The sequence below is a fragment of the Pipistrellus kuhlii genome, unplaced genomic scaffold (assembly GCF_014108245.1).
Source record: "Pipistrellus kuhlii isolate mPipKuh1 unplaced genomic scaffold, mPipKuh1.p scaffold_m20_p_3, whole genome shotgun sequence".
In the NCBI taxonomy this organism is placed as follows: domain Eukaryota; kingdom Metazoa; phylum Chordata; class Mammalia; order Chiroptera; family Vespertilionidae; genus Pipistrellus; species Pipistrellus kuhlii.
Window position 1 is genome coordinate 25,284,340 of NW_023425529.1, and position 131,289 is coordinate 25,415,628.

At 37.8% G+C, this 131,289-nt stretch overlaps 5 protein-coding genes and 1 non-coding gene across 12 annotated transcripts; 3 read left to right on the plus strand and 3 right to left on the minus strand.

Moving 5' to 3' along the window:
- Nucleotides 1–6,229: 6,229 nt before the first annotated feature.
- On the plus strand, nucleotides 6,230–26,472 carry PYROXD1 (pyridine nucleotide-disulphide oxidoreductase domain 1). 4 transcript variants are annotated; one of them, XM_036459142.2, is made up of 12 exons: nucleotides 6,232–6,410; nucleotides 9,426–9,506; nucleotides 10,258–10,377; nucleotides 12,543–12,671; nucleotides 14,829–14,902; nucleotides 16,665–16,825; nucleotides 17,502–17,602; nucleotides 17,957–18,092; nucleotides 19,311–19,423; nucleotides 21,961–22,083; nucleotides 24,291–24,428; nucleotides 25,446–26,472. In XM_036459142.2, exons 1-12 carry the CDS (start codon nucleotides 6,270–6,272, stop codon nucleotides 25,692–25,694), a joined length of 1,566 nt encoding a protein of 521 aa, XP_036315035.1. In that variant the 5' UTR covers nucleotides 6,232–6,269; the 3' UTR covers nucleotides 25,695–26,472. The 4 variants fall into 4 exon arrangements, with proteins under 4 accessions (XP_036315038.1, XP_036315037.1, XP_036315035.1 ...); XM_036459143.1 differs by lacking the exon at nucleotides 6,232–6,410 and adding an exon at nucleotides 7,054–7,078; XM_036459145.2 differs by lacking the exon at nucleotides 24,291–24,428 and having other exon boundaries at nucleotides 6,230–6,410.
- Nucleotides 24,534–50,454, minus strand: RECQL (RecQ like helicase). 3 transcript variants are annotated; one of them, XM_036459137.1, is made up of 15 exons: nucleotides 50,335–50,454; nucleotides 47,790–47,837; nucleotides 41,090–41,287; nucleotides 39,633–39,812; nucleotides 38,392–38,498; nucleotides 37,050–37,248; nucleotides 34,418–34,584; nucleotides 33,605–33,686; nucleotides 32,244–32,392; nucleotides 32,035–32,152; nucleotides 31,175–31,313; nucleotides 29,457–29,548; nucleotides 28,159–28,378; nucleotides 27,104–27,233; nucleotides 24,534–26,687 (listed from the first exon to the last, which is right to left on the minus strand). In XM_036459137.1, exons 2-15 carry the CDS (start codon nucleotides 47,803–47,805, stop codon nucleotides 26,532–26,534), a joined length of 1,953 nt encoding a protein of 650 aa, XP_036315030.1. In that variant the 5' UTR covers nucleotides 47,806–47,837; nucleotides 50,335–50,454; the 3' UTR covers nucleotides 24,534–26,531. The 3 variants fall into 3 exon arrangements, with proteins under 3 accessions (XP_036315030.1, XP_045443783.1, XP_036315032.1); XM_045587827.1 differs by lacking the exon at nucleotides 50,335–50,454 and adding an exon at nucleotides 48,932–49,012; XM_036459139.2 differs by lacking the exon at nucleotides 50,335–50,454 and adding an exon at nucleotides 48,597–48,664.
- A 53-nt stretch (nucleotides 50,455–50,507) lies between these two features.
- GOLT1B (golgi transport 1B) lies at nucleotides 50,508–67,290 on the plus strand. Of its 2 annotated transcripts, XM_036459147.2 has the most exons (6): nucleotides 50,508–50,704; nucleotides 60,069–60,160; nucleotides 61,320–61,498; nucleotides 62,369–62,450; nucleotides 64,370–64,402; nucleotides 64,785–67,290. In XM_036459147.2, exons 1-5 carry the CDS (start codon nucleotides 50,680–50,682, stop codon nucleotides 64,376–64,378), a joined length of 387 nt encoding a protein of 128 aa, XP_036315040.1. In that variant the 5' UTR covers nucleotides 50,508–50,679; the 3' UTR covers nucleotides 64,379–64,402; nucleotides 64,785–67,290. The 2 variants fall into 2 exon arrangements, with proteins under 2 accessions (XP_036315040.1, XP_036315039.1); XM_036459146.2 differs by lacking the exon at nucleotides 64,370–64,402 and having other exon boundaries at nucleotides 50,511–50,704.
- Nucleotides 67,291–67,528: 238 nt separating this feature from the next.
- Nucleotides 67,529–78,870, plus strand: SPX (spexin hormone). The gene is made up of 6 exons (XM_045587432.1): nucleotides 67,529–67,636; nucleotides 73,045–73,125; nucleotides 73,340–73,397; nucleotides 73,972–74,034; nucleotides 75,519–75,599; nucleotides 76,345–78,870. The coding sequence occupies exons 1-6, from the start codon at nucleotides 67,529–67,531 to the stop codon at nucleotides 76,401–76,403; spliced, it is 450 nt and encodes a 149-aa protein (XP_045443388.1). The 3' UTR covers nucleotides 76,404–78,870.
- A 1,009-nt stretch (nucleotides 78,871–79,879) lies between these two features.
- On the minus strand, nucleotides 79,880–119,752 carry GYS2 (glycogen synthase 2). The gene is made up of 16 exons (XM_036457996.2): nucleotides 119,323–119,752; nucleotides 111,416–111,597; nucleotides 108,974–109,165; nucleotides 107,250–107,432; nucleotides 102,742–102,886; nucleotides 102,121–102,238; nucleotides 101,818–101,938; nucleotides 99,617–99,723; nucleotides 98,889–98,948; nucleotides 97,611–97,689; nucleotides 96,338–96,451; nucleotides 88,585–88,711; nucleotides 86,824–86,919; nucleotides 85,781–85,944; nucleotides 84,170–84,250; nucleotides 79,880–81,619 (listed from the first exon to the last, which is right to left on the minus strand). Exons 1-16 carry the CDS (start codon nucleotides 119,441–119,443, stop codon nucleotides 81,395–81,397), a joined length of 2,115 nt encoding a protein of 704 aa, XP_036313889.1. The 5' UTR covers nucleotides 119,444–119,752; the 3' UTR covers nucleotides 79,880–81,394.
- On the minus strand, nucleotides 97,228–97,388 carry LOC118731126. The gene has a single exon (XR_004991817.1). It is a non-coding gene; the product is annotated as a U1 spliceosomal RNA (small nuclear RNA).
- Nucleotides 119,753–131,289: the final 11,537 nt, after the last annotated feature.

Consider the following 131,289-nt stretch of genomic DNA (forward strand, 5'->3'; position numbering starts at 1 on the left):
GTATCATGCTGAAGATACTGGTCCTATAAGTGGCAAATAAAATCTCTAGGTCAGCATCTGAATCAGCAAAGCTGATTTTGGTTAGCTTTTTGGAGGAGTTTTGTTCATCATTTGTTTGTTGTTTTTTTACAGAAGAGACAGAGTGCTAAACTGCGAAGATTGAGCTTGTTACAAAGCTATCCTCAAACATTTTCTGAATGACTGGTAGGATAAAACTTACTTCCGTTTTCAAGCAGCTTCGAACTTATCAATAGACAGTGAAGGTGTTGACAGTGTTCAGATCCCCCCAGGAAGGCATCCAAGGTTCTGAAGGATTGATAATCCCGGCACCTTGAAGAAAACAGCAAAGCTTCTAACTCTTTTTACTGTTTGCTTTCCCTCAAATCCTCATCTCAAACCAGCAACTGAGGAGAGAGTGTCATTTGATACTATTTCCATTGTCAAGAGTTCTGTTTCTTCTCACCTTAGAAGATGTGGCAGTAAATAAATAAATAAATAAATAAATAAATAGCTACTTTAACCCTGTGGCTAGCCTAAATACCATCTCACCACGTTGGCAAACATGCTGTATTGATATCCTACCACCATAAAAGATTAAGATTGGATGGATAGTATAGAACTGGGTTCAACAAACTATGTTTTGGGGCCAAGTCTGTTGCCTCTTTTAGGCTTTTTTTGAACACAGCCATAGTCGATTATTTAAAATGTATCTGTGGTTGCTTTCGTAACTACAATGGCAGGTTTGAATAGTTGTGGTAGCATCTTACACCTTACATCTTACATCTTATTATACATCTAGATAGTCAATATTTTAGGCTCTGCAAGATGTAGATTCTAGCCCTTTACAGAAAATGCTATTGCTGACACATGGTGGAGAATAAGGCTTTTGGGAGAGTAATGCTAGTTTGTGGTAGTGTCAGCAGAAGTTCCAGTAAAAATTCAGACGTATAGCTAAACAGACACCGATGTAAAAAATTGGAATGAATGCATGTGTGGCTGGTGCCTCACTACCATACTCACCTTGAACATAGCCTTTGAGATCGTGGTTCTATTTCTGAGTTGTACTGTACAGAGGCTTTCTTCAGAGGCCGTGTCCTGCTCATTCATACTCGCACCCCCCCCCCCCCGCAAACATCAAACATGAAGCATGTTCTCCTCACCCATTGCACCAGTTCTCTCCTCCCAGTGAGTGCTAATGAGTCAAACAAGGTCCCTTGTACACTTTTTCTGTGCCCTGTTTTTAAAAGTGCACAGTAAGCCTTTTATAGTAAGTCCCTTGTTTGGAAAAAAAAAATTCTTTTATGGAACTCAGAAACACGGCATTTGGTTAATCATACTCCTTGATTCACAATAGGGGCTCATCACTGCCCATGCCTGGTATATTTATGAAACTTTGACACTTGTCAATAAACTACTTGTCTACCATACGGTTTCCTCCATTGAGTTACTTCTTAAGTTCAAAGTCACCTAGTCCAAAGTAACATCCACTTGAATGTTGTGTACATTGTGAATCTTTTGCTCACAAATCCCTGGCTTTCACTTTTACATAGTTTTGCAATGAGAGAGAGAAGTGTGTTGCGGGAGAGGGGAAGGTAGAGAAAGGGAGAAGAGAAGAGAAGAGAAGAGAAGAGAAGAGAAGAGAAGAGAAGAGAAGAGAAGAGAAGAGAAGAGAAGAGGGGAGGGGAGGGGAGGGGAGGGGAGGGGAGGGAGGGGAGGGGAGGGGGAGAGAGGAGAGGAGAGGAGAGGAGAGGAGAGGAGAGGAGGAGGAGAGGAGAGGAGAGGAGAGGAGAGGAGAGGAGAGGAGAGGAGAGGAGAGGAGAGGAGAGAATGAATGCATTTTTGTGTTTGTTTTAACTTTATAGAGTTTCAGACTATATGTAACTTAATAGGATTCGATTTTTTCACTTTTTGCCATAATTCATTCATTTTGTTGCATAGTGTATTGTTGTGGTTCATTTGTTTTTATTGCTCCATAGAACTCCATTGGATGAATGCACCATACTTGTCATCTACTTTTCCTGAGCATGTGGGTTTGTGAGCACAGAGCTCCTGAAACCCTTATAATTTCTTAGCGATAGAGCACTGGGAGCATCTTTTGTTCTACTGAGGGGACACTGGGTGGGTTCCTGATTGGCTCCTTCTGGGGGCTGAAAGACAAAGCCCTGGTTGGAAGCTTGGAATTATCAGCCTTATATCCCATCCTCCAGATTGGAAGGAGGAAGAGAAATGGTGTCAATAACTGATAGTGTTTATGTGTGGAAGCGTCCATCAAATCCCTAGAATATGAGCTTCAGAGGGCTTCCAGATTGGCGAACACATCCACACTGGGAGGGAGACACACCCCAATTCCATAGGATCAGGAGCTCTTGAGCTCGGGACCCTCCCAGATCTCACACTAAGTATCTGTTCATCTGAATTCATTAATAAACTAGTAAATGTGTTTGCCTGATTTCAGTGAGCCACTGTGGTAAATTAGTTGATCCCAAGGAGGGGATATTGGAACCTCTGATCTTGGTGTTTGAACAGGGAGCAGTTTTGTGGTACTGAGTGCTTCACCTGTGAGATCTCGACACTGCCTCTGGGTAGGTAGTATCAGAACTGAGTTGAATTGTGGGATACCCAGCTGGTGTCAGAGAGAACTGCTTGGTGTGAGAAGAAAAACACACAACAACAACCATATCTGGTGTCAGAGGTATTATAAATGAGATCAAACTGTGAAAGAAAAGGAGACACACAAAAGACATGGGAGGGAAAACGGTGATTCTTCTTACACTTGGAGACTAGCATTTCTAGTCTCCTTGTCTATTGGCTTTTGTTTTATATTTTCCTTTTATTTTTGTCTTTTACTTCCTTCTGAAGTACTTCCTCAACCTGATCGTTTATCCATTCTACTGCATTCATTCTGCCAGTTATTTTTCAGATTTAACATTCCTCCTTTGTTCCTTTTGTGGCTTATTGTTCTTCCTTCACCTTGTTAATAATCATTCTTTATTATTTATCTTTTTTATTATATCTACTAGAGGCCCAGTGCACAAAATCTGTGCTCTGGAGGGGGCCCTCAGCCCAGCCTGGGCCCCCTCACAGTCCAGGACCCCCGGGGATCAGGCCTAAGCTGGCAGTCAGGCATCCTTCTTGCAGTCCAAGACCTCTTGCTCCTTACTGCCCACCCAAGGGGGAGGTGGGAGAGGCTCATGCCACCAGCCACCTCTGCTGGCCAGCTGTGAGCTTGGCTTCTGGCTAATAGGGGTGGGGTGCAGCAGGGGGGAACTCAACTAGAAACTGGGCTCGCTGCTTCTTAGTGCTGGCCCCACTCCCCCTCCCCCCGCCCACTGGAAGAGGGGCAATCTGGGACCAGGCCAGCTGGGAGGTGCAGTACCAGGACCAGGCCACACTGCTGCCTCAGTGGCTGCCTCTGCAGAGGGGTGGACACACAGCCCCCTCTCCTGTTGCCTCTGCAAGAAGGGGCCGCAGTGCTGGGACCAGAGGCTAGGCAGCTTCACCTGGGCCGTCCGCAGGCACCTGGGACCCCGGCTTTGTCAGGAAGGATGTCCAGAATGATGTCTGGTTTATCCAGTCTAACTAGCATATTATGCTTTTATTAGTATAGATTATAAAAAATTTTTTGGCTTTGTTCTAATATTCTCCTTCATTTTTATCTATAACCTAATCTGCTGTTTTCTTTTCAAATGACTGTGCTCTTAGATGTCATAATTTGAGCCTTGGAGAGAGCTCACTTTGCCCCAGGGTTATTGGCTCATCTGCCAGTCAGGGTCCAGTAGGAAGGGCAGACCTCATTTTCTATAAGCCACAGTTACACCAGAGGTGGGAAATGATGTACCTCTGGATATAGAATCCAAGACACACACACATACACACAAAACACAACAAGTCATCTTTTCCTCCAAAATAAGTCATCTTTTCTTCAGGTCAAGTTTCTCTTATTTGTTCCCCAAGCAGCAATAGCATTAGGAGTAGATAATTTTTAGATTATAATTTCCAAAACCTCAGAATAGAGCCAGCTTCAAGGATGTGTGATCCGTGCAGTCACGCAGGGCCTCATGCTCCATGGGTTGGTTTAATGGTCTGCTGTCCCTCCTGAGATGTGAGCAAAGAGCCCAGCTTCTCATTTTGCACTAGACAGACTCATCACAAGTGCGGATGTAAAAGAAGAAAAATAGTAAGTCATTGGATTTAGGAAACAAGTGATCCAACTTAAGTGAATGAAATTCCTGGGATGATAAAGAGAAATTCCTGTGCAGCAAAAATGGATAGCATCAGTTTTCCTGGATCAGAATGATGACATTTTAGGAGGAACATTTCCAAGGAACAAAAACAAAACAATAAATTACCAATATATTTGAAATTGTTGAGCTAGAATGCTAAGTGTTTGAACTTAGTGATTTAAAATATTAAGTATTTCAACTTACTGATCTAGAATGTAAGCTGTATGAGGGCAGTAAGTAGCACATAGTAGTAGATACTCAGTATATATAAATTTGTAGACCAAAATCTAGCAGAAAATGTGATATAATATTAGCGTTCAATCATTCAGTGCTGCTTTTGAGCAGGCATTTTTTTTCAAACCTAGGATAAATAATTGTAAAACTGATCTATTTCTGTGGAATGTGGGTATAAAAACCTAACTGGGATGTGCTACCTAAAATATCTGCTTTTTCCCCAGACATTTTAGTAGCTGAAATGGCCACGTGACGTAGTTCTAGCTAATGACTGAGTAAAAATCCAAAGTGTATAAAGCACACTCCCTTTCCTCAAAAAGGAAGCTCAGTAGGGACACACCTCTCTCTAACACAATAAACATTCTTACATGCAATAAAATGCTATAAACATGACTATTCCTGCTTGAGAAGGATGGGGAAGGTAGCATTTGAGCTTGCTGTTCACAGATTCACAGATTTCTGTTGGTGGGACAAGGTAGTCTGGAATGGAAGAGACAAGCCTGGATGTATTCAGGAAACTGGAATTATGCCAGAAGGAAAAGGGATGAGAAGGAAAAGTAACCACATTTCCCTTTTGGTAAGGTAATTCTTAGGGTAGTGTAGGAGTACATTAGAAGCAGAGGACAGAGGAAGAAAGGTCTATGAGGAACCTCTCTTAACAGTCTCAGTGGCACATATAAATACCTTAAAAAAAAAGAAAAAAGAAAAAAAATAGTCTCAGTGGGAGGAGAAGGCTTAACGGAGGGCAGTCACAATAAAAACTAAAATAAGGGAACTGAGGAACACTTCTGAGTTGGCAGGACTTGATACATTGAATTTTGGGATGTGGGGTATAGTTTAAGAAATGCCTCCAGTTTTCTAAAGGGCAAAAAATCAGATATTTATGGAACACAAATGGTATACCGTGGAGTTAAATGTGATTTTTTTTTTTTTTAGTTTGTTCCGTTCCAAAAGCTAATAACAATATAACAAGTACCAAGAACACCAATGCTTTTAACACAAGGTACTAGGCCATGCTGAAAGATCAGAAAATAGGGGAGTGCTAAGAGATTATAAAACTGTTTTTTCCAATGTTAGCTTATCTTATTCCTTGAGGCTATACAAGGGAAAGAAAAGAACTCATTGATAAATTGCAGAAGAGTGCAATAAGGATCCTTTTGGAGTAAGTTGTATACATGCTTGTAGGAAACAATGCCCCCCACCCCTGCCAGCTCCAATACATTCTCCGTCCTGGCATTGGTCCCTGTCCTAGCAGAAGGGAGGAAGAGGAAGACTTCTAGAGTGTATGTGGAGAGCTCTCGCTGCAGCCCAGGAGTCCGGGGTCACAGGAGCTGGCACCCCGTTCAGCTAACGGCAAAGAGATGTGGTTAGCTAGGTGGTCTGACAGCAGACAGATACTATGTTAGCTAGGCATGCCCTTTCAGCGTTTGCTGCGGGGGAAAGGATGAGTGCGTTCCCCAGGAACCCTCTATGGACCCTGTGAGAATATCAGAGCAATGCATTTAATTTTAAGAACGCTCTGCCTCGTGAGATCTATCTTTAGACACTTCGCTACGCTTCCTTTGGCCACCCATCTCCTTTACGTTTTGCTTTCTATCTTCTCTTGATCAAGTGCACGTGGGAAAGCGACATTCAGCTGTAACAGCCGTTACATCAAGCGCTGCCATCGAGTAGATGCCTCCGTGCTCGGAAGCGCGCAGCTCGCGGCGAGTTGGCGAAGGGACTAAGTGTGAGCCGCTCGGCACCCGTAGCTCCGGTTCCCAGGACCCGACACCGGAAGCGCCCGTGCCCGGCCCCGAGGCTTCTTAGGGAATGTCGATTCCCACAGCTCCCCGGCGGCAGTCCGCGAACCCTCAGAAGTCTGGGAACCCTCAGAAGTCTGGGGACATGGAGGCGGCGGGGAAGTTCATAGTGGTGGGCGGCGGCATCGCGGGCGTGTCTTGTGCGGAGCAGGTAGGGCGGACGCTTGGCTCTGCGCCTTCCTAGACCCCGGAGAGGGCGGCGCTCCGGGCTCATCTCCCGCTTCCCGCCCTCCTCAACCCCAGCAGGTGGAAAGCCCGGGCCTCCTACCTGGTCCTTCTATAGACGATTTTTCCCCCATCCCCGCTTTCTTTCCCGCTTGTTCCCAGGCATTAGAAACTGCGTAGTGGCCCTCGATGTCCTCAGGGCCTCGCAGGCTTCACCTGAGGCGCCTAGCGGATTTGGAGGGGTCGGGGGGCAGTGGGGAGAGAGAAAGTTGTTAGGATAAGGTGACCAGACGTCCGCTTTTGGCGGGACAGTTCCGCTTCTCAACAATTTGTCCCGCTTCCCGCGGCGTTTTCCCGATTTTTCCCAAAAATCGGGACTTTTTAAAAACGCCGCGGGAAGCGGGACAAATTGTTAAAAATCGGGACGCCTGGTCACCTTATGTTAGGACCTACTGTCGGAGCGGACCGGAGGCCTTGTCGCTAGTGAGGCACTGAGAACATTCAGCCCCTTTGTCAGCTGGTGATCGAAGGCAGCTTCCACTTACGTGACAGGTCCTTGGTGCATCGGAACCCTTAGGTACGTTTCCTGCACTTTGAACTCCCAAGATGGAAGATACTTCATCTCTAGTCACGTTTTATAAAACAACCCGCAAGGTGTATGCGGGATGCAGCTAGGGAATGTGTTTCTGCTTATAGTAATGAGACCATATGTATCTACACCTATATGAATTTTAATATTCCCAAAGGGACTGAATTATCTTGAAGTAAACAATCTCAGAAATAATAAGAAATGGTACAAGAAATTCAAGACATTTAAGCTTTTAATCATATATATATATATTATATATATATATACATATATATACACACACACATATATATGTATATATAATTGATTTCAGAGAGAAAGAGAAACATCAATGATGGGTGAGAATCATTGATTGGCTGTCTAGGCCCCCTACTGGGGATCGAGCCCACAACCCTGGCATGTGCCCTGACTGGAAACCTAACCCAAGACCTCTTGGTCCATGGGATGACTCTAAATCCACTGAGCCATCACAGCTGGGCTAAACTTTTAATATTAAGATGTATTTTTCACTCATTCACCAAGTCAGCACCTGTGATCCAGGCTCTGTACTAAGGGCTGATTAGTGAGATACGAGCAGCATGGTACCTTTGTAGGGATTCACAGCCTAGCGGAGAGGCATGTAAATGAATCGTTTCACTTGTGTGTTTGCTCTCTTAGGGGTGCCAGCTGAGTTGGTAGGCAGTAAATGAGGGAAGAGGTATCCTTTCTCCAAGGAGATACACTTTTGTCTCAGTTGTAGAACAAGGAGTAAAATTCACCCCTTAAACAAGAAAAGACAGATGTTCCAAGCCTCGGGTGAAGCATAGCATCTTCTGGGAGCAGCAAAACTTAAAGCACTTGGCGGAGGTGACCAGAGATGGAAGCCAGCGAAGGTTGGCAGAGACCAGATTATAAAGGATCTTATAAGTCATGCTAAAAACTTACCAGGAAACTTAAAAATAGGTGATTTTGAGCAGTGAAGTAATGCGATCGAATGAAAAAGTTTAAAAGCTGATTAGTTATCATGTGTGGGACAGGAATAGCTGGTTAATATGAGACTGGAAGGCCAATTGAAAAGTTATTTTAATAGCATAAAGAAGTTTTGAGGGCCTGGTCTAGCAATGGAAACAAAGCAGAGGGAGCCCTACCTCGTTTGGCTCAGTGGATAGAGTGTTGGCCTGCACTCTGAAGGTTCCTGGGCTCGATTCCAGTCAAGGGATCATGACTGGGTTGTGGGCTCCATCCCCATTAGGGGGCGCGCAGTAGGCAGCCAATCAATGATTCTCATTGACGTTTCCATCTCTTCCTCCCTTCCTCTCAGAGATCAATTATATATATATATATATATATATATATATATACACACATATATATATATATCTACATATATATATATGTATATATATATACATACACATATATATATATATATAAATTACAGAATACACAAAGGAAAGATAGGGAGAGTGGTGATATTGTCAGATACTGTAGAAAGTTAAAATAAGGTGATACTAAAAAAATTCTATGGGTTTTAAGGATGTATAGTTGAATTGAACATGCTCAGTTTTAATAGTGTAAAAGTAAAGCATCAAACAGACTGTCAAATTACAGCGGGAAAGTTAGGGAGAGGTGGGGGAGATAAGAGATCAACCGAAGGACTTGTATGCATGCGTATAAGCCTAACCAATGGATGCAAGACACGGGGGGTGAGGACATGTATGGGGGGGAATGGGAAGATATGTACACATGTTATACCTTAATTTAAAAAATGGGGGGAAAGGGATAGAAATAGAGATTGGTGGAGGTGAACTAGAGCATGAGTTAGGAAAATGCTTGCAAGAAGTGTAAAGTGAGAAAGAGAGGTTTGAAGCTAGAGGAAATCATGAAACAATGGCAGGTGAAGGCTAATATTAAAATGGCTTGGTCTTCCCAGGGTATCTGCTGGTTGGGCATTTGGAAGAGGCAGGATGGGGGTGCCAAAGCACTTGGGAAAAGGACTAAGATTCTAAATGTTTATTATTAAAGGATTGCTGTCATTTCATCCTACTGAAGGCAATGAAAATATTTTACAATAGATAGAAGTTAGTTTAACTGTTAATTAGGAAGATAATTTCTCCTTACCCTTGGCATGTAAAATAGGTTCAGTAAATAAGGAATACCTCTTTATGCCACTTTTCTTATCAGATCTTTGTTAGTATTTAGTATAAATGTATTACTCATTTTAATCAATACCACAGTATTGAACACTACTCATCACTACCCTATAAATATGAACAAGATTCAGGATAATGGAAACTTTAGATAAGGAGCAATAATTTGTTTCCTAGGTTAATAATCTTATTAAAATTGCACTATCCCTTTCTCACCCTCCATGTCATATGTACTAATAACTAAAATTATTTATATTTTTCCTACTTTTTTTTTTTTAATAAGTTGGCAATTCACTTCCCGTCAGAAGAGATTCTCCTGGTAACAGCTTCTCCTGTTATTAAAGCAGTTACAAATTTCAAGCAGGTAAGAATCTTTGTATAACTTCCTTACTATTAATTTTTAAAAATTGCAGTAACTTGCATAGCACATAGTGTAATTGTACTGTTTTAATTTTTTAAATGACAAATGTTCTTTGGATGTTCATTTTAAAATTGTAGTTCAAAGTTTAGAATTATTCAGATTGAATACCAAAAGCACACAGAATGATACTGCATTTCTAGTCTTCTCTTTTTTTCCCTCCTATCATTTCCCTCCCACTCTGAATTACTTTTCAGAAAATTTAAAATAAGGTTCTTTTGGGGAAAGTTGCTATGAAATCTAAATATTAATGCAAATATATCCGTATGTATATTTTTATTATAAATATATGTGTGCATGTGTATTTACAAATCAGAAGTGCTTCTGAGCCAAGTTTACACTTGTAGATAATTAATGTTGCAGATGTCTAATAAGCATCTCAGAATACTTTGTAGTTCCACAAGTTTCTATTACAATTATAATAGGAGTCTAAGATCAGTTGGGTCATAGTATGATAGAAGAGTGGTCTCCACAAACATTTTTGATCCAGGAAACTAAGGCAGGGACCTAACAGACTTGCCCAAGAGTGGTAGTCTTAAAATGCAAAATCTTCTTCCCACTGTATTTTGTGTAGTTCACCAACTTTCTTGTTTTATGAACATAAAATTAATGTATAGAAAAAAATGGAACTATTTTTATTATTTAAGTTCTTGAAAAAGTTTTTACCATGTGTTCTTACCTCTTTGATCTAATACAGATTTCTAAAGTATTGGAAGAGTTTGATGTTGAAGAACAACCAAGTACCATGTTAGAAAACCGCTTTCCCAACATTAAAGTTATAGAATGCAGAGTAAAGCAACTGAAGAGTGAAGAACATGTAAGAGAATTTTTCCTTAATATCGTTTTGCTCTGTTAAATCTTGGTGAGGTTTTTGCCTGACTTTCTTTGAATCCACCTCTACCACCGCCAAAGTCCCTACGTGCAAATTTTGTAACATTGATTTCCATTACTAGAAAAATTTACACTCTTTTGTGAGTTTATTGGGATTGTGCAACTAGTTTAGTTTTGCCATTTAAATTTTATATTTCAAATTAACATTAACATTTATATAGTGTCCACTGTTTTCTGGGCCCTACATTAAGTGGTAGGCACCATAATATAAGGAATAAGCAATAATATAAGGAATCTATTCCTGGGAGCTCTCAATGTCATAGAGAATATAGACAGGCATACCTATAATTATATGGACATGTTAAAAATACAGTCATTGAAATATTATCAAAGCTCTGCTAGTAGATTTTTAGGAAGACTTCATAAATTGAGTAATACTCGAGCTGTGTTTTAAAATATGAGTGAATTAATAGTTAGTGAATTGATAGATGCAAAGGGCATTCCAGGAAGAGATTGCATTCTTCAAAAACCAAAAGAAACAAAAAGGGGCATGTGGAACAGTGAGGTGGTTAGTGGGATTTGGGTGGGGCTAAGTAAAGAAGATTGGCAGACAGGGCCTGAGAAATAAGTAAATAAGATTGTGAAGAGCTTTTTATGTCATGCTAAGAAATTGAGTTCAGTTTCTAATTAATGAAAAAAAAAGTAAAGAGATTTTAAGTGGATGCAGGGATGATGAAATAGATGTTATTTTAAGAAGATATATAATAATCTGAATAAAGATTTTAAAAAAGGAAGAAGATATATCTGACAGTAGTGTCAAGAATGAGTAAGTGGCTAGTAGCCAAAAACCAAATTAGAAGGGGTTTGCAATAGTCCAAAATGATATAAGGCCAAAACCAAGGCAGTGTGAGGAATAAGGCATTCTCAGAAAAGGATATTATCAGGTGATTAACAATATCCTCAAATGAGCTTTAGGCAAGATGTAAAATAGAGTTTGTACATGTTTCTCAAAAGCACCTGTAATTTATGATATCTCCCTCAGGGATAAAACACATCACATTTGATAGGAAAAAAATTTAAGAAAAGTTTTATCAGAAAATAATGAAAAATCTGAATCCAAAAACCAGAATAAGTTCTAATACTTACAGTGGTAGTACTTACTCATTGTAACATCCACGTGAATTAATTTGCAAATTGAAGTAGGCTTAAAAGGATACTAATGAGTTGTGAGGAAATTTCACATTAGGACATTTGAATGAATTAGAGCGCTACCCATTAATTAACATTTGAAAAGTTAAATGAAAAGTCCCACATGAGGTATATGTCTGCATTCTCTTATCCATCCTTTATATTCTTTAGTGAATTAGTAATAATGTGTTTTATCTTCATTTCTACTTTCAAAATTTAACATTAGCGATTAAAGAGCTTTTGTGTTTGTTTTCATAGTAGCTAAATGAAAATTTATTTTTAAAATTTGGTCAAAGCCTATAACTAATAAGTCTTCCTTTCATGAAGGAAGACTTGCATGAAGTTTCTATATGGATTACACTGTTGAGTTACTGATTTTATGTATTTGTTATGCAGCTAAAGAGTTAGCATGGGTGGCAGATGTCTCAATGGGTAATAAGTGCTTTGTTATGATTTGCCAAGTTTTATGATGGCACAAAAGTTAACCCCTAAACCATTATAATGAAATCCAGCATCTCTTATGTATGCCTGCTTTCTAAATGCTGCTGCTAATCTATAGATTTTCTTCAATATTAAGAAACAGAAACATTTGTTTTAGACTTATGAGGTTATTAAAAATTAATATAAATATCTTTAAAGCCAGTACATGCTGGATTTAAGTTTAACTAGTTTGTCACTTAGGTGAAAATATAATCCCCAAAGAGTGTATAGTTGGCTGGGAGAAAGGCTAATTTTCATTAGACTTGCAAAATAATTCATGGCCCTAAAATGATTAAGAACCACTGAATTGAAGAATGTATTCTTATGCTTACTTAGCTTTGTATTTACTGGGACAAAGTGTTGAGTGCCACCAAGAGGCAAGGTTATTATACTTTTTGCTTTTGTGTTTTTGACTGTTTAAAGTGAAATTGTACGCACTTATAAATGCGTCTCCTTGCCCCTTCATTGCTTATGTTTTTACAGTGCATTTTAACAGAAGATGGCAGTCAGCACGTATATAAGAAACTCTGTCTGTGTGCTGGAGCTAAACCAAAGTTGATATGTGAAGGAAATCCTTATGTATTAGGAATCCGTGATACAGATAGTGCTCAGGTAATACTTTGGGGTTGGGTCATGGGGAATAAACATGAATATTTTTTTCTTAGACATCTTTTGCTACATTTGAATCAGTGTTTCACTTACAGTGCTAATTCCTAAACTGTAGGAGCAGAAGGGAGGTTTTTTGTTTTGTGGCCCATAAACCAGAAAGTAGCTATAAGGTTCTATTATTGTCAATTTTAATTTGTTTTCAGTTTATAATTTGTCTTGTTTCTTATTCATGGTGATGTTCTATTTTCTTTCTGCTATATGCTGTTCCAAATTTAATACTCTGCTGAAGGGTACAGCTTATATTGTGCACACACTTATTCTTGTGATTGGGAATATGTGATTTATAACCTAAATAATATAATGATCTCTTCCCCAAAAGAATTAAGCATATCCAAAACTTACTGAACTTACTCCCCAGCAAAGAAATTAATATTCAGAAGATCTTTGTGGTACAGAATTATGACAGACTCTAAAACCGGAAAAGTCACTCAGTTTATTGTTCTGCTCAAGTGATAACTATCCCAGCAAGGTGAAACTCTATTGTGGAACCTTATACAACTTGTTTTGCTAATTTATTTCAGGGTTTGTTGACCTTATTGTCAAGAAGTTCTTCCTGATTTCAAATCACAATACTCTGTCTTAGTTCAAGATCCTTGTTGTTCTGTCCCATGAGGTGATCATTTTACACTTATGTAACGATATTTTGTGTCCTTGAAAATTGATAGTTTACTTTCAAGCTATTCTTAATTAAATAATTAGAAATTTAGAGAAAACTAGAACTTGGTTATCTTTTAGTAAACCTTTTGGATTCATGTTACCAAAGATTGCATTCATGACTGGATTCCAGCAAAGCCCTCTACATACATGAACTCATTGAATCCTCCTGATAATTCTATGTGAGAGTCATTACTGCCACTCTACAAATAGGTCATTGAAAATGAAATGTAATCCCCAAAGTAATTTATCATTACTAAGGTAGTTATTAAACTGTATCAGAAGTAGAGTTCAAACTCATGCCATTCATCTCCATATCCAGTACTCTTTATGGATCTTTCTTAAGTTATCTACTGCCCTCAATGAAGGACAAACTAAAATTAACCTAAGCGTTGTTTTTTTGTTGTTGTAGAAATTTTAGGTCACCAAATATATAAGAAACTCTGTGTGCTGGAGTTAAACCAAATTTCATTGGTTATTTATTGAATATTATTGTACAATAAGTTTTGGGGTCAATTTAAGAGAAATGGCAACTTAACATAGTAGGCAGAGGAACTGAGCTATTCAGACGTCATCCTGAAGCAATAGTAGTATTCTGTACTTTTGAACATCTAAGAGTGATCCACTGGCTTTTCCCAGTGGATCTTTTTAGGGAGGGTGGTGGTAGTAATTAGCTGCCTTATAATGGTACATTTTAAAAAATAAAAGGTAGACATTATTATGTGTCTGCTACTCCTAACAGTCTTTATCTACATCATCTTACTTAATGCTTACAGAAACCTCGAGATTTAGTCACTTCTTAATTCCATTTATAGTTGACTGTGAGGTACAAGAGGATAAGCAATTTGTTCATCATCCTGAGTAATAGTATCTGCTAGAACCAGTTCCTCCAGTGTTTGTGCTCTTAACCACCATGCTGCGGTGCGCTCATCCTGCAGAGAGTGCCAACTGAGGAACTAGAAGAGGAAGAATCCTGTATCTAGGATATAGATCAATGTTATTTAGTAAATTGATTTGGTAAATAGTTGTGAATTTAGTAAACTAAGAAAGGGCCTCCTGCTGAAATTCTGAAGTAGTACTCTAAATGTAGGGAGATCTGGGGGAGATAAGAGATCAACCAAAGGACTTGTATACATGCATATAAGTACAACCAATGGACACAAAACTCTGGAGGGAGGGTATGTATTGGGGGGGTTGGGCAATGGTAAGATATGTACACAGATAAAAATTTAATAAAAAATAAAAAACAAAAAATAAATAAATATAATGACATAAAAATAAGGAAAATCAGGAGAGGCAGTGTAGGATGAAACATAGAGAATTTGTATTATTAATTGGAGGGTGCATCCCAAAAGAGTGGGAAAGTGAGACTTATTATCAGAGAAGCCTCTTGCTTCCACTATTGCCCCCTATATAAAACCCTGTGTCATTTTCTTTTCAATACAGGAATTTCAGAAACAGCTTACGAATGCTAAAAGAATCATGATCATAGGGAATGGTGGTATCGCACTTGAATTAGCGTAAGTATATATTTTTAAAAATTGCTCTGTGATTTATGTGTTTGTTGGCAAACTAGAAAAGATCTTGTTATCCTGAAAATCATAGATAATATCATTGTTTTTTATATTTTTTTCAAGAACAGAAATCCACTTAATTATTTTAGCTTTCATGGGATACATATTTGCAGAAATATTGTTAGAAAACATGAGTTTAGGCAGTGCTTTATGTGTCAAAGGGTCATTAACTGGTAACTGGCTAGACTTGACCCATCCTATATAATAAAAGCCTAATATGCTAAGTGTCTGACTACATTTGACTAGTAGCTATGATGCGCACTGACCACCAGAGGGCAGACACTCTGACTGGTAGGTTAGCTTGCTGCTGGGGTCCAGTGATCAGGAGTGAGTGAGATGGGCCGGATATATCCTGGAGCCTTCCCGTGGCGCCTCCCCCCCATTCGTGCCCTGGTGGGGTCTCTCAGTCTGGCCTGTACCCTCTTGTAATCCAGGACTCCTCAGGGGAATGTTGGAGAGCTGGTTTCAGCCTGATCCCCCCAGCGCAGGCTAAGGGACCCCACCAGTGCACAATCCATGCACCAGGCCTCTAATGTACTATATTAAAAAAAGAATTTGAATGTGCACAACTTTAGAAATTCTAGTCATAATCCTCATCACTTTTTATTGCTTAATACCCATCCTGTTTCACTGGGTTATGTTATGTGAACACATTAATGAATATGAAATATTATTTTAAAATATTTCAAGTTCAGAAATCATCAAAGACTCCTCTTATAGCTTTCAGAGCATTAATTCACTTTCTTTGTGATTTTATCTTCCAGCAGGTAGCTGACATGAAATAGTATGGGCATTTTTCAGATTAGAAAATTGGGTCCAATTATAGATAGGACAAATTTATATTAAAATAAGGAATCTGCTCAAGCCCCGTCTTTGCTCAATTTCATCCATTCTAATGCTCAGACTAGGTTTTGCCCAACTTTTTTAGAGGATGTTGAATACCATTGAGCCTTTAAGAGTTCTTCAATTGCCTGAGTACCAGGAATGACAGTCATTATTATAATTATGAATTTTGTGGCAGCGTGAAGGGAAATACAGAGGAAAAAATAGAGCATCAAAACCAGACTGGGCCTTAAGGGAGGAGGCACAGATGTAAGAGAGGCTTCAAATTCTTAGTACACATGACAAATTTTCTCCATCACCTATTGCCAAAACTATAACTTAGTACTATTATTATTTACAGTGAAATGCTTTCTTACCTTAAAAAATGTTTAAATTCTCACATTTGATCTTATTTCTTTTGTAATATTATTTAAATACATAAAATATCTGTTACCAAATAGTAACTATTCTCAGTATGGTAGCTGTGTTTCATCCATCCATCATCCATTACAGTGTAATGATTACACTATAACCAGATAAAGTATTTCTCACTCCTAGGAACCCTGCAGACATTAAATAATAACTATGTTGTAAAAACTGAACACTTTGAAATGATATTTATTGTAATAAAATTTTACATGATGTCCAGTATATATATTTGTCACTTATATGTTCTTGATAAACTGGCTATATTCCTTTTATTATTTATTCTATTTTAACTCTTATCCTGAAAGAGTGTTAAATTCCTCTTTATGATCGTTTTTTCTGGGTTTGCCTCAAAATACTTTCTTTACTTGTGCCATAGGAGGGAATTATTATTTGCAAGTTCAAAGATTTCTACTCATACTTTTGAAATTGTTCTAAGTAACTTTAATATTCCTTCTAGGTATGAAATCGAAGGGTGTGAAGTAATTTGGGCCATTAAAGATAAGGCTATTGGGAATACTTTCTTTGATGCAGGAGCAGCTGAATTCTTGACCTCAAAGCTCATTGCTGAAAAACCAGAGGCTAAAATTGCACATAAAAGAACCAGATATACAACTGAAGGTAAATATAGAATCTGACTCATTAATTCACAGATAAATCTCTATCTTTTTAACCATATAGAAAAAGACTATAAGAAAATTTAGTAAAATATATTTGGGTGCTAAGAATATAGATAAATATTTCTATATATCCTTATATGACTGTTTAGATTTTCTAGACTTTATATATTTTATGAAAAATATGTATAATTAAAATGAAATTTAAAGTGAATTAAATAAACCAGTCCATCTGCATCTTTGTAAACAGATGCTACAATTAGATAAGATCTAAAGTAATTTTATAAAAATGCAATGAGTTTGAAAGTAAATACAAGCTTCATGACTTTTTAGTTTAAAGAGGTTTAAAAAAAAACCCACAAAATTTGGTCAGATGCCAAAAACTGACCAAATTCAAAATCTGGCTAATATTCTTACCCTTTATATTAACCAGTGAATATAACATTTCAAAACCACTATGTTTATACTCAATACTCGATTAAAAGATTATCCATTTTATATCTCTACATCACAAAATATTAAAATAAATAACATTATTAATACAGGTGACTTTGTTTCATCATTTGGTATGTACTTATGCATGAGAATCATTATATTGCCTAAAAGCTGCAGAACAAGCATAATTATCTGCTTGGCAATTTTTATATCATTTGCATTTTGAATTGAGTTTATCTCTTCAGGAAAGAAAAAGGAAGCAGGAACCAAAATTAATGCTGGTAATATAGGCAGTGCCTTGGGACCTGATTGGCATGAAGGCTTAAATCTTAAAGGAACAAAAGAGGTATGATTTCTTATATTAATTAAACATGTCTAAATGCCATTTTAAATTCTTGAACCATTTTTTGAAAACTGGTTACAAATATGTAGTCAAAGAATTGCTAGGTCCCTTTCCTTAAACTCCATCGTGCTAAGAAAGGAGTTGGCCTACATGCCCACCAAACGTAGGTGAATATTAAATTCATCTAAAACTCACTCTCTGCCTTCTAACTCCCCAGAGGTAGAGATTGCCATACACAGACCACAGTGAAAACACCTGTCCTATTTTAAATTAATGTTTTCTCAAAGATTACTTCAGATGCATTTCAATATTTTAAAGGTTAATAGGTGGATTCTAAATAAAATACTTCTCTTTTAGTTTTCTCATAAGGTTCACATTGAAACTATGTGTGAAGTAAAGAATATCTATCTTCAGAAGGAATTTAGACTCTCTAAGAAAAAGTCCTTGACATTTCCAAGAGACCATCATAATGAGTTCGTTACAACTGATAAAGGTAAGTGATAAAATAAAAAGATATTTAACTTATTTAAAAGGAAGGCAGCTTAATTTTTATTATTATACTAGAGGCCTGTTGCACCGGGGGTGGGGGAGGGTGGCAGGGGATTAAGGGGGTGTTCATCCTGGTCTGCATTCTCCTACAATCCAGGACTCCTTGGGGGATGTATCAGTGTGGTAAAGCCCCGGCCCACTGCACCTGCCAGGGCAGCTAGGTAGCACTGCCGCAGAGTTGAGGGTTTGGGAGAGGCTCCCACTGCTGCAGCTGCGCATGCCAGCTACAAGCCCAGCTTCTGGCTGAGCAGCGCTCCTCCTGTGGAAGCACACTGACCACCAGGGGGCAGCTTCTGCATTGAGCGTCTGTCCCCTAGTTGTCAGTGCACATCTTAGCGACTGGGCGTTCCGGTCTTTCCGTCCTAATGGTCACTTAAGCTTTTATATATATAGATTAAAAACCAACTTCAGACTTCCATATAAAATTTAAATATGAAAAGTAAAAATAAAGTGATAATTTAATAAGTAATCTCATTTTTACAATGTAAAGTTTTGTAATAAATTGTATAAGGCTTTACTCACTGTTTTGACTGTCATAACCCTGTGAGTCAATCAGAATATCTTACAGATCAAAACAAAACAAAAACTAAAAACCTGATTTTCTCAGAGGTGAACTAACTTCCCCAAAATCAAACAGTCTGAAAAATGTATAAATTCAGAACTAAGACACTGTTCCACTCTTGTGAGAATGCCATTTGAAGAAAAACACTCAGCCAAGCCTAGTGTATGAGATATTCTAGTTCCAAATTATTTTAATTTTTCCATAGGAAAAGAGAAAGTTTGAATATGAATAGTAAGGGACAACATTGAAAAGTGAATAACCTAGTTGGACTAAACCCTAGAGGAGTATATTCTATTAATAAAGATTTTTAAAGAAATAATTTGTAAAATGATTATCAATTTAAATTTACTTGGTTAGATTTCTGTGTCTTAATTTGAAGGAAAAATATTTAGAATGCCATAGTTTTGTAATCATTTCCAAAACAAGGAAATGCGTTAATTATATTAAGATTTGTATTAACTAATGTGCCTTAAACAAAGTATTAAGGGATGTTGTTTTAAAGTCACCTCCTGCCTTCCTTTTTATTTTTCTTTGTTCTAATTATTATATTCATGTATGTTGTGATTACATTTGAGAATAAATTTCTTTCTTTCTTTAAAGAAATATGGCCTGTGTATGTGGAACTGACCAACGAAAATATATATGGCTGTGATTTTATTGTCAGTGCTACAGGAGTTACGCCAAATATAGAACCTTTTCTCTGTGGCAACAATGTAAGGTGAAATTTTTGGTCCCGCTACACATATTTTTTTTTCTACTACACATTTTCATTTTTTTTATTTCTGGGGGTTTTATTTTTAATTTAATAAATGTTTATTGTTCAGATTATTACAGTTATTCCTCTTTTTCCCCCCATAGCTCCCCTCCACCAGGTTTCTACCCTACCCTCTGCTTTTACCTCTCCCCCACTGTCCTCATCCGTAGGTGTACTCTTTTTGTCCAGTCTCTTCCCGCAACCCCCACTCTCCTTTCCCCCAAGAATTGTCAGTTCACTCCTTTTCTATGCCCCTGATTCTATTATATTCACCAGTTAATATTGTTCATCAGATTTTTTCTTCACTTGTTGATAGATACATATTTGTTTTTCATAATTTTTATCTTTATCTTTTTCTTCTTCTTCCTCTTCTTAAAGAATACCTTCCAGTATTTCATATTATCCTGGTTTGGTGGTGATGAACTTTAGATTTTTCTTATCTGTGAAGCTATTTATCTGTCCTTCAATTCTGAATGATAGCTTTGCTGGGTAGAGTAATCTTGGTTGTAGATTCTTGCTATTCATCACTTTGAATATTTCTTGGCACTTCCTTCTGGCCTGCATAGTTTTTTTTGAGAAATCAGCTGACAATCATATAGGTGCTCTCTTGTAGGTAACTAACTTTTTCTCTTGCTGATTGTAAGATTCTCTCTTTGTGTTTTGCTCTTGAAATTTTAATTATGATGTGTCTTGGTGTGGTCCTCTTTGGATTCCTTTTGTTTGGGGTCCTGTGTGCTTCCTGGACTTGTAAGCCTATTTCTTTCATCAGGTGGGAGAAGTTTTCAGTCATTATTTCTTCAAATAGGTTTTCAGTATCTTGCTCTCTCTCTTCTGGGACCCCCATAATTCTGATGTTGATATGCTTGAAGTTGTCCCACAGGCTTTTTACACTATCTTCAACTTTTTGGTTTCTTTTTTCTTTTTGCTTTTCCGGATAAGTGTTTTTTGCTTCTTTGTATCCCAAATCCTTGACTTGGTTCTTGCAATCCTCTAGTCTGCTTTTAAGTCTCTGTATAATATTTTTTATTTCAGTCAGTGTATGCTTAATTTCCTTTTTCATATCCTTGAGGGTCTCATTAAATTTATCGGCCTTTTCTAGGAAATTCTTGAAAAACCTTATAACTGAACTCTATATCCAGTCTTTTGCTTTCTTTCATTTCCTTCATTTGTGGCCTGCTTTTTTGTCTCCACATTTTGGCTGCTTCCCTGAGTTCACGGAGTGGTTTTGTATGCTAGGTGTCCTAGCAGGGCCCAGTGGTTCAGCTTCCCCAGTTACCTTAGGTGGACACTCTTGGTGTGTCCCTTTGTGGGCTGTGTGCAGTCTTGTTGTAGTTAAGCCTAGATTGTTGTTAATATCACTAAGGGGAGTTGACCTCCATGCCAATTGGCTGTGAGGATCAGCTGTCTCTGCTGAAAGTTTCTGTGCTCAGCTTGGATGGGGTGGAGTCTCAGGGCTGAGCAGACAGCCCCACTCTGCGAGGCCCCTGTCTCAGTGTCCCTTGGCAATGGCTGCATGAACCTCTCAGAGAAGGCTGCCCTCAAGCTTCGCCCGCTGCCAGATAGTCCAATTTCTTCCCAAATGAGTCTGGTACCCAAAGTCTCACCTGGAACTGGATTTCAGTGCAGTTGGGAGGTTTTGTTTTCCTCCAAAACGAGAGAGCTAGCCATGTGCTTGCTTCCTGCCCTTTCTGTGTGCCACAAGTAAGCCAGCTGCATATTCAGCCGCTCGCCCTTTCCACACCTCTGTCCTCCACAGCTCCTCTGGGTCTCAGTGTCCTTTTATCTTTCCTTCTAGTTGTAGAATTTCCACTCATCTAGCTTTCTGGTGGTTCTGGATGATGTCTGCTCTGTTTCCATTTGCAGTTTTGAAATTGTTGTGCAAGGCAGCAGTATAGGTATTTACCTATGCTACCATCTTGTTTTCTGTCTACACATATTTTTAAAGTATTAATTATTCATTAATCTCGAGCCTACAACTGGGCATGTGCCCTGACTGGAAATCAAACCATGACCTCCTGGTTCTTAGATCATTGCTCAACCACTGAGCCACAATGTTCTTAAGCAGTTAACATTCCAGTATAGGTGTCATTATTGATGTGACATAATGCATAACGTATTTATTTAGATATTGGTAAGAGACTGATACCTCATGAATTCTTAAAAGTGCTATTTTGAAAAAACTCTTACAATTTTGTCCTTTTAGTGTTTGAACCTTAGAAAAACTGAGGAATATTCTTATAATTATGAGTGTGTTAGTTGCATGGTTATTGGGTATTTTTGATGTTGAAATTCTCAGAATTTTATGAGTTTGTGTCTTATGAGGAATTTGATTCTCTGGAAACTCAGTTTAGTTGCCTAAACTTTCAGCTATTTTTCACTCTCTCTTTAAAGATCAGCTAACCATGATGTAAAAATTTTACTTGTTCTTTTATTGTAAATGAAGTCATGTTTCGTTTGTTTTTCTTACCATTTATGCTTATGAGGAACATTGTTTAGTTTGATCTAGGAGAAGACGGTGGCCTGAGAGTGGATGATCATATGCACACATCCCTTCCTGATATCTATGCTGCAGGCGACATCTGTACTGCTTCCTGGCAACCCAGCCCATTCTGGCAGCAGGTAAACCGCATACAAGTTTGTTTTTTCAGATACTTCATGTGAAAACAAATCCTACTTTCTGGTTTTCCAGATTTTCTACTTTAAGTAGGAAGCTATCGTAGAGTTTTTTGTGACATTAAAAAAAAAAAAATTCAGAATGTTTCCCTTTTGGTGAGTTGTAATTACAGTGATAGAATAAACTGAGATATCTTTCCCTTTAAAAAGTCATGTGCTGTTACTTTTTCATTCTCAGATGCTTATCAGCACTATCCAATAGAACTAAGACGACGAAAATGTTCTGTACTTTCGCATTGTCCAGTCAGGTAGCCACTAACCACAGGTGTCGGCTGAGCACTTGAAATGTGGCTAATATGATTGAAGAACTGAATTTTTCTCACTTTTAGTTAAATAGTTACATATGGCTAGTGGCTACCATATTGTACAGCACAACTTTATACTAAAAAAAAAATGAAGTTACAGAGATTATAAGCCATATAAATAAAGCATGCTGTTCCTGATGACCCTGTTCTGCCCTGTGGGAATTACTACTGAAAACAATGTTCCTATAGTGAATAGCTTTGCTCAGCCTTTAGCCTAACTGCTGCTTCCAGCTGGCTGTAGACTTCCTCCTGTCTTCACGTGTTATTGCCTACTTCCAAAAATACCAGAGGAAGATACTCAGTGGTTATAGGTGTGGTTTTGTCCTAGGAGCAGTAGAGAAGGTAGATATTAGAGATAAAAGAACCCAGTTAATGCCTATCTTGGTGAAAGACTAGCTCTACAAGTAGTGATATTATTCATTTAGATTAACTATGGAGTGTGAAGTATTGGAAGAGCTAGATGTTTTTCAAGAGGCAGCTTCATTGGTTTGTGTGTTGTTCTTTATGTACAGTAGATATAACAGCAGTGATAAGAGAGCTTCTAAAATGCTTCAAACTAGCTTGTTTTCAGTTTTCTCTAGTCATATGTCATTTATGTGGCATATCTGTCACAAACTCTCAGGTAGGAATTGGAGTTTGGGGATTTAAAAAACAACATTTAAAACCCTCAAGAATAAATGTGCATCATTAGAGGAAAGAAATACCCCAAAATCAATCTCTTTTTGTGTAAATCTTAATAGATCCCATCTTTTTATTTGCAGAAGCAGTAAGTACATTAGTAATTGTTCTACATAGTCCAAGATGCAAACTTAAGGGACTCTGAAGCAGGAATACATCAACTAGATAATAGTCCAGCAGGGTAATATTGTAGGCCACTGCCTTTAGCCATCCTCTAGTTTTATTGTGCTCCGTTTACTCTGCTTCTTTACCAGAGACTGCCTCTTACTTCATTAAGCCTAACTTGTTTACATAGAGGAGACTGAATTAAAAAAAAAAAAAAAGTCACTACTATCAGAAATCCTTGAAGCGTATATCCATGATTGTGGTATTATTTTTACATACAAAAAGACAGCATTAGTTACACATAGGGGTATAAGGGTACTACTAATTGCTTATTATAGGCTAACCTGTTTATATTTCAAGTGAAGAAACTGAGGCTCAGAAAAATTAAATAGGTAGAGTTGATATGCAAATCTACTGACTTCCAAGGTCAGTATTCTGTTATACTAGAGAACCCCAAAGCTTTGTAGAAATTCAGTAAAAACAGAATACAGAAGAAATTAATACTGATGTAGAGAAGAATTTTAAATGACTTCCCAGAATCAGTTGCTGAAATCCGAAATGATGTCTCGGGGTTAGGCACCAAGTGATAAATCTGGCCATTGAGGTTAAATTGAAGGGTAGGCCTTAATGATCAGCACCAAGATGAGGGTTAAGAGAAGGAACACATTTTTCAGTGATAATTTGACATCTCTATTAATGCTGATGAGGAATTTATTCTCAAGTGGAGACTGGTTAAAATGTTATCATCTGGTGTAACCTGAAATATATTTTTAAATAGAAACTTTGTTGAAATGTAAAAGTTGGTGTCATCTTTAATTTTTGAAGCAGTAATTTAGGAAGAATTATCATATACCAAAATCAAATGCCAATCAGTTTGGATTGGTGATTGCTTCTATGACAAAGATGATCCAACCAAATATCTAACCAATTTAACTGATCTAGACCTAACGAATCTCAAGGACTGTCAAACCTTGAACATCATTAAGGAATGTTACATGGTTAAGTGATGACATTTTTCAAGTAATGATAATGAAAAACTATACTGAATTACATTTTTCATTTCAGATGAGGCTGTGGACCCAGGCTAGACAGATGGGATGGTACGCAGCAAAGTGCATGGCTGCAGCTAGTTTAGGAGACTCCATTGACATGGATTTCAGCTTCGAACTCTTTGCTCACGTAACAAAGTTTTTTAATTATAAGGTAAGATAGATAAGCCAATTAGTGCCTTTTTCTGCTTGTTAGTAACTGATTATAATCATCAAATTTTCTTACTTGAATACAAGTTCATATGGTTTTAATCCTTTTACCAGAAAAATGAAATATTTTATTTTATGCAAATCAGTACTTGGTATTATTGCTGATCTTAATTCCTAATTATCTGATAATCGTTACCTCCCTTCCCACTATACTGTTTTACACTTAATAGTGTTTCCTGGGGGTGCATTTCTAATTTTTATTTGAGATTATTTCTTTGTGCAGGAAACTAATAGCTATCATACTCAAGAGTGAGCCAAGTTATTTTCCATACATAATATCTTACTTAATCCTCTCTACATTAGTGTGAGCCTAGTTTTTGTTCCTAATTTACTGATAAAGAGAAACATACACAAATAAACACATACACAGGGTTCAGGGAGATTAAATAATTTGCTAAGCAAGATTTAATTCAGTTCTTTATTTAATCTTTAAATCATGACTTCAGGCTAATGTGGTACATATTCTACATATTTGTATATTCCGTAAGTAGATATTTTAATCCTCACCCGAGGATATGTTTTTCAAATTAATTTTAGAGGAAGTGGGGGCGGGGGGGAGAGAGAGAGAGAGAGGGAGAGAATCATCGATAGATTGCTCCCGTACATGCCAACTGCAGATCTAATCCACAATCTAGGTATGTGCCCAGACTGGGAAATGAACCCACAACCTTCTGATGTATCCTGGTGTACAGCACACCACTCCAGTCAACTGAGCCACCCAGCCAGGGCTTCACTAGATATTGTTAATGTCCAGGTAGATTGTATGGCATTATCGTCTGTAGAATAAATGCATACCATTCAGACGTTTGGGGTTTTTTGGAAGCTGCTCCAGCTTTTAGCTATAAAATTTTGGAACAGATTTTTCTGCTGGCCATTCTGGCATAACACAAAATAATTGCCTATTATGTCTCCTTTTAGGCACCCCACTAGAATAACTCTGTCCCTACATGTATATTTATAGGTTGTATTGCTGGGAAAATACAATGCACAGAGCTTGGGTTCAGATCATGAATTAATGCTGAGATGTACCAAAGGACAAGAATACATCAAAGTCGTCATGCAGAATGGACGAATGATGGGAGCTGTCTTAATTGGTGAAACCAATTTAGAAGAAACATTTGAAAACTTGATATTAAACCAGATGAATCTTTCATCATATGGAGAAGATCTACTAGATCCAAACATTGATATAGAAGATTATTTTGACTAAAGAGAGCATTTCAAGAACCACATAGTTCCAAATAAGACAAAATATCAAGTCAATGATGTGAAGGACTCCACTGATTTAATGGTGACCACATTAAAGTTAAAAATACAAAAGTGATAATGACTTTAGTGAAAAAGTATTTAAAAATAAAATTCTAAAGATGAAATCAAGTTTGGATAACTTACATGTATATTTTTTTCTATCACAAAACTGGCCTCTCATAACCACTTATGTAAGAATTTTCAAGTTACTCATTTATGTGCTTTAAACTTAAGACACGTTCACTTGTGATTTAGTTTTGGAGCTAGGTTGGTCTACAAAGGGCCATTCTTTATGAAATGTCAAAATAGGGCTATGGTTTCAAGCTTAGTTTTATTTTACTTAAATAGAGACATAGCCATCTTACTAATATTAGTATTGATACCTTATTTTTGTGTGGATTCTACATATGTTATAATGTGAGAGTACTCACTTTTTGTGATGAGCCTATGTAAAACTCAGTACAATAACATTGCTATCAAAAGATAGTTATGTCAAAAAAAAATTACAAGGCATCAAGAGCTTAAGATAGTTATGTGAACTTATTCTCTTAAGTATTTTACTTTTAAAGGGTTTTACATTAAAAATTTATTTCCCCCTCATTTCACACTGTAATTGTATGCAGTTCATGCTCTTAAATTTTCAAAAGTTCTCAAATTCTCAAGTCAATACTTTAGAGAGAAGTTCTTAAAATACTGCTTCATGTATATAAAGTATAAATGAGTGTCTTAAAATTTAAGCTTCTTGTTAACTACAAAAATAATGGTGTACGCATGCATAAAACTTATTTTCTTGGAAAATTTAGAAACATTCATCAATTTTTCTTTTTTTAGCGCCTGTATTCTTAGAATCAGATTGCTGAAGTTTGTTTGCAGATTTCTTCTGGAAGTTGCCCGAATTTTTTCCTTCCTTCTTTTTATCAGATCCCTCAGAATCACCACTTTGAGATGATTCAATCTACAAAACAATAACAAACACTGGTAAAAATTCAGTTATCTCATGAGATTCATAATCTCAATAGTCCTTCTGTATCAGTTAGCTCTTGAAATGTGTCCTGAGACACAATTGTATATGGCATGCTTTTGCAGACTTGATAGTACTTAGATTATAACTGCCTTTCAACTTCTGCACAGTCTTCACAACCAACATTGATCTCATGAGAGCAGGGTGTATTACAAAATTAGACATTAAAATGGAGTTAGAAATTCCTCTAAACAAAAAAGTTAGTCTAAATTCTCCCACTTAATGTCTTCCATATCTTGATTCTAAATCACTGACTTATCTTTTATGTTCAACTCAACCTAGGAGAGTACTAATTAAAAAAAAGCATCCATAGGCTTTAATGTATTTTTTAAATATTTGAAAATAGTTACCGTGAAATAGGTCTGCGTGGACTTCTTTACTTGCATAGTAATAACATGTGCCTCGTTGTTCAGAAGATTAGCTTTAGGTCCTATTTTCAAATAGGAAATGGTAGCGTACGCTGTAAAACTGTAGTCTTCTCTGCAGAAGATAAAGACCGCCAATCAGAGAGGTTTTGAGGAGTTACAGGAAATATAAAAATAACCATATGTGCAATAATTCTAAGTCATATATTTATATGAAACAATGAGAATTGCACTATAAAAATACAATTTATAGGAAGTACTTTCACTTTATGCTTTTTTTTGACACCAATTATAGTTGGAATTTAAGTACATTTTGTATAGTGTTCAACATTCATATGAAGCAACCACAAAACCATTTATTTCGAGGCAACTATAAAAATGAGAAATAATCATAAAGACATTTAAAAGTTTTGTGGGAGAAAATATTTTATTTTCCCATTTTTCTTATGATTGAATGTCATCATTCTTATGGTACTAGTTTTAGACATTTTACTATTTTATTTCTTCTTAAGTTTAACATATCTCCTATTTATGGTTCTACTGAGATATAACTAATGCCTGTAAAGTCTGTTTCCTTATTTTTAAAATTAAGATAGAATGTCTAGTCTCATCTCTCCATGTTGCTAAGATTAAATGAGGTAATAAAAATGATAATATGTAAAGTATTCTATAATTATCATTATTGTTATATATCCAAATTTGAGTTTTTCTTAAAAGTAATCTTTTTGGAAAAATATATACTTATTCCATGAATAAAAAAAATAAAGGTAGCCCAGCTGGCATGGCTCAATAGTTGAGCGTTGACCTATGAACCAGGAAGTTTCAGGGCACATGCCCTGGTTACAGCCTCAACCCCCAGTCAGGGGCCTGCAGGAGGCAGCCGATCAATTATTGTCTCCTCACCCCATTCATGCTTCTATTTCTCCCTCTTCCTCCGTGAAATCAATAAAAACATTTAAAAATAAATAAACCCGTGTACTGTTTTTTTATAAAAATTATAAAAGACAACATGAAAAGACAAGAAGTGGGTTGGTGTATACTTAAGATACTGCTGTAGAAGAAAGTGCGCAATAATCTTCTCCAGGTCTTCCCGAGGAAGTATGGGAGGAACAACACCTGCTACTCTCAATTTCGCTGCTCCCTTTCCCATCCAAGAATCAATCAGTTTCAGTGGAGTGAGCTTTTCATTCATTTCCTCTGCCTGCTGCAGGATTTTGATTAGATCTCTGCAGTAGGCTGTTACATTCTTTCTTTCAAATGCTATAATGAAAGAGACATGGTTACAGACAATGGGGATTTAGAAATTAGGGCAAAGATAGTCTATTCCAAGTGGTTAAACTGGTTTCAAAACAAGTTATCATTGTGAGCCACCCTACACATTGGTTTATTAATGTGTTCTGAATTAAAACTAGGCTATTCCCCAAGTCTGGCACTAACCTAAGTTGTAAATTCTTTAAAACACTGAAAGAAAATAAGCTATATCAGAAGGCCTTTGGGTATGCTCTGGAACCAAAGAGTGTTTACCAGACACGATGATGCAGATACTAAGAGGTGTTATAGGAGAGTCAATCTATTCTGCATATTTACCTGATGTGTGCTCTTAAGCAATTTCCTGAAAACTAGTATTGCTTCACAGCTAGTCTGATACAGAGACAAGACTGTCCTGAACAGATATCCCCAATTATTGATACTAGCACTCTGTTTTATATATCAGACTCATTAATTTGGTCAGCAACACATGCTCTAATAATCTTAAAACAAGTAAGTTGCTCTAGTTGTAAATGAAAAACAGTGGACCTTCATCCACCAAGGCATTAGAACTCAGTAAGGAACTGGTTAGTCCAGCTCTTAAAATACAACGCCCAAACACAGAATGAAAGTTAAAATACAGTTCTAAAACTATTTTCCTAATCAGTTACTATCAAGTACTAGAGATTATCATGAGATTAGCCTTTTCTTATATAAATAGCATTTCTATTCAGACGATTTATTTCACATGCCTTCAGTAATAGCAACATAAAATATATACACACAATATTTGCCTTTGTTTCAAAACTATATTGTTACTTTTCAATCTGGCAAATTCTATTCACACCTTGTTTAATCTTTTAAATCAATTTTTAGATCAAATACTGCCCTCATGTAGTCTTACCCATCTATAATAATAGAAGTGTAATATGGTAATTAGGATGGATGACCTTCCGGATGAAGCGGTGGCTGCAAGGGCCGAGGCAGCCACAACGGCTATGAGGGCAAGCCCCTTGCACAAATTTTGTGCATCAGGCCTCTGGTATATGTATTAATATATTCGCCTATAAAGGTTTAAAAAACAACTCACAAGTGTCTTTACAGCAATTATCACACATTTTGTTGCATGCTTCTGAGTTCCATACTTCATCAAAATGTTGAGCTATCAATACACGGCGACATCTGCCAACACATTGAAAGACACAAGTTAAGTGATCTAATAATGTTTTAAAGATCCCTATTTCAAAATACAGGATTATATCTTGTACTGGGAGCCCTGCACACAAATCCATGTGCCAGTAGCTCTCTGCCACCGTCCTGCATCTCTCTGCCGGCTGTCCCATCCTCCTTACCTTACCGCCCCACCCCCTCATAGTTTGCAGCCCTGCCCCTCCTGTAACTCTCTGCCTCCCACAGCTCTCCCCTGCCTACTTGTAGTTCGATACCCCACCTTCCTGCAGATCCCTGATCTTGTCATTATGCCTCATGGTATAATGGATAATTAAGCATATTCTCTTATTATATAAGTTCCCTATTGCTGCCATATCATTATCACAAACTCAGTGTCTTAAGACAACATATTTATTGTTACATTTCGATAGGTTGGAAGTCTGATGTGGATTTTGCTGGGTTAAAATCAAGGTATAAGCAGGGCTGTGTTTCTTCTGGAGGCACTAGAGGACAGAATCTGTTTTGTTTTATTGTCTTTTCCAGTTTTTAAAGACTGCCTGCATTCATTGGCTTGTGGCCTCATTTCCTTCATCTTAAAGTCAAGCACACTGGGTAAGTCTTCACATCACATCACTCTGACCCTCTGCCTCCTTCCAAATGTAAGGACCTTTGGATTATAGTGGGCCCACCCAAATAATCCAAGTTAATCTCCCTATTTCAGGATCATCTGGTTAGCAACCCTAATTCCATTTGTAACCTTAATTCCCTTTGGCCACATAAGGTATTATACTTGATAAACATAGCTTTTAAGAAGTTGCCTGAGATTCATTTTGAGATTCAATATTTTACTATTAAAAACATCTTCCTGATAGCAGTTTCTTGTACTTTATAGTATCCACTTGAGTGTAAACCCCAAAATATGCTTCATGGGGATCTACTGGACATCTAAGAAAAATGTTCTTTTTCTCATTTCTTTAACTAGATTATTGTAGCATCTATAGGAAAGAAATACCATTTTTTTTTTTTTTTTTTTTTTTTTTTGGTCACTGTCTGGTTACTGCTTATATAAAAATTTTGAGTCATTTTTATATGATGGGTAATAAGAGTACAAAGATGACTAAGACAGAAAAGCCATCAGGTAGCTATATGGTCTTATTAAATCTACCCTAAATAGATTTAAACTTATTTCTTAAGGAGAAACTGGACCCTGCTCTCAATGATTTCATCAATCCATCAGCTGGAAGGATGGTTGGTGCTCAACTCTCAAAACTCCTCTTATACACCTGAATGTAATTATTAAATTATACAGCTACACACCCGTGCTGGGGGGTGGGGGGGAGGCTTAAACTCAATATCTCTATCAGACTCTTCAGTAAGACAGCATTTTGGAGAATTATCGAGAGAGAAAGAGAGAGGAAGAGAGAGAGAGAGAAAGAGAATATCTTTTCTTGGATTAAGGCACATCTTGCAGGTTCATGTACTTGTTCTTACACTTCATACACCGGCTTTTACATGTTTGCACTTGCTGTTTTACCAATGTATTTACTGACTTTCCTAAGTACTCAAAGGAACATCATATACTTTCACACTGTGATTTGTCTTTAACTGACAAAAGTTATGAAAAGACATGTGGCTTACTTGCTTATGTTTTGGCAGTATGACACCATCTCATAAAGCTTTTGTTGCCCCACATTTTCCATCACCACCATTGAACTGATTCTGAATATGTCTCCAAAGCCATAATACAAAATGCAGTCCGCTTTCGTGTCATCTCTACCTGTAGTAGGAAAGATCTTGGGATTGCATAATTACTTTAAAAATTCAAAGCAAGCAAAAATATATGCAAAGTCAGCCGGCTATGCTTCATTGTCTAAGTTTAAAACATCTATAAATTTCAGACAAAAAAAGTGTAAGTTAATTTGTAACAATTTTCCTCAAATTTTTTTAAATGACTAGAAGACTTACTAACATTCAGCTTTATTAATTTAAAAATGTGTCCAGCTCTGGCTGGGTGGGTCAGTAGGCTAGAACATCACCCTGTATCCCAAAAGGTTGTGGGTTCGGTCCCTGCCATGGCGTATATAGGAGGCAACCCATCTATGTTTTTCTCTCACATCGATGTTTCTCTCCCCCTTCTTCTCTGTCTAAAATTAATGAAAATGTATCCTCGAGTGAGAATTAAAAAATAATGTGTCCGTAAGTAATCCGGATACTTAAAGTTACAGAGTTGAATCCACTAATTAAAAACTCAGGAGGTAAAGATATCAAATTATATCAAATTATCTTAGCAAACAGAAGAAACAATTCATAACACTTTAATAGAACATACATAAGTAAAATTTCTCCATAGGCAAATAAGTATAAAACTGTGAAAAAGTCTTATTATTCTAAAAATAGTAGCCAATAAAGATTAAAAATACAGAATTATTAAACCACTTACAGTGTGTGTTCTGAAAAAGCTTTTTTAAAAATGACTTCTGGATTTGAGCTATACATACCTGCACGACCACTCTCTTGGTAATAATTTTCCATAGATTTACTCATTGAATGATGAATAACAAATCTCACATCTGGCTTATCAATTCCCATACCGAATGCAACCGTTGCCACTACTACCTAAAATGTTTTAACATTTCATATGTTATTTAAGTCAAGCGAAAACACTCTTAAAGGTGAATTAGGTTTCTATTGGAGACATATACCTAACCTGAATTTCATTGGCTGACCACCTTCTGTGAACCGTGGTCTTATCTTCTGGTTCCATATTGGCATGGTATGCACCTGCACGAATTCCCAATTTCTGTAAACTAACTGTAACTTGCTCAGAGTCCTTCTGAGAAAAGCAATAAATGATTCCTGTACGAAAATATGTCCAATTGTTAGAGTTATAAGTATAGCATATTCCTGGAAGAGCGTTTTTAACACTCAAGATAGCGATTAATACAGGGGACAGTAATTTATGAAAAATGTCAAGGCCCTGACACATATTGATTTTTTGGTATAATTCACGATTTGATCATGAGCAGACATGCACCCTAAGCCATAGGTGGTGGGTCTCATTGCCCTTTCCTCTCTCCAACTTTATTTCCCACTAGAGTGTTTCTCAAACTGACGCCTCACAGCTCCTTAAGAGGTTAGCAAGTGTCTGTGAAAAAAGTTCCAGGTGCAAATGAGTTTGGGGAGCAATGCACTGAACTAAGTTAAGTTTCTCTGTTTGTTTGTAGGGCTGGTCAAAGCAGATACACCCCATGACTCTCAGGAGAGATAAATGGCTAGTTGCAGCCTTTTTCAAACTTATTTAACCCTGGAACTCCCTTTACCTGGGGTACCCATTCCTATCTCCTGAAAATCTATAGAGCAGTTTTGAAATGCTGCTTTTATACAAACTCTTTGCTTCAGTAATACTTGCCTGTTCATTATCCTGAAACACAGTTATACATACTCTGAACTCCATCTATACTTAACTCATTCAATATGTTCTATTTATTTCTTTAATAGGTTCTTTATTATAAGGGGCTACATTTTACATCCCTTTAGATCACATGTGTCAAACACAAGGCCCGCGGGCCAAATCCGTCCCGCCAGGCCTTGCAATGTGGCCCGCACCGTGCTGTCATCACTGCACTCCGCTGCGTTTCCATCACAATGACAGTTTATGACTGTTCAGTAAACCATTCGGCCCGCGATTTAGGCTGGATTTTAGATTTTGGCCCCTTCTCTGATTGAGTTCGACACCCCTACTTTAGATCATCAGTGGTTACTTCTGTCTTATACACAGTGGATCCTTACTGACTACAGGCTATTAAAAATTAATATTTATGACATTAGATCCATTCCTTAAAACAATTAAGTGTAAATAAGCAAAAATAAATCAGACAGTTAGCAAATGCCACATATAGTTTCTAAGATGGCCAAGCAAATTAATTTTACCATAACATGTTCAAGCACCTTCTGCCATGCATTACCATAATATTTTTGGTCCTAATCATTTATTAGTATATCAGTGTAATATTAATTACTTTTTTGAAAGTTCTCTCTGTCTACAAAGTTGGTTTGTTATTTTATTACCTGATTGCCCTTTGTATCTCCCATTAATGACCTTTACAATATCCTCAATAAAATCTTCAGTGTTTGAAGGCTTTTGACGAACCTAAAAAAAGCTAACTTATTAAAAAGTAACTTAATGAGGACCACCCAAGTAGTCACTTACTGACATCTTTCACATGATTCTTTCATGAACACTGTGTTTTTTCCTATTATTCTTTCACCCATCAGCCTCACCCCACCACCTCCTCCTAACCTCTTCTTCATCCTTATTTTTTAATTTCCCAGAAATGAGGAGGCACAGAAGCAGTGAATAACTTGTAAAGATGGGGACTATTTTCTGGTGCTACTTTTATAAAAATATAAACCATGGAATAGCTATTCAATGAAAACTCAGAAAAACATTGTCTATTCTTAAAGGAATTATAAAAAAGAAAGAAAAAACAATTGTTAGGTTATTTAACTTTCAAAGTTACATATCAAATATAATCTAAATAGGGGGATTAACAAATCTTGAATGGCATACTAATTTTGTATTATTTCATAATTAATTTTAATAGGGTGTCATTAGGATCCTTGGTGACAATCTATGCTCTTTTCCCACCCTTGCACAAGAAAAAAATGTACATAAATTTAACAAGGCAGCATCTTCTACTTAAACTAACAAAGAATATGCAGCACAATAGATATCAGAAGAAGGCATTAATTAATGAATCTTATAATTAACCCCTGATTTTAAAAGCTTTTTAAACATAGTTAACTGTTACTCAGGTAAATACTGGTAAGCATAATGAAAAGGTCACCTCTCTGCCACAACCCTTCACAGAAGTTACATACCTCATAGTAAAGGTTTGGCCGGTTAAAAGAAGCTGTAAAAGTAAAACACTTCTCAACACACAGTATTTTTTGAGCATCCTTCAGAACATGACTGGTTGCAGTCGCAGTCAGCCCAATCAGTGCTGTGTTAGGGAACTGGCGCTTTAAGATACCAAGTGCCTTGTAATCTGGGGGGGAAAAAAAAACAAAGTGGCCCTCTTTCCGTCCTTTAAGGAATAGAGTAAATTAAGCCTCATAACATAATGGCGATAATCAAGGATTGCTGTGATTTGATTTCCATAGCTAGCTATCTCAGTAAATCTGCAGTTGCAGCCTAGTCTTTTTGAATAGGCGGGCTTTCTTATACTTTTAGTTGATTCTTTGAAAACACTGTTCTTGGCCATGGATGGGAACTCTCTGTTGAAGGGAGGAAATATCTACCATTTCTAGTATGCACTGGTCCACACCTGGTGAACAGGGGATTTAAGAGGCAATGGGAGTAGCCATAATATTTGAGTCTATTACAATTGACAAGAGATAAAAGAGGCCATCAGCCTAAACCCTTCTACGGTGTCACCAGAAGCATCCACGAGTGGCAAATTCAGACCAGAAAAAGCTTAGTGGGGGCACTGCTTTTTATATAACCTATTTCAGGGGAATCATTCTGGTCTCATACTTGTCATATACATCTACATTGCTAGATAAGTTGTCCTTAAATACACATATTGTTTAGAAAGAAGTGAAAAAGAAAATGCTAAAGGCTAAGGTAGAGGACTATGAAACTACAGAGGAGAAAGTAACCATTTGAGAAGTTGTGAAGGCTTCCAGGAGCTAACATTGATCTGGGTCTTGAAGAATGAGCAGAGTTCCTAGGAAGGGAGGAGGAAGACATCAGGCAGAGGAAACAGCTCACACACTGCAGACACACTGGCATGAAATTACTTGAGAAGTTGCAATAACAGCAAGTTCAGTGGGGCTAAATCACAGGGTGTTATGATATTTGGATCTATTGCCAAGGCCAGTAAGTAGGAAACTATTATATATTCCTCTGTGGTTGCGAGTTAGAACTGAAAGCTTTCCCTCTAAAACCAGGAACAAGGCAAGGATGCCCACTTCCTCCACTTTTATTCAACACTAGAAGCCCAGTGCATGAAATTCATGCCAGAGTAGGCCTTCCTTCCCCCGGCTGCCGGCACCAGCTCCCCTCTGGCATCCGGGACCCAGAATTCCCTCGCAGCCTCAGCTTTGTTCAGAAGGACGTCCAGTCTAATTAGCATATTACACTTCTATTATTATAGATAGTACTGGAAGTCCTAGCCAAAGCAATTAGGCAAGATAAAGGGAAGGCGTCCAAATTAGAACACAAATAGAAATATATACTATACTCATGGATCGGATAATTAATATTGTCAAAATGTCAATAGTACTGTAAGAGAGTTACAAAGTCAATGCAATCCCTTATCAAAATACCAAGGGCGTTTCCCACAATACTTAGAATAAAAAATCCTAATATTTATTTGGAACAACAAAAGACCCTCAGAAGTGAAAGCAATCTTGAGAAAGAAGAACAAAGTTGGAAGTATCACACTTATGAATTTCAAACTACACTACCAAGCTATAATAAAACAGTACAATTTATTCTGTAGAGTAGTCTGGTTAAGATAGTAGGGCTCTTAGTAGAAAAGATAGTATATACCGCCTAAAGCACTTAAATCAAATAAAAAAAAAAAATACATGTGCTTCCAATATTTCTGAAAGTAGAGAATTATCTTCAGGCTATGAGTCTACTATCCTTGGGGAAGTAGAAGAAAAAGTGAAGACAGATCAAAACCAAAAAGAACACTAATATTTAAGGAGGTGGCAAAGGAAGAAGAATGAAGGAGGTAAGAATGAAAAAGAACAAAATAAAAAAAGTAACATATTAACCGAAAGAAAAGAAAGTGGTAAGATGAGAGGTGAACAGTATAAAATGCTATTGCAGTTCAATGGGAAGAGGAATAAAGATGAGACCACTGGAGTTAGCCAGTGGGAAGGAGGGTCTCTGGTGACTTCTGAATAAGGTGGAGAAGGAGGAAGTGTGATTCAATAAACTCAGGAACCCAGAGGTCCATATGAGTGTGAAAGTAGGTTCAAAAGGAAAAGAGGTTGAAATCATAAAGCAGGATTTTTTAATTTAAGATATTTTTACATAGAACAAGTCTGAACAATCTGCTTCAGGCTATCACTGTGAGGAGTAAAGAAAAGAGTTATTAAAATATCCCATGGAACTTTACCACTGAGGAGTTAGCTGAATATAGGTCCTGAAGTGGATGCTAACGGCTCAGAATGACAACTAAAGACAGCTTTGAAGCAGATGCAAATTCCTCAGTAGATGTGAAAAAGAGCTGAGAGGTCAATAAATCTTTATGGCTAAAGGTAGAACAGTATTTATGCTAACAGACATACATTTTAAAGAACAAAGACAATTAACCTAAATACTACCTTAGAGGGAGTAAACAGAAAGATTTTGCCTCTTGACTCTCCTTATATTAAGGCAAAAGTAAATGAGTAATAACCACCCAAGAGGATAATTTTAATGGAAGCAGGAATTTTCCATCCTGTAAAGCTGAGTAATAGTCCCCAGTATCAAGTTTTCTGGCTACAAGATACATACCGGGTCTGAAATCATGACCCCAGTGACTACAGCAGTGAACTTCATCCACAGCTATTCGGGTAAATCTCCTTGCTTCATAGGCTTTCTCTAGTCTTGACATAAACATTTTGCTTTTTGCAATTTTCTCTGGAGTCACATAAATTAGCTTTAGCTTGGAGTTTTTATTTACCATTTCAGCATGAACCCATTTCACATGCTCCTATTGAAAGGAAAAACAGACACAATATAGAACTAAACTAGCAGACTGCAATATTAAGTGGTAAAAGATGTTCATTACTCAAAAGCAATAGCCTGGAGCTGTTTAACAGCAGATATTTAGTTCATTAAAATGGAAACCATGTCTCAGAACTAAACTTCATGGCAGCTGTGCAAATAGAATTTTAGCTGTTTACTTAAGAATAAGAAATGAATGTCAAGATACTCAAATAAGCATTTATTCTATGATGGCATAATTCTAAATTGTTTGTAATAACTATGATTACAAAGGTGTGTTTTTTATTAATCTTAACAGACATTTGTAACACTGCATATCTCTGTGCACATAATTTATTCTTGATTACCTAGTTAATGATGCTGTCAAATCTACTCATAATCCTCTTATTTAGGTTTTATAAAGTATCTTATTAATTGAATTAAAATTTTATAATGTGAAATACATATTTATGTTATATATAACAATAATAAATCTTAAGAGGTAAGTTATTAGGTTCTCAGTGCTTTGTTACTATTTTATATAATATTTTGCCCAGTAGATGTCATACTTTTCCTTCTCATTTGATTAGGACTCAAAGAAGTATGAAGAAACAATGCTGAATGAGATAGAGAAGGTCAAAACTGCTTTCATCGTCCCAGAAAGCAGTATGTGTGTTAACTCCTTGAGATAGTCCTAATTTTGTTAAGAAATAGACAAAGTGTATTAAACATTTCAACTGTGTCCTAAATGTCCCAGAAAGCTTAGGGGAGCAAACATAAGGCTATCTCCTCAGAAATGGGCCTATGCAAAAATAAAATACTAGAACTTCTGTGAGAATAAGTGTAAATGAGTGAGCATGGTTATGTTCCAATAAAACTTTAATTATGGGCAATAAAAACTAAATCTCATATAATTTTCACACTTCACAAAATGTATTATTTTTCTCTTAACCATTTAAAAATATAAAAATCTATCTTAACTCACAAACCATACAAAATAGGCAATGGGCTAGACATGGCCCATTAGCAGTAGTTTACAACTCCTGATATAAATAGTAATCAGTTTTCATTTTATAAACAACTCAATTGTAGTTAAGGCTCTTACTTCAGGGAAGAGTTAAAACACAATAAAAAATAATACAGACCATACCTTAGAACTAGAAGCATTTAACATGGTAGCTGAAATTTCTAATTGTTTTAAAACCATTAACTGATCTTCCATAAGAGAAATCAATGGGCAAATCACGAGTGTAAAACCTGAAAAAGAAAAATTTACTTCAGTTTAATACCACCACCAGAACAAGTTTCAACGAGTCACCTTCTTTACCATAACTTGTGGGTGCTATCCATTAATTCAGACTAATTTTCAATGTAGTATACTATCTATTTCTTACCCTCATTAATATAGAAGGAAGATACGAATAAATGACCCTAAGCCAAATAAGCAAATTTAAGATTAAGCAGAAATCTCTTCCCTTATTCAGTCCTACAAACATAAAGCCAGATATTTTGAATTTTGAATTCACTATCATTTTTAACAATCAGTATTGGCAATCACAGTAAAATGATATAAATCAAATACTATCCAATTACATCAGGGAAAAGTTATTCCAAAGCTGCCTATCTCTCCATAAAAACTATAGCAATCTATAGAATTGAAAATGTTTCATGGGTATTCATCCACTTACTGCACCAGATTAATTTATTCTGAATAGAAATCAGTGAACAGTGCATTGACTATATGAAGTTCTGGCAATATATCTTGTTTCTCTTATAACTGAAAGTGTTGACAGCTATAAAAGCTATTCTACATTGTTAAAAACATATGACCTCATGTTCCTATAGTTTGTTACTTAAAATAACCACAGAAAGAAGTTAGTCCCATGTAACTATTTTTTTGAATACTTAAAAATATATTAAGCCCTAGCCATCAGCCTGTGGACTGAAGGGTCCCAGGTTAGATTCCGGCCAAGGGCACATGCCTGGGTTGTGGGCTCGATCTCCAGTGGGGGGCGTGCAGGAGGCAGCCGATCAATGATTCTCTCTTATCATTGATGTTTCTATCTCTCTGTCACTCTCCCTTCTTCTCTGAAATCAATGAAAATATATTTAAAAAAATAAAAAATAAAATTATTATATACATATTAAGAGAGCCCTGGCCAGTGCCGCTCAGTTGGTTGAGTATCATGCAGAGCACCAAAAGGTCCCTAGTTCGATTCTCTATCAGGGTGCGCAGGGGAGGCAACTAATCAATGTTTTTCTCTTCCTCTCCTTTCCTTTTTCTAGAATCAATAAAAATACATTTTAAAGTATATACTGTGTGTGTGTGTGTGTGTGTGTAAAGAGAAATAACATTTCTTCAATTTAAAATCACTCTTTATGAACACATACCCTCTGAACATAATGCTGGTAACTGGTAGCATAAGCTCTTCCCACCTCCTGTAGGCATAACAAGAAATACATCCTTTCCAGACATTGTTACATTAATAGTTTCAAGCTGAAGCAATCTGAACTTCTCCAGTTTAAAGACATTTTGCAGAACATCTTTAACTTTATCAGACCATGGAAAATCTAGAAAGAGATAAATAAGCTAAATATATTAGACTGTTTGGGACTATAATGAGACACATGTGTATGGCTGCTTTCTAAGAGCAGGGTCAGATAAATATATATAAGACTTTTAATTCTATGGACAATTTAACTTTCATAAGAACAATTTTGAGATTAGTGTAAGTCACAAAACTAAAGCAAAAGCAAATTTAATGATATATCGTAAGAAACAGAACCTCCAAAAAAAGCTGTATATCAGGGAAAAAAATCAAAGCATATGCCAGTTGAAAATTAACACAAAAGAAGATATTTGAAAAACCATCTGAAAGTCAACCAAGGAATTCAAAGTATCATAAAAAATTCAAATATCATGAATAAAATTAACAATTATCTGGAACTTTTGGTGTAAATATCTTGTTTACAAGTGAATCCCTAAAAAACAAGGCCCATAAAAGCTCTGCAATTCCTTCTCAAGTTATAGTATTCTTTTTATTTTTATTTTTTGGTTGTTCATCAATGTTTATTTATTTTTCAATTATAGCTGACATTCAATATTATATTAGTTTCAGGTGTACAGTACAGGGTGAGACATTTATATAACTTACAAAGTAATCCCCCATAAATCTAGTAGCCACTTGGCACCACACAGTTATTTCAATATCATTGATTATATTCTCTGTGCTGTGCTTTACACTCACATGACTACCAATTTGTTCTACTTAATCCCTTCACCGTTTTCACCCATTTCCCCAACCCCTGTCCTATCTGGCAATCAACCGGCTGTTCTCTGCATTTATTTAAGTCTACTTCTGTTTTATTTTAATTTTTAGATTCCACATATAAGTGAAATCATGTAGTATTTGACTTTCTCTGTCTCTCACTATAATTAGTGATACACATGATGCTTTGAAGGAATGTAAATCAAAAAAGGTTTGTTCAGTAGAACAGGGAAATGAACTAGACATCAGCAGAAAGTTTGAACTTTTTTCTTAATTGTTTAATTTTGTCTAGTGAAAATTTAGAAAATTTAGTTAAAATAAATATCTCCTTTTTCCAAGCATTGATCCATGTTATTAACATTAACGTTGTTAATCATATTTGGAAAAAAGTAGTAGTCTGAATAATAAAAGCTTAATTTTAAAAGAGTACAGAACATGGGTAAATGGTCTGCCTCTAAGCTTTCTATGCCACTTAAGGAATGGCCTCTACACTTACTGGAAAATACTGGCCCTGGTACAATGATTTGACTCCAGTTTAAAGAAAGAAGAAAAAAACTAGCAAATAAAAAAAGAATAAACCTTCTTTATTCCAAGAGGCAGGTGAAGAATCACATTCATTGCTTCCCCCAGCATCAGAATCCTCCAAACACTGCTTTATTCTGTTCGTTAGGATGTTTTTTCTCTGAGTTAGCTCTTGTTGCCTCTCCAGAAGCTCCTGAATTTGAATGTCTACTGCATGTAGCTCGTTGTTCACCGAATCCAATTCCTCAGTTAGAGCTATGAGGGAGGAAAAAAGATAGGATGACAAGACAGTCAATTACAATTTTGTTTCCCTAATAATTTTTTAATATTCCTCACCATCAAAATCACAGACAAGCTTATAAATCCTGCAGTATGGTTAAGAACATTGTTTTGGAGTCACACAGGCCTGACTTAACTAGTAAATCTCAGGTCCTCCTCTTACCTGCTGAGTGAGCTCGGGCAAGGTACTTAATTGAGCCTCAATTTCCCCATCTGTAAAATGGGGATAATACCTAGGTTTCATAGCACAATTGTACAGAATTAAGTGAGATAACATGTTGAAGTTTCTTGACACAGTACCTGGTACAAGTTAAGCATTTACAAATGATATCTATTTTAATATGTTGTAGGACAGTGGGCCAACAATCTCCTAAATTAAGTGATCCAACTATGAAGCAAACACAAGCTATTTAAAAGCAGTCCCCGATCTTTTTAGCTATTATTTCAACCCTAACCCTAACCCTAACCTTAACCCTAACCCTAACCCTAATGTGAAAAAACATTCACATTAAGGTTCATATAGTGGCATGATAAGGAATCAATAATTATAAACAATTAAAAAAAAGAAATCATGTGCTATTAAAATTAGCACTACAACTCCATCATTAATTTATAAAGAAGCCTTAATGTATGATTCTAATCAGACAAAGTCAAAGTGAGATTTCTTTTGATATCCTATCAAAGGACACTGTAAAAAATTTAAAAATGTTGTTGGTGTGTCCAAAACACATCTGCCTGCATTATTCAGTGTTCATTTTTTAATGAGATAAAGTCTTATGGTTATGATTTAAAATAGGATGTTGTGGTGACTTTGTATTGCACCAACTGACAGAACTCCCTTCCCTGTAGGATTCTGGGTTAGGATTGGCCACAAGTGAACTCTGTGTGAAATCTGGAGGGTGGAAAAAAGAGCAGGCAGGTTTACATTCAGGTGGTTGGCATAAGGTCAGATGCTGTTGCAGCTCACTCATGTCGTCATGCATCTTCTGCCTCACCTTGTTGGCATGGGGCAGAAGCCAGCTCCTCCAGCCCCTGAGGAACCTCCCTGGGGCAGTAGCTTGGCCCACAGCTTCTCTGAGTCCTTGACCAACTTCATGTGCAACTTCCCATAGCAAGTACACCAGATCTTCGGCAAGGCACCAGCATCCATGAAGTCAGATCCTTGTAGGCAGTGACACACCAATATGATTCCCAGTGAGAATCAGGAGGGTTCCACAAAGTCCTTGTGGGTTTCAGCTGATCCTCACCCACCCACACTTCACATCCATCTTTCCATCCCTAATGCTGGCTCTACTGACTTCAGGTCCAGCAGTGGACTGCTTAACCAGCTCCAGTGACTATGCAGGAACTAGTCCTTATAATAAATCGCTTTATCTGATTGAAACCTAGCCAATACCCAGTGCTTTTCCAGATGAACAGAAACTTAAGGGTGGGTTCTCTGAATTGCTTCTGGGCCACCTGAAATTGGTCCTCTGATCTGATTAGATTTAAAGATATTGATGTTCCGCCGAAACCAGTTTGGCTCAGTGGATAGAGCGTCGGCCTGTGGACTGAAAGGTCCCAGGTTCGATTCCGGTCAAGGACATGTACCTTGGTTGTGGGCACATCCCCAGTAGGGGCTGTGCAAGAGGCAGCTGATCGATGATTCTCTCTCATCAATATTTCTAACTCTCTATCCCTCTCTCTTCCTCTCTGTAAAAAATCAATAAAATATACTTTAAATAAATAAATAAATAAATAAAGATATTGATGTTCTTTGTTTGCAGTGATAAAAGGGGCAATGGTATTCCATGGCATGCAGTAGACAAAGTTATTTAAATTCTAATCTATAGACACCAGTATAATTAAGTATCACACTTATACTGGTGTCTTACTTAAGACTTAGCTGGCCAAGAGTTTCCTGACACAGAACATTTTGGTGAAAATAATGGGAATAACTGGTAGCTTTGAAGAATGCTGGAGAACTTGTGTAGAAAAATGAAGGGCCTCAAAGTTGCCACAAGGTCAAGATTACTGAATACCAACCCTAAATCTTAATCCTGCAGATGGCTATAATACAGTATAAATTGAATTCCCCAACTTTGCAGGGACTTGTATTAAAGTTAAGGAAAAAGTGTCACTCTGCAACTGGGATGGGAACATCGGGGCAGATTCCAATGAAACAGGGGACCTTGAGCATTAAATCTGTCAAGTCTCTTTTGCCCTTCCCTTTCTGAAACAGCTTTCTCCTGCCTGAAATGCCCATAATGGTCTTTCCTGAAGTGGTTGTTTTGCAAAGGACTGATCTCCCACCCACCACCTCTCAGTGCTTCCAGACCCAGGAAGCCCTCGAGGATGAGGTATAAAAGTGCAACCCATGAGAAGACACAAAACACACCAGAGTTGCATTTGCCAATATCTATCACCAGAAACCTAGGGAATAAATATGGGAAGAGATCCTAAGGGTAATAAATCAGGGTGGGTGGGAAATAATCTATACTAACAAAAGGGTAATATGCTAATTTGACTGGACAGTCTCCGGACACCCATCTGGATGTGCTTCTGGACAAAGCCATGGTGGCGGGAGGGAGCAGTTAGGAGCCAGCAGTCCTGGAATGAGAAAGGGATGTCCAAATGCCGGTTTAGGCCCCATCCTGGCTGCAAGGATCAGACCTAAACAGATAGTCGGACATCCCCTGAGGGGTCCCAGATTGGAGAGGGTGTAGGCTGGGCTGATAGACCCCTCCCTCCATGTACAAATTTCATGCACCAGGCCTCTAGTATTAAATAAAGTTTAACTTATTAGTATGGACTCAGTAAGAAATTCTGGATTTAGTGTGCTACAATAGTGTCCAGGAGTCGCTCTAATAATTTACTTAGTTGGTAGCCAGAAACAGGGCCCTGGAGATGAATAGAAGTAAGTTGGATGAAACAACACAAGTGTAAATTCCAATGAAGTTGAAGGGTCAGAACTTCCTGGGTATACTATACAGGAGGGGATCCAGAGGCTTAGGGAGATGGGAATGCTAAAGTGGATTATCAGGTAAATTGATCATCTGCTCTCTTGCTGTACCCCCCAACGGGATCCAGAGGATACTCCCTTCACCAAGGTCATGAGGAATACAGTCATGAGGGGAGCCTCAGCATCCCTGAAGAGCTGCGGAGTGGCTGTTCTCTAAGTCAGGATGACAGTGGGAAATACTGCCTTTCAACTAGACAACATAATAAATGAGAATGATGGATGCTAAGACAGAGACTAAATGGTGACAATTCATGACCAGTGTTTTTAAGCTCACAGCATGGGAGGTGCCATTCCTCAGAAACAGCTCCTTTTCTAACAATATCACAAACTGAAGTTAACACTGAAAGGACAGTGACTTACCACCATGGAAGCCATCAGATCCAAAGTAACAAATTACCTGAAGTCAATCTCAAAGAGCCAGTTCAAATATAGTTCAACAAGTGGATAGAACAAGAGAGGAGTTCGATTTCTTTGAAAGGGGTACAATATTATGAAAGCAGTTATTTGAAATAAGCATCTCTACTTAAATAAAATTTATCTATTTCATTGTTCAGGTATTTTAAAGTTATATTCCACTGACAAAGCTGAATGAAGTCTGAAGTAAAATAACATATGCAATCCAAAAATGAGAATGCTGAACTGAGCTGAGGTTCAGTGACATCTCTTAAACCCTCATTTTCATCTCTAAGTAAAGACTGCTTGGGTTAGCATTTAATATAAGTTAAATTTTGACCATTTGTAATTAACCCTCAAAGTATGAGAAGGAGGCATGAGTCAAAGCCAAAACCTATGTCATTATTTTTTCATGTTTATATTTAAATAAATTATAAAAGTTGAAGGGGAGGGGGGAAGGGAAGGGAAGGGGCATGTCTCATATTTAAGAAAGCCACTTCTTCAAAGTTAGAAAAAACTAATCTTGTTAGAGCTAGTTTATATACACAACACTCCTGCCACCACCTCTTAACCGAATAAAGAGCAAGGTATCACTACAAAGCACAGTAGAATCTGGTCAAGTTTACAGGAACAAATAATGGATAGACATATATCAAAATACCAAGCATATCTGCCTGGAAAAGGTAAAACAAATGTTTTTCTTTTATATTTTAAAGACATCTGAAATTACTCCACTTATAGGAATGTACTTTAAAGAAATAATCAGAGGAGCGCACAAAGCTTTCAATTCATGGATGTTGAAGGCAGCATTTTTTTATGTTTTAAAAATGAAAACAAATATAAAAGTTCAACAATGAAAGGAATATTATTTATTTAATGTCACTTCAAAACAACAGAATACAGTGCAAGTGTTAGGATATTTACAACATAGAATTTATTTAATAATATGTCTATATTCTATATTTGCATTATGATTTTTAAGTCACATTACAAAACAATATGTACAAAATGTTTAAAAATTTTAATAATAAACTAAATGTTATAGCATAAGATTAGAAGTGATTGGTATTTTCCACTTTTCAATTTTTAGGTTCCAAAAATTGTATCAGAAAACATATATTTTCCTTGCAACCCCTATGTATTGCAGGTGTGAATATAAAATGGTGCAGCCACTATGAAAAACAGTATGGCAAGTTACTAAAAAAAAAAAATCACCTTGTCATCTAGCAATTCCATTTCTGGGTATAAAGCCTAACAGCTGAAAGCAGGGACTCAGATATTTATACACCAATGTCCATATCAGGATTGTTCACTATTGGCCAAAAGGTGCAACCACCCAAATGTCCAGGGACAGACAAATGGATAAATTAAAGCTGTTATAAACATACAATAGAATATTATTCAGCCTTAAAAAGATACATGTTACAAAATAGATGAACCTCAAAGACATTGTGCTGAGTGAAATAATCTAGACACAAAAGGACTAGTATTATATGATTCCAGTTAAATGAAGTGCCTAGAACAATCAAATTCCTAGACAAAAAAAAAAATATATATATATATATATTTTTTTTTTTTTAAATGGGACAGTGTTACCAGGGGTTGCAAGAAAGGGGGAAATCGGGAGTTATTGTTTAGTTGGATACAGAGCTTCAGTTTGAGAAGATGAAAAAGTCCGGGAGATGAATACTGGTGATGGATGCACAACAATGTGAAGGCACTTAATGCCATTGACTTGTACACTTAAAAAAGTTAAAAGGCTCACTGGTTAGAGTGTCAGACCTCAGACCAAACCCTTGTCGGGTCGCGAGTAGGAGGCAACCAATTGATGTGTCTCTCTCACACTGATGTTTCTCTCTCTTTCTGCCTCCTCCCTCCCTTCCACTCTCGCTCTGAAAAATCAATGGGAAAAATATCCTCAGGTGAAAATGATGCCCTGGCTGGCATGGCCCAGTTGGTTGGAGAGTCATCCCATATACCAAAAGGTGATGTGTCCAATTCAAGGTCAGGACACATACACAGGCTGTGGGCTTGATCCCCAGTCAGGGCGTTCATGAGACAATCGATGTTTCTCTCTCTCCCTCTCCCTTCCTAGGTCTCTAGACTCAATGAAAATCAAATCTTTAGAGCACATGTGTCAAACACAAGGCCCGCGGGCCAAATCCGTCCCGCCAGGCCTTGCAATGTGGCCCGCACCGCGCTGTCATCACTGCACTCCGCTGCGTTTCCATCGCAATGACAGTTTATGACTGTTCAGTAAACCATTCGGCCCGCGATTTAGGCTGGATTTTAGATTTTGGCCCCTTCTCTGATTGAGTTCGACACCAATACTTTAGAGAATTACCAAAAAAAAAAAAAAAAAAAAAAAGTAAAAATGGTAAATTTTGTAATGTATATTTACCATAATTTTTAAAAATCTGAAAAAAACACAAACAGGCCAGCAGGTGTTGCTCAGTGGTTAGTTAGCATCAACCCATGAACCAGGAGATCACTGTTCAATTCCCAGTCAGGTTGCAAGCTCAATCCCCAGTGGGGGCGGGGTGTGTGTGTGTGTGTGTGTGCAGGACACAGTCAATTAATGTCCTCTCCCATCATTGAGGTTTATCTCTCTAATTTTCCCTTCCTCTCTCTGAAATCAATATTTAAAAACACACACACTTTTTTTCAATCTAAAAAAACAGCATTTCTAGAATCAACAATTTCTTAAATTTTTTATTTATTAATTGACTTTAGGAAGAGGGGGAAGGGGAGAGATGGAGAAGGAAAGAGAAACAGACTTGTTGTTCCACTTATTAAAGAATTCATTAGTTGATTCCTATATGTGCTCTGACCCGGGATGAACCCATAACCTTGGTGTATTGGGACAATGCTCTAACCGGCCTGGGCTATAATCAGAATTTTTAAAACAAATATATTTTAAATTTATTGTATTTATTTATTTTTATTAAGACTTTTAGTTAGAGCAGTTTAAGCTTCACAGCAAAGCTGAAGTGAAGGTACAGAGAAAAGCAAGTATTTTTTTCAAAGAACATACAAGTAGAAAAAGAACAGAATGAAAAACGAAATGTAAATATGTCCACTAACCTGAAACAGATGCCATTCTAACACTGAATTAGAGATCCAAATTTCTTTCTAAAAGTGAAAAAAAAAAAAATAACAGCAACATTTTTTTAAAAGAGTGCTACTGATTATGCTCAATCAATATTCTGACACAACTAAGCACAAAAAAAGTTAGAAAGTAACACTTGCATAAGGACCCTTTAAATAAGAACTACATGGTTCTTACACACTAATTTTTATGGAAAATTCTCTATTTTTGGAAAAATATCCAAAGTCACATACACATCCTATATAATAAAAGGCTAATATGCAAATCAATCAACCAGTGGAATGACTGGTCACTATGACGGACACTGACCACCAGGGGGCAGATGCTCAATGCAGGAGCTACCCCCCTGGTGGTCAGTGCACTCCCACTGGCTGGCGAGAGCAGTGGTGGTGGCAGAAGCCTCTCCTGCCTCTGCTGTGGTGCTAAGGATATCCTACTGATGGCTCAGGCCCACTCCCTGCACAAACTTTGTGCACCAGGCCTCTAGTATATAATAAGTACAAGGTACAACATCAAGAATCACCAGATACAAAGCGATGTAACAAAAAAGAGCAAATATTTGAGATTTAATAGTTATAGTATTAAACCACAGTATGATTTTAGCAAAATTACACACCCTGTTCCTCTCAGTTCCTTTCCCTACTTGTAAAATTGGGATAGAACCTATCTTATACATAACAAGTTGGATAGATTCAAATGTCCCAGGTTAAGCAAAATCTATCAACATAAACACCCAAATTAATCGCTTAACGTTTTACTGAATACTTGCTTTAAAGACTTACAGTTTAGGCTCAATCTTAAGAAAGGATTTGGCCTTCTATGGTGGGGAGTTCATAAATTTCAGAAGAGAACCTGAAAAGCTCAGAAGTAGGGGGAAAAAAAAAAAAGGCAACAAGATGGTTTGTATGAAGGAATTCTAAATACCTATGAATGACTAGAACATAAGAAAGCGTACATATGAGCAAGGGGAAGGAGATGTGGCTTGAGAGTAGGAACTTTAGGTTGTCCAAGAACACCTCCCCTATCTCTAATATGGACAATCAACATTTTCTAAAAGGAACTTAGAATGTTCCCAAAGGTTACTTCAGCATGACTCCACCTTAGACAGAATGCTGACCTTATGCCCTTCCTGACACAGAATTCAGAAACCACCACTAGGCTGGAAAGATAGGCAGGATCGTCTTCGCCTTGCTGAGATTGGAATATAACCTGTTGAAGTAGGAGGGTAAACCAAAGATTTTTAATTCTTTATCTATATAAACACCTCTTGTGGAAACATAACTCTCCTTCTCTAGAGTGCAAGATTTTCCAGCAGGGCAGGGGGTGAGTCTCTTCCCTTTGTATTCACATAGCCTAGCAAAGTGCCTTGCATATAGTTCAGGCTTAAGTTTGCTGAGCGTGAAAGCAGAAACTATTTCTCTACTCTTAGGAAAGAATATGTTCCGCCCCCCCCCCCACAATTTTAAAACAAGTTCCCGCCACTTCTTTGATTATACTGTCACAAAAAAAAAAAAACACCCACTCATAAATTCCTTCCCCAAATGATGTGATTTAATATTAAAAGATGCCTCAATATGTTCAGAAATGAGTGAGCTACAGCAGGTCTGTCAGTCAGAAGTATAGCCAGGCAATGTTAAAACCACAAACAAAGTCTAGTCTTGAAAACTACCTGAGCATAAAAAAAGTTTAGTCACTCAAGCAAAGCTTAATTTAGCTTACTTTGTATCACTAACTTAACCTGGGTCATTTCTCATTTAGCCTCTGGAAATGTAACAGTTTCCCAAGGTTGATATGGGGTAACCACTAACCAAATTCCCTATCAATTAAGAAAACATTAATACTAGCGGTATAGCCAATCACTGTGAAGATAAGCAGCCACTACCTTCTCACTATGCAAGCTGTTTTAACAATACACCCCTGAGCCTCATTACATGTTTTGGTTGGAGTGCTGCCTGTTAGCGAACTGTTTTTTAGTCAACAGTCAGCTTTCACTTCTTCCATGACTCATTGGTTTCACTTCTGATGCTTCTGAGTTTTTTTTTTTGACAGCACCCACAGGAAATCTTCTACCGTGTCACACCCAGTCATCGATGCTGGAGGAAATGCCACAGAGGTACCACTGGTTCAATCAGACACAGCCCCATCCCCCTCTCCCCGCCACCTGCGTATACAGACAGCAGCAATATAATAACACCCTAACGGTGTTCCCAATGATCGATGGCTTCCAATCAACAGGCGCTGGTGACCGAGCTTCCGGCACGGAAAAGGCTGGCGATAACATGATCGTGTCCTAAAGGCCTGAATTTCTCCCCTAGTTTCTCCCCTGCCAATGTGGAAGGAAGCCATCCCTAATGGACTGACCACGCCTTTAAGCAGGAAAAGGGAAAAAAAAAAAAAATCAGCCCTTTCAACACGTAACCGGAGAAACAGTTCAAGAACCCCGCACCCGGGCCTTCCAGACCGCCCCAGGGCTCCGACCCCAAAGCGCCCCGAACTCCCGAACTCAGAACCACCGCTCACCGGCAACAAGTTCCCGCCACCCGGCTTTCTTTGCACGCCGGCCGGGAACCTCCACCCTTCCGGGTCGGCCCGTCCCACCAATGGCAGGTACGACCCGTCTCTCATTGGCCGGGGGGCGTGGCCGCCTGCGCGTCACCGAACAAGACCCCACATCATTGGCTGATATCGGGAGCGGCTTGAGCCAATCGGAAGCCGCCTCCTCGCTGGGACGGGGGATGGCTGCGTGTTTCCGGAAGACGTGGCGGCTGTCTCTTGGGCTGTTTCCCGGCTTCACACTCGCATCTTTGCTTCACGCCCTGGGCTTCTCGAGGAGCGGACCTCATCCCAGCCGGGACCCCAGCAGCCATGATCTCCTTAACGGACACCCAGAGTAAGCGCGGGCCCCGGGGGCCCTGCTGGGAGCCCCACACACCCTCTGCCGGGGCGGGGGCGGGGGCCCTCCCGCCGGTTTCCCTCCAACCACCCCCCCACCCCACCCCACCCCGGTGCGGGGAAATGAATGAAGCTCCGCTTTGGGGACGGCGGCCGGCGGGACGGAGCTGGGGCTGCGGGAGCCGGCGGCCGGCGGGGAAGGGGCGAGGCTGGACCTGCGAGGCGGACCTGGCCTGGGAGGGAAGGCGGCGGCGGGGTCGGGGGAGGCGCCCGGGCCTGGGTAGGGGGAGCCCCGCGGAGGGTCTGGCTCGCGCGGCTCTCTCGCCCCCAGGGAGCCGGGCGCTTTGTTCCCGCGGACCGTCCGCCTCTAGACAAAGTTTGCTGTGGCGCCCGCGGCCCACTCTCGAGGACATTTCTCTGGACCTGCCTGTCGTGGGGTCCTCCTCTGCAAGTTTACTGGGCGGGGGGACGGAATTTTAACTGTCACCCATGGTAGGCTCTTTTTGAAAAGATGCCCACACTTACATATATGGAGTATGTGTGCCTCTTTGCCAGCAATGGAAAACGACCTTTCAAAAACCCCTAGAAAGAACTTCATTTTTTTTCTACCAGCTAATGCTTCCCCACTGGTCAAATGTCACTTGGCGTTCATTAAAGGATTTCTTTTGTTAATATTGTACATTTGTGCTTTGTGGCTTGTTTGGTTATTTTTAGCATATCTTTCTGCCTGCCTCAGAGTTCTTCAGGTCTGTCTTCTCTCTAAGGTTGGCAATACTGTGTGTTCCTTTTTCTTTCAATATAGCATCTCCACTTTTCACCAATCTTAATCATTTTTTATTTACCTTATCTGCCCAACCCTATGCTATCTTTTTTTTTTTTTTTTTTTTTTTGATGGTTGAGATTGTCTTTTTGTCTCATTTTGCTTAATCGGCCACGCCTTTTATTTCTTATTCTGGTTAACTTAATTGGATTTTCAAGATTTTAAGAACTAAACAGTCTGTTGAAGTGAAGATAATACTTCACCGTAAGTGCTCTATTTTAAAGTGGAGAATTAAGGTTTGGATTCACGCCATAGCGCACTTGAACTTGACAGAGCTCCTAAGGTCCTACACTCACACTGCAGGCCAGTCAGGCTGCCTTTCTGAGATGGGACCAGTCTGCACCTTAGAGCCACCTGCCCTGGTCCAGGAAGAGTGCTCATTTTAGTCATTTGGCCTCATGTGTTCTGATCCGAGAAAACCTAAGTATAGCTCTTTTAAAAAAAAAAAAAATTAGCAATATGTGCTTTCATAAAATCATTACAAGTAATTCCTAAGAGCTTTATAAGGTAAAGAGGAATCTATTTTTTTTTTTTATAAATTAAAGGAGACAAAAGAAATTTAATGTAATCAAGAAACAAGACTTGATCCCAGCCCTGCTGGCTTAAAAACCTTTGTTCTTTTTACTGTACCCTACTAGCATATAAAAGACGATATAAACTTTGAGATCTTAGAATGATGAAATTCTTCCAAAGCAAAAGTAGTTTCAACAGTAATATAGACACTTACCTTACAGAATCATTCATTTTTTTGGAGAAATTTTGTAGGATATTATTAAGGCCTATTTTCTTTATGAAACACAGTGTCCCATTCCTCTTGATTAAAACCCAAAATGAAAATTAGTTTGCCCAAGGAAATTAGCAGAATTACTGTATTTTTCGGACCATAAGACCGCTCCGGACCATAAGACGCACCAGTTTTTAGAGAAGGGAAATGAAGAAAAAAAGATTTTGAAACAAATAGTGTCCTAAAATATTTTATGTGCATTAAAACCCAACATCACAGTCATAAACACATGTAATCAACCCTGTAAAGTAAACAGCAGCATTTAGAACCATTTTAGAGCCGGGCAAGCACACACAGACCACACAGAGCCGGGCAAGTAAAAAAACTTTTTTTTTAAAGTATATGTGTAGGCTATATTTGGACCATAAGACGCAGGGACTTTTTCCCCCCACTTCTGGGGGAAAAAAAGTGCATCTTACGGTCCAAAAAATACGGTATGTACATTAATTGCTAGAGTGTACTTCTAATTCTGATTACTTAGAAGAAGTACTTAAACTCTACATAGCTTTTCTATCTAATTATAAAGTACTAGAGACCAGGTACACAAAATTTGTGTGGGGGTCCCCTCAGCCCAACCTGCACCTTCTCCAATCTGGGACCCCTCAAGGGATATCCACCTGCCCGGGCAGTCGGACCTCTCACAATCTAGGACTGCTATCTCGCAATCGCTTTCCTGCCTGCCTTCCTGATTGCCCCTAACTGCCCTCCCCTGCCAGCCTGGTCACCCCTATCTGCCCTCCCCTACCAGCCTGGTTGCCCCTAACTAACCTCCCTTTTGGCCCGGTCAACCCTAAAAGCCCTCCCCTGCAGGCCCGGTTTCCCCCAACTGCCCTCCCCTGCAGGCCTGGTTGCCCCCAACTGCCCTTTCCTGCAGACCTGCTCCTCCCCCACTTCAACTGCCCTCCCCTGCAGGCCCGGTCACCTCTAACTGCCCTCCCTTGCAGGCCTGATCGCCCCCAACCGCCCTCCCTTGCAGGCCTGTTACCTCCCAACTGCCCTCCCTGCAGGCCATCTTGTGTCCTCATGTGGGTGGCCATGTTATGTGTTGGAGTGATGGTCAATTTACATATTACCTCTTTATTATATTATAGGATTATTATTTCTCCTGAGTCCATGATTATTATATAGATAAAAATGTGAATTATTTATCCTGTGCATAGGCATTCTCTTATAATGAAGACTTACTATAAGGACAAGTGCCTGATTTACATCCTTCCAAAAACCAGAACAAGAGAGTTGGGTTGGAATATGGGCAGGATAGTAAACATTCTCCTCACTTCATTAAATTGATGAGGAAGATGATATGCTCTTTGCTGCTCTTCTGCCAAATGTTTTGGATAGAACAGTGGATTGGAACACAAAATGATTAATGAATCAAAAGCTCTTTGGATTTCAAATGGTGCTTGTATCGGGTCTAGTAATAATTAATGTCGTTTTTTAACATTATTTAAAATCTTGCTTGGCATTGACTTGTATTGACATAACCTTCAAACATGTGGTATCTACAGAACATGTGAAGTGCAATTAACAAGTTTTGCTTGAAAAAGTTTGTGTTTGGTTTGGTTTTTGTTGCAAAACTAGGGCTAAGAAGATGGCGGATGAAGAGCATATTCGGCACTGCATGCTTTACGAGTTCCAATTAGGAAGAAAAGCAAGTGAGGCTGCAAAAAACATCTGTAGCGCTCTTGGTCAAGATGCAGTTAGCGCCAGAAAATGCCAGCGTTGGTTTGAGAAATTTCGCGAGGGAAATTTTTCGTTAGATGACAAGAGTGGTCAAGGCCGTGTGTCCAATTTTGATCAAGAAGCTCTTCAAGCTCTTTTGGTGCAAAATCCTCAAATTACCCAACAAGAGCTTGTGGCAACTTTAAATTGTTCACAAAAAACAATTTCTAATCAATTGCGTGCACTTGGCAAAGTCCAAAAGTTTGGAAAATGGGTTCCTCATGAGTTGACCGATAACAACCGTAATCAAAGAGTCACAATTTGCAGTTCGCTCCTCTCTCGTCAAAACCGTTTGCCGTTTTTAGAGCAAATTGTTACCGGAGATGAAGAATGGGTGCTGTATGTTAATTTGAAAAGGCAGCCTCAATGGTTGGACAAAAATGAGGCTCCGCAGCTCACGCCAAAACCTGACTTGCATGCGAAAAAAGTGATGTTGTGTGTTTGGTGGAATTTTAAAGGAATTCTTCATTATGAACTTTTACCATCCAACCAAACCATTACAAGTGCAGTGTATAGTGCCCAATTGGAAAGGTTAGCCCAAGCTTTAAGAGAAAAAGAACCCGCACTGATTAATCGGAAGGGCGTAATTCTTCACCACGATAACGCACGACCGCATACTGCAAGAATCACTGCTGAAAAACTGCGCCAGTTGGAATGGGAAGTTCTCCCTCAACCTGCATATTCTCCTGATATTGCCCCTTCCAATTACCATTCGTTTTGTTCTTTGCAAAACTTTCTTCTTGAAAAAAAATTTAATAATGAAGAATGCCTCAAAAATGCATTGACCGAATTTTTTGCATCAAAATCACAAGAATTTTACAACAGAGGGGCTAAAATGCTTCCTGAGCGTTGGGCACAAGTAGTAGAAAACAACGGCAACTATGATTAAATTTTGTTGTATTGTTTAAATAAATTCGATTTAAATATTAGAAAACGACATTAATTATTACTAGACCTAATAAGTGTGTTAACTGCAGGAATTGGCCATTGGTCAAGTGATTTGCCAAGATTATCTCAGGATTCTGATTCTGAGAGAGGGTGGCCAACTACTGATCTCTTAAAAAATCAATAAAAACTTTTAAAAAGGCAAAAAACAATTCAGGACTGTTTTAAGGGATCCTATAATAGCATCCTCTTTCCCCCCCTCCCCCCAAAAAAATACAATATTTATCAAATGGGGTAGTGTGGAGCAGTTCCCTTGCTGCCACTAAATCTTTATTATGTCACACTAGGGACCCAGTGCATGAATTCGTGGAACTGTGGAATGCCTGCCGTGGGCACAGGGGCACAACTCAGCACATCCTCTGCACTCCCGCTGCTGCTGCTGCTGCTGTTTCAGTGTGCTGATGGCACCGGCCCGCTTGCACCCACTGACAGCGCAGAGCGATTGGGGACAGCACCAGCAGTGGGTATGAGCGGCAGCTGCTGCCGCAATCGCCCCTCAGGAGCAGGGAGAGGTGGAGAAGCCCTCAGGGGCGATCAGGGCTGGCAGCCACCACTCGTACCCACTGATGGAGCCGAGCAATCAGAACCCGCACTGGGTGCTGGCTGCAGGTGCGAGCAGCAGCTCCAGCACCATCAGCAGGTGCAAGTGGGGCTGTCGCCAGCAGCGGGTGTGAGAGGCAGCTGTTGGCCCCTATCACCCTTCAGGAGTAGGGAGAGTACAGAAGTGATCAGGGCTGGTGCCGAATGCTGGCAGCAGTGTTAGTGGCGGCCCCAGTGCCAGCAGCAGGCAGGAGTAGGGCCAGTGCCCACAGCAGGTGCAAACTGCTAGGTGAGACTACAGTGCATGGGAGCAAAGAATTTCCAGTAACCACCAGATGCTCACCCAAATGACAGTGACCAATGCCCCATCTGGTCCGGCACCCCCACTCACCTGCTCCACCATCCCACCGCAGCCAATGCCTGTCATTTGCCGCATTTTGCTGCCAACACCCACCATGTTCCACGCATACACCCTGGTGGTCAGTGCATGTCATAATGACCAGTTGACCAGTTGTTCAGTTGTTCTGCTGTTGGTCTATTTGCATATTAGCCTTTTATTATATAGGATAGCCTGAAATTCCACCATGATATTCATTTGAGTTAAATTCAGTTGATATTCACTTAAGTTTTTTATTCTGAAATTTTCTATTTTTAAAAAGGCATAGAAAGACAGTCTGCTTTAAAATACTTAAATCAGATATCAAAATGCTAACAGTAATTGCCACTGAATTAACCATATTTTTTCTTACAAAATTTCTACAATAAGCTTTTTATTTTAGATAAATTCATTTTATTAGATTGCTTTTATCAAATTATTCATGAAACACAAATACGAGCAAGAGGAATGAAGATTTGATAGGGCCTAGGAGGAAGATAAACTTATTTTACAGGGCCTGATTCTGGTAGTGAGAGGGCAGCTCTATGTAGGGGTTTAATAACTGGGCATATGAATGCTCAGGCACAGGGAAGATGAGAAAAAGGCACAGTGAGGTCCGTTGGAGGCTTTTGACCCCTTTACATCAGGGAATTCTTAGCAACATCATGCTAGTGCCAGTTTTGGAAAAGATTACAAAGATCTGCTTGACTACATTGGATAAAGTGGTAGGAATGTTTTGATTTCCATGTTACAGTTGTTCAAACTGTGAAGTATTATAGACTGGATTTCAATTCCCAGCCTGATGGCACACCACCACCAAGTGCCATTCCCCACCCCTGCACCTTCCCCCACTTACACACTTGCTGATTCTGTGGTCAAGGGTAAGTAACAAATCTCTCTGAGTCTCTGGCTATCCATATGAAACTTGGGGCTGGTGCTACCTTTTGTCTCACAATTTGTAAAAGAAATTATAGCATAATTGTACAAACATTTCATTAAACATAAAAACATAGACATTGTCCTTTTCATTGAAGTCAATTTTTTTAAAATACATTTTATTGATTTTTAGAGAGAGAGAAACATCAATGGGCTGCCTCCTTCTGCACATGGATTGAGCCCACAACCTTGGTATATAACCTGACAAGGAATCAAACTGGTGACCTCTTGGTGCGCAGGAATATGCTCAACCAATTGAGCCACACTGGCAAGAACTGCAGTCAATTTATAATAGTTCTCCTAACACCTACTTAGTTATATTAGGTAAGCTAATTATATTAAACTTGGATCAACTTAAGACGATTCCCCCAGAAGTTCAGTGTACTCCAATGACCTTGAGTTTCATCTAACCAGACATTTAACCTGAAAATACTGTGGAAAGCAGGATGGTATAATGGTTAAGCACGTAGACTTTGGATTCAAATATGCTTGAGTTCAAATGCTTAAGGAGAAGTATGACTTTAGGCAAATTAAGTCAGTTCTCTAAATCTCAACTTCTGGGCTGTCTAAAAGAATTTAATGATACCTACCTTGTAATAGTATTGAAAGGATTAATTTATGTAAGGTATATAAAGCACCTTATAATGGCTACTTCTATAAAATTCTCAATACATAATACATGTATTTTCATATTTCCTTTCTGAACAAACATCTCACAATTTTGGTGTAATTAGTATAATTTGTGAAAACATGGGAATTAGTCATTTTCATTTATCTCAGCTGCCAATGATTAAATCCTACCTAGTCAGTTATTTAATGATATTTTACTTGCTCTTATGTCCATATTTTTCTCTGGAAAATTATGTCTGCGATATAAAATTATTTTGGTAAATTTTTTCAAATATCATATTTTTAATATTTTTTGTTTGTTTGTTTCTTTGTTTTTAATCCTCACCCAAGAATATTTTTCCATTGATTTTCAGAGAGAATGGGAAAGGGAAAGACAGAGAGAAATAGTAATGTGAGAGAAACATATCGATTGGTTGCCTGCTGAATGTGCCCAGACCAGGGCCTGGGGAGGAGGTGAATGCACCCAGACCAGGTCCCCAGAGTAGCCTGCAACTTAGGTATGTGCCCTTGACTGGAATTGAACTCGATACCCTTCAGTCCAAAGACCAATGCTCTATGCACTGAGCCAAACCAGCTGGGATTTGGTAAATTCTTTTAAAGCATTTAAGCATGAAAGTATCAGCCTCAAATTTTCATAAAATATTAGTATCTGTGGAATACTTCTGAATCCTTTTAAACTATGGGAGAAAAAGATACCTTTATGGACAATAGTAGTTAACTGTATCAATTTACAAGTAGAAAATGTATTGATATAAATTTTAAATTCATCAAAACATTTTACACATGCCTTATAATTTTTTTTAAGTAGCTATGACCTGGATTTTACCTTTCTGGAGCCGAGGCAAAGTGATTAAGATCAGAAATCATTAATAGTGCATTTAAAATTGTGTTTCCAAAAATATTTCTGCCATAATTTATTATGTTATACAGTTAGTGCTTCTAGGTAAAATGAGGATTCGTAACTGTTTCCTGAAAACAAAACTAAAATAATCAAGGAGGTGACTTAGTGGATTGATTGTGCTTGGTAGTATTAATAGAAAAGTACAACTGTAAACAGTAATCTTAGGAAGTCTATTCTTCAAACTATAAAAGATTAAGTCCTGGAGAATGTAAAGGCAATAAAATTATTGGTTTTATACAGAGACTTCAAAGCTTACACTTTGTTCATTAAACACATACGTGGACAAGAGGAATGAAGGTTTGATAGTGCATAAGAGGAAGATAAATTTATTTTGCTGGGTCTGATACTCAGTACTTAGAACAGTTGCTTGCATCTAGGAGTTGATCAACAATTTGTTTCTAAATGAAAGATCAAAAACCCAGAACATTAATTTTAGATAAAACAGTGTCCTTTTAAGCGTTGGAGAGGTGATTTAAGGACTCGGACTAAATATGGGAATGGATTCATAGTTTAGATAAGTTTGTAGAAAATAAATCCATAATAAGCCACCAAAAAGTTAAAAGTGATATCTAACCTTTTGAAACTTAACTTTTGAGGAGACCACTACCTGATTCTCAAAGTATTTCCTATTGCTACTATATAATTGTATTGACCTACTATATAAATTTCTAATGAGTTATAGAAGGAATTAATTTTATAGGGGAAAGAAGGAACTGCAGATATCATCTATATAAATAATAGTTGTAGAATATAAGAAATAAATAGCAAAAGTAAACCCATATTTTTATTCTGATGCCAGAGGGATTCTTAGAAGGGAAAAATATATATATAACCAAAATTTTAGAATTCTGATTTATCTTTCTCTAATATGGTGCTTTTAAGAAATGTTCTCTTATATAAGAGCTAGAGGCCTGGTGCACGGATTTGTGCACCAGTGGGGTCCCTCGACCTGGCCTGCGCCCTCTTGCAATCTGGGAGCCCTCAGGGCATGTCGGACTGCTGGTTTTAGCCCAATCCCCACAGGCCAGGCCAAGGGACCCCACCGGGCCTCTAATCCCATCTAATAAAAGAGAAACATGCAAATTGACCACACCTTCGCTACACCAACAGGCCAAGCCCACCAGCCAAAAAGGAGCAAATGTGCAAATTAACTCAACCAAGATGGCGGTTAATTTGCATATTCAAGACTGAATAGAAGGAAGCCAAGCACTGTAGAAGGGAGTGAAGCTGCAGAGAAGCAAGCAGGGTGGCTGGGCTGTGGAGAAGGGAGGGAAGAAGATGGGGCGGCCTCAGGAAGCCCTATTGCAGCAGGTCTCTAGAATTCATATAAGATCTTTGGTTTATCTCTTTCCTCTCTCCCCCCTTCCCTCTGAGATTCATTAGTCTGTCCCATGTTTCCATGCCTGTGCATTGAGTGTCTGCCCCTTGGTGGTCAGTGCGCATCATAATCACCAGTTGAATGGTTGAATGGTCACTTAGACTTTTATATATAGATTAGAAATTTCCACTTATATTTTAAATTTCAAAGAAATTATTGATGTTAATTTGTTGTAGATCTTAGTGAATGTCATTATAAAGTTAATCTCCAGTTGGGGACCTTTTTTCCTTTTATCATCCAAAAGAAAAACTAAAGAATTATCTTAGTTTACAAAGATTTTAATGGAGCTACAATGTTTCTCTAACTTTAACCATATAACTTACATTGCAGAAATTGGCATGGGATTAACAGGATTTGGAGTGTTTTTCCTGTTCTTTGGAATGATTCTCTTTTTTGACAAAGCACTACTGGCTATTGGAAATGTGAGTTTTCAATATGTATTTTAATTAACTTCATAAGAAAAAGTTAGCCATAACTGAATTCTTGCCTGCTATTGAATTTAGGTGAAATAATTCACTACTAATCATGTAAAAATTTCTATTACATTCTTTTTTTTCCATCAGGAATGAAATCCATTAGCTTTCTGTTTAAACAAAGGTAAACACTTAATGAGGTTTTCTAATTCCATGATTATGTTAAGTGTTTGATATGTGATTTACAATATTACAATAGCATAAGTCAAGGCAGCCTCTAAATAGAAGTTAAAAATAGATGACTTGGGACATCTGTAGTACTTTCAACAATAAAGGTTTTTTTAAAAAAAATAGATGACTTAATAGCCCCCGTTGAATATCTTTGACAAGTGTATATTACCATTGGACTTTTAATTGCAAATTGGTAAATATAAAGGAGAGCAAAATCATTCAAAGTTGATGTTACAATAAATAATGTAAACAGCTTAACCATTAACTTATTAATCAATTTATATATATATATATATGTGTGTGTGTGTGTGTATATATATATATATATATATATATATATATGTATGTATGAAATATTTTTCAATAAAGAAAGTTAATGAGGAAAAACAGGATTTGGGAATAAAATGTGAGGAAAAACAAGTTTTCTAATAGGTCACTATTTCTTGTCTACTGTCTGAAAACATGCAAAATATATGTATATTTGAGAACACATAGTTGTATTTTTATTCCTGTTGCTACCAGATATTCTGGCTTCGCATGGTTTCTTCTTCTATCACCTTGGCCAAGTCAGTATTCTCCCATCCACAGGAGTTCCTATAGCCTCGGGTGAAGTTTGTAGAACTAGGAGCATCTTTAGGTGACATATTTAGTGGCAGCTTCTCTTTTGTCTTGCCATTCATCTGTTTGACTAAGCCATCTCCATCTAGCTTAACCCTGGGAAAGCCACTGCTGATGCTGGGTTGGTAACCTCTAATCTTTCCTGTTTCTTAGCCCACTCCTTGGTTCTGCTTCTTGGTGTGCATTGTAGTTTTCTCTGCCCAGTTGTCCACAGTGAAAACTAGATGTGCTCCTTTTTTAAAAATATTTAACTTTGACCTTCAAATTTATGTAATGTGCTTACTTACTTTTTCTATGTTGCGTTTTCTTTCTTCTTTAGGTTTTATTTGTGGCTGGCTTGGCTTTTGTAATTGGTTTAGAAAGAACATTCAGATTCTTCTTTCAAAAACATAAAATGAAAGCCACAGGATTTTTCCTGGGTGGTGTATTTGTAGTCCTTGTTGGTTGGCCTTTGATAGGTATGATCTTCGAAATTTATGGATTCTTTCTTTTGTTCAGGTAAGGAAGTCATTTTATTTGTTTCCTTTCAGTAAAACAGTATGTCAAAATCCACATAGTTATATCAGCATGAGTAAGAAGACTATAATTTTCTTAAATGGATTTTTGTTTACACTGAATCTTTTATTATTATTGTTTTAGATAATTTAATCAACTATAAACTGTTTTATTAGGAGTGAATAATTGCCTGTTTAGGACTATGAGTTATCTTGTAAAATATTTTAAATTTAATAAAATTAATTTTATTAGCCTTTTAAGGCACTGTCTTTATGTTTGCTATTTGAACCAACTAACAGTGATAAATAGATATATAAATATACCCAACATTTTAATATGTAGAACCTGATACTGCATAGTGACTGCCACATAATGGAAATTTCTTTAGTGCTTATACATATTAGAAAATTTTGTACTATATATACTATGGGAGATTTTGGTCAATTAATATTTTACAAATGCTAGTTACCAAGTGAATAAACAATAGAATGTAATGTAAGAAAATACCTTTAAGTAAGATTGGTTTAAAATTTTATTCAGGGAATGTATATTGTCTTCTATCCGTAAGGCACCATATTACCCACAGGAGACTTAAATATGAATTAAGTGCCAAGTCTGCTTTAAAGAATCTCATTTTTAATATAGAAAGTATATAATGAAACTAGTAGAACAGAGTAGTAATGCTATAGATAGGAATATATGTAAAATTTTATAAGAACATAAGGAAAGAAGGAATCAAATCCTGGGAGAAAAGTTAACTGAAGTTTAAAGTCTCTAAAATATTCAAATTTTGACAGGACCTTTTTACTTAATTGGCAGTTGATTTTGGTAATAAGGAGGGTACAAGGACAGAGCTGTTTTTTCTTCTCCCAGGGGCTTCTTTCCTGTGGTCGTTGGCTTCATCAGAAGAGTGCCAGTCCTTGGGTCCATCTTGAATTTGCCCGGCATTAGATCAGTGAGTAATCTGTATTTAAAAATATAGTCTCTAACCCATCAAACTACTCCTCAGTTCTCTTTACTTCCAGAAGTTAGAGCAATTGATACATGATTAATTGATGTTTTTATTACAATATAAATGTTTGCATCACATAGATCATGGTAACCATGAATACCAGAGAAAATAGTCATTGGTAAATCTATAAAGCCTGGCATTTTATTTCACTGTATTCCTTTTTAATACTGTTCTCTATTTTTTAATACAACTTGGATTGATATGCTTTGAGAGTTCAAGGTACTTTTCAGGTAACTTTTATGTCCTCTCTAATTTTAGAAGCAATAATATGAAAATGATATCATTATTTCTTATGAGTATCTTCTTTCTTAGACCATCTCATCAAATGAGGTGTATTAAGATAATTAAATGGAACACTGTTATACTGAAAGTCAGATGATAATTTCTGTTCCCCCTGTATGATTTGAACACTCTTATCAAATCTGTTTCTCCATATTTGTGAGCATAAAGTTATTTATAGATTTTTGAAGATGTTTCTAGAGAGAAAGGCCATAATATTTACTGAATTCTCAAAGAACTAAAAGGTACCACTATAAATCCAATTTTTTTTTAATCCTCGAGTGAATTGTAGAATCAAACTAGCAACCCACACAACCTACATATTAGAAGTTACCTTTGAAGAGGGAATGTTGTGCTTTCTCACCAATAAATTTACCTTAAAATTCTAATGAATCTTTTGAGTACTTTCAAAGCAACTTTTAGTTTCAGGGTACCAGTCACTTATTTACCATGATATAAAGTAACATAAAAAAAGATGTTGGAACCTAGGCTTACAGGGATATATCCTGATTTTATTGGCATTGATCTCCAAACAATAGTCAATGCTGTTTATACTTAGCATGGCTTTTGGAATTACTAAAACTTCTAGTTATAGAATTGTAATAATTATTCATATCCTCAATTTAAGGATACTTCGATATTTGCATAGATGGACACCCAATACTATAAGTTATGTTTCCTATGAGTATTACTTCATTATAATAAAACTAGAGGCCCAGTGCCTGAAATTGGTGCATTGGCGGGGGGAAAGGGGGAGGGCAATGTTTCTCAGCCTGACCTGCACCTCTCCAATCTGGGACCTCTTGGGGGATGCTAGCTTAGGCTTGATCCCTCAGTGCATCCCTCTTGCAATCCAGGACCACTGGCTCCTAACTGCTCACCTGCCTGATTGCCCCTAACTGCCCTCCCTTCTGCCTTCCTGCCTGATCACCCCTAACTGCCCTCCCTTGCCAAGTCTGATCGCCCAACTTGCTCTCCTTTCCGGCCTGATTGCCCCAACTGCTCCCCCTTGACAGCCTGATCACCCCTAACCCATCTGCCTGACTGCCCCTAACTACTCCCCACTGCCAACATGATCGCCCCTAATTGCTCTCCCCTGCCAGCCTGATCGCCCCTAACCACCTCTCCCTTGGCTCCCGCCACTGTGGCTTTCTCCAGAAGGAAGGCAAGACAACCAGAAGATGTCTGGTCTGGTCGACCTGGTCTAATTAGCATATTATACTTTTATTAGTATAGATGCTTAAGTGAAAACATGATTAGTGAATTGAAAGAGATGATTGCTAGATTTGATAGTATTATAGATTTGATGGTTGCATGACTTTTAATATCTCCACTATTACTTTGCTTCAATATTTGTTTGCATCACCATCTGGAATGCTTAATATTTGGGATGGAGTAACCAAAGTCAATAACCACTTACATGTATATGTATTAAAATTATAAATTTATGCTTGCATCCTTACATCAGTTTTTAATGTCATTGCCACTTTCAGTCCATAGTCCAGTTACACAATTAAAGTATTTTTAGTCAATAGCTGCTGTTAATTATTGTACTTAATGGACTTAAATCTGTTTGTTCAAAGACTACATAGGCCCAGAAGAGATCCACAGTCATGGTCAGTTGAAATATCTTATTGGGTTCATTAATGAATGAATGGCTGTGACATTTCAGCTTTTTAATTTTTTATTTTTTTGTTAAGCTATCAGCGTCAATGTCATTTTCTCCTGTGTTTTTATTCATTGTGTTGTATTTCTCATGTGGCACCTTTACAGTCATATGTATAGCATGTCATGCAAAAATAACTTTAGAAAAAAAATTTTTTATACACATTTATGTGTCAGAAGATGGTGGTGAGTAGTACTGGGTCAATCATTGTCAGTCATACCTTAAAATTCCACAAATCTTGTAAAGCTGAGTTTTTTCAATGAACATTTAAAATGTTGATGTAATATTTAACAATGCTGAAGGCTTTCTCTTGTCTGTTTCTCTTCTTGCAGTTTGTAGATAAAGTTGGAGAAAGCAACAATATGGTATAACAACGGTCCATTGAAGACTCATTTAAAATATTGTATTATTTATAAAATCTTTTGAAGAATATCCAGGACAGATTAAATTACATGAAATAGCTTGTAATGTTCTTTACAGACATTTAAAATCTATACCTACAAAGTACCAACAACAGTTAACAAGGAAGCAATGACAACAGGCTTCTAATCAGGTGTTGTAAGAAGTCAGCAAGCAAACTGAAGAAGGTGAAATCTGTTACAATGCATATTGAAACTCTTGAAGGTGATTTTTATTGTTTTTCCACAAAGTGCGAAACAACCATCTTCAAAGATGTATGGTGCCTGGTTCCTTTTTTTTTTTAATTATTATTTTGAAGATTCAGGGGCACCCATAGGCATTTGCTTCTTAGAAATGCCCACTGCAACTGGGAAAGTATTTCCACTTGCACCGTGTCTCCAAAAATGATGCATGAATTAGATTGGATTATGTCATGTCATTTTAATGTATTCAAACCTAGGAAACCCCAGTTTTGATGAATGATCACTTTTTTTGGTAAACATGGTGAAGGTAAAACTTTTGCCAGTCTTCTGAGTCTTAATATTTTAAAGCCAGATGAAAATATGAATTAGATGTTCTCTGTTGGAATATGCAAAGGTCATTATTACTAGCTTTTAGTTTCTAAATTATAGCTGACTAAGCATTTCTTTGGTCAGCAGCACACTCTGGAAATACTCTTACTTCTTGGGAGTCTTAAGACTGTATTTATATCATTTGTTACATATAGCCATTTAACAAAAAGTATTCTTGACCATGAAGTAGTCTGTTACGTAGTTTGTTTCATTGAATAGGGTATTATTTAAAACATTAATTGCAAACCAAAAGGATTTTCCTGTCATATGTAGATTTTTTTTTCCTTCTATTTAAAAAAATTAGCAGTGGTTTATTATGTTTTTTACAAACTAAAATAACTAACTTGGTAAAGTTTACTTTAAAACACAACATGTTAAAAGGTTTAACTTACGGCTATTTTTTAAGGGCTATCCATGTAAGCTGAGTATCCCCTTATTTTCAGCTTTTTCATAACAAAAATCAATAGGTATGCTTCACATGATCACTCTTCATCTTAAGTCACAGAGGAAATATCTGAGTTCACATGCTGAGGCTGTTTTACTATAATTAAACTGGTTGTTATTTCTTAAAAATATGACACTAAAGAAATGATGTGTTGTTCTTTTCTACCGTTGCTGCTTGACGGGCAGAAAGAAACTGGCTGTTTCTTCATTAGTAGTTTTCCACGGTGGCAACTTTTGTGGTGGATGAAGGGACACATTTCAGCAGCCATAGAACTATCTGTTTTGCCACTAATGAGTGCACTACTAATATTTACTTTTTTTTTTAATGTTAAAGCTTTTTAATACATGAAATCATAATTGAAATTTGTGGGTTTTATTTGCAAACATGTCTACAAAATATTACAGCTCATTTTACTTTTAGTGAAATCTTTTGATGCACAGAGAACTCCCAATCTAGCTCGATGAAAGGAAGGCAGACTTGGTGTATAATCTAATGGTTCAGTCTTGTGGATTACTGTGTTTTTGGTACTGGCATATGATTTAAGATATAATCTGTGAAATAATAGGTGATATTGATGAAATAAGACTCCTACCTCAATAGTTCATGGAATATTAAGAGACTTAGTATTGTGTCTAATGTTCTTCAAAAATAAAATAAAATCCTTACTTGGAGAGTGTCAAATATATTTTGGGGATTAACTTATACAAGTTGCCCTGTAGGACTCTGTTATACATATTTTTGACTGACCCATACTATTTACAAAGACTAGGTCATTCTACTTTTTAGGGCAAAAATAGTATCTGTTAATGTAAGGAACATCTGTATTATTTAACTCTTTTGTGGACATGAATTTCTACCAAAATGTTCTTTGCAAAGTATCAGAGCTCTCTTTTTCAACAATCTTATTTCAGAAAGCATTATCAGACAGAAGTGTGTAAAGGATTTATTAATCCGCTGGTCCTTAGTAAGATTGAGAGGCTGGAGCAGTTTTTCAGTTTTATAGAGTCCATGTTTAATCTCAAATGTGAGTTTGGGACTGCATGGCAGCATTGTGTATTTCTTATTCAGAACCATTGAGGAGTCCTTATTTTTAAACATACTAGTCCTCCATTATTTCAGTTTTCAGTTTTTCTAAACCATGTTGTTTTTTCCTTTCCAAAATTAGCCTTCTGTCCAAGATTATTGCTATAAAGATGGAGGAAAAGGTGTAATTCTACTTAGCCTTAAGTGTATCTGTCATTGTTCAGATGTATTTTCTGTAACAGAAACCTATTTGGAATGTTTTTCTTTTCCCCTTATAAATTGTAATTTCTGGAATACTGCTGCTTTAAAAAAGTCTCACAGTCAGACTGTCTGATCTAACCATTGAATATTGTAAATACACTTGTCTTATCTCTCAATAAAAGGATACTTTTCTATTAATTGCTTGTTGTCTTACTGAGCTGGGCTCCTACAACACAATTCCATGGACCAGATGGCTTAAACAACAGACATTTATTTCTTACAGTATGGATGCTAAGAAGTCCGAAATCAAGGTGCTGGCAGATCCAATTCCTGCTGAGGACCCTTTCTCTTGCTTGCTGCCTTCTCATTGGGTCCTCACATGGGAGAGAGAGCCTCTGGTCTCTCTTCCTCTTCTTACATGGACACTAATGCCATCATGGAGGGCCTTACCTTTGTGCCTACAACTAAACCTAATTACCTCCAAGGGCCCATCTCCAAGTGCTATCATATTGGGTATCAGGGTTGCAGCAAGAATTTTGGAGCGGTACACTTTAAGTCCATAACTGGTCAAATGTATCATTATGAGGTTCTAAAAATTAATTTAGCATTATACAATAACCCACCCTATTTTAAATGCATTTTTTAATATATAAAATGGTCAACACATCTTCCATTTAGAAATTAGTCGAGCAATGCTTAAATATTTTTTTCCTCAAGGTAGAAGTAATATATACTTGTATTATGTGAGTATTTGTGACTTAAAACCACTTAATGTCTGCAGTGTTTTTCTCACAAATTTTGATAAGGACAAAACAAACCAAAAAAAAAAAAACAAAAAACCTTGCCAAGTCTACCACTTATGATACCCAATAAGTGTTTGTTGAATCCAGTGAAACTGCAAGTCTTGACTATTGTCTCGTGAACTCGAAGTCTTGAGTCTGTTGTTAAATATCCAGCATATCTTTCTAATTTTGTCCTTGGGGCTGAAAGGTTCCAACCTCGGCCCTTTTGCTCCCTGTATCCATGTAGAGGTTGTACACAAAAAGTAGTGTGCCCCCAAATCCTTAAGACTTACTGACACACTTTTTCATAATCCTACCTTTACTGCCTCTCAAGACATGATTAAAAGACCTTTTCGCCTCTATTCACCTTTTTTGACCCACTAGGCCAAAACAGCTGGTTGTTGCATAGAACTTTCTGCTTGTTTTTGTCTTTATTTGGTTATGGAAAAGAGATCCTTGAGGTTCAAAGCCTCAAGTAAAAGGGCAATGGTAAAGACATTGGCCAATGAATGGAGATTCTTATTTTATATAGCAAGCCTTCGTGTCCCTAGGGCCCCTCCTAAAACTGGTAGCCCTTTGGGGAAATGACTGCTTCCACCTGTTCGTGAAACAACTAGCCTGTGGGATACACTGTCCTTGGCACAGAATCAGGTCAGAGTAGGAACTCAAACCCAATGATGTCACTCATCTATTTCAAGTTCCTCTTTATTCTTTCATCAAAGAAGTGATTTGGATATTTTAGTAGTATAGCCATATTGCCCAGGTAACCTAGCCCAAGAGAGAGGCTGTTTCTATGTGGACACAATAACCACTGACCTTGTAAGAATGCAGTTTCAACTATTGTTATTGTTAGAATGGACCCTCTAGCCAACCAGAAAAACTCAGCATCAGCTATGCAGGCAAAATGGTCTCCATTGAATAGGCCTATTCAAAAGGCTTAGGATCCAGTTTGTTCAATGCCCACTGCTTGGTCAGCAGAGTAAATGTCAGCAGAATAAAATTCAGTGGCTAAACCCATCAACTTTTTTTTTTTTTTAATCAAACTTCTTAGCTCATCTCTAGGTTTACACTTGTAAAAATCTTAAAATGTTGTGATTTAACAAAAACATTTTATTAGAAGCCAATGCCCTTTTCCAACACACACATTCCGGCGTGCTACTTTTGATAAGACTACAATATTGATAATCTGTCAAAGCTATTCTGGTCATTTGTGCACATTATACTGAAAATGGCAGCATTGACGTCAAACCTCTGCCTGTGAACTCATTGTTATAAACAAACTGCATTCATTGATTTTCCTTTAAAATTGGAAATTCAAAACACAATTCTGGTGGCAACTCATCTTCCTGTTCTCCTTTGTAAAACCTTTGTGTGTCTTTGGTATGGAGAGAGGAAAAGGGCATTTTACTTGTCTATTAGGTAATCTAGTAATTGAGGTTCATTTAAATCATAAACACATGCACACTTCTATTTTATTGTTTGTTAGTTTGTTTGTTTGTTTTGGAAGTTGCTACAATCCCTTGAAATTAAATCCTAATATCTAATATTTAAAGGAATATTAATATTTTATCCAGTTTGAATGTCAATGTTTCAGCCTTTTTTAAAAATCTTTCCCCTCTCCTAAGACAGTGGAAAACATCAAAAGCTTTGACCCTTTCTTGTTGATTCTATAAAGCAAGAAAGCATTCCTCAAGTTTCTATTTTCTTTATTCCATTCACATTTACTAATCAAGCTCCAGTTTTCTTGTCTGCACAGAACCATGAAGTCTAAATAACAAGTATTAACAACAAATCTTTGTATTGACAAAAATTTGCAGGTAGCATCAGCCCCTCAAACTTCAAGCCCCAACCAAACTCATCTGTTCTCTCCCCACATTCCAATATTTCTACTGCTAGCCATTTTCCCAGCCACACAGACTCTAACATTTAGCTTTTATCACTTCTCATATCCTCTAAAGCTTTACTACTCAAAATGTCCAGTGATCACTAGAGCAGCAGACACCAGCATCACCTGGAAGTTTATTAGAAAACCAGAATTTCAGGCCCCGCCCCAGTCATACTAAATCAGAATCTATATTTTAGCAAAATTCCCAGGTGATTTATTAATACCTGAGGGCAACTGGTATAATTTTAGAAGAAAGATCTCTTTCTTATCCACTGTATCTTAGCATAGATGGGTACTCAGGCCCTTGTTCAATATCTGTCTATATACTAGCACATACTTTGGATCCTATCCTCTTGCCTTCTATGCATTCTTTTTGGCAGATCTCTTCTGCATCATCCATTTATCCTTTCCACTGATCATTTCCATCAGCAAACATGTCCTGCAAACAGTCTCTTATTTGTCCTCAGAGAAACCAACAAACTGGCCTGATTTGAGCAAGAGGATTTCATTATAAAGACTCTACAGGTTGTAACATCATCTTGGAATCTGCTATTAGCGTTGTAGGCAGTATTTCCCCCACAAGTTCAAGCTTACTACAACCACCACTGCACCAGTTTCTCAAGACCTCACTTGCTTTCATTCTATCTCCAGATCGCCCATCAGGGTGAGCATATCTGATTGGTGAAGCCTGTGCCCACATCCTACCTGATAGGCTGGAAAAGAGAGGATCTGGCGTTTTCAGCTTCTACAAAAAAAAGTCTCTGCTTCCCACCAAGAGCCCCATTTCCATAATTCATAATTTATTAAATTTTAGGAAATCCCTAAAAGTGAAAGGGTTCAGATATTACTGAGCCCCATAGAAGTGACCCTTCTACATCTTTAGAAAAAAAGATTCATTTTTCCTTTCCCTTTTTTAGTGAAATTCCTAAAAGGAGTTGTCTACACTTGTCTTTATGTCCTCATACCTTATTCACTTTCATCCCAATCCAATCTAGTTTATGTACTCAAAAACAAATCCAGTATGCACTTCTCAGCTCTCATCTACTTTAACACAATGGGTAGTTTCCTGGATTCCATTGTCTCCTGGAATTTCTCCTTTCTTTCCAATTGCTTCACCTCAACTTCCTTGCCAACTCTCCCTCGGCTCATCCTCTGCATATTTATTTTCATTGCTCTATCTCTGTCTCTCTTCTTTAACTCCATTCACTCCCTAAGTGTTATCATTCAATCCCAATCTTTTTCCTGCCTTAAAATTCATAGAATTCTTAAAATTCTGAAATCTGATCAGTACTGCCTTCAGAAAAATATCGATAGGCTGATGACCTCTTTGCTGAACTCTATAAAGTTTTGCATTTCTAGTTGCCTACTTCCCACTTGTACTTGGATGTCTAACATACATTTTAATTTCAATATGCCCAAAAGACAGCTCTTAAGTTCCCTCACTGAACTGCTTTCCTTAAGAAGTCTCTCCAACTTCAATATATGGTTTCTTCATTCACCCAGTGTTTAAGCAAAAAAAGACCAAGAATCACCCTTAATTTATTTTTGTCATACTCTCATATCCCACCAAGCTCTATATTTCCTACCTCCAACCTGCACCCCAAATTCATGTGCAGCTCTTCATTCCCTGCAAGTGCCATCCAAGCCGAAACCATCATCATCCTTTGCTTATAACCTTGTTCCCAAATGAACGGGCCAATTTCTTCCTCTCCAACCTCATTTCAAAGTGCTATGCCATTATACCCACAACTTTCACTCCATTGGTTTCCTTCCTGTTCCTCAAGCAAGCCTAGTTCTTTGCCATCCCAAGATTTTGCTTTACTTTCTTATGCATATAAAACTAATTCTCACTCCAACTTATCCCATCTCTGATTCCACCTTAACCTTCCAGACCCCTTCCTTTATTTTACCTTCCTACCACTTACTTTACTCCAACATGTGGCTTACTTTTACTTTATAATGCATTTAAAACATCTTGTAATTGCCTTATTTACCTACTTACTAGTTTAGAGTATTTCTCCCCTGACTAGAAGGTAAGCTTGATTAAAAGCAGTGTCCGTGTTTCTTTTTAAAAATATATATATTTTATTGGTTTTTCAGAGAGAAATGGAGAGAGACTGAGAGTTCGAAACATCGATCAGCTGCCTCCTGCACACCTCCTACTGGGGATGAGCCCACAACCAAGGTATGTGCCCTTTACTGGAATTGAACTCAGGACCCTTCATTCTGCAAGCTGATGCTCTATCCACCTAGCCAAACCAGTTTTAGTGAGACCATGTTTCTTTAATGCCTGGCTATGTCTTTTGTACTAAAAGGAAGAATATCTAAATGCATCGCAGGCATTCGAGAAAATGAAATAACTGATGTCAAATTCCATTGAGATCCCTTAACCTTTTCATTTCTGCCCAAGTGATTCATCATGCAGCATCAGTGATAGCTTGTAGCTAGTTACCCAAACAAGTTTCCTTACTTTATTCATTTAGGTTTGCTTGTGCCAAAAGTTATTAATAATTTTCTTTGATGATGATGATGATAAAGAAGAAGAAAATGATGATGATGATGACCGTGATGATGATGATATGCTGGAAAGTCAGTGGAAAAAACAAAGGCAATAAGGCTGATAATTTAGAATCTCTCTCAGTTAATGTGGTCAGTACCTAAACACATCACCCATCAATCATTTCTCTACTTCCTGCAATTGAATCTTCCTGGAGGAGTCATCAGATCCTCTCACTCTTGAAGACTGACATGAAGTCCCTGGGGACTCCCTAACTCTACTGAAGCCTCCTTGATGCTAAGGTTTTAAAAGCCTCCCCTTCAGAACAAGATTGGAAAGCTCACAGGTAAAGCTATAGTTACTGCAGGTTCTGGAAAGGAGCAGAGCATGAAGGCAAGTAATGGTTTTAATTACTTAACTTTTAAACTGTTTTATAAAATGCTTCAGAGCAGTTTACCTAACATTGTATACTTAATAAGCATTTTAGAAAATATTTAAGTAATGTGCCTTAACATATTAGTTATTTGATATTACTAAGAAGAAATTTCACTTATTCACACATTTATCATTTGGATTAAATAATGAAATTATATTAAAAAAAAAAAAAAAGAGAGAGAGAGAGACTGCTCATGGATTAAAAGGCAGACTGAGGACCCTTACCCCATTCTGAGTATTTTTAGAGAACACAGCAAAAAGTAAGGGGTTGGTAACTGTCCGGGCGTCACGAAAAAAAGCAGGAGGTCCTACAAGCACAGAAATGACTTTCTTTGATTCGTGGTTTCTTGTAGGGACTCAGAGGTCTGGCGGCAACAACCCTGGCTCTTTTCCTGGTGTTCTCCCTCCTGGGAGATTCCCGCAGTGCGCCGCAGGTAAGCAAACGCAACAGAAAGATGGAAAGAAAACCCAGCCCCTGAATGTTTTTTTTTTTTTCTCTTCCCATCTCTCTTCTGTTTTTCTTTTTTCTGTTTCTTCACCCTCCTTTCCTTCCTTCCTCCCCCCACCCCCACCCCCCCACACACACACCCCTGGATGAGGGCTGCACAGCTATGTCTTATGAACTGCTTTTCTCTTTTCGGGTTGCAGAGACTCTTGGAGAGAAGGAACTGGACTCCTCAAGCTATGCTTTACCTGAAGGGCGCACGTACGTTCCAAATGCTTTGCTCTTCCTTGGGGTGTGGGGGGCTGCATGGGTCCATGGGATAGATAGAGAGCTGCAGAATGTCAAGTTTGTTACCTTCAGGAATGGAGCTCCCGGTCTCAGTTAATCAAGGGAAAGGGATGACAGTGTGTGTGTGTGTGTGTGTGTGTGTGTGTGTGTGTGTGTGTGTGTGTGTGTGTGTATGGGGGGTGGGGGGACTGTTCTTGGCAGGGGAAGACTCTGAAACTCTGACCCTAATAATGATTGCTGGCTCTTGGCTGCCTGGGGAACATCGGTCTGGCTGGTGAGCCGGACCGGCGCTCCGAGGCCACTCACGGCGGCGGACAGGGGAGCGCGGGGCGGGCAGGGGCGCGGGACCTTCCCGGGTCTCTCTGTTCTGGCTCAGCCCGGGGTGGCCCGCCGCGCGCCCCAAACCCCGCAGCCCAGCACAGGTCCTGCCCGGGGGCTTCCCTCCGGCCCGAGGGCTGCAGGGCGCGGGGCGGCTGTGGTTCACCCCATCGCCCCGATCGCCCCGGGCCGGACGGGCCGGCCGGCGCTGAGTGCCATCTCCCCGCAGAGGGCCGCCGCTTCATCGCAGACCAGAGTCTGAAGAAGGAGCTGTCCGAGCGGCCGCCGCCGGGTGAGTGCGGGAGGGAGGGAACGGGAGCTGCAGCGAGCGGACTGGGCGCAGAAGGAAGGAGGCGCTCCCGGGGGGACTGGCCGCAGGGGCCGCGGGGGACCGTCCTCCCTGGAGTCTGCTGGGAGTGTGCCTCTGGCCACCCCGGAGCGCGGAAAGCCTTACCCAAGGCCCCGGCTTCAGCTCAGGAGGGTGAGGAGGGGCAGGAAACTATACAGCTTCTCCCAAAATGTGCTTCCCCGCTGTGACAGGACCTTCCCACAGGTTCCTCTTAAACACTGTGTTGTTGTTGTTGTTAAAATAGTGATTTACCTAGAAACTTCAAATCTATGCCTCTTGTGTCACTAGAAAGAGCTATCAAATGTTCCAAACCAGAAACTGTTAAATGGAGGCTATAGGGACCATTTTTCTTTTCATGATAACCCTTTCCATGCTACTGGACCATAGAAATACAACGAGTTTTGGTAAGATTTGAAGACTGAAATGCTAAAAATTAAAAAGTATATTTACTTTGCCCTGGCCAGTATGGTCCAATGGTTAGAGTGTCGGCCGGTGCACAGAAGGGTCAGGGTTCATTCCTGGTCAAGGACACCTACCTGGATTGCAGTTTGACCCAACTGGGTCTCAAATCCATGTGTGTCGTGCTTCTCTCTCTCTCTCTCTCTCTCTCTCTCTCTCTCTCTCTCTCTCTCTCTCTCTCTCTCTCTCTCTCTCTCTCTCTCTCTCTCTCTCTCTCTCTCTCTCTCTCTCCCCTTTCTTCTACTCTCTCTCTCTCTCTAAAAAAAGGAAATTTAAAAAGTATATTTATTTTGAAAAACAAACTCTGTGTTCACCACCTGTAGATGCTTAACAAACATTCATTCACCTTTTTCAATATTGCAGTGTAATTAAGCTTATTTTCTTTACCAGGGTAAGCTATGTTTTCTGACTTCACTTGCTCCCAAATTAAAAATAACGGTTTGTGTTGAATCAGGATGTTTTTTGTCTTCTGTCTACTTGGACTTGACATAATTTTGAACATTTAGCAGATAGGCATTCTTTCCGTCAAATAATTGGCTCACACGTGGCCTAGGATGTGGGTGATCTCAAGTTGCTGCGGAAGGAATGACAGAAGAGGTTGTCCAGGCTTCCAGCAGAGTCACGTGTCCACCTTTCTGCCCAGACATCCCCTATTAAGCTCCGAAGGGAGACATTTCTCATGGGCTCCTTCCCTTCATCCTCCTTGCTTTCATGAAGTTCTGTGTCATGTATAGCTTGCCTTCTCTTCCATCCCCTGCAATATACAACACAACCAATTGTAAGTAATGTCCACGGGAAGTGTGAAATATTTCAATTTATAAAAATCAGTCTTCTGCGTAAGGACCCTTTGCGGAGGGATCACAAATCTGTCTCATAGAGGTTTTTCTAGTGTCATAGTATAATGCGGCAGGATTAATCTGTGAGTAGTTAAATACTAATGGGATCTTTATACATTTTTGTGTCTCCAGAAAGACGAAGTCCAAAGGCCCGACTAACTCTCCCAGAGGCAGCGGCTCTGCTGTTGGCTTCCTTGCAGAAACCCCAAGAAGGTACCAGCATAGTGACCTCTTTCAGCTGCAGGACAGAGAAGCTTTGATTACTTTTGGGATTCTGTGTTGAGTGCAACAAAGTTGCCTTTATGAATTCAGGTGTTTTTTTTTGTTTGTTTGTTTTTTTAATAATTAATATTTGCCCTCCTCTCCTCCTTTCTCCCCGAAATTCACAAAATGTTGACTATTTAAAGGCCAGTATATTTCTTATTAAAATGAGTACTAAGAACATAAATCTATTTCCTTGGAAAGACGGGGGAATTTTATATGAATTACCCAGCCCGTAGCCTATTGTAACCTTTATTCCTTTTAGAACCGAAAGAGCTCAAAGTCCAACTGTATTATTCTATAGTTGAAAAACTGGAGGCCTAAAGAATTTTAAATAATCACAAGTCCAATTGCTCACTGTTAAAGGCTGAACCAATGAAATTGCTGAAAGCCAATCTTCCTTAAACTTACAAACGCAGCAGTTTCTTACGGTTCACCCTAATAGATACAGGACAGATCTCATTCTAAGCCTGTGTGCTTTTCACTACATTAGTCAGCTTTCTCTAGGCCAAGAGGAGGTGCAACGTTCACACTGAGAGGAAAAATTAAAACTAAATTAATCAAATCCTCTCTTTTTTAAAATTTTCAGTAGCAGAGTGCATGAGTTAACATAACTTAGGAGATTATGGCTTCTCACTTTTTATTATTATTAAACCATGGAAAGTATGTCCATTTTTTATATATTTTGTTCTTACAGCTGGAGAAGAAAACCTTGATCCAACCAGATTTCTGGATGACAGTCTTCTGAACTTGTGAAAACGCAACAAATTGAATGCAGTCACAGTTCTGTTCTTGTTGAAGACATGAGTGTGTAAATAAAGCTCGTGAACCGTTTCTGCTTCATTTGCAGCCTTAGGAACAGGCACAACTAGTTTTATTCTTCTGGAAGCAAAAGTAAAATGGAATTCCTGGCTGGGAATATCATTGCCTTTTATTATTATTATTATTATTATTATTATTGCTTCAGGTTCTTCTGTCTTAGGTCACCATCTGTCTTACTCTTGAACTTTTTTAGATTTATAAGACTGAGTACTCTTTATGGTGTTCTTTTTGTTACAACAAATTCCCTTTTGATTTAATATCATTAGTTGTTGGTTTTCTCGTCTGTTACCCAACTTGCGTTGTCTTGTCACTCAGTAGGGACTCTCCTTTTCCTTGTCCCCCCTTTCCCACCTCCAAGGAGGGTAGGGGAAGGCAGGGCGGGATGAGAAAGTAGAGTGTGATTCTCTTAGCAGTTCATCTAGAAGTTAGTTATGCAGGAGAGGGGGCTGGGATGGACAGGAATGAAGCCCTGTGATTGGAACACTTCAGTGCCATGGCTGGGAGAGGGATCTCCCTTCGGTGAGGCTGGGAAGCTTAGAGCTCCCCCTTGTGCTCTCCCTGAATTCAGTTTAGAAACATGGATCTAAAAGTTACTGGAAAATAAGCAGCTGAGGCACACTCTGTCCCTCTGTATCCCAGTTTTTTGGTGGTAACCCATTTTTTCCATGGCTAAACACACTCAAAGACTGCTTACTCCAATGGACTAGAACTTTAAGCTTCATTTGACATCAAAACATTATATAAAGACACCCTGATGATGCATGGTATAATGTCTAATTTACTTCTTTTTAAAGTCAACTTGGGTTCAATGCTATCTGAAGAATATACACACACATACACCTACAACAAGCATAGTGATATATTTATTTGTGAACACGATATGGCCAACTTGTTTTTGACCTAATTAATTGAAAGTTGTCATTGATAAATGTCATAACTAGAAAGTATTGTTAGTTCTTTTTCTCACCAATATATAGCCATTATTCAGTAGCTAAAGAATATCCTTATGTGAATGTCTGTAATTGGAATTATAATTTGATTGTGTTAAATAACAAAACCCTGCTTATAAGGATTATCTATAACTTGTTTCACAATTCAAAATGCAACTATATTCAAGTTTATGTAACATCGAAAATATGCTGGCATTAAAGAAATCTGTGTGGCATCATAGTAGGCACCTGTCATTAATTATGATTTGATTTTAAAGTAGATTTTCTAGACAGTGCATATATCCAGTTTACAGATAATTATTTACTCATCTGACATAGATTTGCATATATTGGCTATTTAAACATTATGTCTATTCCCAGACCTTTTAAAAATGTTTATTGATTTTTAGAGAGAGGAAAGGAGAGAGAGAGAGAATAAGAAACATCTATTTGTTGACTCCCATATTCGCTCCCAACTTTCTGGTTGGGACCAAACCTGCAACCTAGGAATGTGCTCTGACCAGAAATCAAACCCACAACCTTTTGGTGTATGGGTCGGGCTCCAACTAGATGAGCCATATCGACCAGGGCTATTCCCAAAACACTTTTAAAGTCTATCTTATGAAGTAATTCTCCCAACGGTGAACTAAAACAATCTCAAGTATTTTGCCCCCAAACAGAGTTTCTAAAAGCTGTCTAAATGATCAGTTAAAATACTACCAGCTCCATGTATTACAAGGAGCAGAATTCTGCTGCTGTACAGATATGCTGATTTGCACTGTCATTGCATAAAGGCCCCTAGGCCCAGTTTGCTCTTTGCAATCCTTTTTATTTCTGGTGTGTGTGTGTGTGTGTGTGTGTGTGTGTGTGTGTGTGTGGTTTTTCCACACCGAAATGAACAAATGATCAGGGATCAACCTTTTTCACATTGTGCGGCTTGGACTTTAAAATTGGGAAATATCTGCCTCTGGTGTGTGCACTAGAACACCCCACCTCCAGGTCGGACTTTGGAGCCACTTTTAGCACAGTTCCAGTTGCTCTTGCCCCTCTCTCCTATCTCCCCTGTGGCTAGCTCAGCGTTGTTGACATACATAGCCTCTGGTGTGGGTTCTCAATTACCCTTTGTTTCCCTGGGTCTCCCCCAGAGGATGCCTCCTCTCCCCTCACACCACCATTGGGATCATGAGAGGGAAGAGAAGACGAAGAAGAGGCTCTGACTTTAAATTAAGCTTCCAATTCACATTTCTTTCTTGACCTGGTTGTGAGAAATGAAAGTCTATATCCTGTCAACCGTGAGTTACATCATTGTACTTCAGCCTCAGGAGAAGGGAGTTGAGAATGCAGCCTGTTTAGTCTCCTGATTCTGGACTGTAAGTTCCTTTGGGAAGAGTTCGTTTCTGTTTTGATTTGATCTTTACAACTGCCATGTGAAGCAGGCAGTGTATCTCCGTATTACTTCACAGAAAGTTAGGCTCATCTGCCGAAACCGGTTTGGCTCAGTGGATAGAGCATAGGCTTGTGGACTGAAAGGTCCCAGGTTCGATTCTGGTCAAGGGCATGTACCTTGGTTGCAGGCACATCCCCAGTGGGTCGTGTGCAAGAGGCAGCTGATCGATGATTCTCTCTCATCGATGTTTTTAACTCTCTCTTCCTCTCTGTAAAAAAAATCAATAAAATATATATATATAAAAAAGTTAGGCTCATCCTATGAAACCTCTTGGGATACCCCCTTCCTCTTCCCCCCCCCCCCCAACACACACACATACACCTGGCAAGTTCCTTTTCTTAGTGCCCCTATGCCCTGGAAAACTAATAGTATTGCACTTGCAATATTTTATATTCCCATCTATGTGTGTAAAACCATTTCTGTTAACCCTAACTCTTACCATGGAAGGAAATGTCTTGCTGTCAGCTGGTCAAGCACACACAAACTGCTTCCTATAGTTCCTGTCCTCCACCTGCTGAATACCTACATTCTTTAAAAGCATAGTTTTTGTACCTCTTTCTCCCAGTAAGAGTATTATTCCTTTATACACCTACTGTGTAATAGGCACTGTGCCTAGACACAGAATCTCAAAAAGTTCTGTTTGCTCCTCATCACCAGGATTTGTTAATCTCGGGGAAAGGACAATAAATGATTGGGACTAGGGGAAGGAATCAAGTGGCAGCAGCTGTCTGAACAGAGGGTCTGGTGCAAGGTAGAAATTCGGACCCTGACACATGATGCTCAAAACCAGGTGTTTGCAAATCAGTTAGTTTCCATGTGTACTCTCATTTGTACTCATTTCTAATCAGAGGACTCTTCTTTCATTTTGTAAAAAGCACTTGAATTTAAAAGTTTTATATTATAAGCATATTTTATTATATAGCTCATAAGTGACCCTACCAATTACCAATCAAGAGTATCATTTGAATACATACAGTAAGTCACTTTACCAGGGATATATTTTTATGGTTATTCAATAGTGAAACTCCTTTTTCACCATAAGATCTTATTGGTACTTCAGCAAAAGAGCATTAGTATTGTAATACAAGTCCATCTCATATTTTTCTGATCTTCCATGAAGACCTTCCAAATTGCTCTGCAGATACTGAGTTAATTGGCATCCGTAGGGCATTATTCAAGGGTTGAGCTTTAGGTAATTTATTGCCCTTTTTTCTGAACCTCTACATGAGCTGAGCTTGCAATTGTCTTCCAGTTTGGCCTGATTTGTTGTTTGTATGTACTGTACTACTTTTTCCTAACAATGGGGCAGTGGGAGAGCTGGATTATGGTTGCTAGCTGGTCTTGAACTAACTGACCCACCATCGTTGCTATTTTCCCTCTGTTGCCATCAACATTATAGCACTGAGAAAACCAAAACCTTTTTTGAGCCTCAATGGACCAACCGAGATACCAACTAAGGTATTCACTGTGATGTAAATAATACTCAGTAACAACACTCAGTTGTGACAAAAAACAATCCAAGTGCCAGTGTAGATTTGTTTCTGCCAATTTAGATTTAGTTACATTTAAAACATAAAGGTGCTTAATTACATTCAACAAGGTCTCTATGAACAGCATGAATGTGCTAAAGACACTGTCCTTATTATAAAGTAGACTAAAAATTTTCTTTTTGTTATTTTTACAAGATATTTAAAATTTTGTCCTTTGGAAGGCATTATTAGGTAGCAGATGCTTTATACATGTTATCTTATTAAAATGTCTAAAAGAATTTTAAGCAAAACATTACCAATGAAAGTTAAATCTTTAACCATTGATATATTTATTCATTTGGATTTAACAAATTATCATCTGTAGATGATTAACCAACTTTTCAAATAAGTTTTTCTTTTAATCAATCAAAAATTGTTATAGTCAGATGCTACAGTACAGGTGGAAACATCTTCCGATCATTCATTTGAGAAGTGCCCTTGTAAATATGCATGAATATGTATCAATATCTGGATTTAGGATAACTACTTTATTATGGTTTTTGATGGCCTGCAAAGCTAGATATAAATTCATGTTTCTGACTCATGTGAAAATGAAAATAATAATTAAAGAACAGTTATTTAAAATACATAGGTAGTGCACATTCATGGCTGAGAACAGAAACTTTGGGGAGGGGAAAGATGAGAGACCTGTTTGGTAACTATGAAAGCTGTATAAATAATAAGCAATGGCTTATGGTGCTGATAATTTTAAAAATACTAGTAAAAATTGTTATTGCTTAAATTAACCATTTAAAAAAAAAACACTCCCAGTCTTCCTTCTTTAATTAACATTCTTCCTCATGTTTAAATTTACTGGAGGGAGAGGAATCTAAGAAAATAGCTTGGATTTTATTTTAAATTATAAAATTGCTATTCACTTAGTCTCCACATTTTAGGCAGCAATAAATCCCATTGTGATTCTTAGAAGAAGGCCATGAAACTGGCGGCATTTTCATTGTTTTAAATAATCATTCTTACTCTGCTCTCACTAAAGGAGCTCGCGCTTCACCAGGGTGGAATTCAGTTCTTATATTCACCATGCAGCTTCTTCTTCCCATAAGGAACATGACCCAGAGAAAATGGCGACTTAATATTTAACCGATCCCTTTCCGCCTCCTCTTCCTCGTTGTATCTCTCATCTTCATCTTCTTCATCTTCCACATCACTGCTCTGAGGACTGGAGAACTGGGACCCTGTAGGAGAAGGTGGTACGGAGGAAGGCCTGGGGTATTTAAATCCCTCTGTCTGCCAAAGAAAAAAATAAGATACAAATGTTAAACCACTTCTTAATTTTCCAATATGGGAACATTTTGCATGTGCATTTTATAAAAAGCATAGTTGGATATTTTTTGTGGTCTGTTCAGGACCTATTCATTTTTTAATGAATTCTTTTTTTTATTTTTATAATTGAGTTCAGAGAGAGGAAGGGAGAGGGAGAGATAGAAACATCAATGATGAGAGAGAATCATCAACTGATTGCCTCCTACACATCCCCCTACTGGGAATCAAGCCTGTAACCCGGGCATGTGTCTTGACTGGGAATTGAATGGTGGCCCCTGGTTCATAGGTTGATGTTCAACCACTGAGCCACACTGGCTGGACAAGGGGCAACTAATTTTGATTCTGGTACCAATAAGAGAGATTCATTAAATAAATCATTTTATTTTATAATCATTGACTTGTGGCAGATACTATATATATGTTATTGTGTTTAATCTTTGTAACAACACTCCAATAAATTTGTTTTCCACATTTACAGAAGAAAATTAAGGGTTAGAGTGGCCAAATGACTTGCCCAAGGTCAGATAGCACCTGTGGTAGAGCAAAGATTTGTACCAGCATGAGAATCTATCCAGAACTTGTAATCTCAACTGTTACATTTCACTGCTGATCCTGTTTAGTCTCTATGTCACCCTTTAGATTTGCTCGATGAAATTGCAGCCACCACTACAAAGAAACCTGGGAACTGGGCCACTGAGCTAACTCTGAAATTCCACCAGCTATTTTTAGTTCAGTTAATGAGAAAGTATCACTAGGTTTTAATCAAATTGTCCTTCCACCTAAAACTCACTGAGATAACTCATTTTATAAACAAATATTAAGTACCAAATATGGGTCAGCCATAATAATGGCACTGAGAAAATGGATGAAAAAACATGATTCCTGCCCTCTAGGAGTGTATATGCTTGAATGGGAAACAAATGTATAAAATATCACAGCATATTACTGTATGTCAACTACCTTTACACATTGTTAATGTCATACCTTACAGTCATTTCACATTTCAATACTCCATATGAAAGCAACACAGAAAAACAGCTGAGTCCTGCACTTAGGACTTCACTCAGAGGAGATGCTCAATACTTAATAGCTGAGTAGATTAATGGAGGAATATAGCTGAATTACCTTTCACCTCTAAAAAAGATAAGCACTTATTCTTTTAAAATCGTGAACATGGGAGTGAAATTTCCAGATTGGGGGATTTACAAAATTCTTTTTCCTTCTCTGTAGGCAAATTTTACCTGTGTTAACATTCTAGGTCTGTTTTGGACACCTATTATAGGTGGGATATAAATTGTATTCCTAGACACAATTGTTTAAGGTAAAGTGATCCTTGATTGAGAAGTTAACACTGAACTTGGAGGATCTATAAATATTAAATGAAGGTCCTTAGCTTGGAGAATTTGTGAATTTGATGAGTCTTGTACGTGGGCCTATTTTTGCAGAGACCATGGGAAATATCTATGCAAATTTACATGAGACATTGGCTCCTGTGAGCCACAGAAGCTAAGCTGGATCTCATACCCAATGGTACGGTTCTCATCTTCTTGCACCTAAACTATCACCCGAGGGGGACAAAGAAGTTTAGCTCTTTGACTGCTATGTAGACTGCTGTAAGGACAATCCCACCGAAGAGAAATATCAATGCTGCCTGCTTCAAGCTGTGTTTCCTATCTTACATCTTCTAAGTGAATCTGATGCTCAGCGGCTTACCGTATTTTTCGGACCATAAGACGCACTTTTTTCCCCCAAGAAGTGGGGCTAAGTGGCTTATGTTGTCCCATAAATATAGTGTCTAGTTGGACTTTGAAGACTCCCTGGTAGACACTGCTGAATGCCCATCCTATCCAATCCCTCCTGTGGTGCTTGAATTCGGTCTATATTACTCTTGCCAAGCAGTCACCCTACATTTAAACACTTCCTTGTATACCAAACCAACTTTCTGTGAACGCGGGCTACTTTTTTTTTTGAACAATGCTCAAAAGAATGGATGTCTAATGGAACGGTCTCGAGCAAGAAGGCTGAGAGAGATTTCATGTGGAAGTGCTTCTCTAATGACATGAGTTAGCTGACTGCTCATCTTACACATGAGGCTACCTCTGAATCAAGGGCTTCAAATTAGTCTGATTTGTCAGTTCCTCTGTTCTTTTTTATTATTATTTATTACTTTTTCACAGAGAGGATGAGAGAGGGATAGAGAGTTAGAAACATCGATGAGAGAGAATCATCGATCAGCTGCCTCTTGCACACCCCCTACTGGGGATGTGCCCACAACCAAGGTACATGCCTTTGCCCGGAATCGAACCCGGGACCTTTCAGTCCACAGGCCGACGCTCTATCCACTGAGCCAAACCGGTCCCGGCAGTTCCTCTGTTCTTTGCTTCGGTGTGGCACTATGAAAAACTATAGTAGTTTGTGTATGTAGCTATTTCCAAATTAAAAGGTATTGTTAGGACTTACTCAAAATAAGAAATTTAGCTTTCAAGACCAACAAATCATACATAGGATACTTACCGTTGGTGGTGATGTGGATTCCACATGGAATTTATCTGGAAACGCTCTGCTTAATGTCAGGTGCCTGGCATGCTGGTAATACTGTGAGAGAAGACCAATTCACAGGTTTAAAAAAATCTATATAGTTTAACAACCAAGTTATTATGTAAAATGTTTTTCTTTTACTTTGAAACATATATTTTTAAGTGATAGATTCTAATTATTCTAAGTTTGAAAATTAGAAAAAAAAATGACAAGTTATAGTTTTCTTATTTATCAATGACGAGGTAAAGAAACACTATAGCCTGGCTGGGGTGGCTCTGTGATTGAGTGTCAACCCAGGAACCAAGAGGTCACCAGTTCAATTCCTGGTTAGGGCTTGATCCTAGTAGGGGGCACACAGGAGGCAGCCAGTCGATGAAGTTTCTCTCTCTTCGATGTTTCCATCTCTCTATTCTTTTCCCTTCCTCTCTCTCTAAAAATCAACAAAAACATTTTTTTTTTAAAGAAATGCTACAATACATGATTGGGAAAAGCCAGACTGACCTTACTGAACTTCTAATTAGTGCTAAAGAAACTGAAACACTGGGTTTATTCTACAGAGAAGCAGTATGTGTGGGGGGAAATGATGAGACCGGAATAATCAGACAAACTAAATTTAAATCCCACTTTCGACCATAAGTAAGAAATGAAAGTCCTAAGCATAGCAATTTTCAACTGGTGTGCTGCAAGAATTTTTAAAACATGCAATATCTAACTATGTAGTCAAGGGCACTGACCTCTTTTTCCTTAGACTGTTAAGTGGAAAAAAAAATTACATTAGCCAACACAACCATAGTCGTCTACTCTAGTTTGTGAATGAATCAAGATTATATCTATGCTTTTTATCTGATTGACAAAAAATATATACTTTTGCTGCAGAATTGTTATAATTAGTTTATTTGTGCCACTAGATGGAAAAGGTTGAAAATCACTGCATATGGGCCTTATCATGCTGTTTTCATTATAAAATAAAGACAATTAAAATGAATAACCCAGGGTTATAATGAGTATTCTGCAAATGGCAGCACCTATCATTTGTCTGGGGAAGTTTAGCAGTTTCTAAGCAGATACAATATACGAAGGCAAAGTCAGTTCATCTTTTACTAAATTATCCAGTGCTAAGATACATGAGCATCTGAGTTTTTATAAACCTACTTCATAAAAGAAGATATTTCCCTCTGCACTTGTCATTTTGAAAAACAATATTATTCCCATAAGCCCTGAGCTGAGGATTAAAATCAGATTATCTCTTAGAGTAAAACGAAGTAGGGATCTTCTCATGTTTTTCTCATCTTCATTAAATATTTCTGCTTACCTGCAATGTATCAAGTTAAGCAGTGCCAACAGAATGACTAGTAAAATCAGTGTTAGATCCTGATGACTGGCTGTTATAGGCTCAAACGAAATGTGAAGAATTGAGTTTAGGATTTTGCAAATTCATAATATGTTAAAAGAAGTACATGAAAAGTCACTGAGATTTCAACAATTATGATACCGAGTTGACATTACAGATTATGCATAAGATCTATACGTTTGTGGTCCAGTGGAATTTTTAAAGGGGTCCTCTGTATTGATCACAAATTTGCTTACTCGGCCTAAGTATCTCCAGTCCAGAAGATCCGAGAGCCTCTCAGTTCGGTTCCTCTGGATAATTCTTTGGCGACGTGACTGTTTGCAAAATCCATAGAGAAACTTAGTCAGCTGGTTGCAAGAATCATCCGGAGAGCGGAACCGCCTGTCCACAATGTAAATACCTGAGGGGCACAAAAGCCAATGCACAGATAAAAAGCAGGGTTCACCTTAGAGCATTCCTCCTCCCATTTATTATGGTAGATCACATGAATTAGCTATTTCCTAGCTCCCCATTGCCTCTACTTTATCTTTTCCCTTCCAAGGCTGTGTATCTTTCATCTGCTAACAGCTTATAACTGTCACCGACATGCAGCCAACAAAATAAAAAATAAAACAACAACATCTGCAATATAGGGGTATCCTGAATCGGTGATTCTCCCTGGGCTTGTCACTAGCCAGAATCTCTGGAGTGAGACCTGGGTGTCAGTGTTTTTTAGACTCCCCAGTGTTCCATGTGCAGGACCAGGGAATTGGCAACATGTAGGCAGAGGATCCAGCCCATTGGAACTTGGCTTGTTGCTAGGCAACATGGACATAGAGATGGAGATAGGCGAATTCTCCAGCCATCTTAAATAGTGCAAGTAAATTTTGCTAACTTGCCATAATCTTTTAAATAATTATGGTGACCAATATAGTTATTGTAATATCACCTCTAAGACCATAGTTACTGTAATATCCCGAGGGCTGAACCAGTTCAGGGGGGGGGAGAAGGTTAAGGGCATATTTATCTAAGTTTAACACTTGTTTTGCATTTTTTTTCTGTTTCAATTTCATTTGTTCATTTAACTCCTTTTGTAGTTTGTATTTTGGACAATGTATAAATAGTAATGGAATGTTTATCCTTTCTATAGATGACATAATTAAAATATTTTATTGAACAAAAAAACTGTAAACATTCGTTTAATCAGGTTTGGTTTAGAGTTAGACTCTATGAAGACCCTGCAGTTTGTTTGGGTAAGTGTCCTTTCTCTCTGGATTGGGTTAATGATGGAAAATCTCACCATAGGCAGTCGGATCAGCCACATGCTCTTGCATGAAACAGCCAAAGCCGGAGAGGTTGGTTGTCACACTGGGGATACCCATCACAGTGCACTCGGCTGCCAGGGAAACAGACAAAGGCTTGGCTTAAACCAGCTCCACTGTTCTCTTATCCACACAGAGGAGGAAAAAGCCCCCATCTATCTAGTAATAGCAATTTTACTTTGTGCCAGGCTCAGTACTAAGTTCTTTAAAATATATATATTTTACAGAGAGGAAGAGAGAGGGATAGAGAGCCAGAAACATCAATGAGAGAGGATCATCAATCAGCTGCCTCTTGCACACCCCCTACTGGGGATGTGCCCACAACCAAGGTACATGCCCTTGTCCGGAATCGAACCTGGGACCCTTCAGTCTGCAGGCCAAAGCTCTATCCACTGAGCCAAACCCGGTTCCAGCAGTACTAAATTAAGGCACAGAAAAGTTAACTAGCTTGCCCAAATTAACAAAGCCAAAGCACGGGGGAGAGGTAGGATTTCCAGCCACCTACCCACCTCCAGAGATCTTTCAGGAAACAGCTACCCTATACTGCCTCTCTCGTTATTCATTTTTGCTTTTCACTCCATTTCTACATATTTGGCAAGTTAATGGGGTAGGTAAATATTTTGGACATGTTTTTGAAATCTTCTTCCACACAAATCCCTGCCACTTTCTCAGGTGCTCAGTGAGCCCATTGTCTCTTTCAGTCCTCTCTCACCTTCTGGTCAAAATTTGTTTTTTGTTTTGTTTTTGTTTTTCAGAAAATATCAGGTATGTCTTGCAAATATTATCACTCTTGGAGACAGCTGCATTTTTAACAAAAACATTGTATTTGATTGTGGAATAACTCTTGGTTGGCTAGTTGGGTTGGGTAAAAAAAAAAAAATAGATTTCCCCATTACCCATGAAGTAACACAATTTAAACAGTGGCCCTTTCTCCAGCTCTGCAAGTATTTCCTCTTGGTTTATCTCTAGAGAGCAGTGGTTTCCTAATTTAAGATGGGGAAAGGGTAGTGGAATGACCCATTTGAGAATCTGGCAGAAACTCAGGAACTCCTCCCTAGAAAAATTGTGCCTACAATTATATGAAACGTAACAGACCTTTGTTTTTATTAAGTACTCAGTAACACATCTGTAGTAAAATGCCAGGTATCCACGTAAGCTCAGTATATGCTCATTCAGTGAATTTAATGAAATAAGTGCTTATATTCATTGTGCTTTCTCAAAGCACAAACTTTAATGAATACTTTCTGGAATGAATTAGAGTTAGTGTCACATAAAACCATTATTCTTTTTTTAAAAAAAATTAGAGACTTATCTAATATGCTAACACCAACCTTATAGCACCAGAGGCTTCATTATTCCTGTGGTTATAGGTCTGATGAGAAGTGGCCAACTTCCTTGGGTTAATTCAAAACAGAATGGCTCCTCCGCTATGGAGTATTTCCCAAACTGTTTCTTTCATCTATTTATGTTTTATGACACCTTAAAAACTAGATGTAACTCCTCTATCATTTCAGGTTAAGTTTAACTCTGTCCTGTAAAGCGACATTTGTTGGGACGTCTGCCATGAGTTATAAATCATTCTCTTTACCCGATATTAGTGATCTCCCACATTCCCTCAGTTACTTAAGCTTTGGTTTTGTGCTTCTCATCCAATAGTAAATTAAATGTCAACTTGGATTATCACACACATATGCATGAAATAAATTCCAAAACGTTCCACATCTATACATGTCACATACCTGGAGTATAACCCCAGGGTTCATAGTATGATGGGAATACTCCGAGGTGACAACCTCGGACGAACTCCTCATAATCCATGGGCAACAAGGGGCTGGTGGAGGATAGGAACTCTGGGTGCAAAATCACCTAAAAAAGGAAAAATTCTGATGAGAAAAAATAGGGAGAAAAAAAATTAAAGCAAAAAATCAAACAAACAAACAACAACAAAAAAACCTACAATTTTGTTATTATAATACTATAAAATCCTTGTGTTTTAAATTCAGGGGAGAAAAAAGCCTGGGGGCTTCTTTTTTTTTCCTCAGCATTCTGTGTCAGTATCTGTGGACTGTCTTTCCCTCAGAGGATAGGGGAGTTTGCATGCCATTGTTGTTCTCATGCTAAACTACACTGAGTACCAGATTATTATGATCTCTGAATGCATAATAATATGGCCACTCAGTGTATACCCTATATAATAAAAGGTTAATATGCAAATTGTCCCCTCGACCAGGAGCCAGGAGTTCGACCAGGTGGCAAGCTGGCCAACCCCCATCTATGGTCCAGAAAAAGGGCTTTCACAAGAATTCAGCCACACTAGCAACTTGGTCTTGGACCTCCTCGCTTACAGAACTGAAATAAATGTCTGTTGTTTATAAGCCACCCATTCAGTCTGATTTTGCCAGTAGCCTAAATGGACTGAGCCAGTTGCCCTCTATTTAACTTATTTAACTCATTCTTCCACTGCCGCTCCCTCAGTGCACAGACCCGCCTCACTGCATCTGACTCCACAGCTGGGCTGCTCCCCACAGAGTGGCCCTTCCCCAGGGCTGGGCTCTGACTCCTTTCTCTGGACTACCGGTCAGTGTAGATGCCTGCCTTATGTTGCCTCACCTAATGGCTTTAGGACTGAATTGTTTGAAAAGGGGAAGGAAAAGAGAGAAAGAGGAAAAAGAAACTTCACTTTAACAAGCACACTACACTTTTTATTTTTTATTCACAGAATAAGTCTATATTCTTACAAAGAGATTACTTTGGAAAAAAAAAACCGAATTTGGATATACAGCAATACTGATAACATTAGTTTGTATATAATACTTTGTATATTATAAATAATTTTCTTTGCAACATTGTGAGATGAATAGAATAGACATTCTCAATGTCCTAATTTTAGAAGTAAGGAAACTAAGACTTTACAGGCATTGGATTTATATATATATAAGTAGATTCATAAATAGGAGATATGTTAAACTTAAGAGGAAATAAAACGGTAAATGTCCAAAAACAGTACGATAAAAATGACTTATTCAATTACAAGAATAGCACATTGGTAAAGTAAAAATGGATAAGATATTTTTTTCTAGAAAGCATAATTTGAGTTTCTATTATTATGCTAGAAAAAGAGACCAAAAACACAGATATGAGTGTCTGGGCAACCATCAAATCAACAATCCATTCTATTCTCTTGGCTTATATTAGGAAAAGGGGATTAAAAGGCATTGTGTCTAGTTGGCATGTCCACACTTAGGAAAATTTGTACTCTCCGAAGCTCATTTTGGAACGTGAAAATACCATGGCTTGTTTGTTTTGTTCCAGACAAAAAGAATGATCAAATGACTAAAATAAGAAGACAGCTGCTCTGGGCCCTAAAACAGGCGATTGCAGAAGCCCTAGGTGGAAGAAAGGATATTAGAAGTCAGCCCAAGGTTATGGGGGGATTAAATGAGATCCTGTATGCAAATTAAATGAGATCCTGTATACAAAAGATTCTGTATTAAATGAGATCCTGTATCTAACAAGCCCTGGGTCAGTAGGGGAAAAACAAATGAACTAAAGTTTGTTTGACTGCATTTATCTTAGGAAGGAAGTACGTTCCCAGGAAGTGAGTTACTTTCACGATGTCAGTACAGTGCGATGACTGGGAATCTGCAGTCTAGGCTTCTCTCACTATACCCCACTGCTGACAGAGGATAAATTCAAAGTCAAAATAATCTGCAACGTTTCCTGAATCAAATGGTCACATTTCTATAAAAACTTGCCAGTTCACTCTGAGAGTTAAGGACTACTCTATAGAGTTCTGTAAATATTCAGACAATCAAATAGGGCTTATATTATTAGCACAGACCATGAATTACTAGTAATGCCAAGCTTTTAAAGGATTTCTATAGAATAAAAGCCTAATCAACCATTATGGTGGAACAGCAGGAACAACCCGTCACTATGATGCACACTGACCACCAGGGGCAGATGCCCAATGCAGGAGCTGCCCCCTGATGGTCAGTGTGCTCCCACAGGGGGAGTGGCTGCTCAGCCAGAAGCTGGGCTCATGGCTGGTGAGCTCAGCGGCATGGGAGCATACATGGGGAGGGGTTTTGGATGGGAATGGGGGGAGGCAGTGGCAGCAGTGCTAAGGAGCAGCTAGCTGAGCAGTAAGGAGCCTGCCGCTAAGAAGCAGTGAGCCAAGTGGTAAGAAGTAAGCAGGTGAGCAGTAAGAAGCGAGGGATCCTGAACTGCAAGAAGATGTCTTACTGCCAGCAGGATGGAGCCTAAGCCAGCAGTTGGACCTTCCCTGAGGGGCCCTGGACTGTGAGAGGGCGCAGGTCAGGCTGAGGGCCACCCCCACCCCCCAAGTGCATGAATTTCATGCACCGGGCCTCTAGTTATTAATAAAACACAATACCTAATTCTGAACCAACAGAAGTTTATCTCAGCGCTTTGAGGATATTTTGTTAGGAAGGGTTAATCTTTTATGTCTTTTGCATGTGTGTGTTTGCTTTATGATATAAATGAATAACTCAAAATACTGGTGAGTTTAACTGCATAAACGATTTGTATGAGATGAACTTCCTCCTCCATTCACTCTTTGTAAGCTATGTGCCATTGTATCTCTATGCCTTTTCATCTGCTTCTGCCGGGTGAGTCCTCCTTTCTGTTATTTGCAGATAAATTCCTGCTCACCGATCAAGATCTAGCTCACTTGTCATCTCTTTGATAAAAGATTTTTTCAAATCCTGTGGGAAAGACAAATCTTCCATCTTCTACTGGACTAAGTACAAATAAAAGCTAATTTCATTAGGCATTGCCTGTGTGCCAATATTGTACTAAATGCAACATCTATCACTTTTTTAAACCCACAAAAATTCTATGAATGCGGGCCTATATTATCATTTTAAAGACAAGAAGATAGAGGTACAGGCAGAGATTTGAAGCCTGACAGTGTGAGTACCGTCTTTAAGGACTTGGTATGTTGCCTTCTTTAGACATGAGGCCGTCCTGAATTTGCTGTTCAGATTTCCTCTAATATGTCCTGGACTGGGGACCTTGACTGACAGCCCCAACTGCATCCACTCTAGATCCACCATAGCAGCTGCTCCTGGCCCATAGACAGACAGACATGGGTACTGGTGCCAACCCACCTCTACCCAGTGGGTGATTATTTTAATGGGTAACTTTTGTTTGGGGAATCCCTGTTGCTTTTCTTATGAATCCCCATTAAAATGGTTGCATCCAGCTGCTCATAGAATAAGGCAGCCATCTATTTGAAACTGTTTTGGTTGGTGAAAGATCAAGAAAAAGCTCCTAAATACAGCAAAATGTTGTATGTAGTAACATTAATATATTTAAAATAAGTCAACGGCAAACCACAACACACACACACACAAACATCTTTTGTATTAAGGAAGGAAGCATTGTAAAATAAGATGAATTTGAATTGGCCTTTTAAAATTTTCTTGTTTTTTGTTTGTTTGTTTGTTTCTTTTTGTGGGCACATACGCACCCATGTGTATGTGTTTTCTCCACTAACTGACAAGCCATGTTGAGTTGTCTTGGTCCACTGCTTTACCCCTTTTGAGTCACTATCTGGTTCTGCTATGTGTGTACATTTTCATGTATTTGTTCCTCATTATGAATTCTAGTTTTTTGTTTTTTTGTAAATTACATTTGACTTTCCTTTCTGGAAAAAGAAAAGAAAAGCTGAGACTGTTTGAGAAACAGGCTGCAGTCTGTGGCTCTTCTTACCACCCCTTCCTTCCTGCTTTCTTTGCGGTGTCTGACTGCACCTCCCCACCTGCTAGTGCTCTCACCTCTTTATCCTTCACACATTTCTTCCAACAAGCACTTTCAAATCTAGTCCTTAGTCTTAGTGTCTGCTTCTCAGAGGATAAAACTGAGGAAAAAAATATGAGACATCACTGCCTCAAATAACTCAGTCTCTCCGGAGAAAGGGATATATTTCATATATATATATATATATATATATATATATATATATATATATATATATATATATTATATTGTATATATATATGTATATACACACACACACTGAGTGTCAGATTATTATGATCTCTGAATTTATAGTAATCTGGCCGCTCAGTGTATAGCCTATATAATAAAAAGCTAATATGCAAATTGTCCCCTCTACCAGGAGTTTGACCAGCAGGAAGGCCAGCCAACTGCTCATGTCCCCTCCCCCTGGCCAGGCTGACTGGCTGGACCCCACCCATGCACGAATTCATGCACTTGGCCTCTAATATATACTGAGTGGCCAGATTATTATGTGTTCAGAGATCTTAATAATCTGGCCACTCTGTGTGTGTGTGTATATATATATATATTTCAATGTGATCATTCCATTAATTTCAGTAGGCTTAGGAATGCAGATGAGGAAAGATGTGTTCTGTCTGGAGTAGATAAGTGTATACTAAGGAAAAGTGCAAGGAAGAGATGACTTTTAAGTTGGATCCCAAAGCCATAGCTAGAATGACTGAGATAAGGGTATTTCAGAAAGAGAGAATAACCTAAGTCAGCAATGACACAGTGGTATGAAAATGTTTAGTATGGTCATTATATGAGGTTCTTGCGCAGTTGTGGGATGTTGCCTCACTGTTATCACACTTTAAAACAAAACAAAAAAAACATAGATCAGCAAAGTATACTTTGTTCAAAACTTTAAGGGACCTCCAGTCACAATCATCCCAAGAGGAAAGGAATCCAGCCTCATCTCTCCTTTTCCACCCTCCCACATCCTGACATCTATCTGTATTTATTGCACATAGCATGTGCCAGGCACAGACAGGTTGTCAGAGGAAGATTCACAAATATGGCAGGACATAAAAGGTTCTAAGAAAAACAGAAATCTACATGAAAATAATAGGCTTTCTTGCCTCCACTATTTGTTTTCTTTCTGAGAGACAAACATTAGATATAAAATAAAATAAGAAGCACAGATTGAGGGTAAATTATATGAGAATGAGGCCAAGCTGCTGTTAATATACACTGTGATGAGTCTCTGTGGACCCAATCCTGCTGAAACACGTAAAGGAAGGGGCACCCTTGGCAGAGACAATCCTGCATTTCCAGGGGAAAACTTGTAGTCTGACTATCCTACAATATATAATAAAAGCCTAATATGCTAAGTGTCCAGTCGTCTGTTCAACCAATCAAAGCGTAATATGCTAATGATACGCTAAGGCCTCTCAACCGCTCGCTATGACATGCACTGACCACAAGGGGGCAGATCCTCTGACTGGTAGGTCAGCTTGCTGCTGGGGTCTGGCCAATTGGGACTGAGTTAGGAGGGCCAGACATGCCCTGGCGCCCTTCCACGGTCCTTCACTCACTGGCCAAACTTCCATGTCCCTCCCTGGCCCTGATCACGCATGGGTGGGTTCCCTCTGTCTGGCCTGTGCCCTCTCGAAACCTGGGACCCTTTGGGGGATGTCGGAGAGCCTGTTTCAGCCTGATCCCATAGGCCATGCCAAGGGACCCCACTGGTGCACAAATTTGTGCATCGGGCCTCTAGTTTATTATAGAAGGTATGCTAAGTGTTGAAAAGTTTGGAAAGGCAGAAACACAAATGAGAAAAGACAAACCACCCATAATTTTATGGCACAGGGCATGTGTGCGTGTGTGTGTGTGTGTGTGTGTGTGTGTGTGTAAGGAAAAGTGCAAGGAAGAGATGACTTAGTTAGTACCAAAGGCTAACACAGCATGGAACATTTTATAAACAGCTAGAGAATTTCTTCTGCTTGATTTTTGCAATATTTCCCTTTTCTAATTCTAATTCTCTGCTTGCTTGCTTTCTTTCTTTCTTTCTTTCTTTCTTTCTTTCTTTCTTTCTTTCTTTCTTTCCTTCCTTCCTTCCTTCCTTCCTTCCTTCCTTCCTTCCTTCCTTCCTTCCTTTCTCTCTCTCTCTCTCTCTCTCTCTCTCTCTCTCTCTCTCTCTCTCTCAAATCTCCACTCATTCAACTTCGTCTTCCAACATGGCACAGTGGTCATTCTCTGGCCTCCACTACTGTCCGTGTTCTGGTAGTTTCCTTTACTACCGCCCTTATATCCCCCAGGTCCATGTTTTCTAAGTAACATCTCAACTTGAATATCTCTCACGTCACTCACAGTCATCCTATCAAAAACTGAACTCAATTCATGACACGACTTTCAAACCAATTTCTGTTAAAGCTTTTCCTTGGTTTTTAGAAACTGTTGGTTTGATACTGAAGCCAGGCGGCTAGTATTCTTGCCTTCTTTCTCTTCCTCACTTCTAATGTCCATTGGTCACTAAGCATGATCTTTCCTGTGTGCAACCGTCTCTCCTATTGTCTCATCCTCTCCAGGACGTCTGACACGGCCTTTGTAGGAGGCCCTCATCAACTCTCACCTGTACTATTGCAGTGAGTCCTTGTTTTGTCTCCTTCCACTCCATCCACCCACCTCCACATCAAGGACTTAATAAAAGGTAAAAAGTAAATATAAGAATAGACTCTTTTTTCAAAACATTTTTCAGAACAGGAAAGATTTAAGAACATCAAAAGGAGAATGGGTAAAGCAAAGTTGTTTTTTTCAATGTAGAGAAATTCAAAGAATATTTATAAACAGCAAGGAAAAGAGTTGTCTTTTATTACCTATACTCTAATGGGGGGTAAACAGGCTGTTATTCAAAAATTTTTGGAGGGAATGAGATCCAATAAAAATCCTTAGGACCTCAAGGAAAGAAACCCAGAATAGGTAAAAAATAAAAAATAAAAATCTATAGTTGAGTCCAGTATAGAGGGACACTGAAGGAGTTTATACTTTTGAATTCTCAGTTATGTCATCTGCTAAAGGTGAAAGAAAGACGGGAAAGGGAAACATTTGGAAAGATTGGTAAAAGCTTGCAAACCCTTGATCCTGAATTGGTGAATGAAATTGAATAGGATTAAGCAATTATTTGTCGACATGTTCACCATTGCCAACCACACTTAGCAAATGCCTGGAACAAATAGGCCCTCAGTAAACATCAGAGAGGTTAGGCACCACAGTGGTAGAAACCAGGTTTTATTCATATATTGAGCACTGTCCCTAGTCATTGCAGAAACTCAAGAGTCCAAAGAATAAATTGGTCTATAGAAGATGGCATAAAAACATCATTAGCCACATTCTTTAAAACTGGAAACTTCTCATATTTCCCATTTAAGTTGAACATTATCAGAAAGAAACAAAGATAATTCATGCAATCTCAGAGATTTGTTAATTAATTCTTAGAAAATATTTAAATCATTAAAAAGTAGATAACTTCCTTATGCTTAGTAACAGATAGTACAGTAAACATAAATACTAGAATTATGAATCAAAGCCATAAATATTCTTCAGTTCTCAAGAATGATACCAAAATAGTCATTATATTTTAATTACCCAACAGAAGAAACAAAATTAATTTCCTTTGGAAAACACATAAGGGAGGCATCTAATAAATTCTCAGTCAATATATTCTATGTCAGAAACAATTAGTTCTACCTTAACTCTGTCTGTGCGACTGTTGAAAAGTCCAATCCGTCTAATGGTGCTGAGGATGGGGTCAGTGGAGTCATCTATCATGTTGTGAGTGGTCACTGGAGGCAAAGACTGTCTCTAAAGTAATGGAAGAAAAATGTCAATTAATGTGTGACTAATTTCAACAACAGGTCATTGACAACATGTCATATAACCTTTATCCAGTCTTTTGAGACAACACTAATGAGGATGACTAAGTTTTGTGTGTTTCAGAGTAGGAAGAAGGGTTCAAGCACTGCCTTTGTATATGGGAACACATGCTACTTTTATTTTCCACCTGCAACCAAGACAGCCCTGGCCGGTTTTGCTCAGTAGATAAAGCCTTGGCCTTCGGACTGAAGGGTCCCAGTATTCCGGTCAAGGACACATGCCCTGGTTATGGGCTCAGTCATCAGTTAGGGGAATGCAGGAGGCAGCCGATCAGGGATTCACTCTCCTCATTGATATTTCTATCTCTTTCTCTCCTTCTCCCTTCCTCTTTGAAATCAATATATATATATAATTTTTTTTTTTTAAAGACCAAGACATCTTGCTGCTCCTGGGATTTAGCTGGAATACGAATGTCCTGAAATCTTGCCTCAAGAGGAGCTCCTCTTTTAAATCCTTTTGTGGGGCTATCCTGCAGGGTCTGATCCCTCACTATTATGACAAGAGTTCACTGTATGCCTAATACTTTCCTTTTCTTCTTTGCAATAATTCTACTTGTCTGAGAAACATTCACATTTTCTCTACTGTAACTCAAAATTCTATGCATTTTTTAAAATTAGGTTTTTATTGTTATTGTGACACATACTGTTTTTCAATTGGATATAATGGTTCCAAATTATTTCTATTATATAATTATTATTGGGGCCAGGGGGAGAGTGCAAACACAGTCCCTCACTACCACAAATTATGCAGTTGACTTTTCTACATTTGGAGAAATCAAAGGGGGTCGGCACACCCAGAATGCAATGGGTGAGCCTCGCCCTGGGAAAACTCTGGGGATCATGACATCTTCCTGCTAAATTAGGATCAAATAAATTTTTAAATTGGACACAAGAAAGGCCCTGAATCCAATCTCTTTTATGAACCACTCATAAAAGGGAATATAAAGTTGACATTTAGGTGAATACAGAAGAATGACTTTCCAGTTCTTGAGTTTAAAAATTTCCCCAATTAGCCCATTCCAATAAATTAAAATATTGAATACAGTGAATTTAACAATGGGAAGTGGTAGGCACTTTTTCTTTACTACCTGAGTTGAAAAGATGGCTCTTTTCATTATTGTTAGATCATCTCGATCCAAAATATTGTTCAGATCAGGAATTTCTCCTCTGTGGGAAAAACAATGTTAATAACAAAAACAACTGGCACTAATTCGGTGCTCCTTTGTGTCAGATACTCTTCTAAGCACTTTAAAAATAAAAGTAAACATAGTTTTCAGCTGAAGCTCACAAATTCTTAAAGTGTGAAGAAGTTTGATAAAAGATAGCATTGCCCCAGCCAGGTGGCTCAGATGGTTGGATTGTTGAGGCTGATACAGGAGGCAACCAATCATTACTTCACACTTCAGTATTCTCTCTCTCTCTCTCTCTCTCTCTCTCTCTCTCTCTCTCTCTCTCTCTCTCTCTCTCTCATCAATAAGCATATCCTCAGGTGAGGATTTTAAAAATAGCATTAAAAATCAAAATTTTGTAGCATTCATGTTCACATAGGGGGTCACTCTCATTATGTTTTGCCCATTTCTGAGTACTGCATTCTAGAATGGCCAAAACTTGTCCATCTGTAAGTTGATACTTTTACTGGTAAAGAGAAATGATGTTAACCTACTACAATGGGTCAGAAGACAACATAGTTTTCTCTTCAAATCACAGAAAAAATAATGTATTTTAGTATTATTAGGTTATAACACATTTAAATTTGATTTTGTTATTTAGTCTTTATTATATCTGTAAATTACGTATCTTATTTATTATTTATTAAGTAAACGCATACTTGATAATATTAATATGTTAATTAGTATTCATTAAATGTTTGGTTAATAAATATGCTGATTTAATGTTGACATAATTAGCATATTAAATCTATATATACTTTGACTAAAAATTTCATGAACTCTTAGCTTCAGATTGGCATACTAACATTTAACAAGATTTTCATTGAATTAGAACCTACCTGCATATATACCGTGTTTCCCCAAAAATAAGACATCCCCCGAAAATAAGACCCAGGGCATGGAAAGATAAGACATCCCCTGAAAATAAGACCTAGCGCAACTTTGGGAGAAAAAATTAATATAAGACACTGTCTTATTTTCGGGGAAACAGGGTAAATATGTTCTCATTTATAAAACTGTTTACAAATGTTTGTCAGATGAAGGATAAAAGAAAACCTAATGATATGATGTCACACATCTTCAAAGGTTATGAATTCCTTTCTATTCAGAGCAACATAAATATATTATACCATTGAAACTGTTAAGTTGGAATGTGACATCAAATTGTTTGAGATGGTAAGTGTTCCAAACACCTACCTTAATAAGGCATCATAGAGTTTCTTTCCAAACTTTTCCTTCACAGAATGTGCAATGTCCCTGGTTGGGGGGAAAAAAATCTATAAATTAAATAGTGTCACAATTTACATCTGTATTCATCATGATAACGCTGTTGTTTTGTTAGTGCATTGTTAAAATTACAGTTCTCTTTTGTATAGATGCCTCTATTATCTTCGCTTTTGCCAATTTAGCTTGAGTTAAACCTCCAGAGCAGAGGCAGCAGAACCCTGACTAGCCCCCAATGTTTAACTTTTGTTTTGCTTGATGATATTTAGGATAGGGCTGAGGGCTGGGAGGGTGCGTGGATGCAGGTATAGATGTAACAAGATTGGGAATGGGTTGATAATTGTTGAATATAGGCTATGGGCATATCAAAGGTCAGTAGACTAATTTGTTTAATTTGTTTACTTTGCCATGTTTTTATTTGAATAATATATATTTTTTTAAATGTCAACCCATCTTTAAAGAGTTCTTCAGAGGCTTTATCCTTCCATGGTAGCCTATTCCACAGTTTTTATTGTAACTCAGATGAGTAGTCATTACATAATCTAGCATGATAGCCCAATGAGAAGAGAACCAAGTGGCATTTATGCTATAATAATCTTAAGAAAAAAATAGTTCAGGAATATATTGATATATCAGAAATCATGCACACAAACAACCATTTACAGTTATTGCTTGAGAACATTTACAAGACGTGAAATTACCAGAGCTGCTTCCGCACTGCCTGGCCTTTCAGGGTTTCCACGTTGAAGTTGTTGGTCTTGGCAGGCATAATGAAAAACACCACCACTGTGACGTCACTTTTATGCATCTAATGAGGGACCAGAACACACAACAGAGTGAATGACCAAAGATGAAAATAAAACGTGTGGCAGATAGTCCTTCAATTCTGAGCAAACAGTGTTTGAAAACATTTTTAGGCAAAAAGAATACTTTTTTGATTCACAGAAACATTGTACCCACCTTCCTAAGGCTTTTTCAGAAAATTTATTTTAAATTGGGCTTTCAATAGATGTTTGTTGATTAAAAATTTTAAAATTCAGACAAAATATTTTTATGGCATGAATCACCTAAAATATCTAGCCATTGCTATTGTTATCACAATCTGCTCTGTAGTTTAAAAAAAGTAACACAAATTTGAGCTAATACTACAGGGTCAAACTTCACTCTTTAAAATGTAAGATTGGAAATTTAATAAGGATTTAGTTTTGGTTTATTCTATTTTCCCCCCTTAGCTTATATACATTGCTTTACACAAAATATTATTTACATTTTTTGTCAAATTTCTTGATTCTCATGATACCGCATTTTGTTTTTTTAGCACTAAGGTAAAGAAGCAAGCATATGATCAGCAATTTTGTTGTGGCAGCCACTGTGCTGAATGCTTGAAATCATAATTCACCCCAATTCTTGAAATCGCTGTGCGCAATAGATGTCACTCTCCTCGTTTTACTGACATCAGGAGAGAGGCATGGAGGCATGGAGGCCCCTATCACTGATTATTGGCAAAGCTGAGATTAAATTGACTCTAAAATCTGTGGGACTTTTTTTTTCCTCTTCTCACAAATACTATTGGCCTAGCATCTCCCACAGAAGAAAATGACATATCAACAGCCATGGGAATGAAAGCATAAACTCAAACCATGAACAGATGAATGAATGCTCGTATGTTCTAGAAATTACTATCTCCTGAGTGTGAGGCGTTTTACCACCTAATCTGCAGCCTCTGCACTCTAGAGCCTGACAATGTATTCAAAAGTCTATGGAAATCATAGCGATTGTAAACTGTGCTGCTATGAACATAGGGGTGCATATATCCTTTCTGATAGGTGTTTCTGGTTTCTTGGACATATTCCTAGAAGTGGGATCACTGGGTCAAATGGAAGTTTCATTGTTAGTTTTTTGAGGAAACTCCATACTGTTCTCCACTGTGGCTGTACTAGTCTGCATTCCCACTAGCAGTGCACAGGGTTCCCTTTTCTCCAAATCCTCGCCAGCACTTGTTTCATTGATTTGCTGATGGTAGCCATCCTGACAGGTGTGAGATGATACCGCATTGTCGTTTTGATTTGCATCTCTCAGATGATTAGTGACTTTGAGCATCTTTTCATATGTTTCTTGCCTTCTGTATGTCTTCTTTCAAAAAGTGTTTATTTAGGTCCTTTGCCCATTTTTTGATTAGATTATTTTGTTATATTGTATGAGTTCCCTATAAATGTTGGAGATTAAGCCCTTATCAAAGATAACATTGGCAATATGTTCTCTCATGCAATGGGTTTTCTTGTTGTTTTATTGATGATTACTTTTGCTGTGCAGAAACTTTTTATTTCATAGCAGCACAATTTACAATAACTAAGATTTGGAAAAAGCCTAAGTGCCCATAAGCAGATGAGTGGATTAGAAAACTGTGGTATAACCACACAATGGAATATTGTTCTGCTGTAAATAAGAAGGAATTCTCACCATTTGCAACAGCATGCTTGGAACTGGAGAGCATTATGCTAAGCAAAATAAGCCAGTCAGAGAAAGGTAAACATGATCTCACTCATTTGTGGAATATAATGAATATCATAAACTGATGAACAAAAAAAGATACAGAGACAAAGGAGCATCGAGCTAACTGTCAAACTTCATCAGGAAGGCAAGAGAGGGTTGGGGGGGGGGGGCGGCATATGAGATCAACCAAATGACTTGTATGCATGCATATAACATAATCAATGGACACAGACACTAAGGGGGTGAGGGCATGTTCTGGGGAGGTGGGGCAGGAGGTCAGGGAGAGGTCAATAGAGGAAAAAGGAGACATATGTTCTACTATTTGTAATACTTTAAACAATAAAAAAGAAAAAAGTCTATGGAAGCCATAACACAGGAAACATAATATAACATCATAGAGCTCCCTTACCCTCAGGAGGAAATTGAGCCTGGATAAGGATTCTAGGAAGATGTCAGCTCCTTTGTTGGAAAACTCATACCTCCCAGCAATGAAAAAGAACAAAGTTTTTTCAAGATCAAAGTCCAGATGACTAAAACAAAACAAAACAAAACAGTTTCCAGTGAAAGAAAGCACCAGCAACAAAATGTACACAGGAATCAAGTGCAAAGGGGATGGGAAAGATAAACATGTACTGTAATGACACTGTTTTCTCTATATTAGAGACCCCTAAACTTGCACCCTAATTTTTTTTTAAGAAAGAAAAAAACATACCCATAAAAATGACCGCGAACAAATTCTTGTATCCTAGCCTTGTACATTGCATGTAGATTTTGAAACTCATGCATTGCTGAAAATTTCTTAACATTCAGGCCATTTGGAGTAACTACATCTGGAAAAGCAAAAAAATAAAATAGTTACGAAAATGCTCTTTTGAGAGAGGATACCATTGTAAAAAAAACCAGATGTTTAAATTTATATAAAATTTGATTCTATGAACATATATGTAGGTTGTGACTATCATAGAATTGAAAATTCACAAATGTTCACAATAAACTGTGGAAATGGGAAATGAGGAGTACATGACCAAAATAACATTGGGACAATGACATGGTAGAGTTCAAAGCAATAATGATGATTATTATAGTTTCATTGCTTACTATGTACCAGGCATGGCTCTCAATGCTTCACAATGTAACTCATTAAATCCTTAAAACTTCCAATGGAGTTGGTGCTCTCATTTGCATTTTCAGTGGCAAAAGAAAATCTTATTTTCTCTCTACTGTTTTATGCTTTTTGGTTTTGTTTTTTGTTTGTTTGTTTGAAGCAAAATTCTCATGCTCTCTTGTCATTTGGAATTGAAAGGTCAGTGACAAACGGAGGTGTAAACATTACCAGGCTTTCTCTTCAGCATGTGCTCTGCCTCCACTGCTGTGATTTCAGAAACCGTGGTGAACACATGCGCACAGTGGACAGAGGCCCGCTCCATGCAGTACCGGTGGTAAATCTGCCTTTCCCCGGCCTCTTTGTCTATGTTAAACTGTTCAAAACAAAACACAAGCACATAGACATTGGCTTCTCCCACACAAGCAAGACAAAATCACATATTGCTTACATTGTGTCTCCAAAAAGCTGTGTGAAATTTGATGCCCACATAAAAGTAATGAAAATTTTTTATTTAAACCCATTACTAAGCGCAGAGCTACTTATGCTTACATAGGAGTTGCTTGCCTCATTTCCGCTTCTAAACTGCTATGTAACCCCCTGAGTAAATGACATTTCCCCTTTGTTATAATCACATAGAAATTGTGATTTTCTTTGGCATTTCAATTATATTTTTACTTATCCCACATTTTCTATATATAACTTTTAAAAAATATATATTTTATTGATTTTGTACAGAGAGGAAGGGAGAGAGATAGAAAGTTAAAAACATTGATGAGAGAGAGTCATTGATCAGCTGCCTCCTGCACACCCCCTACTGGGGGATATGCCAGCAACCCTTGACTGGAATCGAACCCGGGACCTTTCAGTCCCCAAGCCGACGCTCTATCCATTGAGCCAAACTGGTTTCGGCCTTATCCTACATTTTCTAAATACTGAGCTGATTTGTTTCCCCAAGGTCCTTATCATGTTTTTGCTCATAAACAATGAAGTAAAGCTGACATTAAACTTGATTCAAAAAAATTAAGTTAATTATTTTTATTCCTTACTCACTGAAAGGAAGCCTGACAGAGAGAAAAGACAAATTTTTTTTAAATATATTTTATTGATTTTGTACAGAGAGGAAGGGAGAGAGATAGAAAGCTAGAAACATTGATGAGAGAGAGTCATCAATCAGCTGCCTCTTGCACACCCCCCACCGGGGATATGCCCGCAACCAAGGCACATGCCCTTGACCAGAATCAAACCCGGGTCCCTTCAGTCCCCAAGCCGACGCTCTATCCATTGAGCCAAACCGGTCTCGGCGACAAATGTTTTTCCATGACAACTGTAGTCCTACCACTTTATAATTTCAAGGGATGTACAGTTATTTTAATTATGTGATAGGTTATTCTGGGTATCTTAACTTAAAAATATACACACGAAAGGCCAATTGGGGACTTGACATTTGGCTTAGTTACTAAATATTATTTCTATTATAGTTGCTATGAAAGTAGCAGTTTCTAAGAGAAAAAAAAAACCTATATAGTTTCTGGCCTTGTATCAGAAATGAACTTTTCATATTAGAATCTTTCAGACATTCTTTTAAGCAGGACATCATATTTAATCCTCATAAACCACTGAGACACTTATTTTGTCTTCATTTTATAGAGGGGGGGGAATCAAAACTTTTAAAGGTTAAAGAACTTGCTCAGTGTCATATTTGTATCTTAGCAGAGTCCTGTTGATCCAAATCAGTCTGACTGCAGACTTGTGCTCTCCCCTGCTTTTCTACCATTTAGTCTCTAACTCAATCAACAAGTCAGTCCCAGTAATTACTGCACCATGTAGAGGAAAATACTAAAAAAAATATTTATTAGAGGAGTCTAAAGATTAGAACAAGATAATTCTTGGAATAGTCTCTCTTGACTGTAATATGTACAAATATCTCTCTGAAAATGTTTGAACCATGGTAACCTTGAATCAGCAGTTTTTCTTGAAAGCTTTTTATGGCTGGTCTTATTTATTCAACCAAATCTCTCATTCAACCAATATTTGTGGAATAATCTATGTGTTTCTGTTACCTTCAAGTAGCCTATAACTTAGTAAGCAAATGAGTAAAAGTCAGGCAGAAATTAGTAAGATCAGAACAGGATAGGGAAAGTATGTTATATTGTATGTTTACCACTCCAAGTCAACCTCCTGCCATCGCCATTTATCCTCCTTTTACTCTCTCCGACCCCCCCACCCCCACCCCACACACACACACACTCCCTCTTAGTTATGTAGCTATTTTAGAGAATGGAAAAGTTGACCCATTACTGGACTAATAAGAATAAATTTAAAAATAACTTGAAGAGTCTCAGAAATTCATATGCTGGCTAAAAGTGGTTGGAATGTTATTTCAGCTAATACATTTAACTAAAAAGTTAAACCAACTTCAAGATCTTTGTGAATTGGCTAGTAAAAAAAATGTTTTCAGTTAGCAACTATTATTTGAGTCAGTAGTTTTACTTTCTGCCCTTAGAGAAGTTGAATACTTTTATTTTTATTCTCATTTCCCCACTCCTACCCCTTGTTCATCTGCCTGAGTCAGCACTTACTGAGGCAGATCTTGGGTCTTATTTCAAAGACTAAATTCTGACTCATTTCTTACGTTGAACTTTTAAAAACTTTCCATGTATATAATTTGGTATTCTTTTTATGTGTCACCCAAATTCTAAACCCAATGTGAGCATGGGGAGAGGGTCTACTATGGAAAATAATTATAGGGTGCGTGTTTTTTCTGTAAGAAATGGTTATGAGTTTGACTCAAAATCTAGTTCTTGACTACTTGTTATTTACCAGTCACTCTGCTGGGAAGGGCATTTTACTAGAACAATGGGCTGGGGTCTTACTGCAACCAGTGAGGGGCTTTAAGTTGGGGAGTATATAATCCTATTTGAAGACAGTGTGATATAAATGCTGACTTTTATCAAGAGGATAAAGTTGTAATATATAACTACATACTGCTACCATGCATTTTTCCTTAAAAAAAATAATAGCTGAAGTATATTTTTAGTTTTTTTTTCCTGAGTTACTATATAATGCTCTTAAGAATTCTGCAGTAAAATATTTGATATGCCTCTCTAACATTTTCTCTTTCACAAAAATCAAAGTCTTCCCTTCTCAAGGAAACATAGTTGTGAGCTTACCACAGATCACTGGTTTACCCTTATTAGTCTACCAATATCATATGCCATAAAAAATTTCCCAGCTCTCCTGACTTTCTGAATCCTGTGGTGACTTTATTGTAAATGTATTGTACATCTTATATTTACAATTAGAGGCCTTTAGAGTAGGTTGACCTTTTCATAGGTCAACTCCCTTTAGGACCATTCATTGTTTTTGCAAATATTGAAGTTTGTCAGAAAAAAACTTTCCTGCATTCAGTGACAAAGTGTCTTTGAGATAGTATAACTTTTCACAATCATTATCTAAATATTATTTACATACTAGAGGCCCAGTGCAAGAGATTCGTGCACTGGAGGGGGGTGATTCTCTCAGCCCTGTCTTTGCCCTCTTGCAGTCCAGGACCTCTGGGGTGGGGGGAGAGGGGGATGAAGCCAGCAGTCAGACATCCTCTCGCAGTCCAGGGATCTTGCATCTGGGACCCCTCACTCCTTACCGCCCGCCTGCAGCAGAGGCAAGAGAGGCTCCCACCACTGCCGCTGAGCTTGCTAACCATGAGTCAGGCTTCTGGCTGAGCAGCACTCCCCATGTGGGAGGACACTTACCACCAGGGGGTAGCTCCTGTGTTGAGTGCCTTCCCCTGGTGGTCAGGATGTGTCATAGCAACAGGTCATTCCACTGTTTGGTCAGTTTGCAGGTTACACTTTTATTATATAGGATTAGACACACACACACACACACACACACACACACACAATTTCATAGAATCCTAGCACTTTTTAAGACTGGGAAGTCTTTAGAAATCAACTTTCCAGAGTACTCATATTCTTGACAGTAAAACAGAACTAAATATTGATTGGGAATATAGAAACCAAATCTACAAAACCCCTGACTTAGTGGTATGCACATGCTTTGTTGATATTACTGGCATATGATGTAAAAGACACCCTTTAATCTGATTTACTGGTAACTTATAGGAAATAGAAGGAAGGAGTCAAAACAATGACCTTGTGTCATAGAATCGAGCAGTCTTCTCAAATGAGCAGACATAACTGGTCACCAAGGACCCACATCCCTGTTTTTAATACCTCCTGTCTTATTTGATCCTGACAAAAAACCCTACCTAGGCATGGCAGAGCTACAGGAGAAATCTGATCCTTTATTCCCTGGGGAGATAGAGGAAGTAAGGCTCATGGTGCAAGCTGTGGGTCTAGAATCCTGGTTCTCTACCTGCCACTCAGAGCTGTGTGTGATACAGGATCCTCGCAGTGTTTCCCAAGCTCCAGGGTAGACAGGAGCCCAACCTGTGTCCGCAGTCTTACGCCCCACCCCACCCCCACTCCTTTGACTCTTGGATCTATTGCTCCAAAGTAGACACACGCGCCTCTCTGAACAAACCCTATGAGTCTCTGTCAAAGGGGCGGCTTTGTCATGCATATTGATTAGTTAAAAGGTCATTGCTGTCATCTCACTGGCAGATGAAATGTCAAGATCAATACTTCTCACCCTTCAGCTTCCAGGATCAGAAAAAAAAAAAAAAAAAAAGGTGATGAGGGGGAAGGTAGTAGGACTATTTACCGACTATTTACCTTATCAAGATGGTTGTAGAAATCAATGTTTGCCGCGCAGAGATACCTCCCAAGCAGTGTGGCGTGAGTGGTAAAAATTGTGGCGATAGGAAGGTTCCGGGCTCGAGAAAGGATCAGTCCGGTTCCGGCCTGCCATTCGTGGAATTGGGCAATGACATGTTTGCCGTCTGCATGGTCTGTCACCTGCGTCAGGATGGAAGCATTTAGAAAGGCTGTCGGTGAGCGTGGATCTTGCTTCTGGCCCATAGCATCAGGAAATTTACATGCCTGTAAATTTTTAGCTCAATTGGAAAGGATCTAACATGAAGCATGCAGCTTTAGCAAGAGTGATTTATAGGATTCAGTGGCATAAAGCCCAGCGGGCCTCACACTTAGCCTACCTCAGGTCACCTGGAAGGCTTGTTAAGCACAGACATCTGGGTCTCATTCCCAGGTAATCTAATTCAGTGATTCTGGGCTGGGGAGCAATAATTTTCATTTCTTACAAGTTTTAAAGTGATGCTGCTACTGATGGTCCAGGAAATAGTCTTATTTTATTTTTATTTTAAAAATTGATTTCAGAGAGAGCGAGAAACATCAATGATGAGAGAGAATCATTGATCAACTGCCTCCTGCATGCCCCCTTCTGGAGACCTAGCAACCCAGGCATGTGCCCTGATGGAGAATGGAACCATGTCCTCTTGGTTCATAGGTCCATGCTCAACCACTGAGCCACACCAGCCGGTCCGGGAAATACTCTTTGAGAACCACTGACTTAAGCTAAAACCTTTGTATTTGCAAGTATCTGCTCTTGCCTTGGCCGGTGGTGTTTAGTGGTTAGAGCATTGGCCTTTGACCTTCTGGCCCTGGCCGGCACCTATGGAAGGATGGAAGGCAACCAATCAGCGTGTCTTCTCTCTCTCTCTCTCTCTCTCTCTCTCTCTCTCTCTCTCTCTCTCTCTCTCTCTCTCTCTCTCTCCCCTCGGTTCCTTTCCCTTCCACTTTCTTTAAAACCCAATGGAAAAATTATCTTCCATTGAGAATTAGCAAAAATAAAGTGTCTGCTCTTCACACAGTTTTTCACATCTATAAACAGCACAGATCACTAGTGCAGCAGAAGCAGTTAACAGCAGACACAGGACTTGCCCGGAAAAGCCTTGGGTTTTTTCTGTCTGTTTACCCTTTGAACAAAAGACAGTCTCTATTTCTGGAACCGTTTTTACTTTAGAGGAAGTTGAGCCTTTAATTTTTTTTTCTTCTTTTTTTTTTCGGTCTATGGTATATTTCACTGCTATGGGCTCTTTAGCACCTTCTGGGATCACTTCAGCACTTAGCTAATGATAAAAATATCTAAAAATCACTGCAATTACACAAGATCTCATGCATAATCAAAACCAAATATTTCAAGCTATTTTCTATTTCATTGAATCTATAATTCATATACATAGTCCATGATGTATACCATTTTTTCTTGTGCATAGATTATCATCTATGTAGCAGCAAATATAATTGGATTTTATGCACATCATTCTATATATTAATAAGCATTACTATTACTGCAGTCCAAAGGCTGATATTTAATTTGAGGAAGGCAGAACATTTTCTCAGAAATGTACGAGGACAACCGATAAAGGCACCATCTCAAAATTAACTTCATGTAAAGGTCATGGGATAATTGCTGGACAATGCTGCACAGAACACAATTGTGCTGCTCCTCTGATGTATCACCATACAGTAAACTGTACCTCTTTTAAGAACCAGGCCGTTAGAGATCCAAATATCAACATGTCGTTGGCTTCTCGGTCGTGATAAGGAATGCCGACACTGCACGCTTCCCAGAGGTCACCCTTCCACCTGTCCAAATTCCACGCCGAAAACCCTATGTCAAAGAGCACCACGTAAGGACTCCCCTCTATCAGCCATCTTCCAAAATGTACCTGCCATGTAAAGAACACAGAGCCAGGTAGGAATGCTAGGTAACTCAACTGCAGATGCTGTACAGAAAACCATGGGGATACCACAACGCATCTGATATGGAGTTAGAATGGGCTTGCATTCATTCCTCTAAAAAATTTCCCTGCTTGGGAAATGCTTTTCATTAAATTCAGTCATTAAAAAAAGAAAGTATCATTACTCCCTTGACCTTGAGCTCACAGTTCTAGGATTTAATATGATAGTCTATGTTTCTATGATAGCATCAAAAGTTGAACTGCTCTGTATCTTTAGCAACTCACAGATAGATGTACTGTCTACTGTGCCACTTATTTTTCTTTATGCAACAGGAGTTAACAGATCTCCTGATAGAAAAAGGTTTTTTTCTGTTGACAAATGTATATGACTTCTTCCATTCCTCCTATAAAAATGAATGCTACTGGAAGTGTTTCTCAGTATGGTTGCTGCCAAAGTCTTAATTAAATATATTGCCTAAGATACTTTATCTTATTAATGTAGCAGCCCAAAGTCTAATCCTGTTACTTTCTTCAGAGTGACTGCCCATCAATTCAGTCAATTGCACAAATACCCCCAAGACTTTTTGCCGATTTGCCCCATTGCACGAATGCTGAAATTAAACACCATCTTCATCTATTCATCTTCCTGCAATTTCCCTCAGGCTGCTGGTTGTTGCTGGAGAGAGTCACAGCCATGTACATTTGTGACATTGAAAAGTCATGACTGTATATTAGAGATGTCCAGATATTCTTTATCTTTTCCTTGAACAGTTTTCAGAACCTCTTCAGATTTCTTATTTTAACACTTGCCTCCTAACTTTTGTAAGATGACCTTTAACTCCTACTTCCTTAAGATCATCAAATACATTGAGGGAGACCATACTGAATCCTTCATTTACCCCTTATTACCTTATTAAGTGAAAGGAGAGAAAAGTGATCCTCTCACTAGTGCTTTGGGTCTTGTTCTTGCACCCATTCAGAGTAGCCTTCCTTTCTTCAATCATTCATTTCTTCTGAATTTTGAACTTCTCCCTGTCTACTAGATCTTTTCTTTCTTTTGTCATATAAATATGCTCAGATCTCACTTACATTTAATAAAACACTAATTCTCAAAAGCACACCAGTCTGAAACTACTTAATTTATCTCAACTCTTCAGAGAAAAATCTCATAACCACAACTTTTATACTCTTTTCTCACCATTCACTCATTCCTCAACCCACAGCAATCTTATTTAATCCCCGTTCCCTTTGAAGTGTATCTAACAAAGTTACCAAGAATGATATTAATATTGCTAAACCAAAATGTCCCTGGTTCAATCTTTTGTTGACTTGGTTCCTCCTTCATACTTGAAACTCTCTTCTCCCTTGTCATGACCTGACTATTCCTGTTGTTACAGTAACAAATTCTCAGAAACCTAGTGGCTAAAAGAACACAAAACAATTATTCCATAGGTTAGGGGGTTGTAATGTGAAATCAATCTTATGGGTTAAAATCAACATGTTGGCAGTTTCATTCCATTTGTCCTCTCTAGAAGATAATCTATTTCCTGGCCTTCTAGTGGCCACCTGCATTCCTTGGCTAGTGGCCCCTTCCTCCATCTTCAGAGCTCATGTCAACCTCTGTTTCCATTGTCACATCTCTCCAAGCCTGATTCAACTGCCTCCCTCTTATAAGGACCCTTGTGATTGCATTGGGCCCAGCCAGATAATTTCCCCATCTCAAGATCCTTAACATAATCACCTGTGCAAAATTCTTTTTGCTACAGAAGGTGCCATTTTCATAGTTTCTGAGGATTAGGATTTGAACATCCCTGGTTCTACATTGCTAGCTGTGCTTCTACTTTTGCAATCTCTGACTTCTTTTACTGTAGTTGTAATTATTGTAGAATCTAACGTGTTGACATCTCCAAGGTTTGCCTCAAAATGTGCTTTTAGTCTATAAACGCCCACAGAATCATACTATGAATTTGAATTATATACAATTTAGACACAAATGACTTCCCCGGAAATATCTTTACCGTACAAATTCTGCTGAGCTCTAACCCTTTATGTTACTAGATATTTATATTGCCTCACAATGTACCTATTTATAGTCAAGTTCATCATCTTTCTACAAACCTGCTCCTTTCCCCTAAGTAGAGGGATGGTCCTGTCTTGGGAGTTGATGTGAATTCTGTCTGCTTGCCCATTACAGTTTACGGAGACTTGTCAAGAGAAGTGTTGGTCAGCATCCCTTACCTGGCAGCCATGTTTATTCATTGTGTCCACTGCTCTTCTAACAGCGTCATTTGCAGGTTCACACTTTTCCACCTGAGTCTTCATATTTTGCTCAAAATATGGACCAATCAGGAAATAATTGTCTCCCCATTCATCTGCTGTTGTTCTGGCCTTTGTCTGAATCACAGTATAGATGCCACCAACTGTTGAAAAGAAAAGGTTCCATTATCATTCAGCTTAAAAACTCATTTAAGTGATAAAGGCATGGAAGTGAGTTCCCATGTTTTTGTTAAGTATTTAGGAAACATCAAGCACAAGGATTCATTTAACTTTCTAAAATAAAGTTTTTAAGGACACTAACAAATAGTCACCCTTCCTTCCATTCATGCATATTTTAAAGCCCCTTCTGGGTACATGTCAGAGAATAGCAGATCGGCAATAGTAAAGTTGTACAAACATTTCATAGAAATCTGAAGAGACAATTGGAATGAAGCACTTGGCTTAATACTGCACCCACGTTGAGGTGTCAAAATGGGGCAAATAGCCATTGTCATGCCATTAGCCCTCAGCAGCAATAGTCACCTTTCATCCCTTTTCTGACCCTGGTCCAAGAAGGGACTAAAGTATATCCAAGTAACAGCCACTGCTGAAATGATGAGCAAGTTTTCCAAATTAAAGAGAATTAAAATTCTAAGGAACCAAAGGAGGTCAGTTTTGCCAAGAAGAACGATCTTTTAGATTTTGAGGAGGAATGTTTGGCCCAACTCTCATGTCAAACCCAATGACACAAATATAAGTTTTCATATGATATGACCTCCCCACCCCCACCTCCTCTGGCATTGTGGCCACCACTATTAAAACACAAAGCCAAAAAACATGTGTACTATTGGAAAATGTATATGCCCTTGCATCCAGCATGTTCACATATAGAAAATTGTCCTGCAGGAAAACAAAATGGAAAGAATATGTATGGAGCATTACAATTTTGAAAATTATAACCAACTTAAATTGAACTAGTTAACTCACTTAACCTAAGGCTCAATTAGCTCAACTATCCAACAGGAATTTGCAAAGGCAACTAAAAAGAATTTTTCTTTAAAGTGTGAGTCACATTTTAGCAATATATTTACACACACACACACACACACACACACACACACACACACATATATATATATATTCTTTCATCAAATAATTTTTCATCTTTGGTTGACATCTTTCCTTAATTTTCATCTTATCAGGGAGAATACGTTCTCAGGTTCTGATGGCACATGATCATTAAATGCCTTATTCACACTTCTATTCTTGAATACTCTTATTTGCAACTGTGCATCCTACCCAGAGATCTTAGAACATCCTTGTTTGTTAGGTTATGTGTTTAAAATTTAAATACACTTATAAATGCAAACACATTTTTATTTGTTAAAGGACACAACGAGGAAGAGAAATTCTTTATTTGAAGAAAATAAATGATTAGATTTAGGAATTGAAATGGAACGATAAACACAGTTAATTAATTTGCTACTTCCTTTTCTGATTTGAGGCCTTCAGTCTTCATATAGATAGTCTCCAAATAGCCTTACAGTGTTCATAAATACCATGGCTATGCTCTTTCAGTCTATCAGGAATGAAAACACAAAATTTAAAAATGAAAGTCCAACCTATCCTGATTGAGGCCCGATTGTAAATAAATCTTTTCTCCCAGACATCTCCCTGTACAGACTTTCTGTGGAGAGGACCTCTTATTGCATTTCAAATGCGCAAGCACCAATTTACCCTCTCCCTGCTCTTCCCATATTCATATGTCAGCTAGTTCCCCTTGATTTTTACTTGTTTTCCACAAACTCCTGTGTTGGCATGCTAATTATAGATGAGTGTGATGGCATAGACATAGGGTCATTCACATTTTTAAAAAAAATATATATTTTATTGATTTTTTACAGAGAGGAAGGGAGAGAGATAGAGAGCTAGAAATGTCGATGAGAGAGAAACATCGACCAGCTGCCTCCTGCACACCCCCTACCGGGGATGTGCCCACAACCAATGTATATGTCCTTGACCGGAATCGAACCTGGAACCTTTCAGTCCGCAGATTGATGCTCTACCACTGAGCCAAACCAGTTTCGGCACACATTTTCAAATTTGAGGTATCAATCAGAGGTTCACCAACACATACTTTTTATTGAGTCATTGTTTTGTCATAGCCTAAATCTCTGAATTTGAACTTACACTTCACTTTCAAACATGCACTTTGTATTTTATTGATCTTTTTTTTTTTCTTCCTGAAACAATATGGGAAAGTATATTTAGTGTGAGAGTAAAGTATCAAGCCTTTCATAAGAAAGAAAAGATGAGCTCCCATGGCACATATGTGATTGAGGTAGCTACAACCCCAAGTTTCCATCTAGAAACTGCTGATGTTGCTAAAACCAGGATTTCAAGGCAATATGAGATATGGACAGTAGCCAATATAAGTCATTTTATGTAGGGATATAAATTAGGAGTATCTTTACTATTTGATAAATGTTTAAAGGTTACAGAATTTGAAAGTCATACGACTTCAATATGCATAGCTAATAATTGGACTCTTCTGTCTTAAGACACAGTTGCAGGAGCAGGAAGAGTCATCATATAGTTAGAATATCATTCTTTTGAGGCAGCAGGGCTGGTAGGATAGAAAATAAACGTTGCTGGTGACAATGGTCAACAAATGTTTGTGTGCCCAGCATTTTGCTGATTCTGTAGTCCAAAATCAAAGCAGCTTCAGACTCAGGCAGTGAGAGGCGAGGCACTTAGAGAAAAACCACATGCACACCGTTCCCCAATATACATCATGGCAGCCCATGTTTTATACAGGAGACACTCAGACACGGCAAGCAGGATAAAAAGGAACTAAGGAGAGTAGGTCTCCTCTGAAAGCTATGCGTGTACCAAGCATGTTTTTGCCCATAGATGGTGTGTTTCATGTGGTTTTGTTTAAGATGCCCTTGACATGATCACTGCATGTTCACACCAAGGAAAGGAACCTCAGCCCCAAATTACAGTGTCACCAATGACTGTAGGAACCCTGCTCCATATCTTTTTGTCCACTTTCTGCTTTTGTGTTTAAAAACTGACTCATGGAATCACTCAAAATCAAAGCAAATATGATCATGAATAATCCAACACACTCCTTTTATGAATAAATTTTTATCCTATATAATAATCCAAAAAAAATAAAAGGCTAATATGCAAATTGTCTCCTTGACTGGGTTCAATTTGGAGTTCAACCAGGGGGGCGAGGATGTCTGGCCAACTGCCTATAGCCCCTCACCCTGGCTGGCCCAGCCTGATCAACTGTAATCGGGGCAGGTTGGCCGGACCCCACGCATGCACCAGTTGGTACACTGGGCCTCTAGTGAAGAATAATAAGCTATCGATAACATCTACAAAGTGTTTATTTAATGCTAGAAGTTATTCTAAGTGATTTACAATTGTTGTTGTTGTTTTCATTTTCACAATATCATTGTAGGCAGATGCTATCATTATCTTATTTGGAGATGGGGAAACTGAGGTGCAGAGAGGTTCTGAGGTAGATCCACCATCACACAAGTAATGACAAGATTAGATTCCAGTTCAGTCTGACTCCAGGGCCTAAGGGCTATGGACAGCAAGACTGTAAGTTATTGTGCCGAACAACATATTGATGGATTTTTAAAGATGGTGGCAAGAGAGACAGAGGAAGAAAAGAGCAGTGTCACCAGAAATAAACCTCAGGTCTTGGGGAGTTTCAAAGCCACTTGGAAAACAATACTTGAAGAAAATCACTTTTTAATTTAGGCTCTATGCACTTCTGAATTAACAGAAAAAGGATCCCAAGAGTCTAGTAGGGGTGTCAAACTCAATCAGAGAAGGGGCCAAAATCTAAAATCCAGCCTAAATCTCGGGCCGAATGGTTTACTGAACAGTCATAAACTGTCATTGTGATGGAAACGCAGTGGAGTGCAGTGATGACAGCGCGGTGCGGGCCACATTGCAAGGCCTGGCGGGACGGATTTGGCCCGCGGGCCTTGTGTTTGACACATGTGGTCTAGAGGAAGTTAGAGCAGTGGTTCCCACATTAATCATTGAGGCCTTTAGAAATCTGATGAAAATGTTCTGTCCTCTTCTCCAAAACAGCACTTACAGGTAGGAGCACATATTTTCAGATACAATATTCTGAGGTTTACCAACGCTTTGAAGTCTACTTTTATCAAGATCCGCACCTTTAGAAAACCCGCCTCAGAACATGGACTTGCAATCATGGTCAGTTTCTACCAACCCCTTTTAAATTATAGTTTTCTGAGTTTTCCCATGTGCCATTCACAGTGTATCATGTGACCCAGAGCTAGGGATGGGGCCTAGCTTAAAGGAGGGAACAGGCAGAATTATGTCCAGCTTAGGGCTAAAAACAAATTGTTTTTAGTTGATTTAAAAAGAGAAGCAATCATTTAGTAACTAAATTACATAAATGTTCACCTATATTACATTAGCATTCATTCTTTTTCACAGTGTTCATTAAACTCTTTGTACTGACCCTCAACAGCCTCCACATGACCACTGATCCATAGTCTGTGCAGGGGAAATGATTGTGGTAAGAGGTTTGCCACAAACCCCAAACTAGTTAGAACCCTACCCCTGCCCCCCGCCCCACTTACATTATGTAGTCTTAGAGCATCTTGTGCTTATTCTGACACTCATCACACTTGACTATAGTTGCATGTTCAATGTCTACCATCCTGCAAGTTTGGAAGACTGGGAATCAATTTTATTTTGTTAAACTCTATGCTCCTCAGCTCCCAGTGCCTGGCATGTAATAGGCCCCTTGCTGACTCTTTATTGAATAATAAATGGATTATAGTAATAAATGGATGAAGTGATAAAAGCAATACATTTCAAGAATAACATGAACAAATGGAAAAAGTTATTTTAAGGTCAAAGAATCAGCATCCAATAATTTAACTATAACGCTTCCATTGGTTACAGTTTGCACATTTTCATTGTTTGCTGGCAAAAGTTTGCTGGTAAAGGATTTATTTTTTCCTCTCCAAGAAATCTTTTGTGTTTTTGGATCTAAATACATGTCCTGTTTGCCGCTATAAATGTCTGTAAGATGGCTGAAGCGTATTACGCTCATTTCATTGATGAACAAATTGCTCTTCAGACAGTTTACTCGCAGGGGTGGGGACCATCAATCAGGCCTGCAGGCCGTAGAAGGTCCGTGAAACCATTTGGTCTGGCCCTGCCAAGGCATTAGAGGTGAGGTAATTAAAGGTTTGACCAAATATAGCAGGTTAATTTTCAAGTTTATAATTCTGTATGGCTCTCAAATGATGGTATAACTACCCAAATGGCCCTTTTCAGACAAAAGGTCCCCCAACCCTGGTTTAAGGGATGTTTTTACAGTCTCGGGAATCTATGATCTTTGACTGCAAGTCCAGTGCTCTTTCATCTGTAGAAAATTTCCTCAGGCAAATGGATGTTTTCATTTTAATCTTTGTGTGGTAATTAAAAGAGCAGTGGACCCAGAGGAGACCCAACTGCTGGTCCCAACCCTGCAATTTACTTGCTCATTAAAGCCTGCGGATGTCTGCCTCATCTGTGAGGAGTGGGGCTCGTGATCGCTAAGATGCCTCTCATATCCTGGCTATGAACTGGAGGGGAATAAAAGTTCAAAGTAAAATTTCAAAAGAAACGATTGGTGTCACTGTATGATCTGAGGCGAACACAATTGTCCATTCATTTAAGCATCTCTAAAAAAGTCAGCCTGTAAAAGATATTAAAATAAAGTTATGTTGGAGATGATATCAACTTGGGCAAATCACATTGTGGGTTCCTTTGCAGGAGAACAAAATTCCCTTTCTCTTGCATAGAAACTAAAAGAAAATAAGTATAAAGGAAGCATAGAGGTTGAAAATAAGTGTATTCATTCCTTCATTTAAAAGAGAAAAAAAAAAGAATCCATTTTGAGCATTTTCTGTGTGCCAGGCACCGTTCTAGGCCCACCATCAGCATGCATGTCATTAGGGTACGAGCTCCATGGATAACAGCTTTCACCAGTGATTGCCCAGCACAGGAGACAGTGTCCCATTAAAGTTCGTTAAATGGAGAGACCAGGAGGAAGAAGCAAGGGCTCTCTGCGTAGGTGCTGGAACTCAAGCAGACATCTCCTGAACTGTTTCCTGGTGCTAATAAGTCCCTCCCACTTTCCCACCAACAAGCTATATTCTTGAGTTCCTGCCTACTCTGTAGAGCAAACCTTTAGTTAAAGGCACAGTCTGAGATTTATGTGTAACAGAGATGGCTCTGTCCCCAGGAACACAGGGCATATTTAAAAACCTTGAGATTGGAAAAAAGAAACAGGTATTTGTAAACAGCTATTTAGAAACAGGAATTCGTAAAAACACTTTCCTTCTTCATAATATGGTTTCTGTTCTCTTTGCTTTCTCCTCACTAAACTGAAAAAAAAAAAAAAAAAAAAAAAAAAAGACCGTGCTTTGTTCTCTTACGTTCATTCTGTGCATTTCTACGCAGGCAGGTGTGATTTTTAATTTTTTTAAAAATATATATTTTATTGATTTTTTACAGAGAGGAAGGGAGAGAGATGGAGAGCTAGAAAACGTCAATGAGAAACATCGACCAGCTGCCTCTTGCACACCCCCTACCGGGGATGTGCCCGCAACCAATGTACATGCCCTTGACCGGAATCCAACCTGGGACCTTTCAGTCCGCAGACCGACGCTCTACCACTGAGCCAAACTGGTTTTGGCGTGATTTTTAATTTTGATAGCATGGTTTTTATGAAAGCACACACATGAGAGTTTTGAACATGTAGCATAAGGTGAAAATCTGAACACATGCCAAATATAATTCCTCCACCTTTGAGGTTATGCTGGCTTTGATTAGCCAAAAGGAAGTAATATATCATATTCATGTTATCATTTCAGATTCTTTAAATTCCACAAGTTGCCACGGACTTTTACCCATCAATCACTTGTCCTGGTCCTTCATGATCCTGAAGAATTCAACCTTGCAAAACTTACTTTTTCTTCTAATATTCTAGATTTTTAAACTAGAGAGTATCAATTCATAAGGAATTTCTTTTTCTATAATTTTACAGATTCCTTTCTTATAAAAATAATTTAGGTTGAATACTCTATTTTGCCTTCTTCAATCTGGCCCAAATGAGATTATACCTTATTGGGAAATTATTTTAATTTTGTTAACTTGATTTCATTTCTTATTTTATAATTCCTATGTATATGTTATTGAAAATCACTTTTGTTCTTCATAATAGGAGCTCAATATTATGCTTTCTGAGCTGCTTCTAAATTAAAACTAATTCCAAGCTAATCTTGAATTACAGGAAACATTAACTATTTAATAGAAATGCTATCAGTATATGGAGTTTAAAGCTTCTAATTTATCCTGATCAGGTACAGTCCTCCCTAAAATAAAGTACAAAGTTGTGTTTTTTGATGAAAACAAAACCATAAAACCAAAAAAGCAAATATTAACTTTTTATTTTTCCATAATAGGGATTTTAAATTAAGTGCACATTCCCTAGCAAAGACTAATATTTTAAACTTTCCTTCAGCACATATAAGGTGTCCCAAAAAATATATATACACATTTTCAATAGTTATAAAGGCAGTGTTTATTAAAATACATTTCACTTTCAACATTGAGCTATCAGCTATTAAAGTGTGCATACATTTTTAGGGGACACCTTGTCTACACAATCTAAGATTTTATTGCCTGCTGAAGTAGACACAATTAACTATAACCTAAGCTTATATTCAGTTTGAGTGCCTCCTTATTAGCTGGCAATTCATCTGATTAACTCATTGTCCTAAATCTACATTTTTTAGCAATCTGTCAAATAGCCACCTTCAGGGGCCAGTACAAACCTTTATTGGTCACTTCCCAAGCAACTTCAAAGAGAAGCAAATCTTCCACTGGAAGTTCTTCAACTTCCCACTGGGGAAGCCCACTCAGGGATGTCACAGACAGGGATCGGCCTCGGAGCATTCTGCTTCCAGGCCAGCGAAACTTAGGTTCGCTCTTTCAGTTAACTGCAGGAGCCGTGCGCTTTAGAGTGGAGGCGCAAAGCTGGTAGATCTCAGGCTTGGATAGCTTTTCGTAGGAGTAAACCCGCAGGATAAAATCTCATCTGCTTCCCAGAGAACTCACGGGTGAAGGAGGAATTGTCCAGTTTTCTTTGCAGTCTTTCTAGGTGGGTCCACTGAGGACAATATCTCCAGTCAGAATCTACGCAAAAAAACCCAGAGCTATCACAAATAAAACCCTCAGTCTGGGGCTTAGGCAAGCAACCCTCACAGGCTGATCATGGTACACGTCCAGACCTTTAGCCCTTGTCCTTTTGACCAAATTCCTAGACTCACACGGTCACCAATGCTCATTTCATCACTTCCAAAGGGATCCAAGATTTTAGCAATCCCCCTTACAAATTTTGCGGAGCATTTTAGATTACACACAGAATTGACTGGGGCATATTTCTATACATCCGATCACTTTATATTTCCTAAGTATTATTCTTTCTTCTGATTCTCATTTCTAGAGCATTAAAAATTATTCCTAATTATTTTATTCTACATCTGCAAATTTAATTTTGAAGGTAAGTATAGATTTTGGCTTCCCTTTTCTTAATGACTTTTCTTTAAAATTTCCCTATGAAAAAATATAAATGCAAGTGTGTGTGTTTGGGTATAAAACCCGAAGAATATAGCTTTGCCTGATCAATGATGATCAGATCATCATTTTAATGACATAGTAGAAATTAATTTTAGTCCCATTTGTACATATACCTCAAATATCTTCAAACTGATAAAGGCTAATTTAGTGGATATTATCATGTTCAAATAGGAGAAAAATGCAACATATATTAGGTTCTGAAATATATTGTCAGTAAATGCTATATATTTACTTTTTCATGTGTTTGTATACGTATGTGTGTGCTAATTTATTTACATACACAGAGAGACACATTCTATTAATATATTGCATCTAAATGGAGTAACAACATTCTCAAGTGTGCTTACTTTTGAAATATCTTACTTTATAGATTTAGCTTACAATCAGTATTTTTACATTTTCATTCTATATAGTGATAGAATTGAAATTCACACAAAATATTCTTTACATTAGAATTACAAGTAGAATTCTCTTAAAATAATTTGTTACTTGTTTGTACTATCACTATTTTATTTTTGCTATCTATTATTACTATTTGTTACTTACAGTAACTTTTTATTAAATATTTAGCCATTGTTTGTACAGCTGGCTTTATTAACTCTATATTAACGGCTTAAAATAGATAAAAACATGCTTCATTATTTGATATTAAATCAATGCAAATCAACTAGATTAAATGTTTTTCATGATTACCAACATATTTGACTCTTATCTTTGTCTATCAAGTAAGTTTAAGTACATAGTTTATTATTCATTCAGTTGGTAAGAAAAAAAAACTATATGGTTAATAAAAAAAAATTGACCACTAAAACAGTAAATATAGGAGCTCAATTTATCAAACCGACTTTCTCCTTTACAAAATTATTTGCTTGTGTAGACATAACCTCTGTTGAGTCCTGCAAATACAAATTCCAATAAAACCAAACAGAAGGGCATGCTGGCAAGAAGTGAGAATGGGATGACAGGGTGATGACGGAGAGTCAGGTGTGCAGAGTTCAGTCTCAGCAACCCTGTGGATTGGCTCTTCCAGGGATAAACAGACCCCCGGGTAAATGGCCAATTCACAATATCCAAGTCACATTGTGACACTTCGTTTATTTAGAGTAAGTTCCAGGTGCCATGTGCTTGGTTGTAAAATAATCATTTTGGGGGGCACATCCAATCTGCCGCTTTACCAGCTATGCAAACTCAAGCCAATTTTTTTGCTAAGTTTTGTTTTTCTGACAAAAATAGGAAAAAGACCATTTACATAGGGTACTTAATAGTGTGCCTAGCACTATATTTACCACTTTGGTAACTTTCAGTTTTATTTATAAGACATAGTAGTCATTAAAAGCATTTCTGAGTAGTTACTATGAAGAGAAATGAAAGAGAGGTTTATTTTTCTTTTATTTTTTTTAATATTGTGCCACATGCATATGTTATCTGTGCAACTAATTGTATTTTGAGGGGGGGAAATGACCTTAGATCAATTAAAATATTTCATGACATACTAAATAAAAATAAGTAACACAAAGAACAAAATAAATAGTACAATTGATTAAATTTTGTACAAAAAAATAGATATGCATTTCTCCTAGTAAAATATATAAAAATATAAGACTGAAATAGATACAAAATTCTCACAATTTTATTCTTTAGGAGGTACTGATAATGATTATTATTTATGTGCTCTTTTTCTTTACTAGTATTCTACTAATTTTCTGCAATATATATATATATGTATATATGTATATGCATCTACATATATATATATATATATATATATATATATATATATATATATATGTTTATACCATATACAGAATAAATAAACCAGTCTTTGAAAGTTTCATCACATCCCCTCATGATTATTTCACTCATTCTCACTCTCATTATTTTGCTATTTAGAAAATTTCGATCTCTGGCTCTCACTTGGGCTTTTGCCTCAGGCACAAACATTCTCAGCAACACATCATCTCCTAATGACCCCTCACAGTAGACTTATATAACCCTTTTGATCCTATTATCCCAACATAAGGACATTTTGCCAATTATTTGCTTTTCAGTGGTGAATGCTTTTTTCAAAATTGCTCCCTGAGTCAACAAAGGTGAAATAAATGGAGCCACCGGAAATACTGGTCTGTCCGTGGGATCTTCATCTGTCCGTTATATCTGGATGAATCCCCCTCTTTCAATATATGTGAAAAGAAAGGCATTCACAAATGCAATATGATCTGGAGGGGGATCAGAGAACGTTCTCTGCTTCCCTAATATTCTGAATGTCCCTGAATTCTCTCCTCTAGAATTTATATTAAATTGGTAAGCTAAGAGCATGATGAATGAGAGAAAGGGAAATGAGGTTTCCCTAAGATGGGAGAAGAAATCTCAAAAATTCCTGATTCCTAATTTCACACTCACATTGATGTATTATCATTCAATAAAAAGACGAGAGGATAATTAGAGAGAAAAAAAAAGATTTGTGTTTGGTTTTGGTTTCCTTGGTAAGTATTCCAGCAGAGGTCACTAGATACATGTAGAAAACCACTCTTTGGTTTTGACATTTCCCAACCATCCTGGAAGTCTTTAGGATTTTGAAGGCTTGATTGGCCTGATCCTGCATAACCAGGCATGTGCCATTAATGTATTTATATGTCCCTACTATGTGCTACTTACTACTCTAGATGCTGAATATATTTTCAATGGACAGCAGACAAGTTCCTCCCCTCATTGAACAAATAGACATTAATTATGTAAATTAATAAATAAATTATATTGTTTCAGATGCTGCTAAGTTTCTGAAGAAGAACTACAAAATGGTCCAAAGTGCCACTTCGATAGAAATTTGTGCCTTAGCTGGGGATGGCAAGGAAGACTGCTTGGGGGAAGTGATATTTGAATTGAGACACAAATAATGAGAAAGAGGCAACACTTGAGATGTGGAAGGAGTGACAGCAATGCCTTTAACACTTACAGAGACAGAAAGACCGATGTGCCTGGAGCCCAGAGCATAATGAGTGAGAGAAACTGGTGGTGAGGAAGCCAGAGAGGAGAGCAGGGGACACATGACAGAGAAGCTGGGAGACAGCTTGCATTTTATCCTCGTTGTGATAGGAAGTCATCAGATGGTTTTAAGCAGAGGAGTAATGTGACTGCCCAGAAGACAGAAATAGGATTAAAATTAAGAATTAAATATGTAGTCATAACCCTTGATTTTATGAAGTTTACATTGTGGCAGGGAAAGCCAGTATTAAAGAAGTAATTTAAGGACTTTGAAGGTGGCGAGTTATATACGGTGCTGGGAGAGTGTGTAATAATATAATTAATGTGATCTAGAATATTAAGAATGACTTATCCTGAAAAATAAAAGGCATACAAATGAGAAAGGCAAAAGGAAAAATATCAATATTTGAAGATAGCATTTTATTATATATAGGAAACACTAAAGACACCATCAAAAAAAGCTGTTAGAACTAATTAACTAATTCAGTAAAATTGCAGAATACAAAAATCAATAAGCAAAATCTGTTGTATTTCTATTTACTGAGAAAAATCTGTCAAAAAATTTAAGAAAAATTTTATTTATAATTGCATTCAAAAAATAAAATACCTAAAAATAAACTTAACCAAGGATGTAAAAGACTTGAACACTGAAAATGATGAGACATTGATAAAAGAAATTGAAGACAAATAAATGGAAAGATAGTCTATGCTCCAAGATTGGAAGATTTAATATTTTTAAAATACCCATATACCCAAAGCGATCTAAAGATTTAATGCAATCCTATCAAACTTCCAGTGGCATTTTCACAGAAATAGAACAAATAACACTATAATTTGTATGGAATCATAATCACAAAAGACTCTAGTAGCCAAAGCAATCTTGAGAAAGAAGTGCAATGCTGGAGGCATCATACTTCCTGATTTTAAACTGTATTACAAAGCTTTAGTAATAAAAAAATTATATTACCATAAAAACAGACACATAGATCTGGGAACAGGATAAAGAGCTCAGCAGTAAGCACACACATATAACCAATTAATTTAAGGACATGCAATCGGGAAAAGACAGTCTCTTTAATAAGTGGTGTTGGGAAAATAGGACAACCACATGCAAAAAAAGAAAGAAAGAAAAAAAAGAAAGACAACCACTATCTTATACCGTGCACAAAAATAAACTCAAAATGAATTAAAGACTTATACATAATACCTGAAACCATAAAAATCATAGAAAAAGAATTTTTAAAAAGCCCCTTGGCATTAGTTGTGGCAATGATTTTTGGGATTTAACACAAAGCAAAGGCAAAACAACAATAAAAATAAACAAGTGGGATTACATTAAGTTAAAAGTTTCTGCCCAGCAAAGGAAACCAATAGAATGAAAAGACAACCTACCAAATGAAAGAAAATATTTACAAATCATATATGTGATGAGAATTAACATTAAAAATAAGTGAAGAACTGCTGCTACTCAATAACAAAAATATCCCAAAGGATTCAATTAAAAAATGGGCAGATGATCTAAATAGACATCTAAATAGACATAAAAAACTCAAATAAACTTACTACTCATTATATGGGTTGAGGCAGTGGAGGAAAGTGTTTATAAGCCATTTAATCTTTAAATGACATGTAAACATATTATTGGCTTACAATGTGTTCAATATTAACATACAATAAAAATGCCTTCTTATCTATGTATATTACATAAAAATAATACTTATATGTAAAATTGGTCTTTTTAACTTTATTTTAATTGTTGACATTATTACAGATGTCCCCATCCCATTCCCCTTTGCCTACTTCCTTTTAACCTAAAAATATATCCTGCTCATATACCACTGAACTAACATTTATTAATAGCCTCCTTATAACAAGCATTGTGTTAGCATTTTTCTCGCTCCCATTTTTCTCATACTATTATTAAGAATAAAAGCAAAAGGTAATAAATCTTTAAATTTGAAGTAAGCTCATGATGTCTCCTTGCAAAGCCCTTGACAAATGTGTGTGTGTGTGTGGGTGTTATTTTTGTCTACTGATAAAAATATCCTGTGCATTGTTCTTAGAATTATATAGCTGATTAGAAATGTCTATGCAAGTGTTCTTCGTGGATTGAAAGCACCTGCTGCCTGGTATCAGGTGGGAGGCACAACTTCCAGGCGACCATCTAGTTCCTCATTGCTACGAGGACTTGCCCGGCAACCCTGAGTGTTTTGTAACGTGGGTAACCAAATGCATGTAATTCAAGCAAACAAGCGATAACTTGGGAAGTGAGTTTTCAACATCCCCTTGGGAGAAAAATTGCCTGTATTAATATTACTTAACCTTTCTACACTTCACGGTTTTCTATTTTTTTTTCTTAGAAAGCCGTTTTCACGCCAAACTAAATTTATCTAAGAATAATTTCACTACCTTTATGTCTGTTCTTCTCTGATCACTAGTAATAAAATTTCTTGATTGAAACTAAATTAAATCTGTCTTCTGAGGATGTAAGAATTTGTGTTTTTCTACTCCATGTCATCCCGTTAAATCTGTTGTTGTTTTACATTGTAAAGCCTATTCTCTATTATCTGCAGGCAAATACAATAATATAGGATATTTAAAGGGAATGGTGGCTCTTCCATCATTAACTTTTATGCTTTCAAGTTAATAATCTAGAAATAAGGAAATGCATGTCTTGATGCTGGATCCTGAAACAGTGCCTATTCAGAAAGAGCTTGTTTTATTGCATGGATTTGAAAAGAGACACTGAATTTACTTCTTAGTAATGCTTATTAGGTGGGATACAATGAAAATATCTTACCGGTACGTAGTGTGAGATTTATTAGAATCTCAAACTTTCTCAAGGGATAATTACTAAACCATGAAAAAAAAAACTTGGGAAACTGATTTCTATAAACAAAAGCATGTTGTTCTTATAATCTAATGACCTGGTTGGCACAGATTATCCAGCAAGAACACTAAAAAAAAAAATTAAAAAAATCATTATTAGAACATTCAGAATGTTTGTAAAGGACACTTGATGAAAGAATAAAGCTTTTTTGTTATTTTCCCACAGTGTAGGAGGCTGGCGGGGGTGGGGAGGAGAAAGTGAAACAAGAAGAGAATTTATCAGATTTCTGAAGAATTTAATGTTCTTATTTTTTACATTGAAAGCAATTAACATTTTTATTTTCATAAGCAATACAGTCACCTGCTTCATAAGCCTTAGAGTATAAAAATTATACCCTAAAATGCTCATCTGTTTGGATCTGATGACACTCCTCTTCCCCAACCATCACCTGTTAACTCTAAAGGTGCATAAGGTTTTTTTTTGTTGTTTTTATTTTTTTATAGTGTAACAGTTCCTAAATGTACAAATATTAAATATGCTCTTTCCCTCTCCATTTTTTTGTGGACAATTCTTTTTATTTATCACTATGTCTTTCTGAATTGATATGTGGCGACCATGCTCATATTTGTACTCTATGGAATATTATTTCATTGAATGAATAGATATGTTCTGTAGATGGGGGTTTCAATTGTTTAGTTACTAAACTTTAGTATATCTTTCTATTATAAACAGTGCCGCCTGGCTAAATGAACATATATATTGTGTTGTTCTTGTGCTAGGATGTAGGATTAACTCCCCAGAATGGAACTTCTGAATCAAAGGCATATACTTTGATAATTTGAATAGATATTGCTCAGTTGTCCTCCATAAGAGTTATATTAATTCATGCTCCTTGTAGCAGTATATAAGTTCCATTTCCTCACAGTTATGCTAATAGAATGTGTTATCCAATAATGAGTGTTTTTTTTCTATTGGGTGATAAAATGTATGTTTATAACTTACACTTCTCACAAATAAAGGTGAGATTTTTTCACATATTTCATAATAATTTGTGAATTGTCTTTTTTATGAATTGTCTATTTACATCCCTTTATTTTCCTATACATTTAAAAAATAATTTCCTAAGAAATTCCATGTACATTTAGCCTTTGCCTGTGATGAGTTGATATTCCCTCACCTCCAGTTCATTGTTGTCTTTTGGCTTTGCTTATGTTGCTTCTTCCAGGCAGGCAGCTGTTTTTGTAGTTGAATTGAATTGAACCAGTCTTCCCCCTACTTCGCGCCCCCTCCCCCCCTAAATTCAAGATAATAAAGAAATGTATCATATTTTCTTTTAGAACTGACATATTTTTCTCTTTCTGCTTTTAGTCATTCTTTTTTTCTAGTCATGCTCTTGAGTTATTCATAATTCTTTCCATTTGTCTAGACCTTCTTTTCAAAATCATCTCTATAAAGTATCTCAGTACATGAAGATTTACTTTCCAGAACTATCATTTTATTTTCTGCATGTAACCTCATTTATATCCTATTCACTACATTTTAAGTAAAGAATCTGACATTTTGATCATATGAATTTTAAGAAGTGCCAGGACTCTGCAAGTGTAACATTTGAACACACCTGTAATTCTCTGTGATTATCCTGAACATATAAATGTCATATTACTGCATTTCTATATGTTTCATTTCCCTGAAGACATGGACTATGTCTTCTGTCTTCCCACCATAGCAACTAGAAAAGTTATTTATACCAGACACTCAATAGACATTTGTTTACTGGCTAAGTTAATGTATGATAGCTTCTTCTGTTATTTAATTCCCTGCTTAGTTTTGTTCACATAGGCTGGTTTGCTCCCAAACTGCCCAAAGATTCCTCCTTTCTTTTATCTTCCCAGTTTTCTAAAGCTATGACTGTTTTTCTATATTGGAGTTTCAGCAATAACAGGAATCAAGTTGAGTCAGACATTAGAATAGAAAATATAATGGCTTTCCCTCAAAATATCTGTTTGTTTTTATTATTTTTAAATTTATCTTTATTGTTGAAAGTATTACAGATGTCTCCTTTCCCCTCCCATTGACTCCTCTAGCACCCCCATTCTAGGCCTTCACCACATTATTGTCTGTGTCCATGGATTATGCATAAATGCATACAAGTTCTTTGGTTGATCTCTTTCCACCCCCCGACACCCACACCTTCCCTCTGAAATTCCACAGTCTGTTCCATGACTCCATGTCTCTTGATGTATTTGTCCTTCAGTTTACTTTGTTCTTTAGATTCTACATGTGAGCGAGATCATAAGATACTTATATTTAAGTGAAAAACAAATACCTCCACTACAGCAGAATCCAGACACTATAACTAAAAGCATTTAATACCCAGCAATAACACGAAGTTGTGGAAAGGATCACAGATCGGGTGTCAGGATTCGAGGACAGTTATTATTTTTGTTTTTCCCACTATCTGATAACAATACCTTAATTTTTTTTCTGGAACCCATTTCTTCCACCACTCTCAGTTCATGGGCTTTTGATCCAAAGAAACCAAATCATCAGTGAGAACACTGCACCTCCCAGGCTGTGAAGACAGTTCGGGGATATGCCATTTGACTTGGTACGAACCAATAAGATGCAATGAGATATTTCTGGAGTTCCCAGGGAAGCACTAGGTGCGGATTTCTACTAGTCCTGAACATGAAAGGGTGACATTAAACTTGCTACAATTAACCACTGCAAGAACCTGAAAATCAAATAAATATAAAGAGGATAAAAACATTAGGGAGCTGGAGAAAATCTTGATAAATCTGGTGACATATTTTTGTTCCTGAATATAATCTTGCTTAATGTCAGTTCCATTTCTAGATTTTTGGTTGGGTGCACCAATAAGTCCTCTTTCCTTTTGGTTTGTTTTAACCACTTTGAAGATACACTAGAAAAAAAAAGACTTCAAACTTGCTTGTTTGCATCTAATTGAATCAAATCAGTTTCTCTTTTGTAAAATAGCATGGGTCAAGCTCACTTCCAATGCTAAAATTATATGAAATAAATCTCCTTTATGACTAGATGATCTATGTCAGTCCCAAAAAGTGTGATTTTCGCATTTTGGATACTGACCTATGGAATATCTGAATCCGTGGATTACCTGGTCAGGTGTCACTCTATTCTATTTGAAAGGAATGTGGGCAGTTTCATTCTGTTAGCCCAGAGAATAATTAAAGCGCCCTCAGTGAATATGTGAGAACTGTTTTTTCTTGATTTTTACAGCACCTTGTCTTGCAATTTATCATTCATGGCTCTCTACTTAATCAGATAAAAGGTTATTTGCTAACAGATACTTTCCTTATGGTTGATTATTCCCAATAAAGACAGAGTATCACTAAGAATTAGGTTTGGCTGGCTAGCTGAGAAAGATGGCGTGACAGGAGTTTATTTCCTCATAGTGTAAAGGCAATTTGGGTGCAGGCAGTCCTTAGTTGGCAGAGCTGCTCAATAAAAACAAGGATCCAGACTTCTCCCAGCTCTTAGCTCTGCCTCCCAAGGGTTTCACCTTTCTGCTCGTGGTCCAGGACAGCTAATAAATGTGAGATTATGGCATTCCCATACTTTGGTGTTAAAATGTCTATTAACAAGGGAATGTGTGGTTGGTTTTTTTCTGTCTTTATTTGGCAAAATAAAAAGTTGGCAAACTTAAGTTGAAGTCCCCATAGCTCCTTCCCCATAAGTACTCATTTTCCATCCCTGACAAAGTTTCAAATATTTTAAATGGGTCCATGAAAAGTCAAGCTTGGAAACAAGCAAAGCTGGAACAATGAATTAGAGGCATAAATGAAAATAACCTTTCTCCTACTTATGTCTGAATATGACCCTCATACCAAAAGATGGAGTCATTTTGGAAATGTGAGCTGAGAAAGGTACTTAGGAGATGCCTGACTCAGTCTCTCTTTCTGTAACATAGGAATATCTTTGTAATATGTTAGAACAGTGGTCGGCAAACTGCGGCTCTGTTGACTAGCGAGTTTGCACCACTGTCATATACTACCCCTGACCTCTTTGCACACCATATGCCACAATTGCCTAATCCTCACAGCTTCCAACTACACAGTAACATTTAGTTTAGTCCCGTGGTCGGCAAACTCATTAGTCAACAGAGTGGCAAACCTCGGCTCACGAGTTTAATGAAAGGATGATTTCAATATTGTTTTATGAACTCTGATATAAAAATGAATCTAGAAATAATATTTACTGCACTGTGTATATTGTGCTCAAGAGCATAGATTAAGAAGCTACATGTCTGGGAAGCTACATGTCTCCCCTTGGTGGCTCTGTGACCTCTGTGTGCCTATTTCAGTTTCCTCATCTGTAAAATGGGATTCAAATATTTACTTTAGAACAGGGATTATCAACCAGGGGTGATTTTGCTCCCCAGAGACATTTGGCATGTCTGCAGACATTTTTGGTTTACATAACAGGGGGTTAGGGTGTGTTGCTGGCATCTAGTGAATGCATACGAAGGATGCTGCTAAACAGCCTGCAACAGAATCACCCAGCACCACCTATCAATAGTGCCAACACTGATTTAAGTGATATAATATATATATACAGTACTTGGAAGAGAAACCACTATTCCAGTGTCAATAACTATTATGACCAAGCGTTGTGCTATGAGCCTTATTTTCTCATTTACACAACTCCTATTGAAGCATTACATCACTATTTCATAGATGAGAAAATTGAGGTTGGGGAGTAGGTACCTAACTTGCCCCAAATTATAATTAATCACTGATTGAATCAGGACAGAAATCAGGTTTAACTGAAAATAAATTTCATGTTTTTTACACTACCTAGACTGATCCCTAGTTTATAAATTAGTATCCTTGTCAAAGGAAGAATGCCTTAAGTTGACCTACTAAATCTCATATTATGCTATCTCTCAGTAGCCTGTATCTGGATAATTCAGTCCAAACTGTTTTTCATTAGGAAGTAGATCTAACTCTAACAAAATTAATTCCAATTTAGAAAGCTTCTTTAGAGTCTGTCTTTCAGAGAAATAAAATCGACTTCCTTGTAATCACTGGTTACAGATCTTTTTTTCCACTGGCAACAGATCCTTCTTCAGTTGTAATCCTAAAATGGTAACACAGGATTTTTAGAGCAGTGATAATGCTCTTATGATGATTACACGTCTTTATAGTTTGTCCAAACTCATAAAATGTACAACACCCACAATGAACATAATGATAATGATAATGTCATATCAATGCAGGATCACTGATTTTAACAAACACACCACTATGGTGAGTGATGTTGATAATGGGGAAAGTTATGCATGTGTGGATATGGGAAATCTCAGTATTTT

Excerpts from the sequence above, each read along its gene's own strand:
- PYROXD1 (XM_036459142.2), top strand. The coding sequence starts at position 6,270 with ATGTCGATTCCCACAGCTCCCCGGCGGCAGTCCGCGAACCCTCAGAAG. Across the intron at positions 17,603-17,956 it reads ATCTTAAAGGAACAAAAGAG|TTTTCTCATAAGGTTCACAT; the intron begins GTATGATTTCTT and ends CTTCTCTTTTAG. Across the intron at positions 19,424-21,960 it reads CTTTTCTCTGTGGCAACAAT|TTTGATCTAGGAGAAGACGG; the intron begins GTAAGGTGAAAT and ends AACATTGTTTAG.
- RECQL (XM_036459137.1), bottom strand. Across the intron at positions 32,393-33,604 it reads GAGATACAAAGGGCAATCAG|GAATCATTTATTGCTTTTCT; the intron begins GTAATAAAATAA and ends ATTTTCGTACAG. Across the intron at positions 28,379-29,456 it reads TAATTGCTGTAAAGACACTT|CATTTGAAAGAAAGAATGTA; the intron begins GTGAGTTGTTTT and ends CTTTCATTATAG.
- GOLT1B (XM_036459146.2), top strand. The coding sequence starts at position 50,680 with ATGATCTCCTTAACGGACACCCAGA. Across the intron at positions 50,705-60,068 it reads CTCCTTAACGGACACCCAGA|AAATTGGCATGGGATTAACA; the intron begins GTAAGCGCGGGC and ends CTTACATTGCAG. Across the intron at positions 62,451-64,784 it reads ATTTGCCCGGCATTAGATCA|TTTGTAGATAAAGTTGGAGA; the intron begins GTGAGTAATCTG and ends CTCTTCTTGCAG.
- SPX (XM_045587432.1), top strand. The coding sequence starts at position 67,529 with ATGGAGGGCCTTACCTTTGTGCCTACAACTAAACCTAATTACCTCCAA. Across the intron at positions 73,126-73,339 it reads ATTCCCGCAGTGCGCCGCAG|AGACTCTTGGAGAGAAGGAA; the intron begins GTAAGCAAACGC and ends TTCGGGTTGCAG. Across the intron at positions 75,600-76,344 it reads CTTGCAGAAACCCCAAGAAG|CTGGAGAAGAAAACCTTGAT; the intron begins GTACCAGCATAG and ends TTGTTCTTACAG.
- GYS2 (XM_036457996.2), bottom strand. The coding sequence starts at position 119,443 with ATGCTCCGAGGCCGATCCCTGTCTGTGACATCCCTGAGTGGGCTTCCC. Across the intron at positions 99,724-101,817 it reads GGCTCAATTTCCTCCTGAGG|ATGCATAAAAGTGACGTCAC; the intron begins GTAAGGGAGCTC and ends GTCCCTCATTAG. Across the intron at positions 84,251-85,780 it reads ACTGGAGATACTTAGGCCGA|TATTACCAGCATGCCAGGCA; the intron begins GTAAGCAAATTT and ends CTTCTCTCACAG.